The 144,179-nt window shown below is 39.2% G+C and overlaps 2 protein-coding genes and 1 long non-coding RNA gene across 7 annotated transcripts in view; 1 reads left to right on the top strand and 2 right to left on the bottom strand.

Annotated features, from left to right (window-relative positions):
• POLI (DNA polymerase iota) overlaps positions 1-8,064 on the bottom strand; it is a 24,322-nt gene extending 16,258 nt beyond the window's left edge. Inside the window, exons 1-4 of one of the 5 annotated variants that reach the window (XM_036091038.2) lie at positions 7,926-8,064; positions 6,402-6,512; positions 4,057-4,221; positions 1,035-1,187 (exon numbers count right to left, since the gene is read on the bottom strand). In XM_036091038.2, the coding sequence (XP_035946931.1) occupies positions 1,035-1,187; positions 4,057-4,221; positions 6,402-6,512; positions 7,926-8,034 (538 nt within the window). In that variant the 5' untranslated portion in view covers positions 8,035-8,064. The other 4 variants (XM_036091037.2, XM_036091041.2, XM_036091039.2 and 1 more) reach the window with 4 other exon arrangements.
• Positions 8,065-30,256: 22,192 nt separating this feature from the next.
• Positions 30,257-42,611, bottom strand: LOC118534931 (uncharacterized). Its single transcript, XR_004916967.2, has 3 exons — positions 42,548-42,611; positions 31,282-31,381; positions 30,257-30,412 (listed from the first exon to the last, which is right to left on the bottom strand). It is a non-coding gene; the product is annotated as an uncharacterized LOC118534931 (long non-coding RNA).
• A 196-nt stretch (positions 42,612-42,807) lies between these two features.
• MBD2 (methyl-CpG binding domain protein 2) lies at positions 42,808-106,730 on the top strand. Its single transcript, XM_036091045.2, has 7 exons — positions 42,808-43,437; positions 58,508-58,667; positions 74,388-74,525; positions 96,252-96,342; positions 97,827-98,007; positions 102,677-102,815; positions 106,259-106,730. The coding sequence occupies exons 1-6, from the start codon at positions 42,896-42,898 to the stop codon at positions 102,801-102,803; spliced, it is 1,239 nt and encodes a 412-aa protein (XP_035946938.2). The 5' UTR covers positions 42,808-42,895; the 3' UTR covers positions 102,804-102,815; positions 106,259-106,730.
• The last annotated feature ends 37,449 nt before the right edge of the window (positions 106,731-144,179 follow it).

The raw sequence follows: 144,179 nt of genomic DNA on the forward strand, positions 1-144,179 counted from the left end.
TTCTAACAAATACTGAATTTGCTTTAAAAATTATAAAGAAACATACTTAGAACCTTCTTCTATTCAGTCCCTATAAGTGACAAAAGAGCAGGTCCAAAGGACACATGAAAAGCTTCGTGTCCTCTTCTAGAAGAGAACTGTAGCTCTACCCCTTTTCTTCTTTAGTATCAGGATGGCAGAGAACTAGACTGGAGATTGATCACCAGCTCTCAAAAAAGGGGGATAAGAGGACACATATGCTGAGACCTAGGCCAAGAAGGTCAGGGCAAATCTTATATAAAAGCAGACTAGCACATCTTCCATGTGGTATGATATGGAAGTCACCAGCAGAGTTACAAGAGGTTTTAAAGTCTAACAGATATTCACTGGGGCTTATTGAAGCTTATTTTCAAAAGCAAATATCTCTGGAAATTCCATCAGTCATTTATACTTTAATATGTGAAGGAGATGGACCATTCTGTTTTCTTGCTAATAGTTGGCAAAGATTATCAAACTGACTGAATATGAGTTTGCAAAAGATGGCAGGTAGGCCTGGGCAAGCTTCCACAGAGGGTAACTCAGGAACTCAGAGAGCAACATGAGTGTTTGATGCCTGGCGGAACAGAAAGGAACAAGCAAAAGATGCAACAAGAGACAAATTTAGTTTACCTCAAAATTTTGCTTAAAGACAGCTTTAGGAGAAGCAAAAATTATTCTAAAAAGTATATTATTAAGGCAACTCTTATAACTAAAGGATGACCTAAGGAAGTACGGCTCTTAAAAATGGTAACACACAAACTGTGTCAGAGAAATGAAAAGTGCATGGAGCACTGAGCTACACATGTCATCAAAATCTCACTTTCTGCCTACTTAATATGGAATACCAATACCTAATTTTAGTCATTTGAGACAGGTCACTGAAATATGGCTATACCTCCAACAAAAGCCATAAAATTTTCAGAAAGATAAAGTCAACTCGTTGAACTCATTGAATTCAGTGAACATTAAAAAATGTTGGTACTTTGAGTTACTAAATAGAGTAAGAATACACTTACACTGATTATTATATACATGACCCAACACAGTCAGTGCTGAAAGTTCATCACTTTGAAGCTGCTGTAGTCTCTTCTCAACCATTTCTGTTAGATCCACAAAATTTTCATCAAATCCAAGTCTCTCAACAACTGGACTAAATTCTTCCAACAACTCTAAATTGAAATATTGGTGCACAGATGTTAACTAAAGTCATAACTAAAGTGGATTTAACTATTTTATGCTGAAAAATACGTCACATATGTTAAAGGCTTTACATATATTCACAGTTCCACGATATCTTTAATAAAGTCCCCCATTAACCGGATTTTTTTCCTATACCACATTTTGAGTAAAGGCAATATTTTCCAACAAAATAAGTCCAAAATGACATTCCCTGGACAGATGCTTATAGCAATATATTTAGCTCAATCTCCTATACCTATAATTTCTATACCTGTAGTACATTATATATCAATGCTTACAGTTCAGTACAATTTTGAAACAGTGGTTCCAAAGAGTAAATTACAATCAGCCTAGAAAAGCAGAGACAAGTAATAATACACTCTACCTGTATTTTCCACAAGTCTTAAAAAGACAAAACAAATAAAATGTAAAACTTCCGGGGCATCTGGGTGGCTCAGTGGATTAAGCATCTGACTCTGGCTCAGGTCATGATCTCAGGGTCCAGGGATCCAGCATCAGGCTCCACATTCAACAGGGAGTCTAGTCTGCCTCTCCATTCCCCCCACTACTGCGTGCATGTGCTCTCTCTCTCTCAAAAATATAAACAGAACTTCCAATTACTGGGGCACCTGGGTGGCTCAGTCGTTAAGCGGCTGCCTTCGGGTCAGGTCATGATCCCAGGGTCCTGGGATCGAGCCCCGCATCGGGCTCCCTGCTCGGCAGGAAGCCTGCTTCTTCCTCCCCCACTCCCCCTGCTTGTGTTCCTGCTCTCGCTATGTCTCTCCCTGTCAAATAAATAAATAAAATCTTAAAAAAAAAACAAAACAAAAAACCCCGCAAACTTCCAATTATTACTGAGTCAAAAAGAAAAGTCACTTTGATGTAGAAATTAAGCTCTAAGAACTTATGTCATGGATATCTTCATAAAAGTATGCCAAAATTTCTATATGAAAATGTCTACTGAAGCATATATTTGGAAGAGCAAAAAGTAAGTAACAGCCAAATTAATCTGTCACTATCAGGAAACCATGTAATTTATCATCCAACATAAGACATTTTTTGAATGAAAAGAAGTGCTTTAATAATTATGTAGGGATAATAGGAATAAAGTGGGACACTCTGTCTTCATATCACTAAAGGACTGGTTAAATGAGTATGGAACAAAATACAATGTAGTACTATGCAGGCACGAAAAAGAATGAGGCAGAGCTAATATGAAGGATATGAGAGCTCACCAAGAGGCACAACTGTATGTATAACCTCTTCTGTGTAAAGATTAACTTCTTCATATTCAGAAACATACAATTTTGCATGGATGCACAAGTGATATTTTCAGAGTAGAGTCTTATCTTTGCTTGGCTATCCCTTCTTCTCCCTTCTCCCATTTCACCATGCTCTCTCCAGAAGTTAATTAATGTTAAAAACCTAGTATACATCCTTTCATGTTTCCCTTCCTATTTATACACAGGCATATATATGTGTGTAAAGGGAGGGGTTTGGGCCATTGTTTTATACATATGGAACAATATGACATGTTTTTGCATCTTGCCTTTTACTCAACAAGGCGTATCTCTCTGAGTCAAACAGTATAGCACCAATGCATTCTTTTTAATGCCTATATAATATTCCATCATAGAGAAGTCTTATTTAGCCATTCTCATCCTGATGAGCATTTGTTTTTATTCCGTATTTTTATCAATTATGAGCCATGCCACAAGAAATATTTTTGTACATATGTTCTCATTATTTTATTCCTATTGAATAAATTCCCAGCAGTAGTATCACAGGGTTAAAAAATATAGTATGTATCTCTAATTTCAAAAAATGTTTCTATATCACTTTTTGTAAATGTATAATATTTTGTTTCTACTTTCTCTCACATTATTTTTTGCAAGTATGATGGACATAAAATAATATCTCACTAATTCAAATTTCCTTAGCTACTAATGAATTTGAGTATTCTCTTTCCACATAATTGTGGACATTGGGTTTGTTCTTTTTGTCAACTGCCTATTCATTTCTTTCATCCATTTTTCTTAAGTATCTTTTTCTTGTAAACTTGTAAGGGCTTTGGGTATTATATTTAACACTTTCATCTGAAAACTGCTACAATTTTTTATAAAAGAACAAGCAAAAACAAAGCAGAAAAGATAAACAGTTGATTCTTTGATTCTTATACATTTTTAAATTATATATATTTGCAATATACCAGTACAAATGTGTTTTCATTTTTCCTGTAATTTACTAAAACTCTAAGATTCAAACCCAAACCTTAATAGGGAAGAGTTTATCTATACTATGATATTTAGTCTGTGTGTGTGTGTATATATATGTATATATATACACACAATCCAAGAAAAATTTAATATACCCATTATTTCTGCTGATAGTTAACAAATCTAGTTTTTAATTGTTAATCAAACATTACAGAAGCCTTTCCCAACTACTAGTGCATCAGAGTACAGATATTTCCTCATAATTCATTTAAACTTGTTATTTAAATTTAAAATAAAATAAAAAAATATTTTACTTTCTTGCATTTATCTTTTGTATATCTTTCCATTTTCTTGTTTCCAAATTTTGTTTTACATTTTTTCTCACATTTAACATTTTTCCCACATATAAACACCAGTCACAAGAGACTTCAAATTTCTTCCAACTATATGTTTTTTTGTCAACATTACTCATATAAAGCCATTCTCTTATATAAAATGTTTTTAAAAGCAGGCAAGATCCAAAATAAAAGTTATTAGCAAAAAGAAAGTGATTTATGGCATTTTAGTAATTAAAAGTTTCATGTAGTGAATGAGCATCCTATATACAAATTAATGCTGAAAGTATAGTGTCCATGATCTGTACCTGTAACCTTATATGACATCTCTCTGTAACGAGTCAAATCTTCTCCATTAACTAATACCAGCTGTGGACATTTTTCTTTTGCATCTCTGACATTCATAAGTTTCTTAACTCCAAGTTTCCTAGCTTCATAGTTACAGGTAACCACCAAAAATTTCTGCTGAACTCCTATAAAATAGGAAGTATTTTATGAGAAAAGTGAGCAAGATTAAAGAACCATTTTAAAATAAAATTTACTAATTCCATATTATAATTGTAAATTGTAATGCAATCTATTTCGATTAAGAATAAAAAGCTCTATTCACTTGAAAAGCATAGCCTCCAGGGGCGCCTGGGTGGCTCAGTCGTTAAGCATCTGCCTTTGGCTCAGGTCATGATTGAGCCCCGCCCCGCATTGGGTTCCCCGCTCTGCGGGAAGCCTGCTTCTCCCTCTCCCACGCCCCCTGCTTGTGTTCCCTCTCTCACTGTGTCTCTGTCAAATAAATAAATAAAATCTTTAAAAAAAAAAAGCATAGCCTCCATTCATCAAGGTTCTATGAAACTTAACAAAAATTATCATAAATCAGTATATTCTCTGGAGTCTTCAGTGAAAAGATACAAATAAAATCCTTCTAGGATTTTTTTCCAGACAATACAAACCAGGTTAATTTATATTGAATTAACTCTCTCTGTATATAAAGTCTAGGCCATGTTTCACCAGAAAAATAAAGCAGATGAAAATAACTGAGTACAATTAATTACCGGTTTCTGCTAGAAAAACTTTCCAATGAATATAAAGCAATGTTCTGTTACAAGTGCTAACCTATAGTTATTATTAAAGATCTCCCCCCGATAAATGTTGTAATTATTGAACTGTTCTTCACAGCAATTTGTAGAAAATATCAGCCATCATTAGTGAGCCCCCTCCTTATCAAAAATGATTAAATTATGATCATCTACAGACTATAAAAACTCTAGCTTACTAGTGGTGGCTTAAGATCGCTGAAATTAATTTTCTCTTTACACAAGTTGACCACTTACACTGTAAAAGTAATGGTCATCTAAATGTAAAATACAAACATATAGAAGAAAAAAAAGGGTTATGTCCATTCCACCAATATAAGACATAGGTTTCTAAAATGTTGATATTATAAACAGGGCAAAGTAATGTTATTTCACATAAAGATTTGTGATATATCAGATTATGCCCCAAAATAGAATCTCTAGGTCAAAAGTCATAATTTAAGATTAATCAGTGAACTATATAGAAAATAGGATTGGTAACTTCCTCAACTAAAAAAGCAGTCTTTTAATACAGAATTAAATTATATGGACTCACCATTATATGTCACCAGCCCAACTTAAACAGTCACACATTTGTTAAGCATAACTGAAAGACTACTTCTGCTTTCTCCCAGAAACTTTCAACATCACATTTCTCACTTCCAGATAATCATTCATTCCTGTGTCTTAATTATATAATACTTTTTTATTGAGCATTATCTACATAGCATCTTCTGTTATACTGCTACTAATTACAAATGCCTTTAGAAGAAAACTTACATCCTCTAATCCTAACTCCTTGAAACCCATGGGAAATTTAAAGATCCTAGACTGATATTGGCATACCAAAAACTAGTCATCCCTTTGTTCTTCTTCAGTAAATCAACTAGGCTGGGTTGAACTGGGATTTATCAAAACCAAATGAGGCACAAGAGGTTAGCAGCAGGTGAACCAGAGTTGCTCTTTATGCTTATACTAAAAGATAAATTCTTACTACATGCATAAAAGAAATTTTTGGAAATTTAAATGACTTTTCCAATTTAAGATATACATATAATAAAAATGTTAAAATAAGCCAACATATTAATAAGTAAATCTTCAACATAAAATTTCTCTTTGCCTTTTATTTAAAAAGATACTTATTATTTATGGAAAACTTACACTCAATATGCCTTAAGTATTTAGGGGTCTATTCAAAATCGGACCTTTTTGTCATATGTTACACAATCCAAGAGTTAATTTCAAAAGTGGAGAGGACAGATGAAAACGTCCATTAGGACGTAATGACTTTTTTTGAGATAAGAGGATTATAAAATTTCAACCATTGAGAACAAGATTAAAAGTTTATTATGGTCTTTCCGTTCATGTGTTCAGCTGGCTATACTAGTTGTATAAAATTCACCATTTATTAAATAAGGCTTATAAGTTTTACACCTGGTAGTGAAGCAAAGTTTACTGTCTATTAAGTACCTTGAGAACTGCTTCCAAAATCTTAAATATGGTTAATAAATCAGAATATAATCAACATAAAGGAATAGCTAATACTCTTATACAAAATGAAAATTATTATTAATGTCCAAAATTACCTAAAGGTTTGCCCTTCAGTTCCGGATTTGAAATCATTTCTACTTGTGCATAAAAGCAATCCAGGTCCACGTGTACTATGACTCTGGATGAAGAACTTCCTTCTGGAACCACTTGACCATGAACCAATGCAAAATATGCAAAGAAACAGAAAAATACATTCAGGCTGCTTATCATCTCTGAGCAATTGGCAGTTCCTTAAAACATGGTAACTGAGAAAGAAGAATGCAGATTTTTTTTCCTGGATTCATGTGTCAAGGCATCTAAAAATTATAGACATGAGAGAAACTCCATCTACAGTAGGGTCTTCAGTCCTGTTTACTTAGTATTTCTTTGTGCACTCTATTTTTCTCAGGCTAGTAATAACTTTGAGGCAAAAAATCTTGATCAATAATAGAAGATGCAAAAGGTAATCCTATCACTTGGAAGTTTCTAACAACATTTAGATTAAATCATAAGGGGTAGGAAAGTTTAAACACTGATTTCAACCAACTAAAAATTATTCTAAGTGGCACGTTCTTAAATTAAAAAAAAAGTAATAATTGTAAATACAAAATGGCAGAAGCCAGACCTGTGGGTTCCAGTGGACTATATTTAGTGCCCATATGAGAGAAGGATTATCTAGTTCTGTACTGAATCCCAAATACCTAGAAGAGTGCCTGGTATATAACAGACTACCAATAAATACTCACTAAATTAGAAGAATGAGTAAATATTTCTTGAATTTTAAAAAGTAGCTCGTCAGGGGTGGGGAGTGAAGGCGGATAAGAGGAGATTCCAGCTCATAACCAGTCAAAAACAAGGAAGGATAAGTGCAATGTGGTATTCTGGTCTGGATACTGGAACACAAATTTTAATGGAAAATACTGGTAAAATCTGAATAACGTTTTTACTTTAGTTAATAGCATTATGCCAGTGTTCACTTCTCAGTTTCGACAGATGTACTATAGTCATAGAAGACATTAACATTAGGGAAAACGCTTCTGCAACTTCTGTTAAGTCTAAAATTATTCCAAAATTTACAAGTTAAAGGGGGAAGGGGAGGCCGGGAATTGGAGCCTTGGCCCCAGGCCCTGGGTTTGGGCTGTACAAGGTAGAGCCCAGAGGCTGGAACAGGGTCACGGAGAGGCGGCCACTGCAGATGTGCCTCGTCTTCGGTTGTGAGCCCAGCCTGAGTCCCAAACTCTGCCAAGTGGGCGACAAGGTTCTCTACTTCTACCTTACACCGCCCGGGCGCCTCTTCCGCCTTCACCGGACAGTTTGGGGGATCACAAATGCACCCTCGACTATCATAACTGACACGCCCACCCTCGTCCTACTCAAGCGAAGCCAACCCTTTCGGGATCTTGGCCATAAAACACCCGGTAGCGGAGGCCAGCTCTCTCTACCAGGCCGGGAAAACGAAAGAACAGAGCGAGGCGGGGACGGTCGCACCCCGATGGCCGCCGCCGCCCCTGGCCTCCGCCCGCCCCGCCCTTCTCATTTACACCAAGTGAGGCCGCCGGGCTCCTCAGGCCCGGGCGCACCGGGCGAGCCGCCTGTCTCCCCCGCCTCCACCCGCTCCATGGCCTGCGCCGCGTCCTCTTCCTCGTCGCCGCCAGCTTCCTCCGCGGGCTCCACCCCCAGCTGCTCCATTCCGCCGCGGCCAACCGCAGCGCAGCTTCCGGCCGCTTCCGCCCGGTCTCCAGGGAAACCGCGAGCGGACCGCCCCCAGCCGCTTCGGCCTTCACGCCTGCGCAGTCCGGGCCGACCAGGCAGTTGCCCGGAGGGGCGCGCGTGCTAGGAATGCTCTCGTCCCACGTGCTGGGGTTCCTTCTCGCCCTGTCAAGGCCGGAAGTGAGGGACTGGACTCCCTAACAGCTTTTTTTTATTTCCTTTTTTTTTTTAGATCTTTGGAGTTCGTCCCATACCACAAATTTTAACTTTTTATCTTTACAAAGAGGCCAGCCTGTTCTCCCGATAACTGTTAGAAAAATTGGTAACCCTTAGACACTGAACGATTTATGGTGATGGAGGGTGGGAGAAAGAGTGGGAATTATGGTAAGAGCAAGGCGGCCATGTAAACTAATATGATTAGCAAGTATGTTAAAATTTGTTGCATTTCGTTTGTTGTTTGATTCAGACACTGTGACAGATTAGACCCCTGAATTCTTAATCATCTAAGGTCAAGAGGGATGTGATATATGCGTTTTGGAATCAGATGAAATTTCCAGTCCAGACCCTCCAACTTGCTGACTCTATGACTTTGGGCAGGTTGCATAACTGCTCTGAGCTTCAGTTTCGACACGGGGGGGGGGGGGGGGGGGGACTTGTTTTCAGTGTCTTGAGATTGAATGAAAGAATGAGAACTAACATATACTTTAGTATTCCCATTTATGTAAAACACCTGGCACATAGAAGGTGCTCAGTAAATGTTAATTCTCGTTGCCTTCTGTTAAGATGCTTGTGTGCCTGTGTGTGTGTGTGTGTGTGTGTGTGTGTGTTCCAATAGAGGAAATTTGGACATTTCTCTGTGTATCTATGTTTGTACACAGTCACACACATATTTCGCCCTTTTACAGGAATCTGTTCTTACAAGTAGGTTGTGAAAACCTTGACAAACCCTTTGTAGGACATGCTGATGCATCCTTAAAGAAGGAATAACCTGCAGAACTGGGGCACAGTTTGGAGACCAAGTCTTCCTCTTTGGGTATTTTACTCTTAGGCATCTGGACCAGGTCTCTAAAAGTCTCCAGGCTAGGATCTAAAATATTTAGAGCTATGCTGCTTTCTTTGTGAATGCTATTTGATAACTCTGGATAAAGAGCTTTTCAATTAAGTGGCTCTTTGGACACTAAGTGCCTCTTGGGCTATCATCAAGGGTCCAATTTCTTATAGACAACTAAGGTATTTTTTTTTTTTAATTCCTCCATGTTGAGAATGATACAAACCCCTGAAATGCCATGGCAGATTAAAATAGCTCCTTTATAACAGCTCGAGGCTCACTAACATTCAACAGCTTGAGTAAAAGTGAGCAAGCATTGAAAAACAACACACACAGTCAAGCCCTATTTGGTTGGTTACATTTATTTCCCTGTCAATTGTCAAATTGAAGAGGGGCTTTTAATTTAAAAGAATAGACAAACGGAACTTGAAAACCCTAGGGGAGCAAGCAAGGCTGGCTTTATGAGTGTACAGCTGACGCAGTAACAGAGAGAGCCCCTCTCTTAGAAGGGCCCCTCACTTGGTTTAATGTTTTGCTGTGGTCATCTTGAAATTCTTAATTTTTGAGCAAGGGAGCACTCATTTTTTATTTTGCACTGAATCTCACAAATTATTTAGCTGGTGCTAGGAACAAAGGAGGGAAGTAGCACAGAAATGACATTAATAAAACACCTGTATGTCAGGCACAGGGCTAAAAGCTTAAAACAGGGGCGCCTGGGTGGCTCAGTCGTTAAGCATCTGCCTTTGGCTTGGGTCATGGTCCCAGGGTCCTGGGATCGAGCCCCGCATCGGGCTCCCTGCTCTGCGGGAAGCCTGCTTCTCCCTCTCTCACTCCCCCTGCTTGTGTTCCCTCTCTCGCTGTGTCTCTCTGTCAAATAAATAAATAAATACATAAATGCATAAATAAATAAATAAATCTTTAAAAGCTTAAAATAGATGATCTCATTCAACATGCCCTAGAGGGTCGGTATCATCATTCTCATTTTACTAAAAATGAAGCAGGCCAGCAGAGACTAAGGTGCTTACTCACGATTATGAATCTAGTAATGGTAAATCCACTTATCAAGAGTTTTCCATAGAGAAGAATTTATTAATAACGTTTCTTTCATAGAGGAAATCACTCCCTCTGTCCATTTTCCTTGGTGCTTCAAGCATCAGATAACTTGCAGTAGGGAGAATAAACATCCCTTGAATATACTAAGAGGCATAAAAATACAGTTTATATGAGTACTATGTGTTGCTTTGTTATGGAATGAATTAGGAAGTGCTTTTTTTAATTCTATAAATCCCTTCTTCAGTTTTAATTAACCCGTTCTAATCTAGGATAATTTCAGGAAATAAATATATTGAGCCTAGATCATAATTGCATATTTAAGGACCAAATGAGAGAATTAGAAGGCAAAATAAACATACTTAATTAAATAAAATTATGGTTGAAACAATATTCATGGGGGAGCATGGGGTTGCAGTGTGACTAGCAGATTAAAAAAACAAACAAACTGCGGACATTTACACCTTCAGTAGTCAAGACACCATGAACATTAAAAGTGACATGAACACCCATGTCACTTAAAAACACCATGAACATTAAAAGCATGAACAACCATGTCAGTGAAGGGTGGGAAAGTTACCAGTACTTCTCTTCTCCTAGCCAAATTAGTCACATATGGCTCAGAGGAAAAGCTCTAGACAATGTTCAAGGGCTTTGACATGAAAAGTGTGAAGGTGTTTGTGAGTGTCTGTATTTTATGTTGGTAGGTAGCTAGGTAGGTAGAGGTTGACTCTGAGGTCAAAGGAGCACTTTGAATTGGAAAAAGCACAAAGAGTTTGGTTTTGTAGGGTTTTTGGCCCAGTGCAGTGGTTCTCAATTGGGACTGATTTTGTCTGCTGGGAGATATTTGGTAATATCTTGGAGATACTTTTGGGTGACCACGTCTGGGGAGTTGGAGCTCTGCCCTACTGGCATCTATTGTGTAGAGGCCAGGGATATTGTTGAACATCCTACAATGCACAGGGCAGCCTTTTACAATAAAGAATTATCCAGCTCAAAGTGTCAGTTGGGCTGACCAGAGGTTGGGCACTCTGACCTAGTAGTAGCTTTTATACCATCCTGCTCCCAACTGTCTCCTCAGCTTCAGGTCCCCAACTGTAATGAAGAACTGATCTTCAGATATGTGCTTTTAATTATAAATGGACATTTTTAGAGAAAGGAAGATATAAGAGAGGGAGAGAAGTATTATTTAGTCACTTTTCATTGTGGGAATTTACATTCTGAGGCTAAAAACAAATGCATTTGCCAGAAAAGAGATTTAAGAAAAATATCCATATTTTTATGGAGCTTGTGAGTTGCCCCTAGGGTGAAAGGCTGATGAGTCAGAAATAATTCATAAGGCTTAGAAGCTAAAACCAGAAAACACAGAAAGGCTTCAGATGGTTGAAAGCAAACTATAATTATGACACGCTGTTGTACAATGTGCATGTCATGCAGTATTTACTTAACAACTTTCATCCAAGGATCTCAAACCCTTTGCATGAAAACTTTAATCATCATGAAGAAACCCTCTTCTCTCTCTGTCTCTCTTTGCATATCCCATTGCACACCAAAGTTGCAGTTTCAAATTTTCTCCGTGTAACCTAAAAATATTTGCTTCGTACCATGTGACTGTGGCTATGAGAGGTGTAAGAGGCTGGAGTTTTTCTAACAGTCAGCTTCTCTCTGCTTTGACCTTTCTTTGTGGTTCTGTAGAAGTCTGATGAAAAGCCTGCATAGTTGTTTTAGTAATGACATTTAAAACACTGCTTGTCAGGTTGTGCTCAATGGACCTTGCTTTGTCATTTTGGAGAGAGATGGGAACCAATGTGATCACAATACAAGTCATTGGGTCCCAGCTTGTAAATAAAGTCTGCAAACTTCAGCCACTGAGGGAAAGAGAACTACTGGATGTCATATAGAAAGTGCAAGCAGATTGAAATAGATCAGGTTTACTATGCTACATTTATAGACACATAACTTTCATGTAACAATTTTTTTTAAAAAAAGAAACCCTTTTTCTGATTGCAAAGGTAATTCAGGATTATTATAAGGTATTCAGGATTATTATAAAATATAGAAAGGAGGTAAGAAGAAAATGGAAATAATCCATAATAATCCATAATTTGGGTGCTCAGAGATAACCATGCCTTAATGGTCTTTTCATAAAGCACAATTTAGGGTTTTTTTTTAATTTCACAAATATATTTCTGTATCTATTTCTTTACCAAACCACAAAAACCATTGTGAGATGCATTGTCAGAACAAATGACATAGAAAAACCTTTATACATTTGCTTGCTTTTGATGTTAACATGAAGGAAATGAATAAATATGGTCTCAGCATCATCTTGAGATGTTAATAATTTCAGTTTAGGGGCACCTGGTGGCTCAGTCATTAGGTGTCTGCCTTCAGCTCAGGTCGTGATCCTAGGGTCCTGGGATCAAGCCTCTCATCGGGCTCCCTGCTCCGCAGGAGGCCTGCTTCTCCCTTTCCCACTCCCCCTGCTTGTGTTCCCTCTCTCACTGTGTCTCTCTCTGTCAAATAAATAAAATCTTTAAAAATAATAATAATAATTTCAGTTTAATCAGTAATCTCCATGTACCTGATTTGAGTTTAATATAAACTCTCAAAGGAAAATTATATTTATATGTATAGGAGTTATTTCTTAAAGTTGTTTCAAAGACTTCATTAAAGTACCTATTAATCCTAAAAGTACTGCTTGTGCCCCTGATTTTTTTTTAATTATTTTTCTTCTCATCAATTGTTTAAGATTTTCTAGTAAAACAAAAAAATATAGGGTATAACATGAAAATCCTCCATAATCCCCACTGCACCTTGATATAACCACTGTTAGCAGAGTTAATCACTGTTAACAATGTATAGATATACTACATCAGACCTTTTCTTATAATGCTCAGTACAGGGTAGACATAGTGATAATCATTTCTAATTTAGATGAATGGGCTCATACCATACAGACTTTCTACACTATGTTTTTTCAGTTAGTATCTCTTGAACATCATTTATTTTCCATGTACAAGAATGTACTGCATTCTTTTTAGTGGCTGCATGATTTTAAAATTCCATATTGATAGGCACTTATCTCTGATTTTCTGCTGCCATAAACATCCTTGTACATATATCTTTGCCCTTCTTCAGGAGTTTGAACCCACCCTTCCCTAGGACAAATCTAACCTAAAAGTCTAGTAAGGTTATCTCTATCTTTTTAAATTAAGAATACACCATGTGAAAGCACACCGAAAGACATGAGGCCTGTCAGTTCTGTTTCTGGACATGCTCTCAAATCTCTCCACTCCTCTAATTTGCACCGATGCACTCCATGTCCAGGCCACATACAGTCATCTCTGGCTTAGTTTACAGCAGTGGCCTCCTAATGTCTGCCTTTTACCTAAGAATGATCTTTTAATGATCTGTAATTTCATTTTCCTGCTAAGAACCTTTCAAAGGCTTCCCACAACCTTTAGAGTAAAAATCAAACCCCTTTCTTGCCATGGTCTTCACAGCACCACTGGGGCATGCTTGAACTTCCTTACTTCTCATAACAGTTTACCATTTTTTCCTTGCACTTGGGTCACACCAGTCCCCTTTCTATTCTGGGGGTATATAGTAGTCTGCAGTCAGCAAGCTGGAGACCTAGGAGAGCTGGTGAGATAGTTCCAGTCTGAATCCAAAGGTCTGACAACCAGGAGAGCCAATGGTGTAAATTCTAGTTTGAGTCCAACTCTGAAGGCAGAAGACCTATGTCTCAACTCTACGACAGGTAGAGAAAGCAGATTTTTCCTTAGTTAGTTTTTGTCACTATTCAAGCCTTCAACAGACTGGATGAAGCTATCCACATTGGGAAAAGCACTCTACTTCACTCATTCTACCAATGTGAATGTTAATCTCATCCAGAAACATTCTCATAGACATACCCAGAATAGTGTTTAACCAGTATATGGGCACCCTGTGGCCCAAATTGATGCATGAAATTAACCACAGGACAACTTCCAGCCTCCAGACCACTCTATCATTTGAAAGGTTTTTCATATTAACTGGCTTGTTCTCTTTTTCCAGTTCTCAGTTCAAATGTCAACACCTCCAACTAACTTTTCCAAACCACACTCTCTCAGATGGCCTCCCCCAGAATCACGTTCTCTCACGACATACTGAGTATTGTTTATAGCACCCAAATATGTAACTGTTTATTTGCTGTTTACTTGTTTTTAATCTCTGCCTCCTACTAGAATGTCAATTGTATTAGGTCAGGGACCTAGTGTGCCTTGTACTTTACAGATATCTACCAAAAACATATGTGCAATAAATGAATGGCACTATTTCAACATCAGTTGGCTAACTTTAATAATGTTAGATTTTTAAAAGTCCTGTATAGACAAATATTCCTTATAGAAGAATTCTAAATACTATATGTAGATAAGCCCCCTCCAGGAGGTGGAGCTTAATCTCTTCCTCTTACAAGTGGACTAGATGGTGACTTCCTTCCAAAGAATAGAGGATGGAAAGGGAGGAATAGTAAATTTACAGTGGAGAAGCCTGGAGTCACTGACTCAACCAAATGATCATATAGGTATCATACACCACTGCTAAGATGCATTCTGAAGGGCACAACATCACATCTGTGGAATTCTTGCCCAAAATCTCAATGTAATCATAAGAAAACCTCAAGACAATTGAGGGACTTTACAAAACAATTGATTAGTATTCATCAAAAGCAGCAAGGTCATGAAAAGCAAGGTAAAAGAAACTGGTAGAAGTTAAAAGAGACTAAGACCTGACATCTAAATGCAATGTGGATCGAATTCCAGAACAAAAAGAGGACATTTATGGGAAAACTGGTGAAACGCAAATAAAATCTCAAGTTTGTGGAAATACGTCAATGTTGGTTTCTTAGGTGTTTTTTTTTAATATTTTATTTATTTATTTGAGAGAGAGAGAGTGCGCACAAGTTGGGGGGGGTGAGGGAGAGGGAGAAGCAGGCTCCCTGCCGAGCAAGGAGCCTGACGTGGGGCTCAATCCCAGGACCCTGAGATCATGACCTGAGCTGAAGGCAGATGCCCAACCGACTGAGCCACCCTGGCACCCCTGGTTTCTTAGTTTTGACCAAAGTACCATGGTAATGTGAGATGTGAACACCTGATGAAATTGGTGAGGGGTGAGAGAGACTTCTCTTTATTATCTTCGCAACTTTTCTGTAAGTGTAAATTTATTCCAAAATAAAAAGCTTATTTTAAAAAATAGATAATCACAAACTAGAATGTAAATAAACCTTAATATTTTTTTCAAATCTTTACAAATAAAAGAACACAAGAATGAAAAAGAGAGTCCTCTAGCTCAGCCCACACCCACACAAAAAGGGAACTGACTCTGTGAGGTGATGGTTGTGTTAATTAACTTGATTGTGGTAATCATTTCAAAATGTGTACGTATATTAAATCATCATGTTGCATACCCTAATATATATGATTTTTATTTGTAATTATACCTCAATAAAGCTGGGGGAAAAACTTATATAGTTGCTGCTGATATTCAAAAGTGCAATGAACATTTTGCCTTTTTATTAGTTAACATGTATATAAATTGATAACTACTGTCTTCTGAATCATGTTTACAAAATTTTTAAACCTCCTAGGTCTCAACTATTGTTTTCCATTTCTATTACCATACTGTAAAATTCCTTAAAAGATGCTATCTATGCAGTTAATGCCCATTTAATTTTTATAATTGAAGGATATTTTTGAACATACTGGCACCCGACAGATAATTACTGCTGTTAAAATCATCACTCCACAAAAAGAGTTTCCACATGAGATGATTCTTACTTGTCTATAAGTTTTAGCTTATTTTTCTTTTGAATAAAAGCCAGAGAGATTATTAAGAAATCAGTGGTAATGAGAACCTGGAGTCAGAATTGCTGAATATGTAATCCATCTGAGGTGATAGACATGGAGTACTACCAACAGATTCTTCTACCAGTGTCTGAAATGGTTCTTACTACAAGGTAGTAACTATCCAGGAGCAAAAGCACTTTGTTACTTTTGTTGTCACTGGGGGAGTTATATTCATTCAGATAATGGCATCTGCTACATTCACTTGTATAATGACAAATTAATAAATAATCCACTGTAGAAAATATCCTGGTTTTGGATTTATACAGCATTACCTAAGAAATCAATTCTTACTTGAGACACTTATAAAAATGTTGACTTGACTTTGCTTTTCTTTCCCTTCATGGAGGCAACAGATCAAAATCAAGAAAGATGAGGAAAGATCACATATTGGAGGAGACTGAGAAAATGTAACAAATAAATGAGAGCTAGGATCCTGGATCAGATCCTGGGACAGAAAAAGGACATGGGGGAAAAAACAGGCAAATTTGAATCAGTTATGCAGTCAGTTTTGTACCAATGTTTGTCTCCTGCTTTTGATAATTTGATTATGGTTATGTACGTTTTTAACATTAGAGAAACTGAGTAAAGGGGAGACAACAATTTTGTGAATTATTTTTGCAAGTTTTTTTCCAACTTTTGTAAGTCTAAAATTATTTCAAAATAAAAAGGGTTTTTTTTTGTTTTTTTTTTTGTAATAGCATTGGAAAATTCCTCAGGAAGTTGTTACTTCAGAGTAACATACTATTTCTCAATAGTTCCAATAGAGCTGGTTTTCCCTCCAGCTTTGAAACAGAGCATTGTTTCTTTAGCTGAGCAGCAGATAAAGCACAGTTATTGACCTGTGCTTTAGGAATGTTTTGTACAGAAATATACATTTCAAGATGCCAGAATTATACTCTGTACCACGAAATGTCCGTACTTTGAGAGGCACATTGGAGGCAAGACCAACTGAGAGAAAGATTCACATTTCTCATCTTGTGTTTATGCAAGAGAGTATTGGCTCATTGAGTGGGCTATTGGGCTAAATTGCCTAAATAATTTATAATTGGGGAAACTTTTTTCCTCTTTCCATTTTTTTTTCTTTCTTGTCAAGTGCATGTAGTTGATTTTGAATAAGTAAAATGTAGATATCATTTGACTTCCTTGTGGTCCAGTGGAGGAAGTAAATACCCACACACTTTGCTAATTGAGTGCTCGGGGAGTTCACTCTTTGAGATCATCTTGTAAACGATAATCATTAAAAGTAAGTCCTTTCAGCAGTTCAGCAATAATACCATTTTATAATTACTACTCAGTAATCACCTCGCACGTGCTTGCCCATTTGTCTCTCTCTAGTCTAATACATAACTCAAGAAGGAAACATCTCCACTTTACAGAGGAGGGGGAATGGAGCCTCAGAAAAGTAACTGGCCCGCTCTAGGCTTTGACCTCAGATTGGGCTATCTCTAAATGTCTCACTATTTGTATGGGTTGACCTAGCCTGCAACAAATTCTACCCTTAGTGAAGTTGTGTCATAGTGAGATTTCAGTATTACAAGTCCTTTGACATATTCGAAATATTCTGCTAATTTTAAGAGGAAATGTGATACTTGAAAATGGTCTTATATAATTACATTTTCTTCAATATTTAGAAATATATGAGAAAATCCAACGTCTTCTAGTTATTAAGTTATTAGGTTCTACTAGTAACGGAATGTATTAAGCTAATAAATTACGTATTTCATAAGTACATTAACTTAACTATATCAAGATCCTAGAGTACTTCTTAGTAACGTATAGTATTGCAGTACAATAAATGTGTTTTTTAAAAGCCAGAAAAGAGGTCAGTGATCTAAAAGAAGTAACTCAATGTTTACTTTGAAAGTCCACTTCTGGGTCGCCTGGGTGGCTCAGTCGTTATGCGTCTGCCTTCAACTCAGGTCATGATCCCAGAGTCCTGGGATCGAGCCCCGCGTCGGACTCCCTGCTCCTCGAGAAGCCTGCTTCTCCCTCTCCCACTCCCCCTGCTTATGTTGCCTCTCTCGCTATGTCTCTCTCTGTCAAATAAATAAAATCTTAAAAAAAAAAAAAGTCCACTTCTTTGGCCCTTATTTACCATTCAGAACTATAGTGAAAAATTTATGGGTAATCTCCTTGGCACAAAGTTACCATTTCAAAGCAAAGATAAATAAATAACCAATCTTACTCTGATCTCACTGAGAGTTCCAACTAAAAAATTTAATTACGGACTTTGGACATGGGAAATATTATCCAGTTGAGCTTTTATTCTAGAATACAGATGCTCTATAATTGGATTGGTAGACAGAGATCATTTACTTGATAAAGAGGGAAGGAAAACATTGTACCTGTTGCTGCTTTCACCTTACAATTAAAGCGACATAATTAGACACTATACTTGCGCACCCTGTTCTCAGACACAGGTTTAAACCTATTCCTTGCATCACAAAAACCAACAAGTTTCATTCCCTGTGCATCAGCAGCCCTTCTCAGTGAAGTTGAAATGCAGTAAAGGGGTTCTGAGATCCTCATTGCCTGATCAGACAACGTTCTCTCCAAGGGATGTAATAAACAAAGAACACCAGCCCTTCTTACCTGAGTTTTCAGAATACAGTGTGACCTGCATGATCATTGTTTCCTCAACTTTCCTGCGCACAAGAATAATCTAGATGCCAACTTAAAATACCTTTTCCTAGGCATGTCTTCTAGAAATTCTAATTTAATAGATTGCAGTGGGGCCTAAGGTTCTGAATTTTAGACAAATGTCACAGGTGACGAGGCATATTTGAAACACAAATTTTAAAAAATAAAATGAAGCATCTGGTGCTCCTAGGGGGTGTTAGCAGAATACTGGAAACAGAAGAGCTTTGCTATTTGTCAAATTTCAGTTTTCCTCATTTATGAATTTTTTCAACCTCTCCTTCAATGTCCATTTTAAAAGGTAATAATAATATCTATCTCTTAAATTTATACTAAGTATTAAATATGAAGGATCCAGGCTCTTGCTCAGGCTCCAGACTCTTTGGTGTGGGCATCAGCAGCTAGCAGTCACTGAGAACTTGTTACAAATGCAGAATGTCAGGCCCGGCCCCAGCCCCGCTGAACCTGAACATGCTTGTTAAGAGGATGTCTTGGATGATTCATATGCATGTTAACGTTGGTGAAGCGCTGACCTAGTCACTGAGTGAATGTTCAGGAAATGCTAGATTCTCTCCTTCTCATTATAGTCGTTGTACCAATAATTCAGTTCAGCTGGAGCTCAGTGACTGTCACCACCATTTCTTATTGCTGGTTTCAGCCCAGCAGGTACACTTCCCTCTCTTGCACAGTGGGAAGGCGGCCATAAATAAATAAATGTATGGGCTGGGAATAACTCTGAGGATTTCTGCCTTTGCTCCTTCACACTGCCCCAGACATGAAGCTGACAACAGTCATTTTAGTCTCTTCGATGGATTATTTCAGAGCCTCTCTAATTGCCTCACTGAGAGTTTCCTGCACAGCTTTTGCTACCGTTTAGCAACTGCTGGTAGCAGGGGAGGCCTAGAGTTAATGATTAAACTGCTTGCTGCTTGAATACAAATTTGGGGAAGGTTTCATAAAAGGGTTTTGGGGCTTCCTTTTTTTTTTTTACTTCCAGATTTGTCATTGAACCCTGCAGCGTCAGAAGAGGAGAATTAGGTAGAACCTGTCTTACTGCATCGAAGACATTTTCAGTAATTGCCTACATTAAGATGTGCAGCCGCACATGTTAGTACATGACAAACGAAGATGAAGACTATATTTTAAACGTCGGGGGTGCTCTCAGCGAACAATGGAGAAGGCTGGCTGCAACAATGAACAATTTCAGCTGGAATGCTTCTATTAAAACTGCAAATAAACTTAGTTTAGTGTTTAAAAATAAATAGGCTAATTTTTGGATTTATAGATATTCTAGCCACAAAAAGAAAGTCTTCTTCAATGCCTTGTGTTTCTTAATGAGTTTGCTCCCCAACAGAACTTATTCAAGTCTGGTCTTTGTTAGTGTCCTATCACTGCTATGTTCCTTATAAAAACAGTCTTTTTGATTTTCCCTTTGGCACAGGTGAACGGCCATCCTCGGGGGCTTTTGCTTACACTCTACTCTGTAGCTAAGCCAGCAGACTGACTTCAACCTCAACCACACCTCTCATATTTTCTACGCTCTGCGGAGGGTGGTAGATTCATTCTTACCCATTGTTCCTAAGTTCTTGGGGCAAGATCTGTATATTGAAAGGCTGAACACCAAGTTGAGTATGCCTGAATTCCACATGTAGGTCTTTGAACTCACTACCCACCCTTTGCAGTGTTGTGGAGGGCAAGCTTTCTGCTCTTTTCTATTTTGGTTGGATAGATTCAGCAGTGAAAATGAGACATGCCTCGAAGTTGAGAAAGTAAGGGAGAACATCTTTCACTAAGATCAATGGGTCACCAAAGAATTAGGTCTTCAACAAAAAGGATTTTGTACCTAAATTCACCAAATAAAACATCCTTCATGGTATAGGTTGACTTATATTGTCCCCAAATTCATATGTTGAAGTCCTAACCCTCAGTACTTCAGAATGTGACTTAACTTAGAGATGGGGTTTTTACAGAGGTAATCATGTTAAAATGAGGTCGCTAGGGTGAAACCTAATCCAATATGACCAGCGTCCTTAAAAGAAGAGGGAATTTAGACACAGACACTCACAGAGGGAAGACTGTGAAGTGACATGGGGAGGAGATGGCCATCCATCAAGCCAAGGAGAAAGGCCTGGAACACATTATTACCTCAGAAGAAACAAACCCTGCTAACACTTTGATTTGGGGCTTTTAGCCTCAAGAACTGTGAGATAATAAATTTCTTTTGTTTAAGCTACCCAGTTTGTGATACTTTGTTGTGACAGCCATAGCAAATTAATACACCTCATGAGTCACTGGGAAGAGCTAACAGCAAGTGATGCTTGTATCTATCAGGATCAAGGCAGCTAAACTGTCTATAATGTGCTTATAGTGTTAAACAACAAGACTATGATATGATGATTTTTTTTTTCAATTTAACCTTGGCTTGTTTTTAGCTGAATAACAACTATGTCTATTATAACTATAGTAACTATTACAGTCATATTGCCTGCCACAGTTCAGGAATGCTTTCACTTGTATCATTTCATTATCATTAACAAAATACTTTCTTATTTGTTAATTCCTTGATGTTCACAGAAACCTTGAGCCACACAGGAGCTTAGCACATCACCTTCAAGAATGGGGCCAAGTACCAGGAACATTGCTAATACTTTCTGTCTATAAGCCCTGCTGACCTCCCATATCCTTACGGAACTGGGTAGGATTTCCCCCCCGAGTCAGGAATAATTGTGTCAGATAGCAACAGAAAGCAGAATGTATCTATTCTGGTTTGTGCAGAAATTGGTTGTCTGGAAAATCAAGGGAGAGGTGGACTTAAGGCCATCTTTTTATGGAAATGGTGAGATCTGAAGGGCACTACCTAAGGATATCACACCCTCTCACATCTCCACAGTACTACCAAAGTGCCTGAAATTCCCACCCTGGAAAAGGGTTCTGGTAGAGCCCTTTGTACAGTACAAATAGCCCTTGGGGGAGTTATAGAGCTGACAGTAGAATTTCCTTTGGGTGCTTCTATGGGAAAAGGCAAAGATTTGTGGGAAGGGGCAAAGATTAACTGTCCAATTACAACCAACCTAAAAATGACACCTATAATGCAGGGATGAGTAAATGCAGCTTATTGTCACCTCCCGATTGAATTAAAGGGTTTGCCCCAGTTAATCTAGCTTTTCTAAAAGGCCACTTTCCTTTTGAACTGAATACACAGAAGTCACTGAGTTTCCTGAAATTTATAATCTATACTGGTTTTTATATAACACAGGAGTTGGCAAACTTTTCCTATAAGGGCCAGCTAGTAAATATCTAAGTTTTTTAGGTATAAGGTCTCTGGTGTCTATCACGATTCAGCTCTGCCTTTGTAAGTGAAAGCAGCCATAGACAATATATAAACAAATGGGCATAGCTATATTCCAAACTTTATCTATGGACACTGAAATTTGAATTTCATAATTTTTAAAAAGATTTTATTTATTTGAGAGAGAGAGAACACAGAGCAAGGAAGCGAGAGAGAGCACGAGTAGGGGGGAGAAGGAGAGAGAGAAGGACTCCCCACTGAGTAGGGAGCTCAACTTGGGGGATCATGACCTGAGCCGAAGGCAGATGCTTAACCAACTGAGCCACCCAGGTGCCCCAGAATTTCATAATTTTTATGAGTCATAATATATTCTTTTTTTTTTAAGCCATTTTAAAATGTAAAAACCATTCTTAGTTCTGGGTCCTACAAAAGCCATCTGTAGGCTGGATTTGGTGCATAGGTCCTCTTTGTAAACCTCTGATACAATACAGCTTCCCCCAAAGAGTTGAAGTCCATTAATTCATAACTGAAATCATTTTTAAAGATCAGCTGGTTTGGTAGTTTTGGGAGAAACATTTTGTATTGAAGAAGGGGCGGAACCATATATCACCTCCTTTACCCCTTAATATTCCAGTGTCTATTTCCTAAATCCTATAACTCATTTTGGCATATAATTTTGTATTCACAAATCTTTTTTTATTGCAGTCTAACCATTGAGTTTATATCCTTTCCTAATCTTTTTTTTTTTTTTTTAAAGATTTTATTTATTTATTTGACAGAGAGAGAGAGACAGTGAGAGAGGGAACACAAGCAGGGGGAGTGGGAGAGGGAGAAGCAGGCTTCCCGCTGAGCAGGGAGCCTGATGCGGGGCTCGATCCCAGGACCCTGAGATCATGACCTGAGCCGAAGGCGCCCCTTATCCTTTCCTAATCTTAATTCTTTCCAACATGGTACATATTTTATGTTTTTCATATGCTTTTGCTGTTCAAATACCTTTAGTCTACGAGTTTTCCCATTTTACCTAGCTGACTTGAGCATTTCCCAATTCCTTGTCTTTGTTCATGGCTTTTTTCCCCTCCTGCCTCCTATGGCTTATCTCTAAGTTTCTGGTAAGGAGTGGCCATAACTGAATCATAACTTTGCTTCACAATGCTGCCTCCAACTTACCCACCCAGAGCACAGCTGTTATCTCTCAATCTCTTGTAATTACCCCCATATTCATATCATAATAGAGCACTGGTGATTTTATTACTTTTATTTCTGTTATTTACGTTTACTTTTAACTTAGCATGGTCGTAGTAACTAAAGACAGTATCAGTAGAAGTAATTCATGCATATAATTAGGGATTCCAAAGAGTTATGCTTTCTCTTATGTCTTTTTGTGGTCTACACAGAAATTTGTGGGAACTGGAAGACCTGAGCTCCTGTTCTAGTCCTGCTATTTATCACATAGGTAATCTCTGCTGATCACCAAACTTCCCACAACCTTAGTTACCTCATCTAAAATGATACCCATTCCTGGGACACCTGGGTGGCTCAGTGAGTTAAGCATCTGCCTTCAGCTCAGGTCGTGATGCCAGGGTCCTGGGATCCAGCCCTGCATTGGGCTCCTTGTTTAGCAGGGAGCCTGCTTCTCCCTCTGCCCCTCCTCCGTTTGTGCTCTCTCTCTGACAAATAAATAAAACTTAAAAAATAAATAAATAAAATGATACCCACTCTTCTATCTATCCTCTAAAGACCTTCTTTGTCTACTTTAGGGATTCTTTTGAGGACAAATGATAAAGTATATGTGAAAGGGTTTTATAAGAAATGCCAGAATATTTTATTTTTTTATTCTTTTTTATTTTAGATATAAGGAACAACACTTAACTGGTTTTATTTCTAACTTTTTTCCTCCTTTCATCTTTGCTTCTTCTCTTATTTATTTAAAAAAATTTTTTAAACTTCAATTAATTAACATATAATGTATTATTATTTTCAGAGGTAGAGTTCAGTGATTCAACAGTCTTATATAATACCCAGTGCTCATTACATCACGAGCCCTCCTTAATGTCCATCACCCAGTTACCCCATCCCCCTAGCCTCCTTCCCTCCAGCAACCCTCAGTTTGTTTCCTATGATTAAGAGACTCTTATGGTTTGTCTCCCTCTCTGATTTCATCTTGTTTTATTTTTCCCTCCCTTCCCCTATGATCCTCTGTTTTGTTTCTTAAATTCCACATATAAGTGAGATCATATGATAATTGCCTTTCTCTGATGGACTTATTTTGCTTAGCATAATACCTTCTAGTTCCATCCATGTTGTTGCAAATGAATGCCAAAATGTTTTAAAACTGTATTTGCTCAAACACTCAGAGTTGGGAGAGATCGTAGAAATTATCCAGTCCAACTGGGTCATTTTACAGAGAAGGAAAGTAAAAACCAGAAAGATTAAATAACTTGCTTGTGGTCATTGAGCTGTTTAGCAGAGCCAGGTTTCCTGGTTCCTAAACCGGTGCTTTTTTAATCTCAGCAAACTCTTCCTAGACAGAGTGTACCTCTCAGGTTGTTCAGCTCTATGTTTTGGTGGTGTGAAAAGCACAATCCCAAGAGCCAAGTACTTTTACTTTTATTTTTTTTTTAAAGATTTTATTTATTCGATAGAGAGAGAGCAGAAGCAGGGGGAGCAGAAGAGGGAGAAGCAGGGAGCCCGATGCGGGGCTTGGGCTCCATCCCAGGACTCTGGGATCATGACCTGAGCTGAAGGCAGTTGCTTAACCAACTAAGCCACCCAGGCACCCCAGCCAAATACTTTTAAAGCATCAATTCTGCAGAGTATAAGTAAATATACAAGTTTACAAAGAGCAAGACAATTTTTAAAATTTTTTTTAAAGATTTTATTTATTTATTCATAAGAGACAGAGAGAGAGGCAGAGAGAGAAGGAGGGTCCCCACTGAGCAGGGAGCCCGATGCAGGACTTGATCCCAGGACCGTGGGATCATGACCCGAGCTGAAGGCAGACGCTTAACCGTCTGAGTCACTCAGGCGCCCAAAGAGCAAGACAATTTAAAGATAAAAGCACAAGGATTATAGATGACTTAGAATTTTATTTGACATTATTTGAAATATCTGTCTGGAAATGATTCTTGCTCACTGAGGTGTAGGTTTTGTAAAAGCATCAATAATAAGGATTTACGGGGGCACCTGGGTGGCTCAGTCGTTGAGCGTCTGCCTTTGGCTCAGGTCATGATCCCAGGGTCCTGGGATTGAGTCCCACATCGGGTTCCCTGCTCAGCGGGAAGCCTGCTTCTCCCTCTCCCACTCCCCCTGCTTGTGTTCCCTCTCTCACTGTGTGTCTCTCTCTCTCTCTGTCAAATAAATAAATAAAATCTTTTTAAAAAAATAATAAGGATTTAAGTTAAGCTTAAACAGATTAGCCCTTGCTTCAGGGTCAATAAGTGGATAACATAAGCTGTCAATAATCATCATTTTCAAATGATTTCATTACAAAGACGCTAACATGGAATAACAGGTTGATAGTAGAACAGTCCTGCCTAAAGTTTAATTCAAATTGATGTAAAAATTTAGACTTGGAATTATTGAAGAAGATACTGACATAATTTTTAGATGAAATAGGCAACAGATTAATTTGTTTACAAATTTTTTGGAAGAATACTTTCTTGGACATTGGGTTGAATCCACTCTTTGTCCCTTCGAACAGAATTTCACTCATAGAATTTAAGAAAGATATAGCTGGCAAGCCTTGAAGTTCATATATCTCAGATCTTTGGACTGTTCTGATTGCAAAAGTCTTCTCTCTATACCCTATTTAATTCAAACTTTTTACTCAAGTGAATAAGGAAGTCTTACTAGGTGTCAAATTAGAGAAAAGACTGCAGTGGACAACGTTCAGGACAATTGTCCTAGGATATTAGAACTGAGAAGGCCTCCCAAATTTTTGTCAGAGTTGGGCTTCTGTAATACGCACCAGCGTTATTCCACTGTCTTCACTGAAGTTTTAATGGCCAGATCCAGCATTTTATACATATTTTTATAGATAATAAATTCATAATAAAAATGAAAATTTTTGAGTTCTCAGATGGCCTCATTGGAGTCTGTGCCTCTAGCTGGCTCACTAGTCACAGAAGTTTAAACATGAGAAGGATAAAGTCAGTTTTAGGTTGCTATTGATCTGTTTTTCTATATCTGAGGCAAATTTCAAGACATAATAGAATTTGAAAGCCCATGATTTTTGATCAGGCCGTTTAATAAAGTATTGCTACAATCCTGATCACAAAGAACACACAGCATGAGGAGAAAATGCATGCCATAAAAATATTACGTATGTGTTTAACTCAATAAAGTAGAATGCATCTGCTTTAGCAACAAACCAGACTTGCTGGCATTAAATACCTTCTCCAGTAGGGTCACCTTTGCCCTGCCTCACCTTTATCCACTGTTTAGGAAAAATTGCTAAGGTAGATTCTCACATTAACATCATGTTATCAGACTGTAACTTTATTTAATGCTTTCGAATCAGCCCTTTCCACCTTGAAAATCCTTTTACTTATGCTTTCCCTTGTTTTTTTAAGTCTCCACAAATGCTTGTGTAACACACAGCCTTTTTACAAAGTATCTCAATACTCTAGTATTAGCCAGGAGAAGAGTATATACAGAGAGGGTGGGGCAAAAACTGAGCTCACCATGAACTGCATCATGTATGTGTCCTTTGAATTGGGCAATGGTTCCGGGAAGGGAACAGAATCGAGTCACACATTTATATAAGTCAATTCAAGCTTTTTTTTTTTTTTAAATCTCACAGCCCATAACTCAAATCCCCCAAATCTACTAACTCAGAGATAGACCCAAGGAGAAAGAAGATGTTTTCATTTTCAACTTGATTAGTGGCAAAACTAGGTTGTTTTGTTGTTGTTGTTGGTTTAAAGATTGTATTTATTTATCTGAGAGACAGCACAGCTGGGAGGAGAGGGAGAAGCAAGCTCCCCTGCTGGGAAGGGAGCCCGATGCAGGACTCGATCCCAGAACCCCAGGATCATGACCTGAGACGAAGGCAGACGCTTAGCTGACTGAGCCACCCAGGCGCCCCACAAAACTAGGTTGAAGGAAAAATTTTTTTTCCCTCTACCTCCCACCTCACCCTCCCCACCATGAATTGAAGATAAATAGCCCCATGTGAACAGCCAACCTGACTTTCCCACCCAGTAACAGGGTAAGAAGCTAGTTTTGAGACAGCAGAGGCCTGTCCGGGCATGCAGGAGGCCCAACTCACCTGCCAGTTGACTGATTAGAACCTGGAGGCAAAGCAAGCCAGCAATGCCTCCAGGGAGGTGATCCAGGAGGGATTCCGAAGGCTGAGCCACAGCATGTTAACCCCACCTGGCCTTATGATTGTCGGGCCCTCCTCCTCACTAATTAAATAAATACCTGATCCGGCCCGGGGGAAGAGCAAAGAGAGGATGAAGAATGAAAAAGAGATAAAGAGAAAAAGTAAATACATTGCCTCTGGGGGAGTACAGCAGAGGTCCTTTTCATTACTAAAATATTAAGAGCAAATGTTTAACACCCCCCACCCAATCTATAATAGTTGGAAAAATAGATAACCACGATTATTTTGGGTGTGACTCCATTATTTTACCTGCATTTTATCAGGGAATATTGATTTCAAAGTCCAGTTATACATACAACTTTGCTTGGAGACAGCTATTCAAGCTCTTCAGAGTGTGGTATCAGTCACTGCCTATAGAGATCAAAATATCTACGCTGAGGGTGGTAGTGAGCAAAGACAGCTTAACCATTTTTTCAATCAAGCTCTCTTGTTTTAAATAGGTAATGCTAAGTCTAAGGGTAAATATAAGATTTCCCTTAGATTTCTTAATTGCAATATCGCATTTATTTATTGAGATAGTTAGAGAAAAGTTTTCCATTAAGTTGACATCCCTGGAAGGATAATCATAAATCAAGACACAAAAACCCTTCTCCCAATTTACAATGATTGTAAGGAGGCTTTCAATAGCTTCTGTACCAATTCTAGTGCTCATATCTCCAAAAATAATATCTGCCACAGGGTATGAAAGATATAAATTGAGAAAACTCAAGTTCTAAAAACTAACTATCCCAAGTGTAGATGAGGATGTGGAGCAACTGAAACACTCATACATTGTTCATGGGAATGCGAAATGATATGATGACTTTGGAAAGCAGTGTGGCAGTTTCTTAAAAAGTTAAACATAGCATTGCCATATGTCATTCAATTCCTAGCTATTTGCCTTAGAGAAGTGAAAATGGATGCCCACACAAAGACTTGTACGTGGAAGTTCTCACCAGGTTCGTTTAAAATAGTTGAAATTGGAAACAACCCAAAGGTCCATCTGTAATGAATAGATAAACAAAACCAGTACATCCATACAGTGGAACACTACTCAGCAGTAAAAAGGAATGGACAACTGATGTTCATCACAACATGGATGAATCTTAAAATGAATAGCTGAGTAAAAGAAGGCAGGTAAAAAAAGAGCAATTGGATGATAATGTATATATAAAATTCTGGAAAATGTTAATTAATCTATATTGACAGAAAGCAGATCAGTGGTTTTCTGTGGAAGGGCGTGAAGATAGGAAGCGATTACCAAGGGGCAAAGGAAGACTTTTAAGGCTGATGGAAATGTTCATTATCTCGGTTGTGGTATCTGCATATCTTACAATGGATCGAATTGTACTCTCTATAAACATGCGTAGTTTGGTACACTTCAATTACACTTCAGTAAGATTAGGGGGGGAAAAAGAAACCTAGCACTTCAGGACATTTAGATTTAGGTCATTTCCTGGCCCCATTCCAGGAGAGGACATCTTAGTCACTTAGGATGCATATACCAAGGACTCTACGGGGTCTGAAAAATTGTGTCATAGACTTTATGCAGCCTACAGTTAAGTAAAACTATAGGTGATCATTAAAACAACTGGCCTTGTCTGATAAAATGCATATAGTCAGATGTTGGTGGTAGGAGACTTACTTACTCGTTTATAAGGCTTACCCAGGGACACAAGCTAGGCTATTGTAAATCTCTATAGGAGAGTATGAATGGGGTCTTGCTCGGATACAACAAGCCCTTCGCTGGAGCGGGTGACGTCAGTAGTCCTCTTACACTGGGTGGATATAAAAATGTCAAATTGGGGGCGCCTCGGTGGCTCAGTCGTTAAGCATCTGCCTTCGGCTCAGGTCATGATCCCAGGGTTCTGGGATGGAGCCCCGCATAGGGCTCCCTGCTCAGCGGGAAGCCTGCTTCTCCCTCTCCCACTTCCCCTGCTTGTGTTCCCTCTCTCGCTGTGTCTCTCTCTGTCAAATAAATAAATAAAATCTTTTAAAAAAATGTCACATTGGGGCTCCTGAGTGGCTCAGTCGTTAAGCGTCTGCCTTCGGCTTGGGTCATGATTCCGGAATCCTGGGATTGAGCCCAACTCAGTGGGTAGCTTGCTTCTCCTTCTCTCACTCCCCCTGCTTGTGTTCCCTCTCTCGCTGTGTCTCTGTCTCTCAAATAAATAAATAAATAAATCTTTAAAAAAAAAATCAGCTGCTCTGTTAATCATTGTTTAAAAAAAATGGTGAAATTATATAGCAGCTCCATAAGTCCTATTAAAGAAATAACTGAATTACATTATTACTTGATAAAGCTCTGAATTTCCTGGATTCATTCACTAGTTGTAGATCCAGCTTTCCCATTACTATTTTGTTCAAACTTTTTTGTGACTTTCAAACTTTTTTTAAAGCAATAGACTCTTTAATCAAGTAAAATTTCACCCAAAACACCCACCTCAATCATTGTCTCTGCTGTAGATTAAAGTAGAAACTTATGACTCTGTTTATTTTATAAGGTTATGTTTTTTAATTCTTATCAATAAGTGCAATGTAACTAGAGAATAGTAACAATAGATTTGCCATATAGGTTTGTGGGTGATTGTTGATCATATATCAACCTCAACATCTATTTCTTCATCTTGTTTGGATTATAGTTTTCAGAAATTCCAGGATCATATAGATAAGCAATTTCAAATAGGATATAGATATTTTTTTATCAGTGCCCATTGTAAACTGAGTATGCTCTTCAGTTGAACTGATCCAGAAACTGGAGAGGATGTTAATAAATGTTTGCCTCTAAGTGACATCACCAATAATATTTAACAACCAATTTCATTCCTTACCAAAAAAAGTAGGCAAGAAGCACTAAAAATTTACAATAAGTGTTAAAATTAGTTACTATGAAAGTATCACAACTCAATGTACTGTGCATTTACTTATTATTGTACAACTTTTATTCTGTGGTAAGCACACATAAAGCAGACACATTCAAGTCTTGCCCGATATTTCACAATGGTGGACACATGTTGCAACAGTGTTCTTACTTGCACACTTTTATGTGTTCATACATGTGAAACTCTAAATTAAAACTGAAAAAAGAAAAAGCTGAGTCAGAACTGAGTGACAAAGTCAATAGCCAGTGAAGTAACACAAGAAGTTCAAGTATCTAATCCAGAAGGCAAAGGTGAAGGGGTTTTGCAGGTGAAATGAATGTCCCTGATTAGTTTATTCTGAGTTAATCAAAAGGGAGATTATAATTGATAGGCCTGACTTAACCAACTGAACCCTTTAAAAGAGGGTCTAGAGATCAGAAGCAGAAGTCAAAGACTCTTCTGTCGGTCTTGAAAAAATAGGCAGCCCTGAGGTCTATAGCTACAAGGAATGAATGCTGCTGCCAACCAAGTGAGGCTTGGAAAAGAACCTAAGCCTCAAATTGAGACCCTGGCCCCAGTCAAGGCCTTCAATGCTCCCTAGAGCAGAGGACCCAGCTCAACTGTGCCCAGACTCCTGATCCACGGAAACTGTGTGATAATACATATGTGTTGTTTTAAGATGCAAAATTTGTGTTAATTTGTAATCCCACAATAGAAAACAAATGCAGATGCTTTATTCCCAGGCAGTTAAATACTATGAACATTTCAGGGCTATCATTCAGCGTTAAAAATTCTTTAAGCTCAGAGGTATAGTTGAGAGTAATCTCACGTCAGCTCAGAAAACTCATATCAACTAAAGAAAAAAAAATATGAAGAGGCAATCAAAATTATATGGTAGGAACCTGAGGGAGATAGTATGCAACATCCTAAGCTCTATGTAAAAATGAGTTAAGCCACAAACTTGAAATGGCCTCCAATGAACTCAAAGTTGATTTATAACATATTCAAGTGTGTTTTATTATCATTTAAAAATTTTAGTTTACATACTTAAATATGTATAAATTACAAAGGTTAAAAAAATGTACCTTTACAGTGAAAGAGCTTTCCAGATGCCACCTTAGTCAAGTGATCAAAGTGAACATCATCAGTAATGGGACAAAAAGAAGTCCTGTATCAGCTGATAGGCTGTAATGAGAAGAACACAGTGTCACTTCTGTGACGTTCCTACCAAAGATGCACATTACCTAAATTTAATCATGAAGAAACATCAGACAAACCCAAACTGAAGGACATTCTACAAAATAACCTGCCTGAAATCTTCAAAAGCTTCAAGATCATGAAAATCGACAAAAGACTGGAGAATTGTTACACAGGTGAAGGAAACTAAAAAGACATGAAAACCAAATGTGCTGTATGATTCTGGACTAGATCTTTCTGCTGTAGAGGACATTGTTGGAACAACTGGTAGAACTTGAATGACGTGTAAGGATCATGGTTGTCTATCAGTGTTAATTTCTTGATTTGATGGTTTCATTGTGGTTGTTATAAAGGAGAACGTCCTTATTTGTTAGAATTACACATTAAAGTATTTGGGGTTATAGAACATTATGTTAGCAGTTTACTTTCAAATAGTGAGGAAACAAATGTTCTTAAAATTTTTCTGGAAGTTTGAGATTGTTTTAAAATAAAAGGTACACAGAAAACTATATACTTGGACTTTTAAGAAAGTATGCATTTGGGGAATCCCTGAAGTGCTTCTCATGGAGTTCTGGTTTTAAAAATCTGTTTTTTCTCCAAAATGGATGCAATATTAAATAAAACTATCTCTAATCTATATGGCAACCATACAATTTTTTTCTGTTTATTTTAAAAAGTATAAAATTTATCATTTTTCTGTTCTGTGGTTTTGCTAATTGCTTAATTTTGTTTCCTTTTTAATAGATCGTGATTTGCATAATCATAAGCTTTGAAAAATTTGTAGGAGATTTTGCTAGAATAAAAAGAAATTTCTCTTGGGGGACCTAGGTGGCTCAGTTGGTTAAGCACCCGACTCTTGATTTTGGCTCAGGTCATGATATCAGGGTCGTGAGATTGAGCCCCACGTGGAGCTCTGTGCTCAGCATGGAGTCTGCTTAAGATTCTCTCTTTCCCTTTCCCTTTGCCCCTCTCCCCTGCATTCTCTCTCTCTAAAATAAATCAATCTTTAAAAACCCCACAAATTTCTCTTATCATATTTTCATGCATTAGTTCTCCACTTCTCTATAAAATATAATGTAGTTTGGGATTTTTTCCTTATTCATCATCCAGAGCTATTTATTATTCAGGACCAGTTATTTATAGGCTTCTGCAAGTTGTGGCAGCTAATAGCAAATCTATCGTAGATATTCAAATGTTATTTTAGTGTAAACCACAAAAAATATACAGTTGGAAAACCATTTCTTTCTGACATAAGTTTAGATGCTAAAAAAATCAATATATAATTATTTTTATTCTTAACTAGATTCCAAGAAATAACTTCTTCATATATAATTATTAGAGACAAGTTACATGTGTAGAAAAGTTCGTAAACGTTTTCATGTTTACACGTCTTTTAAAGGAAAATATTTCCCAATAAACTTTTTTTAAGATTTCTTTAATACTTTCATACATTTTTACTGTCATGATACCCCTACGTTGGAATAATTATTCCCTGATTAAGAGATAGAGATGAGTAAGGGAAACAAATGAGATCAAGAGAGCAAGCTTTACTCTTTCTCCTGAGGCTGCCACTATAATATTTGATCCTTTTAGACAGGGAGCCTACAGAAACTCTGATTTTCGAGGCACAGCTCAGCTTCAACTAACACTTTTCTTCTCCCTACACCAAGTAGTCATACTGGCGGACCAACACTGAACAGTTCAGGGCTATCATTCTGTGCTAAAAATGTCTTTAAGCTCAGAGTTAGAGCTGAGAGTAATCTCTGAAACTCAGATCAGCTAACAAAGAAACAATATGAAGAGTTATTCAAAATTATATACTAGGAACCTGAGGAAGGTAAGTAAGCTACATGCTGAACATGTCAACTTAAGGAGTGACAGTATCATGAGCAACACTGACCCACACATACATAAAGCCCTCACCAGGAATCATTAATCAACATGTGCAAAACTTAAAATTAAATGTTCACAGAGGTGAAGCTGTAGTTCACCACAATGTGTAACTGAAAGAGCCCAGGTTTTAAAGCTGCTTTATTATTTAACAGTTAGGTAAACTCTAATGGATAATTTATCCTTTCAATGGCTTAGTTTTTTCATCTATAAACTGGAGGGGAAAATGGTAAATTATCCAGGAAAAAATGGTAATTATCCTTAATATCAATGAGATTTTGAGTGAGGTACCAAAAAGTAGCCACATTATAATTTTAAAAAATGGCTATATTCTTACCAAAATCATACAAGCACATCATTAAAAAAATTAAATACTAAGAAGTATAGAAAGAAAATATGCAGTACTACCCTCATCTCTCTCTGTTCCTCAGTCCCACTCCTCAGAGGCAACAATTTTCTGCTTAATTAGCTGCTTCCTCTAATGTAGGTTCACCTCCCCAATTGGTGGTTAAATCAACAAAAAAGTTACTACATATTACATAGTATCACAATATTATGAACATGATTCTACTTCTTTTCTTTTTTTCCCCGGAAATTAATGATGATCTCTTTCAAAACTTCTCTGTGTTCTGTGTAATTTTCACTGATTTTTCCCCCCACAGTTTCCAAGGGGTTTTTAATATAATTTTCTGCATAGGCATCAGCATAGATAACCAATCCTCTTTCTGCACCATGCCCCCCCTCCCCCCCGCCCCGAGGTGTGCCTCCTATAACCTCTGTCCTCTCCCTGGAATATTGCTCTCTGGACACTTGCACAGTTCTTAGGAGCTCCTTTCCCATCACCCTGGACATTCTTTGACCTTTCTCCTGTGTCACTGAAATCTTTCCCTGGATCATTTTTCTGTCTTGTTTTCCTTCCTTGTTCTGGTAGAGCACATCCTTCAGTGGTTTCCTGGGAAAGACCCCTTAGGAAATTCATGTTTTGATACCTATCTTGCAGTTCTGAAAAATGGTTTTTGACTGGGTATAGAATTCTAATTTGAAAATACTTTTTTAAATTTAAATTCAATTAGCCAACATATAGTACACCATTAGTTTCAGATGTAGAGTTCAGTAATTCATCAGTTGCATATAACACCCAGTGCTCATTACATCACATGCCCTCCTTAATGCCCATCAGCCAATTACCCATCCCCCCACCCACCTCCCCTCCAGCAACCCTCAATTTGTTTCTTACAGCTGAGTCTCTCATGGTTTGTCTCCCTCTCTGATGACTTCCCATTCATTCCCTCCCTTCCCCTATGATCCTCCGTGCTGTTTCTTGTATTTCACATATGAGTGAAACCATAGGATAATTGTCTTTCTCTGATTGACTTATTTCATTAGGCAAAATACCCTCCAGTTCTATCCACATCGATGTAAATGGTAAGTATCAATCCTTTCTGATGGCTGAGTCATATTCCATTGTATATATATACCACATCTTTATCCATTCATCTATCGATGAACATCTCGGCCCTTTCCACAATTTGAAAATAATTTAAAAAAAATTAAAGGCATTTTTTTCTCCTTGTAGCTTTCAGTGTTGTTGAGAAGTTCAGTGGTATTCTTATTGTCAATGCTTTGTATGTGGATTTTCTTCTCTCTGGGAATTTTTAAGACCTCTCTTTTACTGATGGTGTTCTGAAATCTCATGATGCTCTATCTAGAGGGGAGTTTGTGTTTTTCTTTATTGTGCTGGGACCTATCAGTCTGGAGACTTATGACCTAGGAAAGTTCTTAAATATATATATTTTGATTATTTACACCTCTTCGGTTTTTCTATCTTTATTTCTGAAATTCTTATTGGTCAGATGTCGGACCTCCCAGTTTTTTTTTTTTTTTTTTTTAAGATTTTTATTTATTTGACAGAGAGAGACACAGCGAGAGAGGGAACACAAGCAGAGGGAGTGGGAGAGGGAGAAGCAGGCTTCCCACTGAGCAGGGAGCCCGACGGGGGGCTCGATCCCAGGACCCTGGGATCATGACCCGAGCCGAAGGTAGATGCTTAACGACTGAACCACCCAGGCACCCCTGGACCTCCTAGTTTGATTTTTTTCAATATTTTTCTGCAAGAGTTTCTTAAATTTTCAGTACTTCTATTGAGTTTTTAAAACATTCTGCAATCATGGTCACATTTCTAAGGGCTCATTCTTGTTCTCTGGTTTTTTCTCTTTAATATCATCTTGTTTATCCTGAAACATCTGAGTATCTTAATCTCTAAAGTATATTAATTCGATTTTTAAAAAAGTTTATTCAATTAATTTCATTGTTCTGTTTCTTTCAAAGTTACTTTTTTCCACTTTTTTTTTCTCTGTTTTTCTACGTTAAGGGCTTTCTTCAAGTGTCTAGAGATTCTAGGCTGCCCGTATTAAAGAGTAAAACATGAGAAAGCTATTTGGAAGCTCTGTGCTCATGGACAGGAAAAATTTTAAGACTGTCCTGATAGAATAAAGAAATAGTGTAATACACAGAAAGCAGGGCATTTACATACTTGGAAGAAGACTTGGGGATAAGTGCTGAAGAGTTAAATAATATCTTTTGAGAAGAAATAGGATAGACAGAAAACAGGTTGGGCTTAGACCAACCTGGTAAAACAGTTGAAATGTAATCAGTTGAAGGATCTTACCTGATTAAGATGCAGCGAGAAAGAACCATAAGAACCTAAGAATGGGGTCGAAATGATAGTGAGAGAAAACATTTGGAAGTGAGTTAAGGATAGGCTGTTATGCTGAAGAATCCAGTGATGGTATTATAACCTTAGTGCAAGAAAGAAAAGTCAGTAGTCTGGGCATTGTACTGCTTCTATGGGGGTGGAAATGACATATGGCATGGTCTTCCTCTGGTTGGGAAGACAAAACTAACACCAAAGTACAAATAGAGTAAAAGGAATATTAACATTTGGTATTCTGATTATCTCTCTATATTCTACAATCCAATTATCTCAGCAAAGGACATGCAAAAAGTTCAACCTGCAACATCCCTTATTCCCCACCCCCATTCATGTGTATCTTTGAATGATTAAACAGCATATACTCTAAAATGATATTTCTCTGGCAAAGAAAATTCACATTCTCATGCTGGTCACAAGAGGCTCACATTTCAAAGTATGGTCAGAGATTATTCCCTTATCTGTTCCATGATAAAGCAAGATTAGGCAAAAACTAGACCTGAATAAAATCACATTTCTTTCCTTGCATTCCCCCTACCCCTGCAATATATACCCCAGGGAAATACCAGAACTTGCTTCCCTTTACAGAAATATTATGGCAGTATCTTGTCCTTCTATCTTTTTTTCTTTTTAAAGATTTTATTTATTTATTTGACAGAGAGAGACACAGCGAGAGAGGGAACACAAGCAGGGGGAGTGGGTGAGGGAGAAGCAGGCTTCCCGCTGAGCAGGGAGCCCAATGCAGGGCTCAATTCCAGGACCCTGGGATCATGACCTGAGCCAAAGGCAGACGCTTAATGACTGAGCCACCCAGGCGTGCCACCCCCCCTTTTTAAAAGATTTTATTTATTTATTTGACAATCTTATCCTTCTATCTTATTAGACCATTCAGATTTTGTAATCTAGTTATTTTTCTAAATTTAGGGCTAACTCATTTGAATATTTTCCAAACTTCTCAGGAAAAAAAAAAAAAACCATATGATTTTGAAACGTTAACATTGAAAGGGACAATTTTCAGCACTTACAAATGATACTATGTTAGAAGGAAATGCCTCTTTAGTTTTTAAACAGAGAGATGTTTTTGTTTTGTTTTGTTTTTCCTAAACACTCTGGTCTCTTGCTTCAATTCTCTGAAGAAATAGAATGAGTGGGGAATTTGGGGGAAGGAATAGAATCTTTAGGGGCGCCTGGGTGGCTCAGTCGTTAAACGTCTGCCTACGGCTCGGGTCATGGTCCCAGGGTCCTGGGATCGAGCCCTGCATCAGGCTTCCTGCTCAGCGGGAGGCCTGCTTCTCCCTCTCCCACTCCGCCTGCTTGTGTTCCCTCTCTCGCTGTGCCTCTCTCTGTCAAATAAATAAATAAAATCTTTAAAAAAAAAAAGAATCTTTGCACCTCAGCCCCTTGTTCTCTCTCTCTTCCTCTTTGGCATTTTGCTGCCTGCCCAGCTCATTTGTTCTTGATTATTCTTGGCCATGTTATAAAGATGAACAGTAAAGACAGTACCCCTGGTGAGTGGAGGGAGAGACTATATACTCTGGTCGTAAGCTCACAGGTTAGTCTATTAAATTTTGGGTTCAGTAAAAAGCCCATTCAGCTCTCACACTATGATGTGTCCTCTGACCTAGACTTTCTCAGTGAGAAAGGAGTTTTGTTTTTGGACTTCACCTTTTTTATTCCTTTTCTTATTTCTTGATTAAATTTATAAATTAATTAAATTAATTAAATTAAATTAAATTAATAGAGAAGTAAAAACTTTTTTCAGAATCACTTCCAGCTCTCCCCTGTTCTCACTTAAACTAGCCTGGGAGGGTGAGTATTTAGATTTCCTAGTCTCTATATAGTGAAGTTGGTAATGGGTGTTGGATTAGACTAAGCAATATGTCTCTCACAGTTTGTGACAGAGAAAGTTGCCTGATCACTACTCTTCCCATTTTCCACCCCAGCAGACAGACTTCCAAGCTATGCAGAAGAATATGTGACATGAATAATAGATGCCTAGAAATAAGCAATATGAGGACTCAAGATTAACTGTATAACTGTGATGAACTTGTTGGGAAGTCTTGAGGTAGACGAAGAGTTGGGATATAAAATCTGAAAGTAATTCAGAATGGGATCATTAGGCCAAATCATGGGCTCTCTATTAGTTTTTTTTTTTAAAGATTTATTTGTTTATTTGAGAGAAAGAGAGTGAGTAAGCGGCTTGGGGGAGGGGCAGAGGGAGAGAATCTTCAAGCAGACTCCCTGCAAGTGCAGAGCCTAATGCAGAGCTGGATCTCATGACCATAAGATCATGACCTGAGCTGAAACCAAGAGTCAGACGCTCAACCGACTGAGCCACCCAGGTGCCCCTATTAGTTTTTTTTTTTTTTTTTAAAGCTATGCTAAAACCACAGACTAGGGGTAAATTAGAAATTAGCAAAACCAAAAAGAAAATACTCTGAGGAAAACTTTGTAAAGGATTCCACAATAAACAAAAGACATTGAAATATATGTGTGTGTACATTATTTTAGAGAATATTAGGAATCAACTTATTTGTAGTCAAAGAGCAGAAACATAAATGTAGATAAATATACAAATTCAGAAATGGTTGTTTAGAAGTACAGTCTCATTTTGTGATTAAGTCTTTTATGGCACATATTCCACAACCTTTTTGAGGAACTGATGAATAAAATTACTTTCAATTCATGCAGAAGAGACTACTGTAAAGAAAATGTTATAACTATCTTACAATCAAACATGTTTGTAAAGTGAATTTAAGCCCACCTTTAATTAAGTCAAATTTATTGTTAAATATCTCTTGGGACATGGAAACCTAATCACATTTTCTGACTAGAACAGCTGTTATTATTCTGCAGGGGGATGCCATGGTAAAGATGAAGAACAGCTTTCTAGGTTGGTAGGGGGAAAGACAATGAAACAACTAATTACGATAAATGGAAGGGGGAAATACCTAATGGTAGCACACAGCCCAGGGGGTGCAGGAGTGAGGTACTGGGGAGTCAAGAAAGGCTCCTTGGATGAAGTGATGTCTAAAAGAAAGGCACTGAGGTGGGGGTGGAGGTGGAAACAAAGGAGCAAATTCCAGGGTGAAGAAGCCAGAGATAATATGGCAGTTTGAAAGCAGCTAAGCACACAAGACTCTGAACTTGGGGTCAAGAGACTTGGGCTTTAGTCCTAGCTCTGCTACTTCCAGAGACATAGGTGAAAGCCACTTACATCATGAAATCTGCTGGCAAGATGCATTTCTCTATTTATTTGGTTGCTGTCCCTCCCCCTCTGGTGAACACCACCCACATTCAGCCCTCATTTCTCATGGATCATGTGTCCCAGCATTCTGGTGTTTTGCAGTCAGAATTAAGGTTAAAAACCACCGTTTAGCGTGTTAAGTGGTACCCTGGGGCTCTGAAACCTAGAGTATTTTCTTTTTACTGGTAGCACAGTGTTTTCTATTTTTAGGAAGTTAAATCAAATAAGCATCTCTCCATCCCTTAATCCTGAACACTTAATACCAGCCACTTACCTATAGCTAATGTAACAAGGAGCAGAACAATTTTAAAGTACCGGACACCATTTTCTGAAATAAATTTCCTTGGTTCAAAATTTACCTCTCCTTGTTTTCTCTTGCCTTTCAAGTAATTAACTCTTCTCTTTTTCAGTTTGAACTCTGCAGTGTAAGATTCCTCTGTAGTCATTCCAAGTGGAAAGCAATTAAAAAAATCTTTATTTATCCTGCATGTACTTGAAAGTGTCAATCGGCTTCCTGACAGGCCAGGCCAGCAGCATTTCATTTTGCTTGGGAATTAGGTGAACAGTAGTTGGGCCAACTCAGTGAATCATAAAACCTGCTAATTGGAGTTGGAAAATGTTTTTTGGCTATGCCCTCGCTTGTATTTAATATCTTGATAAATTCTGACCATGCTTCTTGAGCTCTGTAAAAGAGGAAAGTGATGCTCCTGTCGTCACTTGATCCAAATATGCTCATGGGAAAAAGTATTTTCCGATGTTTAAATCAGTCTTTTACTAAGTATCTCATTACACTCATAAATTCAAATGTAGGTTGTATATTTGTCAATAAAATATATAGATCTCAAAACAGGCATCACGTCCCAACAGGTCATTTTAGTTTCATTCACTGAATTTGTTCTATTTTTCTTAATAAAAACAGAAACTAACAGGTACAGTGTTTTTCTTGGGAACTGCCTTTCCTTTAAGGGCTTAACCTCAGTTTTACCAGGTAAACAATAAAGGAGAAAACACTTTAAAGAATGGATAGTTTTCCAGGGGTGACAGTTGATGTTTCAGCACCTGCTTTTACACCTGGGAAGCAGAGATCAGAGGTGGTTAAATCTCTATTGTTTGTTTAATGGACCAGATCTCATACTTAATTCTCCCTCGTTGTTTTTCATTTTTGCCATAAAGTAAGGCTAGCAAGACCTTTTCCACTGTAAGAGAGATAAAACTGAAAAATTTGGTCACAATTCTACTGCTTGAGAAAAACAACATTGCCATTCATCAAGGAGTGATATAAAATGCATTTTCCCATAAGTGGTGTATTATTTGTCCAATATTTTAAGGGAAACAAAGTGATCTTTTAAGTATTTAGCACCTTTTCTCAATACCTTTAGGGTCTCAATCCAGACCCTGTAAGAATTTAATGTTTAATTAGATTTCTTTCTTCCTTTAGTGGGAGAATAAAAAAATAAAAAAATAAAAATTATGCTTTGCTTCATGGTATCACAGCAGAAAAATTCAACTGTGACCCAGAAAAGCTTTTGAAATACCTAAATGGGATTTTTTCTTAATGGAGGGAACATTAAACTATGATTTAGTAAATGGAATCTGGTAGTAGAAGTCAAAGTAATTACCTTGAATTTGTAGTAATTTATTCCTTTAAACATGCTTTTTATATCCATTATACCACTTGATCTATATAGCCTTTCCATGACAAAGCATGGAAAAATAAAAACTTCCAAAAGTATATCTTTTCCCATGTATTTTCTCAACAATCATTTTTACTGAGATTTTTGCTTTGTTTATCCTTTAGGTTTAATTAGGTGTGAAAATCAAAACCCTTTCTCTTACAGAGTGTTTGTCATCCAAACTTTGATCTCATTTTTCTGACTTTAACTCCTTCACCTAAGCCAAATTGTAGGTGTTCCTTAAGATTTAATTCTTGGTCCACTTTTTATTTTTAGTATTTTTAAATTACTGTTATTATTGGGGCGCCTGGGTGGCTCAGTCGTTAAGCGTCTGTCTTCGGCTCATGTCATGCTCTCAGGGTCCTGGGATCGAGCCCCGCATTGGGCTCCCTGCTCAGCGGAAAGCCTGCTTCTCCCTCTCCCACTCCCCCTGCTTGTGTTCCTGCTCTCGCTGTGTCTCTCTCTGTCAAATAAATAAAATCTTTAAAAATAAATAAATAAATTACTATTATTATTATTAGCCATATATGTTCTTCCTTGGAGATCTTATTTGCTTGCAGAGTTTCCTTCAATTATCACTTTCCCAAAATGACGTCTAAAAACACAACTCCAGAACTGACCACTCTCCTGGGAATTTGACTTGAATTTCCAACTCTTTTGCTGGACACATTTCTACATTGTTTTCTTGGAAAGAACCTATAACTTAATGTATCTCAAATCAAAGACATCAAAAAGAGATCTAAGGTTAAGCTCAGAGTCAAATTTGTGTGTATGAATTAGTATGCAAAGGCAAGTCAAATAAATTTTGATTTTCCATTAGTCATTTTTTTCTATACATTGAACTTGACCCTCAACTTTTAAGCCCTATGTGTACAAAGACTGAAATTTATCGTCATTCTGATAAAATGTGCATTACATTTTTCAGTCTTCCAAACAATTCTTCACCTATCATCTTGAATTTCGATAGTACATTTCTGTAAGTATTAAGCATCACATAGAAAATGTGCTTCTCCGGAATTTAAATCAGTTTTCTTAATCAGCTTGGCACTCTCCTTTAAACTCAATCCTGAATGAGTTGGCAGATCCAAATGAATTCCACACAGATTCCGAAAAGGTTGTCACAGTGGGTTAGGTTAGTCTTTCAAGGGAGTATTTACCAAGCCAAAGGCCACTGATAATTGTCAAAGGCCATTACACAAGGAAGTCTAAATTAAGAAAAAATCTTCAGAAATATGGTAAATTCTAGGTGGATTCAGGGGTTCTGGTCATTTTAAGAATTTAGGGGTAAACCCTGTAGAAATGGAAACCCCAGGTTGCCATTTTTCTTCTTATAGCTTTACAAAGTTTCTGGAGGATAATCAATCCAGGGACCTAAACCCAGAAGCCAGACTTTCGAGCACAGTGATATTCTATTCATCTAATGGGACACTTTGACCCACTTCTTCAATCTGAGCTCCCTGGCAAGTTTTGGTAGAGAGAGGCGGGAAAGGGGGTATTGGGTAGCTATTACCTCCTTAAATGAATTGTTGAGTTAGTGAATATAAAATGAGATATTTTGTTATTCATTAATTGGGAAGCAAACGTGGATAAAATCATATAGAGAGGGAAGTTAACCCTACAGGAAATAAACTAACCGCAGTCCTTCTGACATTCCTCCACAAGTGACTCCGTACCCGACCCGCCTTCCGGGCTCTGCGCAAACCGTGGGGGTGGGGGCCGGAAGGGCGCGGCCGGGGGCGGAGCGGGTGGGGTCGGGGGCGTGTCCTCGAGGAGGTGGAGACAATATGGCCGCCCAGAGCGCTTGGAGGACCTAAGAGGCGGTGGCCGGGGCCACGCCCCGAGCGGGAGGGCCGCTCTGTGCGCGTCCGCTCTATGATGCTTGCGCGCGTCCCCCGCGCGCCGCGCTGCGGGCGGGGCGGGTCTCCGGGATTCCAAGGGCTCGGTTACGGAAGAAGCGCAGCGCCGGCTGGGGAGGGGGCTGGATGCGCGCGCACCCGGGGGGAGGCCGCTGCTGCCCGGAGCAGGAGGAGGGGGAGAGCGCGGCGGGCGGCAGCGGCGCTGGCGGCGACTCCGCCATAGAGCAGGGGGGCCAGGGCAGCGCGCTCGCCCCGTCCCCGGTGAGCGGCGTGCGCAGGGAAGGCGCTCGGGGCGGCGGCCGTGGCCGGGGGCGGTGGAAGCAGGCGGGCCGGGGCGGCGGCGTCTGTGGCCGTGGCCGGGGCCGGGGCCGTGGCCGGGGACGGGGCCGGGGCCGGGGCCGGGGCCGCGGCCGTCCCCCGAGTGGCGGCGGCGGCGGCCTTGGCGGCGACGGCGGCGGCTGCGGCGGCAGCAGCGGTGGCGGCGGCGCCCCCCGGCGGGAGCCGGTCCCTTTCCCGTCGGGGAGCGCGGGGCCGGGGCCCAGGGGACCCCGGGCCACGGAGAGCGGGAAGAGGATGGACTGCCCGGCCCTCCCCCCCGGATGGAAGAAGGAGGAAGTGATCCGAAAATCTGGGCTCAGTGCCGGCAAGAGCGATGTCTACTACTTCAGGTACCGCCCTGGGGGCGGGGTGGGGTCAGCGGGGTCAGGTCGGGGTCAAGGGTCAGCAGCTGACCTGGGCAGGGGATGTCATGATGGGAGCGGGACCCGAGGGAAATGGCAAAGACAGGCTGGCCTCGTAGTGGAAGGTCCCTGAGCCCTTGGGTGAGAGTTGACCCCAGAACAGTGACAGGACAGGCACAGTGTCTGAATGGTGAGAACCCGGAGGAGGGCGTCTTAATGTTGACGGTGCTGGGGAAAATGGTTTGTGGAAAAAGGGGTACTCTGGCAAGGATGGTTAGTCCATAAAAGGGTTAAAAGAAGGTGTAATTCATCGAAACTATAAAACCCAGTCACTGTTGGCTCCTGTCCCAGTCTTTCCCAGATTCATCATCACAGGAGTGTTTAATCATGCACATGTGGAAGAATTCACTATCTGCAGTAATAAGGTTTGGGTTACTTTGTGAGATCCAGGAAAGTTTGGTATAAAGTAGCCACTTGGAATGCCTGAAGTTTCTTGGAACTCTCTTGGTGTTGCAGAACTTATTTCTGAAAACTGAAACACTGTAATATGTTGTTAGACTCCTAGACCAAAATTTGTTCCCCAGGGGATGTTTGGCAATGTCTGAGGACATTTCTGGTTCTCATACCTTGGGAGGGTGTGCTCCTGGCATCTAGTGGGTAGAGGCCAGGGATGCTGTCACATATTCTGTAATACACAGGATGGTCCCCACAACAAAGAATTATCTGGCCCAAATGTCACCAGTTTGAGAAATCTTGGTCTAAATGATTCAGGTTTTCACCCTGATGTGATCTTGCAGTCCTGTGGTCATGCTGTCCATGTCATTGGATGATCCAGTAAGCTCAGGAAAGTGCCTGTGGCTATTGATATCAGTGGAATTTTCTTATCAACAAATTTACTAATTTTTCAAAATAAACCGTCCTATTTATAGAAGAGAATATAAATATGTTATATTCGGTGGTGTGGAGGGCCATTTTTGTGGGCTGTTTGAATCATTTTTCAGGGAATACGTTTGGGTGTTGGAGCCGTTATTGCCAGCCATTTAGCCATTGGAATGATGTTCTGAAGGATTTACTTTCTTCATCAAGTAGGTTAATACATTGCCCCTGAGGGGGGAAAGGGGAATACATACACATACACTCTACAATGTTTATGAATTGAGAGTACTTTTAAATAGACTTGAAAGGTTAAAAAAAATACACAAGCATTTGTGTGTATGTGTTTATACACACAAGAATGTGATCACCACTGGAAAATATGTAAATGTGAACATATTCCTGATGGTTGCTCAAATATATGGAAAAATAGTTTCTGTAAATTTATTTCACCTCTTCAAGAAAAAAAAATGAAAGTGGTGTCACTTGATCTGAGACCACTTGTTTTTGAAATCTTAAATGATAAAATGGCAATCTTATTTTAAACAAAGGTGATAATCTTATATTTCCTCATTATTAAATATTAAATTTACTTCAGTAATACCAAAAAGGTTATTGTGGAACAAATTGTTACTCCTCTCAAGTTCACTTGTTGTCATTTAGTGCTATTCACAATTGTTCACTTTTGCACATTCTTTCATTAACAACTTATGTTTCCTTTCTAAGCAGGTAGTATGCTACCTTCTTTCTGTGAACTATGTATTGCCTTGTAGCCAATTATATTTTACCGGAATATTCTGTGTCTGGGATTGAACTCCTTGAGGAATAGGTGACTAATCTATTCTCAGTAGAGCATCTTAGACTTTGAATTTCACTCTCTGTGGCATTTCTCCTGGGATATAGTTTGTTTGGTTTTGGGATGACGTATTTGTTCAGACTAACTTTGGGTTATTGCAAAGTGTTTTTTGTTGTTTTCCTTGCAGTAGCTGGAAAAGTTATTTCAAAAAGGCATCTTGCTGTAGTGCTCATTTTGATTTGTGGTCACTTAGTATTTTTTGAAATGTGTTGTAAATTTTTCAATGTTAACTTTTTTAATACAAACTCAATAAATATTTTATGGTAGAAAAGCTGATATAATCAATTTAAAAAGAACTTTCCAAACAAATTCATCTTACAATAAATGAGAAACCAGTATAGTGATACTTTCCAGAATTTAAGTCTTTTTATTACGGGCGCCTGGGTGGCTCAGGTCATGATCCCAGGGTCCTGGGATTGAGCCCCGCATCAGGCTCCCTTCTCAGCCGGGAGTCCACTTCTCCCTCTCCCACTCCCCCTGCTGTGTTTCCTCTCTCGCTGTGTCTCTCTCTGTCAAATAAATAAAATCTTGAAAAAAAATAAAGTCTTTTTATTAGTGCAGCATGATTTGCTTTTTACTTGTTTATACAAAATGAAGACACTTGGAACAGATTTGTGCCACATGTGTTTAGTTCAGGGTTGGAAGGAATGTTGTCTAATTGTTTATTGACTACCTACAAAATGTTAGTTTGCAGGATTGTAACATTCACTCTTGATTCCCTTCTGAGAGGTTACATTCAGAGGTTATAGGGCACAGGGTAGCATGTTGTGGTATTTGTAATACAGCAGTTGTTCTTTGACTTCCGTTTGCAGTTAGGAATGATAGAGGACACCTAGTCATAGTGAAGGTGAACACATTCTTTTTCAACCAAACTGTCACAGCTTTGCATGTCAGCATCCCCATATATGCCTCACCCGTTAAAAAACCAGTAGCTCACAAACACCGGCCATCTCTGTTAATAGGCAGGTTAAGAGTTAACTCTCCCATTGGTAATGTGAACACCTGCACCCATTTGTTCACACAGAGTCTAATAATGCTAACTCCTGAATTAGCCTGCCCCTGGGGAGATTAATTTAAACAAATCTGTGCCTGTTAACGTAGGGCGTGGCTTACACGTATTAATTGGGCTGAAATTAAGCTCATCGGAAAAGCCTCAAATTTTGGTAAAATGGTGTTTTGACTGTTTCCTGAGACTGCCAAGTTCTAATAGGAAGGCGTGCCTCGAGTTGCCAGTTAAGCAATATAATTATGCTTTCTGTCAGGATTACTGATAGTGTTGTGGCAGTTCATATATTATCATACAAAGTGTGTTTTTAAAAAAAGTGTGGTTAGATAAAGTGCTGGATCCATTGGTAATAGTTTCTGAAAAGTTTGTTGCCATCATATGAACTCATTATGTGAAAAATAATTTTCTAACTGGTCTCCTTGACTCCTGTCATTTCTAGTTTTTAGTTCCCTGCAGTTGCTGACTGATACTTTTGAAATACTATTTTCCTCTGCATAGGACCCTATAGGAGCCAACTTGTCCTTTTTTTTTTTTTATCAAGTCTAAACTTGTTGGTTTCTAGACTTTTAGTTATAATTAGGGTTAAAGATCTGGGAGTCATGGTAAACTGTTAAGCTGCTGCCATAAAATAGGTGGTTGGATTTTGGAAACATAATAGTAAATACTTTCATTTCTTGTATCAAAATTATGATGCATTTGTACCTGATCACTTCCCTGAAAAAAGGATACAGGGGAACCAGAGAACAATTAAAATAATCATAGGAAGCAGGTGCATGAAGAGAGACTAAAGTTATTTCACTTTGATCTGGAAAGAAGAGGACTCAGAGGCAATATAACTGAGGTCTATAAAATCATGAGTGATATAATAAAAGTAGAAGTCTCTAGGGAAGGCAGCAGCGCACAGGGATGAAGAGGTCTGGCATTGGTCTTCTCACTCTGCACTTAACCATTTGGTGCAACCTTGAGCTTGTCACTTACACTTCCTGGTCCTGTGGTTTGTCGGTTTGTAAAGGGCATATGATTTTACCTGTACCTCAGTGTTACAAGGATTCAATTTCAGATCACTAAAATAACTACATAGATCTCTTGAAGCTTCAGATATGTTTAAGGACTAATTAAGGAAAACAACTCAAGTTGTGTGGGCTAAACATATAAATAGGTTTAAAAAAATGTATAGGTATATCTGACTTGTTACCAAAAGCTGGTATGCTGCATCGAGGGCATGAATTCTGAATCATTGAGCATGTCAGAGTTCACCCAGGCCTTTCCCTCTTTATTTTTTTCTTTTTTTGTCTTTTGTCTTAAAAAAAAATATTCTGCCATGTAGTCTTTGTTGGAAAAAACTAACGGAATGGACCAGGGGAGAGATTCATTGTCACAGTTCTTAAATATTAAAGTCTCTTTGGCTTTCAATAAATTGTCTTTTCCCCTAATATCTGCTTTCTGGCCATCCCTATGTAGTTGAGCCCGGTGTCCCCTGTGTTACTCTCCTGTTCATTTACATAGAACCTATGGCTCTCTCACATAGCTGTCTTTCTCCCTAGGTACAGTGCTGAACACATAGTTGCTAAGTGTTTACCAACTGATGTGACTCTTAAAAAATTTGTGAAACAAGTCTTAAATGACCTCTTAGCCTTTGCTTTATATTATCTAGTGGTGTGCTGGGATGAAATTGGTTGAGATATTAAGTCCAAACATTTTCCGGTTCCTTATTTTCATCATTAATGTTGAAGGTATTATAGAAGGCCAGAAAGCATTTTAGAGATACAGTGAAAATGGTAAGTAAAATGCTTATAGTGCAAAGATATGTGAGAAATCAGTATTTGAATTTCATTGAGTCTGTGGTATAGGGTTTGTTTTTTTTTAGTATAAGGTCTTATGTGTCTTAATTCTGTGTGTGTTTTGTGTCACAGCTCTCATAGTTTTGGCAGCTATTAGTATTATTTTGCTAAATGCTTTCCATGTATTATCTTATTGGGTCCCTGTTAGTTATAGGTACAATTATCTCTATTTTACAGACGGGGACTTGGGACAGGGAAGTTAAGTAATATGCTTGAGGTTCTAGTGTTGGTAAGGGCCGAGTTAGAATCCTGATGCAGGGGATTTAACCCAGAACTTTTAACCACCCAGCTACCTCCCATAGAGATCCCCACTTGTAATTCTCAAATTTTGCAACATTTCATGCCTAATCTACTTTATTGAGCTTGGCGGGCTACTAAAACCATGTAGTTAGTTACTATTATATTTACACCCTTAAGTTGACAAAGCGTAAATTTTAAATCCTCTTTGGTAGTGAAGTTGTTGTACCAAAAGATGATCTTCCAGCTCTGTGTAGTATTGGAGAGAAAAAAAATGGAAAATTGTGGTAAAGTAACATAATTAAAGCAGTTTTATTCTAGGTAATAGAAATGATCATTTTGTTCAATAATGTTTCCCACCTTCTTACTCACTCTCTCCATATATATTTAACTTAGGATTGACCTTATTATTTCTTAGATATTCATATAGGCAACATGTTCCCTAGGGAGCAAGCTATAGGTCACCGTCATTTTATTTTTATTTTTTCAGATTTTTTTTTTTTTTATTCGAGACACAGAGATACAGAGAGAGCGCAGAGAGCATGAGCAGGGGGAGACGGAGAGGGTGAAGCAGGCTCCCCCCTGAGCCAGGAGGCCGACGTGGGGCTTGATCCCAAGATCCTGGGATCATGACCTGAGCCGAAGGAAGTCGCCCAACCGAGCCACCCAGGCGCCCGGTCACCGTCATTTTAAAAGCTTTCACTTAAATTAGAAGAAATAAAATTGTAACTTTTGAGGGCTAAATGTAGCTTATTGAGATAGTTTTATGTGTTTCCTGCAAAAAGCTCATGTGCTTCTTTCAGAGATGAGGTACAATTGAAATGTGCCCTACAGACCAATTAAAAAAATCTCTTTAGTTGGAGGGAGGAACTAAATGTAATGTTTATTACTAAGTGCTTATTGCATAATTGCAAGTTTGACTTGCTTTAGTCTTTTTTCTTACTTTTTTTTTAAAGATTTTATTTATTTGAGAGAGAAAGAGAGAGAGAGAGTGAGTGAGAGAGAGCATGCGCTAAAGCGCACAAACAGGGGGAGGGGCAGAGGGAGGAGCAGACTCCTTGCTGAGCTAGGGAGCCTGACAAGGGGCTCAATCCCAGGACCCTGGGATCACGACCTGAGCTGAAGGCAGACGCTTAACTGACTGAGCCACTCAGGCACCCTTTTAGTCTTTTTTCTTGATATTACCTGATTGAAGCCTGGATCTGGAAATAAAAGATACATAGCTATGGTGGAAATTGTGCTCTGGTAATTCTCTCTCAGCTGTACCATCACAGCTTTTTGTGTTGTGCCAGAGGAAATTTTGTTAGGGTGCAGCATTGCCATCTGTCCTACATCTGATTTTTAAAATCTGACATGCAAAGTCTCACCTGCCAGAACCCCCATAATACCTGTAATAGAGGAAATACATAGCTCAAAAGGAACCGATACACATATATTCTAAAAATAATCTCAAACAGAAATTGATGATTTTTTTAAATTGCTTTTAAAATTTCATTTGTGAGATATAAAGTCATAATTTTTCATAATTTTAATTAATGGAACAGAAGCTGGTGATTTGTAGGAGGTGATACTTTGTGGGTTTTTTTTTTTTTTTGCTCTTTTTTTAGATTTCATAGTGGTACTAATAGAAATCCATAACTTTTGAGCGCCTGGGTGGCTTAGTTGGTTAAGCGACTGCCTTCGGCTCAGGTCATGATCCTGGAGTCCCAGGATCTAGTCCCACGTCCGGCTTCCTGCTCATCAGGGAGCCTGCTTCTCCCTCTGACTCTCCCCCCCCCTTCTCATGCTCTCTCTCTCTCTCTCAAATAAATAAATAAAATCTCTTAAAAAAAAAAGAAATCTGTAACTTTTTAGCCTGTGTTTGAGATCTTTTTAGATCTGCATGATGAGTTAGAAATAAATCACCAGCTCTTATTTTATAGACTTACTGTTTGTCTTGAATTATTAATACCCTTTGCAGCCTTTTTATTGGTCTTTTATTGCTGTTTGCCATTTCCACTAAGAAATGACTAGGCCAATTGTAAAATGAAGTTTTGTTTAACTTTATCAGAACCTTTTTTAAATACTTTATTTATTTATTTGTCAGAGAGAGAGCGTGTGAACGCACAAATAGGGGGAGTGATAGGCAGAGGGAGAAGCAGGCTCCCTGCTGAGCAAGGAGCCCAATGTGCGACTTGCTCTCAGGACCCTGGGATCATGACCTGAGCCGAAGGCAGCCGCTTAACTGACTGAGCCACCCAGACATCCCAGACAATACAAAAGCAATTTTTGATGGTAGATATTTAAAGCAAAGGATAAAAGGATTTTTTTAATATGAAAAGGGAAATCAAAAGCCCTACTATAGATCTACTGTAGCCCTCTTCAAATAGGAATGGAGAACTTCTAAAAACTAAAACTTCACAAAGAAGAGTAAAAGTATGGAATAGAATGAAATTTGAGTAATACCTGTGGATCTTATGATTTTGCTTTATCTTATAATACAAATTCATACTCATTTGTTTGGGAATTTGATTGCATAAGCTGTATGTGAATATAAATAATAGTAAATATACCTTAAAATTAGATTTTAAAATTGATAATTTCTCATTTGTCAGGAACAGTTATGAGTTATTTACAAATGAGAGGAAGAGGAACATATCCTCTTATTAAAGATTTTTGAAATATATTTTGGTGTTCAACTGGAAGAATCCATAGGTTAAAGCAAGGATGAATGTCTTCAAATTATTTTTCACATGTATACAGTGATGTATGCATCTCTTTAAAAAGGACTTTTCTGGAGGCCTTTAGCAGAAATGGGCAAGTGCTATGGCCTTTTGAGCATAATTCTGTTAACCTTTATCATATTTGCTGTAATAGTTGGCAGTCTTGTTGACCACCAGATTCTTAACCTCAAGGTCAGTGGCTGAGCCTGATTCATTTTTAAATCTCTAGTATCCACCACAGTCCCTGCTATGTGGAAAGCTCTTAAGAATTGCTTGCTGAATGAAGCAAGTAGTTAATACATTTTCCTATTGAATGGTCCAAGAAACTTCTGGTTAGTGCTGGCTGTAAATAGGCCTGCACTATAGAGGTGGTCTTGTGTCTCCTGCTGTACCCAGCATCCTGTCTTGTACTATACTAGGTGTGGAGATTTTGAATAGCTGAAGTAAATGTTCATATTTTTCTTTAGACTTGTATGTTTGCTTAATGTTTGTGTATATATTATATGTAGATTTTTAGACCTATAGGAGGGGTACAGTAGATCTATAGTAGGGCTTTTTTTTTTTTTTTTTTTTAAAGATTTTATTTATTTATTTGACAGAGAGAGACACAGCGAGAGAGGGAACACAAGCAGGGGGAGTGGGAGAGGGAGAAGCAGGCTTCCTAAGGAGCAGGGAGCCCAATATGGGGCTCGATCCCAGGACCCTGGGATCATGACCCAAGCCGAAGGCAGACGCTTAACGACTGAGCCACCCAGGTGCCCCTATAGTAGGGCTTTTGATTTCCCTTTTCATATTAAAAAAAATCCTTTTATCCTTTGCTTTAAACATCTACCATCAAAAATTGCTTTTGTATCATCATGAGAGGATAATATATTTCTACCTACTTTTAACTAATTTTTTATTTCTTTGTGCTATAACTGTGAAGTTGCTTTGGTATCTGGTAGGAAGTAGTTTATAATAAAAAATAAAAATAATGTAAAAATGGACATGCAAAATACACATTGCAACTTTTTACTGTTAGATCCTACAGTCATAAACTTACCTGTCAGATTACCATAGCAGTTTCTAAATGCTTTTTCTCCATTCTTATTTGAAGACCAGTAATCTTGTCAGTAGACCACACTTCTGTTGCACTGGTTTAGAGTAAGAATGGAGACTTTTGAGTCAGAAAATTGGAACTTGAGTCTTGAATCTTGCTTTACTGTTTTAACTTGGACAGATTAATAAGCTTCCATAATATAAACCCCCGATTTCTTATATGTAAATCAAAGGTAAGAAGTCTACCTCATGGAATTTTTTGAGATTAAAGTACAATGTAAGGCATTAGGCATGTAGTAGATGGTCAATAGATCAATACAGTGGTAGTTTCTTTCCCTTCACTTAATTAACCAACGTAAACAGAAACATGTGCTTGTTAATTATGTGGAGATTCACAAATATTTTGTTTGATTTTGAAATGTGATGATGGCAGATCTTAGGTGGGTATATATGTTCATCAGAGTTTTTAGAAATATTTTTTCCCTTGATTATAAAAGTAATCCATGCTCAGTTTTTTTTTCTTTTTTTTTAAGATTTTATTTATTTAACAGAGAGCACAAGCAGGGGGACCAGCAGGGGGAGAGGGAGAAGCAGGCTCCCCGCTGAGCAGGGAGCCTGACATGGGGCTCGATCCCAGGACTCTGGGATCATGACCTGAGCTGAAGGGCAGGTACTTAACCGACTGAGCCACCCAGGCGCCCGGTAACCCATGTTCAGTATGGAAAATTGGGAAAATACGGAAGAGTGTAGAGAAGCAGTGACAATCAGCATTATAGTCCTAAAGAGAATCAGTGTTAAGATTTTGACATATTTCCTTCCATTCTGTATGTATATGTGTTTATGTTCTTTTATTGTTCTTTTTATACTGAAAGAATCCATAGGTGAGATCAAGGATGCATATCCTTAAAATTATTTTTTAACATGTATGCAGTGATGTATGCATCTCTTTAAAAAGGTCTTTCCCGTAGCTCTTTTTTCAACATACAGTCTGTTTTTCCTGCCTGTTTTTTATTATGGAAAAATTCAAACACATGCAAGAGCAAAAGTAGTTAGAAAAGTATAATGAATCTCCTATGTGCTCATCAATCAGTTTTAACAATTATCAACTCCTGGCCAAGCTTGTTTCATCGATATTCAGCCCCCTATTCCCCTTTATATTTTGAAATAATTCCCAGATGTATTTAATTTTTGACATTTCCATAAGTGTCCAGTCCCCAATTCAACCAAAATAACCAGTGTTTTTCCTTTTTCCTTTCTCAAAAAGTGAGTGGGATGAGAGTAGGTATAATTCTACATTCATTACTTTTTTATTTTTTAGTGGATCACCCTGGCTTTTATATGATATAGAGATAATAGAATTTGCTATCAGTAATATACTGTTTGCATGTAATTTTTTTTACATAAATGCTGGTTTATGGAATGAGAATGATTGGTACAGAATTTGAATTATATTTAAGGTCTTTTATACCATTTAAAATTGTGTTGGTGATTCCTTAAACATATATGCCAAGGGAAAAGGTGGAATGCTGTCACATTTTACCAGCAGTCAAATTGTAAATAATTTTTTTCCTTAATGACCTTTAAAAATAATTCTCTACTCCTCCCCCAACTGCTAAGGAAATTCTTTAATGCTCAAATTTGCCCAAACTCCATATTTTTAAAAAACTACTTTTCAGTTTTCTGGGGATATATTCAGTTTGTATACTTTAATGTTTATGTTCTAAACATTTCAGTATAGAAATTTTCAAACAGATATATAAAAGTAGAGAAAATCATACAAGAAAGTACAAGTACCCAGTTCAACAATTGTTAATCTTATTTCTTCCATACCCCAATCCACTACCCCTGATTCAACCTTCATTATTTTGAAGCAAATCTGACATTAGATAATTTCATTCATAAATAACTGCATCAGTATGCTGTTTGTGAAGGTAACACTTAAACTTGTAGAAGTTTTATAACCATGCAGAATTCAGTATTTCAAAATTAGAATACAAGAGGATTATTTACCTGATACTGGCAGCAATTGCTATATGGTTCAGAGGAAGGAGACATTCCACTACTTCATTCTGGGAAGGCTTTATGGAAGAAGTATAATGTGAATTGGTATTTCTGGGCTCTTGGGATCAGGGTTGGAGTCATGCATTATAGATCAGGTAAAAGGTATGGTTTGCAAAGGGCCGAAGAGGGAAACCATTCAGCCTTTCAGAATAGAGTGAATAAACCAAAGGTCACTAGGTAAGAGGAGGGGAAAGTAGGGTTTAAAGGTTTGGAGGAGGCTAGATGAAAAAGGATCTTACATGTAGGGCTAAGATGTTTGGCTCCCATTTGCTAATGGGTTAAAGTCATTGAAGGCTTTTAAATTGGAACTGTGGTCAGAGTGGTGTTTTAAGAAGAGTAATTTGAATAGGTGAGAATGCAGAGACAAGCAAATAGAGTCACTTGGCCTCTCCTGGTGATTTAGACCCAAGGTGATAAAGACTTGATTTAGGCAACAACAATGGAAAGGAAGGATGGATTCAAAGGTGAGTATGAAGGAACTGGATTTAGTAACTGATAGAAGATGGGAGAATATAAGTAAGACAAGAGGAGATAAAATCTGCAGAGGAGGGCTGAGGATGGGTCACTTTAGAAAAGGCCTGCATGCAAGGATTGGGAGGAGAGGAATTAGAGAAGGGGGATGATTTGTAGGTAGATGTCTTTGTGTGTATGGCATTCAGCTTTGAAGCAATGGCATATATTATTTGAATTAGTTGATTTGGCAGTTTTCTGATTTCATGTTTTTGTACTGAAGTACAAAAAGTTAATTTTAATTTCAGATCTTAGTCTCAGCCAAAACTTGACTTGTGGAGACAAAGTTAGAGAAATCTTTTTTTTTTTTTCAATATGTACTCTGTAACTAACAAGTAAGCTTTAACATTTATTTATATATTTTTAAAAGATTTTATTTATTTATTTGAGAGAGAGAGAGCACATGAGAGGGGGGAGGGTCAGAGGGAGAAGCAGACACCCTGCCGAGCAGGGAGCCTGATGCGGGACTCAATCCAGGGACTCCAGGATCATGACCTGAGCCGAAGGCAGTCGCTTAACCAACTGAGCCACCCAGGCACCCAAGCTTTAACATTTAAAGGAGTAGAAAACAATAGAAAGTTGATGTTTCTTTATTCTCAAAACTTTTCCAGTGCTGTAGTTTAGAGAATTTTTAGTGTGGAGGTTATTATTATTCCTCACAAAGTACTATTGGCAAGTGATGCACTTCTGAACATGATCTTCAGCCATATAGGTACCATCTGCTGTCCACAGTGCTCCTTGTCACTCATAGGCCAGTTTCACCTTATTGTACTCTGATTATTGCCACCCCCACAGTTCATCCTGTTAGAAACTGGTTTGAAGATATACTTGTGTTTGCTCAGACTCTGGTCTCCTCATAATGTTTGACTAAACGTCATGATGATCCGTGTTACCCAAGTAACATGGACAAAGAGGTTCTGCTCTTTTAGAGGAGTGTTTTCAGAGTGCAGCTGCATAGGCAAGCAACGGGTTTTCAGAAGAATTAATTTTTATGTGGAGACTGGCAGGGCATGTTACAGTTGTCTAGCTCAGGGAATGATGATTACAGGTGAGTTTATAGAGTGATAAAATGTGAATACCACTAAATTAAGACGATCACAATTTAAGTAGTTTCTGGTGTCTCAATGAAGTTTTTTTAGAGTTGAAAGTCAGATGCCAAATAAAATTTCTTTCTTTTTCATAATCTGTGGTTAGAAACCTCTAAGACAGAGTTAGGCTTAAAAGTGCTTTAAACAGTTTAATCAAAATGAAAGCAAAGGCAGTTCAAATGATGAAATGTTCTTATATAAAAAAAATTCATGTCTTTGATTTTAGTTTAATCATTACTTTAGGGTATTTGGAGGGTAGGAAAAGTTAAAGGTGAAATCACAAGTTGGTTCAGGGCTGGCATATCTGGGGGCAGGTGGTAGGGAATTTTTTTTGTGGTTGAAAGTGAAATATTAGTATTTCATTACTGGGATTAGAAGTAATCACTTTGGTTAGAAACTGAAAATGACTAATATCCTTCACTAGTCTACTGGAATTTTTTTAAAAAAAGTAATTTTCCTAAGTTACAGTTTGCTGCTTTTATTTATTTATTTATTTAGTTAGTTAGTTTGCTGCTTTTAGAATAAAAGCTTAGTCACATTAAGTTCTGGTGTGTGTGAGACCGCAACCTACCGCAGCCATCTTAGAGGGCAGACTGATAACGTAGTCTGGGTTAAGACCGGAGCTTAAGTGACATGCAGTCTTTTTGTTCATCTAGCATTATTTCGCCTGCCACTTCCAGGGTCATTTTGGTGCTGTGCAAATATTTTATATCTGATGGACAGAATCCTTACTTAACCATTCCCTTGGGCCTTGCTTTTCTATATGCTTACCTTCATCCTGTGTGGAGGAAGGTCCCTTGTTTAAAATCTCCTGGGGCAGCCAGGTTGACTTTCCTTAAAGCACCAAGCACAAGCTGTAGCAGTTACAGAGAAGAAAATGGCTTGTACCACTGTTCTGAAGGCCACAGTGTGTAGGACGAGTACTTGTAGCTATCCAGTATAGATGCTTCGTAGAATTCCATCTTATGACAGAGGGCAGTGAATTTGGTATGAATAACTGACTGGTAACCCTTTGATATTCCTTTTTTGGGATATGTTAATAGTTAAAACTTGATTTCCACTTTCTTCATCGCTGATTTAGTTTATCAGTAGAGTGTCTCAGGCCTTTCAGTTTCCATTTGTTTTTTAAAATCAATAAATATAGGAACAGTTTAAGCCATATTAAATTGCTAATCTAGATCATAAACTAGGCAGTCACATTTTATGAGTATGGCTATTTAACTGAGTTCTTAAGTATTTAGATTTCCTAAATTTGAGGAGTGTCAAACTGATCCCTAAGGAGTTTGTTCTGAGGAGGAATGCTGTAGTGAGGCCCTGGTCTGCGTTCAGCTGCAGTGGGTAACTGGCATTTCAACTGTTCCGTAAGGAGTGACTCGTTGCAGGGCTCGTTTGAGAAATTAGTCAATTGATTTCTTAAAAAATGACTTTCTAGTTGTCTCTAAGCTATATCCTTAAAAATAATAGTGCTTATCTTTTTGGTAGAAGTTGCTACCTTAGTATTTTCATCTTCTGGAACACTAGTCTGTTGAAACTAAGTCCACTCTTAAGTTCAGCTTTTATTGCACTGATGAGATGTCTCATTAGAGAGATACCTCATTGAGAATGTCGGTTGTTACCTCCATCTGTAGGTTGAATTTTAGAACTTGAATTGTGTTTCAGGAATACTTACATTATGTGATTGTGGGGGAAAAAAATGCTGATATGATCATCTTTTGGTGGCAGAATACGATAGAATTTGTGACAAAGTGCTATGTGTTGGTTTGGATTTGACCCAGAGAGAAGTTTTGCTCTTCCAGGGCAGTATTTTATTGCTTGGTTTCCCAGCCAGAATTCTCTTTTGTCTTCCCCTTCAATTATTTTTCTTTTATTGTGGTCAGTTCATACAAGGTTAAGTTCTAAATAGGATAGGTTGGCTTTTTGGAGAAATATTTTAGAATTCTTACAGTTTTCTTCTGGTACCATATCTATGCTGACTTTAACAGTTGATTTTTAGTATATTTGGCTCAGAAAATTTGTTACATAAGACGGGGGCATTCTTCCTATAAAAATTTTCTTATAGATCAATGCCGTATAGCAAAAAAAGTTTTAGGAAAGACTAGTTTAGCTTTCTGTATAATTCTGGCACTTTTATAATTTTCCTTCAACAATATTTCTTATGAGAAGTAAGTTATTCTTGATAAGGAGTTTGGCTAATAAAACTCATGTCAGCAATATACAAACACATTTGCAAATGTTTGCCTTTATTTCCTCCTTTGAGTAGTTACATTAGGGAGCATTTAAATATTGTCAGAATTCAGCATTTTCTTTTCTGTTGTAAATGTTGTGAGTTCAGATTAGTAGCCCAAAGAATACATGGATTCCAAGTGTTTTTGTGTGTGTGTTTTTAATAAGGATTGTTGGCTTCAGAAGAATTTTTTCTGAAGTGCTGATCACTGCTGACATTGTGTATATGTAATACTTACAAAAAAGAAAAACACTTCAAAAGTCAGTTTGGAAATAAGTTTGTAATGTTGAAGACATTTGCAGTGTGCGTATTGTGCTGTGCGTGCGGTTTGTACGGGGATTCTGTCCGTGGCTGCTGAGTGACCGGTGGGATAATCTGCAGTAACATCTGTTATGTACTCCAGTGGTGTAGCTAGTGGAGTGTAATATTCGGGGATACATTATCTCTTCTTACAGGGAAGTTATGAAATTATTTTAAAACTTTGCCATTTCTTTGGAAAAAAATAAACATGTAAAATTGTGGTGTGGTAACAATTGGGTAGAAAGATGTGAAGAAAGGTTTATGTAGAGATCTAGGGGAAAACATTGTTATCTTTTGTACAATGAATGTCTCTTTCTTCTAGTCCAAGTGGTAAGAAGTTCAGAAGCAAACCTCAGTTGGCAAGGTACCTGGGAAATACTGTTGACCTCAGCAGTTTTGACTTCAGAACTGGAAAGATGATGCCTAGTAAATTACAGAAGAACAAACAGAGACTGCGGAATGATCCTCTCAATCAAAATAAGGTTGGTGAATTTACTTAGAACATATGGATGCTATTTCAGAAGCTCTCCACAAAGTATCTTACATTGTAATTATGTCACTAGAATTTTGGCTGTCTAAACATCCCAGTCTCCCCCCACCCACTCCGCCTCCCCCCCAAAGCATTTGGACTTACAAATCTGATTAATTTTCTGGTAGTTGGTGGTACTTTGCATAAGTAAATTGTGCACAGTTGAAAACAGTATTTCAGTATCTGTCTAGGCCAACACATTTTTGGCCCACTGGGACTGTTTACAAAAGATTTCTGTGTTGATGTTAATTGTCTCATATTTTTTTTTCTTAAAATAGTTCCTATTGCCCACAAAGAGGCAAAATTTTAATGTGGCAAGTATCCTTACCACATAGTTTATGCTTACCTATCAGTTTTCAGAATTAGGATTTGCAAAAGGGCAATTTTTATTTTGACTTTTGAGGATGTTGAGGATAATGACTTTTAGCAGTAATATTCTCATCCTAATACTGCGATAGGAGATTTTTCCATTAGCTCTTACTTTTATTGAGCTGCTGATGGTTTATTGTATAGGAATTTAAACAAGTAGCATTTGAATTATTATGGTAATTTAATTGTATCAGAGCACCCAATATCTTTACCAAGAAAGCCCCCCCATCCCCCGCAAGGGCAGCTAATCTTACATAACCATTTTGTCTCAATTTTTCTTCCTCTAAATTTCAGAGATCTATGTGTATTGCGCCCACTGTCATTTCACACTGACTGTGTGAAAACAGGGGAGGGAAAAGTAAGGGCTTTTCTTTCCAGGGTATATATGACCTTGATACAACCTCGCATGCTGCGTGGGGGTACTGTGTTCCTTTTAGGAACCCTGAGGCAGTGTGTAGGATGGGATGGGCTTTGGAACCAGGCCGGCGTGGTTTGATGTATTGGTTCTGCCACTTACTAGCTCAGGCAGTCATGGATAACTCTTTTTAACATGGCCTCAGATCTCTCATTTGTAAAACTAAGGTAGTGAACTCTTGCGCATTATTGCAAGGAGTAAATAGGAATTTATATGAAAACATCTAATAAAGTATTTGACCCATGTGAGTTCCTTTCCTTTCCCCGCTGCACCTTCTTAAGCACCAGGCTTCCTTGGTGAACAGTGTTGCTTGGTGGCCAGTGTACATGGAAATTTTTTGACCTAAGATCTCTTCCTTTTTATCTTTTTACTTTTCCTGAAGGATTTGGGTCTCTGCTTCATATCTCTCTTTATTCAGAATTCAGCTTAATAGTTTGTTAATAATAGTTTAATTTCCAAAAATTGGTATGCGGGTCAGAGTACATTGTTTCTTCATCGGTTGCATTGGTTCCCATGCATCCATTTACCATAGGGACATCGTCAGGTACCTTGTTTATAGATGGAATGTGGGAACGGAAGACTGAAATTGCTTTCTCTATTGCTTAACAGTGGGATTACTTTGGGTTGATAGCTATGAAGGTGTTAAGGGTAAAAGACAGTGGTGGTAGAGGGAACTCAAAAGAAAGTGAGGACCTGTAGTGTGTATAGCTCTGTGATTCAGCTTAAGAAAACCCTTATTTTAGGTTGATTTTGCTTCTTAAATATACAGAGCAAAATTAAGATTTAGTTTTCTTAAACTGCCTTTTAAAAAAAACTAACCACAATGCTGGGTACCTATCAAAAGGGGTCAAGTATTTATAAAATGAGTGGAATGCTTTCAAGCTGCCCTGTTGTTCTCAGAATCACAGTTAAACTACACTAAATATAATATGAAGATATGTTCCTGATAGTTATGATTCACTAAAAACCAAAAACTAATTCGTCTCTTTAGTTTGTGTGCACCTTTATGCTCTAGCTGCGCTGGACTGCTCATCATCCTGCACCATGGCATGTGCTTTCAAGATTCTGCTTGCTCATGTGCTGTTTCCTCTGCTTGGAATGCGCTTCCCCCCTTCCCCTCCATCTGGTGAACTCCTACTCATCCAAGGCCCAGCTCCATTGTCTCCACCTCTGTGAAGCCTGCCCCTGCATTCTCCAGGCAGAACCAGTCCCTTCTTCCATAATGCCTCCCTGGTGCTTTGCCATTGTATTTGTGATCATCTGCTTCAACTAGACTGTGCGCTCCATGAGGGCAAGGACTATGTCTTTTTTTTTTTTTGTGGTATAGGTAGTCCAAAGCCTAGCACACGGTAGGTACTTAGTAAATGTTTGCTTCATGTTTGAGTTAATATCCACCTCATTCCAGAAGTTCATAGTGGTCATAAATATTGAATAAATTAATATACCATGCATTATTTTGAAAGTGCCTTTCATTGTCATTGTTTTCTGAAGTTCCTCTCTGAATTTGGGGCGGGGGGCATAGTCTTATTTTTGCACCTGATTTTATTTTAATTAAGCAGTCACAAAAATGGAGTTTTGCAGTTTTAAAAATAAGCTCTCTTGGGGCTCCTGGGTGGCTCAGTTGTTAAGCATTTGCCTTCGCTCAAGTCATGATCCCAGAGCCCTGGGATCGAGCCCCTCATTGGGAAGCCTGCTTCTCCCTCTCCCACTCCCCCTGCTTGTGTTCCCTCTCTCACTGTCTCTCTCTCTGTCAAATAAATAAATAAAATCTTTTAAAATAAAAAATAGGCTGTCTTTTGGAGTAATGCCAACATTGAATATCTCTATAGAAGCAGAAAATGTAATGTATTCATGGCTAATTCTGTATTGTATCTTTTTAAAAAATAATACAGTATGGAGAACACTGGGAGATATGAATTGGTAAATAGGAATGTTAGCTAGTTTTGCTATATAGTTATAAATTTGGCTGAAGTGCATTATTGTGTTGTTTTTGAGGTTTTTAAAAACCCTTGAAATAATTTGAAATGTAATTAACAAAATAAACTTTGAAACAGGTTAAATTGTGGTTTATAATGTCTGATTATAAACTGAGATCTTAAATATATTTCATATCAAAAGTGAGTTTACTGGGTGCATAATACTTAAGGTATCGTTGAAAAAATACCTTTTGAAGATCTTTGCGAAGTGGCAGTTATTTTAGGATGAGAGGGTACAGTGGAATGAGCATTGTCTTTTGATTAATATTTGCTGTTTTTGCAGTACCTGTTCCTGCTTGTCTCAGTCTCAGTCTTAACCTTCCTCTGAAAATCTGTTCCGTTCTTGATCATACTGTGCCTTACTCATTTGCCACTACCATAATTATTTCCAGTTGCTACCTCCATCTTTCTAGCTGATAAAGTGTGTCAAGTAGGTTGCTGAAGATACTCCATTAGGTTGATGGAAAAAGACTAGACAAAGATTTGGGAGTCATCAATATAGAGTTTGAAGTGATGAGCAGCTTTCTAAAAGCTTACTCAACGGGAGAAGTAATAGTTATGTGGTGATATTGAGAGCTATGCCTCTCAATATGTAAATAAGACAACAAAACCTTTGCTTTGAAAGCTAAGTATTTAGGCATTCATCCAGGCTTTGATCTTTTAAAGAGGGGAGATGTTTTAAGGTTTCAGAGATATGACTGTCAACATTTTAAAAAGGAAGCTAAGTTCTTAAAAAGGTAAGTTTCTTTAAAAATGTAATTGGAAAAACTAGGATTGGATAAAAAAGAGTACAGTGATTCTGGGTGCAAAATATGTTTTGGGAGCTCCCGTAGTTTGGTTTTGTTGTTAGCAATTCCTTTTGTTTCAGTGTTTCAGATGTGTAAACATTAAACTGAATTTCTTATGTTTCTAGTTCTTAACACTGAAATGTGTATAAATTAAAGCTAAAAACTAATAATATCCAAGTTCTCTAACATTAATGTGACATATGTATTTTATAAAATGCTCACAATATGAATTGGTATGGAACAAGTTATTTTTTTAGATTGGCTTGTCAGTGCTGCTAATACCTTGGAAAGACCCGGTTCTTTCATCATATTTCTCTATTCACACAGATTTGATACATTTGGAAATAAAGAGCATCATGTTGTCTTGAATTGGAATCAGTTGTATAAGTCTCCCATTATTCATTTCTCATGAATTACTTTGGTTTATGGTAGTATGCTATTGTGATTTTATAAACACAGCCTTGGGTTCTATATGGCTATGTCCTAGGTATATAACCAAATAGAATGTGCTTGTTTTAATTATCCTCAACAAAATAATAAAAATTCTTGTAGAGAGCTAATATATCTTGGGGGCAGTATCTGCAGTTTGAGAAACTTAAGTGAACAGGTGGTGATAGTGGGAATCAGATTGGGTATTAGATATAGAGTGGGTGCAGTGTAGAGAATGGATTTGGGAAAAGGTGAAACTGGAAGTAGGGAAGTGGTTGGGCTGTTGGCTAGAAAAGTAATGATGGCAACTAACGCTATAGCAGGAGGTGTGGAAAGGTGTGAGATCCAATCAAGAGAAATCAGTAAGTATAAGTACTGATGTTTGTAGAGAGAGCTGTTCATGCCTGCTGCAGTTTTGGCTTGAGTCACTTGGGGTGAAGGTCGATAAAGAATAGGAGAGGAAGAACAAGTTTGGGGAGGGGGTGAAGAAGACCAAGTTAGAAGTTTTGTTGGAATTCTGAAAGGACCTGGTGCATGCCTAGGAACTCTGAGGTCACGCTTTGAGAACTCCTGTCATTGTAGATTGTCATAACTTTTAGGATCACCTAACAGAGGGCCAAATAGGAGAAAAGTGTCTTGCCACACTGTTGGTAGTGAATAAATGAATAAATTAGTCTTGTGGAGAGTAAGAAGGAACTTTCAAAAAGGTATTAGGAGAATTAAGAAAATGTGGTGTTCTAAAAACCTAGGAAAGAAAATTATTGTTAAATGACGTGACGAGATCAAGGAGTATAAAGACTTTGTAGTATCCATTGGATTTCCAAATTAGAAGGCATCTGATGACCTTTTATAACCAATTTTGAGGGACCAGAAGTCTTTCTTAAAATGCTAGAAAGTTTCTGGGAAATGAGAAATTAGAAGCAAAATGTAGCTGCTCATTTAAAAGTTTTAAAATTTTGATTTATTATTTGATTAGGTAATTTGTACACAGGGTGAAAGGATACTCAATAAAAAAGTCTCCCTCCCTCTCCAGCCTCTCATGTGCCGTCTTCTTCCTGAGAAGAAATTATTATTAATTGGGTTTTTTTGTATGTCCTTCCAGAGCTTCTGTGCATTTACAGACATGTACATATATGTGCATTTTTACCCCTCTCCCCATAAAAATGGTTAGACTACTCTTACAGAGCTTGAATGAGAGGTGGAGGAGAGAGGACAATATTTAGAAAAGAATGCATGACCAAGGAACATTATCATTATTGTTATTTTTTCCTTCAGTGGATGAAAGAGGTCAATAGAGAAGTCAGGCAGGTGTCCAACCTGAGAGTACATTCTTCAGGAGGCCCTCCAGGAATCTTTGAACTGAGTGCAGTATTTTCTGTTATGCATTTTTCTGAGGAGAGAGTCTGTTATCTTTATCAAATTCTCAAAGTAAAATGTAGCTAAGAAAGCTAATAACGACTGTTTTAGAAGCAGGAAAGGAAGCAAGGCCTTGGCAAAAGATTTGAGGGACCAACTCACTTGCTGTAGCTTAAATTAGACCTTTGTTGAACAGATAAGTTATTGAAGTAGTACCTTAGTGGGCTGACTTAATTGTGTCCTTGGGACATGGTCAGTTAACCAGTACTAATGAGCTCTGTGGTAGGATCAATTCTGATTACCAGCTCCTGATAGAGCACACTGTGTGGTAAGAACTGCCCCTTGGATTCTTCCTAGAATCTTTCCATCCACACTGAAAACAGTGACCTCATTCTTTCTACCAACAATCCTGACATATAGAGAAAGTAACTAAAATCTTTTCCAAAGTTGCTGGTGTCCTCTTCATCAGTGTATTAAGCATTTGTTGAATGGAGTGTCTTCTGGTATCTCTCTAGTGAATATAGTTGGGGGTGGAGAGAGGGAGTAAGCAGATCACAGGTGATAAGTTAGCGTTTGTAGGCCTTGAAGTCTTAATAAGCAATTATTGGCATCTCCCTTAAGTGTGGGCCACTGTTCAGTTTCTGTTAATTTGAAATGAAATAGACAAAAGTGGAAGTGAACAGCAAGTAGCTATTATAGTAGTCTGCTGATAAATGATGATGGCCTGGATACGGTGGTGGTGGAGAGTAGTGGGCAGTTTCTAGATCTGTTTTGAATGTAGAATTTATAGGATTTGCTAATGATTGGGTGGGGAAGATGATAGAAAAGACTCAAGTGTGAGACCTTAGTTTTTAGATGAGTGGGTGGATTGGGTTACCATTTACTGAGGTCACCTTAGGAGAGTTTATATGGATGGATAAAATAACTTTTGAACATGCGGAGTTTGTGTTGCTTATTAAACATCTAAATGGAAATGTCCTGTATGCAGTTAGTATGGTAATTGAGAGGTCTCAGCTGGAAAGTCATCAGCACATAGGTAGTATTCTAAGTAATGGGACTAAAGGAGATTACCCAGACATAAGGATCCAGAACCAACATCTGAGAAAATCCAATAATTAGAACTTGGTTAGAGTAGAAGGAATCCGCAAAGTGGGTTGAGAAAGAATGGCTAGTAAGAAGGAGAGACATGGGAGAGAGAATGCTTCAAAAAGAAGAGTGGTCAGTTATATTGATGCCATTGAAGGGTTGAGTGGAGGAAGACTGAGAAACTTCCATTGAATTTGGCAACATGAAGCTAATTAATAACCTTGATTTTCAGTGGCAACAGAAGCCAGATTGGACGGGGTTGAAAATGAGTGAGAGAGGAAATTAGCATGGACAAATCTTTCAGTAAATTTTGTTTGGATAGAGAAGAGAATCACTGGATGGTAGATGAAAGATGCTCATTTGGTTAATCTCCCAATTTAGAAGACTGAAAAGTTTAAGAAGAATGGGGTCTGTAGCACAAGTGGAGAAAGCACAGAGGTCAAGAAAGTTAAGCACATTTGCAGCATGATGATGATGGACCATAGAACCTGTACTGGGTAGGGTAGAATGTGAAAGTGGTTAAGGCTGAGTGAGAAAATAGGACAGTCAATGGATAGGAGATACTGCTGGGGTGAAAGAAATGCAGAGGGCAGTTCTGAGAAAGTGAGCTGCAAGGATAGGAAGTAGGAATTGGAGAGCTGGATGCTTGATTGAGATACTGGAGATGGCGTAGTTACTAGTGTTGACGAGCCTGTGGCTATAATGTTAGGTGAGTGAGGGTGGGCAGAGGAATAGATCAAAGGACCCGGGATGTTGGGTGAGTTATCCACATGGATATTGAGGTCTCCCAGAATGAGGACAAGAGTTGGGATGGAGAGAAAGACTGAAATGGAAACTAAAGTCTAGCGAAGGAAGGAGAAAGGGAGGAGAGGAAGAGGTAGGATAGCCAGCTTCAAAGAACTGGTGTTTTTAAAGGATCAAAAATGGAGAAATTATTTGAGAAAAATGGGAGAAAGGATAAAACCTATACCACCTCTTGGCCCTTGGATATGCAGTTGAGAGTGAGAAGGAAAAAGGGAGAAAGGAGTGGGGGAGGGAGGGAAAGAGAAAAGTTTCATTTGAGAGAACCTGAGGGGAGATAGTATCTTCAAGGGATGGCCAAGTCAGTAAGTGCGGGAGCTGGAGAGAATGTTTAGAGAAAATACTGAGCACGTAGGAAAGCCTAGTCGGTCATTCAGGAGCGCACAGTATAAGGATTGGTGGGACGGGCCAGAAAAGTTTGAAAGCCACTGAACAGTGGGGTAGATGAGTGGATGTGCAGACTGGGGATGAGTGGTGGGTGATAATGTATGATCAGAGGGACTTGACTATTTGGTTACTACTGAGATAGGAATGTGATGTGCAGTGATACTAATTTTGATAAATGTTAGAGCAGAGGGCACAATTGAAAGACGGTCCTGACTGTGGGCTGTCTGTGTGACTCAGAGGAAGACACTGGCCAGATACCTATAGGTATATGTTAAGTAGTAATAGTTGGAGTAAGTCTTGGGACTATTTCTCTTACACTGATAATCTCAAGGCAGATAATACAGATGAGACTCTATTCTTTACATAATAAAATTGAGATGGATATTGTAGACTGCATTGAATTGTATTTTCCACCTATTTAGCACCTATAAGTTTAAAGCAGAAAATGAGAATATTGAAGGGTAAGGTCTGCATAACAGAAGATTTTATATATAATAGACATTTTATGCATCCATTTATCCCACAGAAATTTTTTTAGCACATTCTATACTTAGGCATTATTGCAGACTGGGAATATAGCAAAGGAAGTTCCCTGTCATTGTACACTGTAGGTCAACAAGAGAATTAAGCCCTGCAGAAAATAATTTGTGTGACTATTGCCACAATTCTCCCAAGGATGTGTACACAGCTAGTATCAGCCCAGATGTAAGGGAGACAATGAGTTTCACACAATAGCTGCCTTAGTTTGAGTAGAGCTGCTCCTAAGTATTGGGTTGAAACTCATTCCCATCTTTTGCCGTAAGTCCTTTAATGACCTGCTATTCACTAAAGCTGCAAGAAGTTATTTTTTAAGTAGAACTCTTCAAAACTTGTTTTTAGTGTTGAATTTCAATGTTCCACCTCTTCAATTAACTACAAGTGCTTTTTAATGAGCTCAAAGTGTTGTCCACCTATTTTTTAAAAATATCCCAATGGTCTTAAAAAAAAAAAAATCTTGTTCCTCACTTGGGATTTTACAGTAAGTGGATTTTCAGTACAAAATCACAGGTCCCAGATATTCTTTACTTTTTGCAAAAGCTACGGGGTTTCCACAACTTTATGAATATACTAAAAAAACACTGAATTGTATGCTTAAAAATGGTGAATTTTATGGTATGTGAATTATATCTCAATTTTTAAAAAATCTGAAAGATTGTAAAGTGCTTTGCATTGTTGGTTTTTGATTTTGTGAAAAGGCATTAACTGTAGGCTACTGTACATATTCTGGAACAAATCTGAAATTATTTTTTTTGACGATAATACTGGTTTGGTCTAAAGATACCACTCAGGCTCCCCTCTTTGTGAACCAGGGGATAGCTTTCCTCCTGGAAAAGCTTAATAGGTTTAAGTTCCTAAATTTCAGTAGCATGGTCAAAAACATGTTAATGCTGATAATATTTAGAAATAACTATCTATTCAGAATTTACATGCCAACATGACTATAAAATACATGCCTATTTTGTTAATTGTTGTCTTCCCCCCATCCCCCAGAATGTAAGCTTTGAGGCAGGGACTTTTTTGTTTTGATGATGACCATATACCCAGCATGTGCCTGCACATAGTAGGCAGATTTGTTCAGGTTTTGCTCAGTGACTGAATGAAAGCTGCATCATACATGCATTACCTTGTTTGATCTTCGTAAGAATCGTATGAGTGGTTATTGTTATTCTCATTTACAGATGAGAAAAGTGACCTTAGAAAAATAAAGTCTTTGCTTTTCAAACTGGGGCATGAATATCTCTTGGGGGTGATATGGAAAGCCATAGAATTAAAATGATACTTGAGTGATACTTGGAAGTATCAGTTTTATTTGAGCATTTTGGATAGGTAGAGCAGCATTTTACATCAAAACAAACATGGCTTGGAGTGCCTGGTGGCTCAGTTGGTTAAGCATCTGCCTTCAGCTCAGGTCATGATCCCAGGGTCCTGGGGTCAAGCCCTGCGTCTGGCTCCCTGATCAGTGGGGAGTCTGCTTTTCCCTCTGTCCCTCCCCCTGCTCACGTGCGCTCGCTCTCTTTTTAAATATTTTTAAAAAATTAAACATGGCTAATTTTTAAAATATAAAGTACAAAATTTGCAGGATTAAAGATAAAAATGAGTCCTTTTGGCTCTTGTCATAGAATATGTACAATTCCGAACTGTCATTCAGCTTTAATTCAAAGCCAGGCTGGGAAAAGTGATATTAGAATAAAAAATTAAATTCCTGCTGTTCAAACTACGCTGTGTGAAGGCTTACGTGGTATATACAACAGGGATGGTTTTGAAAGACTCCTCCTGTATCCTTCTGTGTATACTCTTTCCTGCAGTTGATCTGAGCATGCACCTGAGATGGAGGTACACGCTCTTTTTTTCCCGTTCCCCTTTCGTTGCCTACCTTCTCTCATTTTATAGAAGAGCACACTTTTTACTTGTCTGCCATATTACCATGGTGCAAAATGTTTGATCTCTAGTAAAGGAATAATTTGAAATACTGGTGTTGGATGCCAAGAAAATGAATTACTTGGTAACTTGTCTTTCTGCCAGTATAATTCTTTGTCTGAAATTTATAGAGAACTTAATGTAGACATTGATTATCAAAAATTTTTGATGGTTCACTATGCAGTATTTTGACATATAACTCAAAAGAAGTTCAAAGATGGACAATAAAACTCATTCTATTTACTCATTTATGCGAACAAGTTTTCTTGGCGTTCCATCTTTAAAAAATGAAGAATAGGAACAGAATTGGTACTAAATGTTGGCGCATTCTAGCAGCTAGTAATACTCATCCAAGCCCATGAAGTTAATTTTAAATTAAAAAAAAAAAATCTCTTCTTTAATATACTTAATTTTTATTTCACTTATTAATGTGTAATTTACTGTTTTGGGGCAGTTATATACTACTGATGTAGTAAACCAGAAATTTATTTTTTTTTAAAAAATCACTAAGTACTTTATGATCAGAAAAAGTTTTAAAAAATAATCTCATGATGCATAAATGATCAGTGAAAAGTTTTCAAGTTTAAAATAGGAAATAACTTTGGGAATGGAATTATTCAAAGAGAAAAAGGAGTGAAATAAAATGTAACTATTGAAGAGTTTATTCATGTGTAAGTGGTTGGTAGGTATATTTAGATTGTGTTAGATACATCTTAAAATGATACGTTTATTATCAAAGGGTCAATATTTAAAATACTGTAGTAAGTGCATTCTTTGCAATTACTGACATTAAAGTTTGAAATAGTCTTGATGTTAGCTTTGAAATTTAAGTGAGGTATTTTCCGATATTTTTTAGCCAGTAGGAATGTAGAAATGTTTGAAAATCACTGGTTTATGACACATGCTCTTCATCCACCGCTTTAATTATCCTCTTTTCTAGCCTTAGTCAAGTTAGGTCAACTGAAAGGCTACATTAAAATTAGACCACACCGGTGTTTAGTTCCTTTAAGAATCACCGTCTCCAAGTTTCCTTTAAATATTATGTTCTTGGCTTTTAAGGAAGGTCACTGAAAAAGAAAAAGCATTTGAAATTTGCTTAGTATTTGTTTGATGTTAGTGACTTTAATTTTTTTCTAGATTTAATACCAGGACAGCTTTGTTTTCCTTATTAATTGGTATGTTTCCTCCTTTCTGACCTGGTATCTATATGATTTAATGTTTCTCTTTTCACCCAGACTCCTAACAATTTCAGATCCACTTTTGATGCTCAGTGCTAGTATTGATCACTATTAATCTTTTCAAAAGGAATTTTGTTTTCCCCTGTCACTGATTCTCTGTTTTTAAAAATTAATTTTTATTGCATATTCTTTCTGAGTGTACAAAGATCCACCTCAGATATGTATTGGAAAGAGATGAAGTAAACTTTTTAAAAAAATTTAAAGATTTATTTTTGTATTCCTCCCAGCACCTAAGGGGATAGAATAGAGTCTCAAAAATTATTTGAGTTATTTGAGTACTTCCAGCCTAATATACACATTAATATAAAATACATTAAATTTTGATTTGAGGGCTACCCTATATACCGAGATTTATCAAGGTTGGAAACTTTTCTTTCTAATATTAGAATGTGCGTGTTTGCTATTTTAACTTTGTGATACGAGAAACTTCTGTTTTACTTTTTCTTATACTGAAAGGGAAGATTAGAACTATAAGAATAGCTTTGGGCGCCTGGGTGGCTCAGTCGTTAAGCATCTGCCTTCGGCTCAGGTCATCATCCCAGGGTCCTGGGATGGAGCCCTGCATCATCATCATCATCATCATCTTCGGGCTCCCTGCTCAGCAGGAAGCCTGCTTCTCCCTCTCCCATTCCCCCTGCTTGTGTGCCCTCTCGTGCTGTGTCTCTCTCTGTCAAATAAATAAATAAAATCTTAAAAAAAAAAAAAACAACAACTATAAGAATAGCTTTAATTTTGTCCCATTAAAAAAGTGTTTGCTTTATAACTCCTAAGTTTATGGCGGATTGGTAGTTATTTAGAAGGATCCTGACACACAACTGGACATGAACAGTGACTCTTTGGCACTCCTCAGGTGAGAGTGGTAATAAAATTTAGTGTTTCTGTGACAGTTTCTGAGAAAACCAGTTAGTCCAGTTTTTCAGATCACATGCCACTGTTTTGGAATACAAAATTAATTAGTAAAAAATTTGTCTTCAGAGCTTTCAAGCCAGTTAAAAGGAGAAAACATAATAAAAATCAAAATAAGATCAAGAGAAAAGTAACACAGCATCCTCTTGAGTAATCTCTTACTCCATTCCATTGAGGAATGCACTCTTTATCAGACAGTGGAATTGTGTATCAGACAGTGGAAGAAAAAGCCAGCTTTTTCTTCTAATTTTTATTTAGTGCACCAAAAACATAAGTTAATGAAAAAAAATAACAATCTTACCATTGTAGCTCCAACAATTTTCTATGTTTCATACTTCCTTCCAGTCTTTTTGGATTCAGGATTCATTTAGAATAGCCCCTCTAGTCATCCTTTGTAACAACGAGAATCTTAAGAGTCACCACTGTTCGCTCATACCAATAGTTGCAATATACTGTGTCCCCTGATGCCGTCTTGTTCTAATACCAGCAGAGTATATTGTTCTTTTTTTTCTTAAGATTTTATTTATTTATTGGACAGAGAGAGCAGCAGAGGGAGAGGGAGAAGCAGACTCCCCGCTGAGCAGGGAGCCCCATGTGGGGCTTGATCCCAGGACCCCAGGATCATGACCTGAGCCAAAGGCAGACGCTTAATGACTGAGCCACCCAGGTGCCCCAGAGTATATTGTTCTTTAATAAGGAATGAAAACATTAAAAACCAAACAAGGTATTATTTAGTGATATATTCTAACTATAACCAATGACAGGAAAAGTTCTCTGTAAGCTTTAGGATTGAATATTCACTATTTTAGAGTTTGGGTAGCTTCACTTAGGGCTTCAGAATTCTCTAGATATAAATCAGAGGTATGCAAACCTTTGCATCACAGAATTACCAGGAGAGCTTTTTTTTTTTTAATTCATTCATTTGAGAGAGAGAGAGCACACACCTGTGTGTGCGCACATGAGTGGGGAGAGGGGCAAAGGGAGAGAAGCAGAGAAGCAGACTTCCCCATGTGGGGCTCAATCCCAGGACCCTGAGATGATGACCTGAGCCAAAATCAAGAGTTGGATGCTTAACTGACTGAGCCAGCTAGGTGCCCCATCCAGGAGAACTTTTAAAAATACACATTCCCAGGCTTCACACTTTTAAAGATGGCATTATGAGTGGTTATTTTGCAGCCTGCCAGTCAAATTTGCTCACTTCTAAATTTTTTGAAAATCTGTAAAAATAAGGAAGCTAAACACCTAAGAGATATTGTTAGTCTTAATTAAGATGAATATATCTTGGGGCGCCTGGCCAACTCAGTCGGAAGAGCAGGCGATTCATCTCAGGGTTGTGAGTTTGAGCCCCATGTTGGGTGTAGAGATAACTAAAAAAAAAAATAATAATAATAAAAAAAGATGACTGTATCTCCTAAAGGTAAGCACATACATTGGAAGAAACTGAGTGAGATAGAGGAACGACAAGCATGCCCAATACATACAGAGAAGAAGGGATTGGGGGAAGGGGATGTGTGGAGAGGATGGTGATGGAGACATTTAGTAGAGGATCCAAGTAATACCATAATTGTGCTAATTTTCAGTTTAATTTATTCTGATGCTTACCTTTCTAGACATTGGTAACATTCTTTAAGAAGAGGTCACAAACTCAACACCTAGGGCTCAGACAGGTAATGCAAACATGAGTTGTTGAGGAATTTTGCTAAAAGAGAACCCTTGACACCTCTTGTGAGCAGCCATTACTAATTAATTATGGCCTGTTGTGGCCAAATCAAGTCCAGGATTTCTAGATCTTTGAATTTTTAAGAGAAGCTAGAATCTGGATTTTATGTAAAATCTCCAGATTTGTGGATGTTCATTCATTTTATTAGACACTAAAAACTGAACAAATCCAAAATACATCTGTGGATTAAACTTGGTTCTCCTGCCACCAATTTGCAATCTTTGTTTTAGAGTAGTGGTTCTCCAAGTGGTCCCTGGATCAGCAGCATCAGCATCACCTGAGACCTTGATAGAAATGCAAGTTCCCAGGCCCCACCTCAGCTCTACTGAATCAGAATCTCTAGGAGGGAGGCCCAGGAATCTGTGTTTTAATAAACCCTCTGGGTGGTTCTGATGTGTGCTGAAATTTGAGAACCATTGTTTTGGAGTCTGGAAGTTGATAGCACAGTTTTTATCTGAGGATAGTTGACAAAAGTTCATTGAATATCCTGTAGATTTATCAAGTAATCAAAAATATCAGACGTATATTGTTTTCAGATACCGATGACCTTTTATATATATGTATTTTTTTGCCAGAATCAGAATATACAATGATTAAATCACGTTTTGTTCTTTTTCCTTTTTTTTTCCTTCCTTGCCCCCTCTGCCTGTCCACCCCCCATGGCTGTTAGAGCATTCATTGCAAATGAACTTAACAGCAACTCTGCCACATTTTGACTTCATAGAACACATCTTAGATTTTATTTATGGGTTGATTAAAATTAGATAAGTTTGTTGCTAAATTGAGTTCTGTTTGCTAGAATTAGAACTTTCATTTCTAATTGTCTTTTTATGTGGGAGTGAAATTTAACTTACGTGGTAAGTAAGCCTGGCCTCCTAATAGCTGACCAGTTTGTTAACATTTTAATAGCCAAGTGTGCCATTATTTTCCTCCATTCTCCAGTGTTGAGATGATGGCTATCCTGATTGTTGTTCTGAAAACTCTTTTTGTGTTACCCATAAATACATTTGTTCATTTAACAGTCCCGAGTATCATGCTAATCAAATTAATTATGAATTTCATATAGATAATTTTCTTACATTTTAAAGTACACGGAAAGCTTTTAAATGAGAAAACTTCACGTATGTCTCGCATAATGATGTGCTAAAGATGTGCTTTAGAGTATTTATAATGCTGAGATTGAGAAGTTTGGAATAATCTGATTTAAAGTAATGAATAATGGTATTTGTCTCTCTGACTGACTTATTTTGCTTAGCATAATAATCTCTAGCTCCATCCATATGATTTCACTCATATGTGGAATTTAAGAAACAGAGCAGGGGCGCCTGGCTGGCTCAGTCAGAGGAGCATGTGACTCGATCTCAGTCCTGAGTTTGAGCCCCACACTGGTTGTAGAGATTACTTAAATAAGTAAATAAACTTTAAAAAAAAAAAAAAGCAAAGGGAAAAAAAAAAAGAGACAAACCAAGAAACAGACTCTTAATTAGAGAGAACTGATGGTTACCAGAGGGGAGATTGGTGGGGGGATGGGGGAAATAGGTTATGGGGATCAAGGAGGGCACTTGTGATGAGCACTGGGTGATGTATGGAAGTGTTGAATCACTATATTGTACACCTGAAACTATTACACCGTATGTTAACTAACTGGAATTTAAGTAAAACTTAAAAGTAATGGATAATGAATTAATTCATCAAATTATATTTATATGTAATATTTACTAATGAAAACATGCTTATATCCACAGGGTAAACCAGACTTGAATACAACATTGCCAATTAGACAAACCGCATCGATTTTCAAACAACCAGTAACCAAAGTCACAAATCATCCTAGTAATAAAGTGAAATCAGACCCACAAAGAATGAATGAGCAGCCACGTCAGGTAAGGATCTAATTGGTTCTCCAATCTTATTTGTCAGAAAATTCTGGTATTTTTACCAGACATAGTTCAAGTAAACTGGTTAAAATGGAAAATATTTGGAAAGAAAACTGTTTTATGTCCTAGGCTATTGCATGAATGCTGGAGAATAATAATATACTATTTAGTAAAATGTTTTAGGAAAAAAGTTAATTAAAAATGAATCTAAATTAATATTATGGACTACATTTTTATGTTTTTGTGTGGTAATGTACATCAGATTTGCTTCTGCTAATCTTAGTTTTTTTTAAAGATTATCTTTCCAGGGGATAATATTTCCCAAGGGGACGAAGCATGCAGTTTGTGTTGCTTAGTTTAAAAATATTTTCTATTATATAGAAACTACTTTTTGTTCTGATTTCTTATTATATGAAAGCTGTCCCTCCCCTTTTGAAAAACAGAATTAAATAAACTTTGTCAATATGGTATATTGTCCTGTGACTTCCATTTTTGCAGAAATTGAGTTTATATTTCTCTTTCTTTATTGCTTCAAGCTGTATTGCACCAGAATCTGTTCTTAGAAAAAAGTATTATCTGAGAGGCCTCCCTGCTGCTTAATAATGTCACATAGGCCGGGGAGGGAGACTTGACAAAATGCTTACCTTTCCAAATAACCTTGTTTATTCACTCCCTAATTGTGGTCAAAAGTTTAGGTACTTCAGGAATTTTTAGTAGCAATTAGGGTGAGGGAGTGGAGGGAGAAACATCTGTGCATATTTTTTCTCTCCTTTCTCTGCCTCCTCCCACTTACAGATTAGAAATGCTGATTTACCTACGACGATTATCTTTTGCTCTCATATTCCCCCGTTTAGATGCCTCACTCCACCTTTTCATTTGAATTTTGTTTTTCACTAGTCCCTCAAGTGTCTCATCTCCAGACTTCATAAAGGATTGGGCCAAAACTTTCAGACAGTTGCTCTAGAAGAAACTACATAAAGAAATTCAGTTCCCACATCCTCTGTAGTGTTTTTTCCTCTTCAGGTGAGCCAGGAAAACAGAAGATATTTGGAGCCACATTGGATCAGCATCTTGCTATAGATGTCTCAAGATTTGAAGTTCTAAACTTGCTTTACTGTTGGTCCCCAAGAGATTCAACAGGGGCCATGTAAGTGTATCACATCCAATATAAAAGATGCGTACCTGCATGTGCCTTTAGGCTCTTGTCACCACTTAGGTTTTCTTTGGGCCATTCAGCATTCTGTACCAGGCTTTTCCCTTCTGTTTTACTACTGGACCCAGTGATAGTCACCAAACCGCCAGTAGTTTTAATATAGTCATGACAACAGGGAAGGAATTCTGCCATTCTGAACTTTGCCCACCTTGATAAAGCCATTCCCTGATTGTATTCTTTCTTAGATACTGTCTAAAGTCTTGAACATCTTGTCCTTTTGCTTTTTGGTGATTTTTAAATCGTTTCCTTGTAAAGATTTTTTATCAATTGAAATTTTTCAAAGTGTGTAATTGGGTAAGACAGTTTGCTTCAAAAAGCCCAAAAGATAAAGAAAGTGGAATAACTAATAATAATACTTCCATATTGGAAATTTGAGTTGTCTTACTGAGAATCGGTAGTAGGTGGATTTTATCCTCATCTTTTCTTTGTCAAATCATTCTCAATATAGTCTATAAACCCAAATATTTTACAGATCAATTGAGTAGCAAATTATGGTGATTTAAACAGTAGTTTAATTGTTTTCTGTACCTAAGTTCAGTCACAGATTTGAACAACTGTAGTAATTGTATTTACCGGGTCTTTACCTGGCTGTAGAGACACTGGTAATGGAGATTTTTAAAGCTGAACTAGTCAGATCCGTTGCTCCTTATTCACTGATACATTGGGTAGTTTTACATTTTCCTTCTTTTATTAAAGTTTATGACATTGTTTTCAAATGAAAAGAATATGTCAAAAAAGCTAAATCTCATCTACCCCTCCCCGCCCGCCCCCACCAAATCTTATGTCATTTTAACCCAGATCTTTTGAGGGTTTTATCTTCCTTTTAGCTTGCACAGACAGGAAGTGTTAAAATTATTTAGGAGTTTACTTCTCCAAAAGTTTGAACTGTTTTTCCCTTTATCCTCATGTCGCCTGACGGTTTTTGCTATTTTTGATTATACCAAGACATCAGTTGTCTTTCCCCTGTCTTTATCTTCAACATAAGAATTGAGGTAATATTTGACTACTGTCTCACTAATAGGATTTCAGAAGAAAGGACAGGGCATTGGGCAACTCTAGGAAAATAGCAGAGACAACTTTTATATTAATGTTTTGAAAACCATAATGTCATTCTGACTATTGCGCTATAAATCCGGGTTTTTAAGTAAAGGAAAGGTGTTGATTTAAATTATATTTTGACATACGTATGTCATATATGTGCTAATCAGCTCTTTTTGTTGAGGAGATAGTTGGCCAAAAAAAAAATATATATATATATATATATAGGCAAAAATAATTCTTCCAACTGTGCTTTTCCACAGCCTCGTTGAACCAGATTGGCAGTATAAATTGCCAGATAGTCCATTTGGAGAAGTTATTTTGATCATCCAGTAAAAAAAAAATAGACAAAGAGCTTTCTATTTTTGAGGTTCCTGTGGATATAAATGTTTTTATTCCTTAACCATGTCACAGTCTTTTAATAAGGTATTCAAGCTACTGGTATTGTAATTCTTTTTAGAGGGTTGAATTTTGAGACCTAGAACTAGGATTAGATTTTTGGATCTTAACTAGGTTCCACCTTGAATAGGTTGAAGCGATTAATTTAGATATGAAGCAATCATAGAAATTAATAATTCTGTCTTATATAACAAACATCCTATGCCTGCGTCATTATATGGCAGTCTGATTTGAATTCTGTAAAATATGTGAATTATAAATTTCTAATGTATTGATTCCTTGAAACTGCCTTAGCTTTAAAATTGCAAATTAGGGCAGGTAAACAAAAATGCATTAAACAGAATTCAGCAGTGATTTCTGCCTATAATTAAAACTATATGGTAGAGATGGAATTTGTAAAACCTGGTTATGATAGGGTGAATAGCTAGATATTTATATATATACTATCAGCATATTTGATAAGTCCTTGTCTTTTCATTAGATTAAAAAAGAAATCTGGAGTGGGGTGAAGGGTAATCTACCAACTATAAGACTATTATCCCCAACAGTAAGATCAGGGGCGCCTGGGTGGCTCAGTCGTTAAGTGTCTGCCTTCGGCTCAGGTCATGGTCCCAGGGTCCTGGGATGGAGCCCCGCATCGGGCTCCCTGCTCAGCAGGAAGCCTGCTTCTCCCTCTCTCACTCCCCCTGCTTGTGTTCCCTCTCTGGCTGTCTCTCTCTCTCTCTGTCAAATAAATAAATAAAATCTTAAAAAAAAAAATCTTCAAACTGTAAGATCATTAAAATGTCCTTTTTTGGTCAGCTGTGTAAAACATGTCCAAAATCTTTTTAACCTAATTGAATTATGATTTTGCTGTTAAGGGTGTCTTTCCCAGCTTTCTTCCTTCAATATATGAAGAACTCACGTTTCTGTTTCTTATCTCTTTGGTGCTGTCATCTTTGACACTTTCTGGTCTCTTCCTTTTTCTTTTATCCTCAACTCAAAGAAACTTCATCGTTGAACCACTATTTCTTCCTTTTAATTATTATATTATAGGATGCTCATAGGCTATGGGTGTTTTTGATAGTCTTTGAATATTAATTACATATCTTACAGAATATTCACTTTTTTTTAACTAAAAAATAAATATTTAAAAATCAGCGAAATGGATTTAAATGTTCTATTTGATCCTGGATTTTTTCCTTGTATTTGCTAATTCTTCTCTCAAAAGATAAGAAACTTTACTCTCTTCAAAAAGTCAGCCTTTTTTTTTAGAATGATTTTTTCCCAGCTTTACTGAGGTATAATTGACATATAACGTGTAAGTTGGAGGTCTACAATGTGATGATGATTTGATACACATACACGTTGCAAAATGATAACCGCAATAAGGTTGGGTAACACGGCCATCACTTCACACAATTGCCATTTTTTGTTGTGGTGGTGAGAATAGTTAAGATCTCTCTTAGCAACTTTCAAGTATACAATACAGTATTGTTATCTACATTCACTATGCTGTACATTAGGTACGCAGAACTTACTCATCTTACGACTGGAAGTTTATACCCTTTGACCTCACCTCTCCATCCACCCCCACCCCTGGCCACCATGAATCTTCTCTTTGTTTCTATGAGTTCAGCTTTTTTAGATTCCACATGTAAGTAAGATCATATAGTATTTGTACTTTTCCCCTCTGACTTATTTCACTTAGCATAATGCCCTCAGGGTTCATCCGTGTTGTTATAAATGGCAGGATTTCCTTCCTTTTTATGGCTGATAATATTTCTTTAACCATTCATCTGTTGATGGACACTTAGGTTGTTTCCATGTCTTGGCTATTGTGAATAATATTACTGTGACACGATGTTGTAGACACCTCTTCAAGGCAGTAATTTCATCTCCTTTGGATATGTATTCAGAAGTGGGATTGCTGGATCAAATGAGAGTTCTATTTTTAATTTCTTGAGAAACCCCCACACTGTTTTCCGTAGCAGCTGTACCAATTTACATTCCTACCAACAGTGCACGAGGGTTCCCTTTTCTCCACATCCTTGCTAGCACTTAATATCCCTTGTCTTTCTTATGGTAACCAAGAGTGAATATTTTTAAATATGTTAGAAGAAACTTTTAAGATGAAGTTAAATTTTAAAAATATGCACACTCTAAAGACATTGCATGTTAAAAGTTTGTAAAATATTTCAGTATTTAGTTATTATAACCCATAAAATTACTCTTCATTCTAGACATTCTAATAACATTTACTTCTTCCTAACCTCAGAAGGTTACTTCTAGTATAGTCTTATATTAATGTTTTTATGATTGAGAAATAGACAAGCTAAAGCACAGAGTTCCATGGAAGATACTATATTCCTTTTCTCTAGATAGAAAAATTGGCTACCTGGGCAGAGGATATAGATGACATGTTGTCCTGTACTACTTAAAAGCATTATTCTGGGTGATGTAGGAAAGATGTACAAAGGGTCAAATGAATAGTACAGACACGTGCTATAGGTGTTCAGAAGGGTGATTTTCCTGTGGCTAGGAGGGTTGGGGAAATCTTTGGAAAAGATACAGGACATATGCTGGACTTTGCAGATTGAGTGGGATTTAGAAAAGCAGATGGGAGGGCGAGGACATTCCAATTAGGGAGAATAGTGTTAACAAAGCTCTTATAATGGGAATGGGCAAGGAATGAGAAGATAAGTTGTTTGGATATCAGGGTTTTCATGGGAAGTAGTGGGAGTTGAGAATGTTGTAACGGGTTTCCTTAAATGTCAATCTTTACAATTTTAAACATGTTATTATTTGCTATATTTATAAAAGAAAGAAATTTGGGATAGACAAAAGAAAAAATTTCTCATCATTCCTTTTTTATAATGCAAATTACAATAGTATTTTAGCATTTTTAAATATTCTTTCAATATTTTTAAAAAATATTTTATTTATTAGAGAGAGAGAGAGCATGAGTGGGAGGAGGGAGAGGGAGAGGCAGATTCCCCACTGAGCAGGGAGCTTGATGCAGGGCTCAATCCCAGGACCCTGGGATCATGACCAGAGCTGAGGGCAGATGCTCAGCTGACTGAGCCACCCAGGCGCCCCTATTCTTTCAGTGTTTTAATGCATCTTTTGATAGTATCTTTGATCATCTTTTGATGATCATAATATATATACATATATATACATACTTTAAGATGTATACATACCATATTATATACATGTTATCCATGTTTTATATAATTTATGTGCTATGATTTTATAATTAATTTATATTGCTCCAACAACTGTGTATTATGCTAGCATATGATTTACTTGACCATTTCCATAGTGTTATTCCCAATTTTTCACTATTATAGGGAGTACTCCAGTGAGTATCTTTATATGTATAAGTTCTTTCCTATATTTTACATTGTTTCATGACTAGATTCCCAGAAATACCATTAGTGTGAGTATATATGATTTCTGATACATACTGGCAAATTGATTGCCAAAGGGTTGCACCAATTTAAAAGTCTGTGTATAAGTTATGTGCATTCCAGTTTTAGCTTACCTTCATTGCCATTGAGTATTATCAGTACTTTTTCTTGTTGGTAACTCAATATATAAAAATGGTATTTCATTGTAAATTTGCATTTATTTGAATACTCATGTAGTTGAACAAACTAATGCATTTGTGTTTAACTTTGCAAATGAGAAATGTTTAGAGGATTTTGAATAAGGGAGTAGCTTTTTTATTACCCCTCTGAACTGAATGTAAACATATCTTCTTATGGCCTAAAGCTAATTCCAACATCTGTGCTCCCCAAATGCATTCCCTCCTACCTTCTCAGAGATCTCACTCAATGGGTTATGTTAACTACATTTCACTGTCGACTTCTCTCTAAATGGCTTCTTCCCCAAAGCTTTTAAATATACACAAATCTCCCCTATCTTAAAAAAAGTATTCATTTTACTCTGTGTCCTTTTTAAGATTTGTTTTCTTTCTCTTCCTTTTACAGTCAAACTTCTTGGAATTGTGTGTATTTAATATCTACCTTATCTCTTAGTTTTTATATCTCTGAAATACCACTTTTGTTCCTGCTCAGCCATTTATGGCTCTCATCGAGATTGCTGATGATCCCTATTAAATTGGATGGACAAATTTCAGTCCTTAAATTGCACTACTTGATCTGCTTTAGCATTAGGCACTGTGACTACCCCTAGCTTTTGAAATACTCTTTTATCTCTGACACTGTACTCTTGGTTTTCTTCCTTTCTTGTTTTTTTCTCATTCCCCTTCTTAGGTTTCTTTTTCTCTATCCATCTTTTAAAATCATGGGTTTCCCAGGGAATACTGTGCATTCTCTTCTATGTAAAGCCTGCATGGATGATTTCATTCATTCTCATGGCTTCAGTTATCATCTATATGTTAATGATTTTCAAATTTACGTCTTTATCCTGAGCTATCAATCCACCTACTAACATTGTTTGCTTGGAAGTCTTACCAGCACTTCTAATTCATCTTATAATCTCAATCATCCTATCAAACCGGCCCTTCCTTCTATGTGCTTTATCTCTGTGAAAGTACCACTGTGTACCTGGCTTCTAAGCCAGAACCCTGAGCATCATCCTAGACTCTTCCCATTGTTTACCTCACACATCTAATTAGCCAGCAAGTCCCATTGACTTTTGTCTCCATAAATACTCACTTGCTTCATCTCTAAATCAGGTAAATGTCATTTCATCTCATCTCTCTGCTTCTTGTCTTATTCTCTTCAATTCATTCTTCATATTGCATTCAGAAGCTCCATCTGACATGAAGATCTGATAGTGCCATTCTTCTGAAAACCTTTCAATGATTCCTGTTAAATTTTAGGGAAAAAAATCGCTAAATATGACGTACAAAGTCAAAACACCTGACGTGACTTCCAAAGTACTTTATAATTTGGCTTTTGCTTATCTCCTTGGCCTCACTTTCTTTTCTTGTTCTACCCTCGAATCATATGAAACTTTTTGCAGAGTTTTGAATGGCTATTCATCCCCTCCCCCAATTCCTTGCCCACATCCCGCCCTTGCATTCCCTGGTCATATTTCATGCTGTTTTCTTTCCTATATTTAATTACCTATTTTCTATTCCTCCCTCAAGTCTGAACTTAGATATCACTTTACCTGTTCAGAAAACCTCTGATTTATCAAGTCCGGATTTAGAGATCCTCCTTAGCATCTCTCCCTTCTCCTTTTCTGCTCTAACTGTATTAGTTATTCATTGCTTTATCCACAGTATCTCCATTATGTCAGTGCTTAATATGTGTTTGTTGAATTATGAATTAATGAACTTTTTAAATTAAAAAATCTTTAACTGAGCCTTCAACCTGTGCACTTACCTAAGTAGTGGGGATACTGCAGTGAACAAAACAACAGCTCCTGATCTCATGGATCTTATCTCCTGCTGTAATAGGGAGAGAGACAGACAAATACATAATTATCATGGTATGATAAGTGCAATAAAAAAAAAGCAAAGGAGAGAATATACGGTCTTCAACAGCAGAGAAGTATGGGGAGAACATTCTAGACAAAGGTCTTAATCTGGTTATTGTATGTAGTATGAGGAATGACTTAAGGCTAGGAGAACACTGAAGAAACTATAGGAAATTAGGGCATAAATGATAAGATCTGTTTCATGCTAGTCATAAAGTAGTTGACAAAATTTGTTGACTTGTCAGGCATGCCTGTGAGAAGGAGTCTCAGAATTTAGGTAACTGGGAGAATGATGCCATTGACAAGAATATGGAAATATTGAGGGGTAGCTCAGTTTTTTTTAATAATAAAATATGAATATGAGTATTAGAAAATTTGTACCCTTAAAGCAATCATGGGATCTCTAGGTAGTAAAAGATGATGGGTTAGAGCCTGGGCGAGAAAACTGGTTTGAAGATTTGTCAGTCTTTATGGAGGTAAGAGTTATAGCTGAGAGGTTAGATGTAAATTTTTTTTTTAATTAAAGAATCCATGGGTTATTCATTCATAGTAACCTCTAATCATCATGTGTTTTTGTAGTCCATCTAAAAATATTTCAGCTATCATGTGGGGAGATCATGAAATTTTTCAAAATTTTAATATTTAGGTAACATAGGAATATAGAGAAAAAAATACTAAAAATTTTGTTTCAGAAGAGTAGTTTCCTACTTTTTATGTCTTCTAGTCTCATTTCCAGAAGGATTTATTCTTAATTCTGGCTGTTTTCCTTTATAATTACCTCTATGTTTCTGAATAATATACTTATTCTGCTATTTTTTGTTAGTTTTCGACTTCGACATTATTTCTTGACTTCTCACAATGGTAGATGAGTACATAGTTCTCTCTCTCTGCTCTCATGTTCCCAACATAATTGTATCATGTTTTTGGTTAAATAGTCAGGGTTTACATTATTATGACTGAAAATATTCATGGGTAGGGATCATCATCATCAGAATGGCTTTCATAATTTGTTGTTGTTGTTGTTGTTGTGAACCTTAACAATTGTATGCTAGGTTTCTTTATAATTATAGTTAATCTTTCCTAATGCTTTAATATTTCTGCCTCAGGCCCATCGATAATATTTTTCTTATGCTGAAATCCATGGGATTGCATCTTGTGTTTTCCTGGAGTCCCCTCTACTCCCCTTGGGCTGGATTCGTTCTCTAGTCCTACTGGGTAGTTGTGGCTCTAGGGACTTCCTGTGCTGTATTTCTGCCCTGGACTTCCCTGGATTTCTGTCTTCCTCTGGCTCAGTATACACCCTGAATTGTAGCTAATCCTCCAGTACCTTTCTCATAAAATAGAGTGGGAAGTACAGTTTTTGAGAACCTGCACATTAGAAATAACTTCATTCCTCCTGCACACAATCAGGTTTGGCCCAGCATCGTTCGCTGAAAAGAGCGTTCTTTGTCATTGCTCTGCAGTCATGTATGTCATGAATGAAATACGAAAGGGTGGAAGTCTTGGGAAGGTCAGTTTTTGGGCTCCCAGTTCTATTTTTGGTCTATTTGTACATGTGAATCAGTTTCTACACTCAGGTCTATTTCATTGGTCTGTTTGTCTTTTCTTTCCTAATACCTCACTGTCTTCATTACTGTAGTTTTATAAAAAGTCTTGATATCTGGTAGTATACGTTTCCAGCTTTGTTATTCTTGGTTCAAGATTATCTTGGTTAGTTTTGGCTGTTTGCAGTTCCACATAAATTTTGGACTCACCTTGTCCACTCTTCTCCAAAACCTGCTAGGATTGTAATCTATAGGACAATTTGGGGGAGAATTATCATTTTTACAATGTTAAGTCTTACAATTCACAAATCTTATATATCTCTCCATTAAAACATAAAATTATATTAAAATTATAGTTTTCAGCCTAATGATATTATATATCTTTAATTGATTTCTAGATATTTGATGTATTTTGATGCTACTGTAAGTGATTACATTAAATTTTTTCTTGTTTTCTAGTTGTCTGTTGCTAATATGTAGAAATAAGTTGATTTTGTAGATTGTACTCAATAATCTTCCTAAATTCACTTATTAAAAGTAGTCAGTGAGCCTCTTCAACTTTATACATGAACAAACAAACCTGTCACCCGCAGATGAGAGTTTTATTTCTTCCCTTCTGACCCTTCAACCTTTTTTTTTCTTGTCTTGTTTTGCTAGCTAGGACTTCCAATACAGTCTTGAATAGGAGTGATAACAGGTATCCCTCTCTCATTCATATTACCAGGGAATAATTTTAATGTTTCTCCATTAAATATGATACTTGCTATAGGTTTTTTTGGGGAAATACCTTTTTTAGATTAAGGTAATGAAATTCACTTCTATTCCTCATTTACTAAGAATATTTTTCATGACTGGGTATTGAATTTTATCAAATCTTTTTCTCTACCTAGTTAAGTGCTGAAGTGGTTTTTATTCTTTATTCTGTTAATATAGTGAATTACAGTGATTAGTTTATGTGGTGGATTGCACTGCTTGACTTTTTTGAATGTTACTCAAGCCTTGAATTCTTGGATTAAGCCCAATGTGGTCGTGATATATTATCATTGTTATTGCTGTTTAGATTTGCTGTTAGGTGGTTTAGGATTTTTTACATTTATATTCACTAAGAGATTGACTTGCATTTTTCTTTCCTTGTAATTTTCTTCTCAATCTTTAGTATGGAGGTTTTGCTGGCTTTGTACAATAAGCTGGGAGGTGATCCTTCTTTTATGCTCCCTGGAAGAGTTTGTGTAAAATTGGTACTTTTCTCTATGTGTTTGGAAGAGTTAATTGTGAGGCATCTTCTCCCCCACTTTTTTTAAATGGGAAAGCTTGAAATTAGGTTCAATTTATTTGATAGGTATGTGGATGAGTATTCATATTTTCTATTTCTTCTTATATCAAATTTGAGAATGTTTTTCTAGGAATTTGTAGATTTCATAATTTTCAAATTTAATGGTTTAAGATTGTTCCTAACATTTTGACAAGTATTGCCCGCCCACTCTGTGTAGGTTAGATAGTGCTCATGACAAACTTTAGACAAGCAGCTCTAGCAGATGGTACTGTACCTCCATCCCCCTCAATTCTGAGTTTTGCTGTTTGCGTCATTCTTCCAGCCTCTTTAGCCCAAATTGTTATCTTTTGCCTTAACAAGAGATCTCACTGTAGTTTGCACAGCCACATGAGTCAGGCTTTTCCTTGATTTACATAGTAATTTTCTTGTCATGATCTTGCCCTTTCTTCCTGGGCCATTCTCACAAAATAATGGTTTGACTCTGATGTTTGCAGGCCATGGTATTTAAGTTAAGTTGTTTTTGCTGACCAGAACTAGACAACTCAGATATCACATGGGGTTGATTTGAAATAGAGCACTTTATGAACGGGACAGTGAATTCCTTCTGGGCAGGAAACATCATTCCTCTGCATAGCCCTAACCCAGTGTCTTGCATATTTAGCTTTTCATGAGTCAGTGAATATAAAGTGCACATTTTCTCCGTTTTGCTTTAGCCTACAAATACGTGACAAGGCCCTTTGTTCTTTGATTAGATTTAGCAAAAGCCTTAGAAAAGTGAATCAAATATTCATTGAATGTATGAAATTCTAACATTAGAAAATGAGAAATTCAATAAAAATTGTATATTTTCAAAGAATTTTCTCATTTTTTTATCAGTGTTTTGATGACATTCTGAGATGGATAAGACAGTGATTAGTATTTCTATTTTCCTGGTGAAAACACATCCAAAGAGATTAAGTGACTTGTGTAAGTAAGGCAGCAAGTCTATTTAATAGTTGAGTCAGGACGGAAACATTCAGCTCCCAAACCAGCGTCTTTCTGTTACCCCGTAGTCCTTCTACTTAGCCACAAACTCATCTCTAAAACATTTGAGTGCCAACACCGTGTGTAACGTCATGCTCTTGACAGAGATGAAGACTGTGCAGAGTAAAACTCTTGAAATGGTGAGATTTTAAAGGTGACTTTTGGTTCTTCTATTTTACAAATTATTAACAGACACTTTAAAGGGTATATCACGGGGCACCGGGTGTCTCTGTTGTTAAGCGTCTGCCTTCGGCTCAGGTCATGATCCCAGAGTGCTGGGATCGAGCCCCGCATTGGGCTCCCTGCTCTGCAGGAAGCCTGCTTCTCCCTCTGCCTCTCCGCCTGCTTGTGTTCCCTCTCTCGCTATGTCTCTCTGTCAAATAAATAAATAAAATCTTTTAAAAAATAAATAAAAAATAAAAGGTATATCACATTTATGCATTTTAAATATTTGTTTTTGTTAGAAGAAAATGCTCATAGTCTTATCTCTTTGACTTTTACCATTGGTTTTAATTTGTTGCTTAATAGTAATAGAAAATATAGAAGCATACAGAGAACCATCATAAAAGGCAGACTTTCATAGGTCTTCTGACAGCATGCGATTTCAACAGTGAGGTAGGGCTTGAATCAGGAACTGGATTTGGTAATTACAAGATTACTGTGACCTTGGGCAGGTCAGTGTTAACATAATAATAGGAGTAGAGTAGAGTTTAGAAGGAAGAGAATAAATGGGAAGTGAGGACATAAGAGGGAAAGTTTCTCTTTTAGTAGAAAGAGGAAGATAGAACTGTTTGAGGGAGAAGTAGTGTGCATAGGGTCATTTTTTAGGTTATCAATGTTGGAGTGTATCAGGGAAAGAAGCCCAAGGAGAGGAAGAGGGAAGATGGAAAATGTAGGAGGAGAAGTTGGGCAAATTGTTGGGGCAAGATCAGGAGGAGGCAGAAGATATTACCAAGAGCCAAGGGTAGAGATAATCTTAGAAAAGCAGCAGGATACTTACTCCTCTGAGACAAGAGATAAGTAAAGAAAGGGTAAAAGGTCCTGAGTGGGTCTATTGTGGAAGGGATATTTGAAGAGGTGCAGGGCCCTTAGGCTTGAGTTCCTGGCTTTCTGGTCAGCGCAGTCTGTTGTTAACAGCTTCTTGGCATAGGAGCTAACGTTCAGCTTGTGGTATGTATTTAAAATAAACAATGAGAAATAGTTCAGATATATAGGAGTTTTAGATAAACTTAGTTTCATTATTGAAATTTCAGTGTGTTTCTATATAATCCGTTTATTTTTTTTAGTGGAGATTATAGTTTCAAAAGGTAAGGGAGGATGTATTTTCAAATAATATATGAGGGCTAAAAGCAGTTTTAAGTTTTGTGTGGCTCAGTTTGGTGAGATGCTTTTTCTCTGGGCTTTTAGTTTAGAATTGCTCGGGCCCTACGTGTAGCTACACATTAAGATCTTATGGAAATTAACATGTTCAAGATCAACCTTTCGTTCTATTTTGTTGCTCTACCTATACTTGAATACTGAAAATCATTCTGAATGGAGATGTGCCTTTCTCAGTAGTCAGTGGCCGATGTGCACATGCATGTGGTCTCTGATGCTTTGGGAATAACAGAGCGCCTCCTAAAATCTGTACACAGATTCTTTCCAACTTTCGGGTTGGGATATAAAAGGTCATGTTTCAGTTGTTTGAAATCTACGGCTTCCAGTAGAAGTGATATTATAAATGGTTCTAGCATCCCAGACCAGCCTATAAAAGACCATTTAATCTTAGGCGTGTCTGAATTATTTAAAAAATAATTAATTTATAACCATGTTTCTATCTGGAAGTGCCTTAAATTTCAGCTCTTAAGGTAAGAAATATTTCTCCCACTTTTGCTTTGTCTTACACCCTTGCCTGGCAGTGACAGAAGACGCACCCAGCTCCAAGCTACTTGGTTCTTACAAGGCCCAGGAGTGAGGACCTGGGATAGAGACTCTTGAAACTTGAGAAGGGACCTGGCTGCAGTCCTGGCATCTACCAGCGGCTGGCTCTTCTTTCTGTTTCAGCAATGAGATTTGGGCCCCTAGCATTGTAAACCTCCTGCCTGTCCCCTTTGTCTTTCTCTGAACCAGCGGTTCTCAACCAGACCTGATTTTGTACCGTCTTCCCCCATATACCCAGGGAAATTTGGCAATGTGTAGAGCCATTTTTGGTTGTCACAACTGGAGTAGTGCTAATGGTAAATAGTAGGTATAGGCCAGGGATGCTGTTAAATATCCACAACAAAGAATTATCCAACCCAAAATGTTAATGATGCCAAGATTGGGAAACTTCTTGAAGCCATTGTTCCTGGTTCGAGTTTGTTTTTTTGTTTATTTGTTTTGTTTTTGTTTTTCTCTTCCTGCTTCACTGCAGAACAGAAATGTAGTTTGTTTGTGTTCCCTGATTCTCTCCTACCTTCTGTTCTTGAAATAAGCTCAGAGCCCTTTTGAGGTTTTTCTAAGGGCTTTACTATCATCACAACATGGAAATAGATGGAGTAAAAATAACAAGAAAATTACAGTTTCAGGAAATCTTAATTAAAAGCTGCCCATGTTATCCGCTGGACTTTAAATAGAACAAAATTCTGATCCTTCTCTGGGCTTCCCACCGTTAGTCCCATTGTGGTTTCCTCATTCCCTGGGTTCCCTCCTTCCTCACTCATACTACTCAACTGTGGAGAGCCTTGGCAGTGATCCTTTCACAGTCCTCCAAATGAGCAGTGTGCAGGAGGGATGAGAAATCCTTGCCTTATTTTAACAGGGAGTTATGGGAAGGTCCAGCCAGAACTATTTTCTGTCATCCTCTTTTATGAAATTCACAGAATGAGATTATATCACGGCATTTTCCTACGTCCTATTGTGTGGCACAGGGGTCTCTTTTCCCTCCCAGTTTCTCCTCTCCCCCTACACTGTTTCCCACCTTCGCGGATGTCATGGGCATGCAGGTGCACAGGCCCCGTGCTTAGAATGGCCCATGCCTAGTTGAATGCTTACTGTTGCTATCGTGAAATTCTTAATACTTTTTGAACAAGAGACCTCACGTTTTCATTTTCATTTCCCTGGGTCTTGCAAATTATGTGGCCGGTCCTGCTCACCAGAGTTCTCCCAACCAACTTTGGTCTAGGTGAGAGGCTGTCTGGCTTTGGATGAGAAGAGGAAAAGGAGGAGTTTTAAGATATTTGTAGAAAGAAAATCCCAGGGGTGCCTGGGTGGCTCAGTCGTTGAGCGTCTGCCTTCGGCTCAGGTCATGGTCCCAGGGTCCTGGGATCGAGCCCCCCGTCGGGCTCCCTGCTCTGCAGGAAGCCTGCTCTCCCTCTCCCACTCCCCCTGCTTGTGTTCTCTCTCTTGCTGTGTCTCTCTCTGTCAAATACATAAATAAAATCTTTAAAAAGAAAGAAAGAAAGAAAGAAAACCCCAGCTGAAAATCTGGGAGGGAAGGACAGATTCAAATGCATGTGCTCAGTCTTCATGTATGAATACTCACCTTTCAGAGTTGATTATTTGTTGATTTGTTTATATTTGTTAATTTTAATAAGATGATCAATTAATTATTGAATGCTATTGTATGATCAGTGTGCTGAAAAATGTAGTAAAATGATACTTGTTCTGTACTGGGCATGTTCAAGTGTATGTAAAACCTCCTCATTTAGTTTCTATAACTCTTTGAGGTTGCTTTTATTGTCCCTTTCCATAGAGTTGGAAACTGACATCGAGACCGGTTAAGTTGTTTAACTTATAAAATTATTAAGTGACAAAGCAAGGATTTGAACTCAAGCCCACTGCCAGTCACTCTGCTACTCAGAAGTTAAACCTTCCAACCCTTCCTACCCTTGACAGTTGACTGTCAGGTTGATGTTATGAGTAAAAATAGGTCAATTTCTCTTCATCAGTGAATTTTTTTTGAACACTACACAGACACATCAGTGCTTTTCAAATTAAATATAAGGGTGGATGAAAATAATACTGGTATATTTGATGTACATGCTTTTTAATGTTTCATGAGAAATAGATACTAATATAATTAACCTAAAACAGTATTTTTATAGAAAAAATTCAAAAGTCTTCAGTTTTATATGCTCAGTAAATCACTCCCCCTCTCCTGTTTCATGAAATGTCTACTGTTAGTGGGACTCATCTGAAAGCATTTTCTTGGATTAGGGGGTCTCAGACTTCAATTTCCATCCACCAAATAAAAATTTGATGTTCAATGGGGTCGATATTTGCAATTAATTCTAAGAAAGCTAATTTGCAGAGAATATATATTACATCAGTTCTTTGGTTTTTATCATGTAAGCTACCCCAAATTATGGTTTGATATCTTAAAACTCCATGCTAGCTTTAGTCTAAACATTACAAGCCTGGGCCTCTTATTTCTGGCCAAGGAGGAGGAAGGCATCAGCACAAACTGCCTACAATTGACGACTTACACAGTATTAACTTAGTAGGCAAATGGATTAAGAGTAACTTGACAATTTTCTTGGCATTTATTGAACTTTCGTCAGCCTTTGATTTCATGAATGGAAAGGTCTGAGGCCTGTTACCTTCTGATCTAACATAGAGCCAAACATGTCAATGCTCTTGCAGAACTGTTATTGTTAAGATCAGGACCATTTAATCACACTGACCTGAGTTTTAATTCTAGCTGCACCACTGACTAGTTACACAACCTTTGGTAAGTGACTGTACGTGGGACTAATAATGTCTTTTTCAAAATGCTGTAGGAAAGATTAACTGGATTTCTGTACATAAAGCACTGAGCACAGTGCCAGGCCTCTGGAAAGGGCTTGGTGGGTAAGTGGTAGGTTGTCCTCTTCCTCCTCCTCTTTCCCACCAAGAGAATGTGACTGGGCATCAGCAGAACTTTGGGTCAGCCCTTTCTCTATTTATGCCTAAACAATTTGGTATGCTCTTAAATATACTTTGACACATGCCTTCCTGCAGTGAAAAAGAGAAAGGCAAATATCTTCCTTCAGTCCTCTGCAAGGACAGAATAGAATAATATATTTTTTTACTCTTCTGGTGTAATCAGGAATAAAACTCAGAGATCTTGGTGATCAGTATACACCAGCCCTATGTGTGCACTACCATTCTTTCAACACAAACCAAACCAGTCTTTCTCAAACTGAGATCCCTGAGCCTGCATCAGAATCACCTAAGACACATGTAAAATAAATAAATAAATCTGGCCCCATAACCCAGACCTACTGAACAGAATCCCTAGGGCTGAGACCTTGGGATATACATTTAAAATAAGCCACTGTGGTTATTCCTCTGCATGGGAACACTTAGAAATTCTAACCAGTACTCTCTGTCTCCCCTCCTTGCCTGCTTAAGCGATTTCCTTGGCTTGCAGTAGTCTTTGCTGCTTTGTAGAATTCTTACACATTTTTTTCAAGAGCTGCGTCTTCCTGAAAGCCTTCCCAGATTCTCCCAAATTGAAGTTAATTTTGTATCTTCACTGTTGTGGTTGTCATAGTCTACCTTGTAGCGTTTTCCTAGTTCCCACCAAACAGTAAGCTCCAAGAGGGCAGCGATTGCGTTATCCTAGTAACTATCCCCAGTGCCTAGCAAAACACTTCACATATAATGGGCACTAAAAGAATATTTATTGAATTTGGATCGATCCTCTAATTACTTTTTTCCAGTAAACCGTCTTGTTCTGACTTCCCCAGAAGAGCACAAATTCCTTCATAGTACATATTATCAAGCTTGGGGTGTTGGAGGACAGTACTAATCAACATAACTATCCCAAGTTCCCAGTGCATCAAAACAGGGATGTGTGGTTGTGAGCAGTTGCTTTGCAATCCCTGTTTCTTCCTCATCCTCTTCTTTGGATATCCTCTGGAAGACAAGTTGAACAAACCCCCCAAAGTCCCAGTTAAATCCATAGCAATTAAGAGAAGAAAATGCTACTATAGTTGTATCTGGGTTGGTTTTATTTTCAGAAAACAGATTGATCATCTCACTAAAGAAGCAGTTTTCATAACACACTATCCTGTTTGTCCCCGGGGACTCTGAGATAGATGAAGTACACACATCCTTGCTTCTGCTGATGGCATACAGGTACTTCCTACATCCATGTGAGGAGCAAAGGTGTGGAGATGAACTCCAGTGTCCAGTAAGGTGGTGCCTCCAAGGCCGTGCCACCCCGTCACTGATATTTTAGACACTGTTGTGGTTTTGGATGACCTTTAATCCCAGCTTCTGCTTCTCCATCAGCTAGTCAACTGGATAAGGCGTTGCTCAGATTTTTCGCAATATAATGTGATGCTCCAAAATTGGAGCTATCCAATTTTCTTGTGTGCTGGAGGGTGACAAAAAAAGTCAACAAAAAGGTATTAGAGGCACCTGGAGGGTCTAATTAGTGGGGATTAGAAAGAGATAGAATAACTGAGGGTGATAGCACATTTTGGGATTTTTCTCCAAATATTAAATTGCTGCTCCTTGAAAGTGTTACATTGATTATTTGGCCTCACACCAGGCAGCAGGGTTACGCTGAGAATATCATTGGATTTCGCAGGTGAAATCAGATTTTCAGTGGGTAGGTTAGGATTTATGAAAGCCGTAGTGCTTCTGAAGTTGTGATGGAAGAGACTGGATAGCTATGGTAGAGGGAGACTCCTTACAAATTTAGGGAAAACTCATCTTATCTTTCTTTCTTTCTTTTTTTTTTTTTTTTTTGTCTTTAGACTTTTAATGGCTGGAGAAGTAATGTAAAAGAACTCCAGATGGCCACGATTTGTCACCTAGTAAAAACATGGAATTCATAAATGAGCAGATCAGGAAAGTTTAAATTTAGGCAGAGGAAGACTTCTCCCCTCCCTGTACCTCTCCACAGCATGCAGGGTTATAAAATGATCAGAGGTAAAGAGAAAAGGTCATTGAATTTGGTGAGAGGAGCTGACTGCCTCCTAGGGTAAATTTGGTGAAAATTTATGAGGAAAGGGATGCGGTAATCAAGTCGATATGGGCCTGGGGGATGGAGTCAGTGCATATTGGTCATTCCTTGAGGAACTGGCTTGGAAAATAAAGAAAATGGTAATTGTAGCAGCTGGATAAAGTTCGTATTTATTAAAAAACAGAGAACAATTGTAGTACCCCAAAGAATTCCCTTGTGCTGACCCTTTGTAGTCAGACTCTCCCTCCACCCCTAATCCCTGGCAACTATCCTTATAGTTTTTTTCTTCCTCAGAATATCATATAAATGGAATCATATAGTATGTAAAAGACTAGCATAAATGGAATCATACAGTATGTAAAAGACCAGCTTCTTTCACTTGGCATAATGCCTATGTCAATTTAAAAAATATTTTAAAATGCAAAGAAGCCCCTGGCCCCCAAACAAACAAACAAAACAGGTGGGGCCTGAGAAGATGAATGTAGGGAAGGTGAGGTAGGAACATATGGATTTGTAAACAGACATTTATCTCATGAAGACTTTCAGTTCTCATGAAAATTGGGTGAGCTGATCAGTGTTGAATGAGTAGTGGGAAGGATGGAGAGCGCTGGTGACCTGACCATGCGTCATCTTTGATCAGACTAGCCTTTTCTTCCTTCTCTGGCCTTTCCCACATCCCCCACCTCCTCTGGGGAGCGTGAGTGGGGGTAGAAATACACATTCAACATACACACACGTAAATCCATGTATCTCCATTTTCATGGCAGAAGCATTTCATTTATAGAGAAGTCATGGGCGCATACCTGATTCAACGTCAGACTTAGTTGAGGGTTGTCAGATGGCGTGTGATGACACCAGGACTTGTAATCTAGAGCCGTACACTCGTTTCTCAGTCCAAGGTTTATTTTGCAAAATTTTCCTTTCTAAATTTTGTATCATTTTCCTTTGAATTAATAGGAATTTAAAAATTGAGAGTGAAAAATTATAGAATGTAAAAAATTGAACTTCTGATATCTAGAATTGGAATTTTATGTAAAATATTAGTAACTAGTAATATCTGTACATAACTTCTATACTTTGTCTTTTGGTAGTGTTGATTTATTTTGCAAATTAAGTTATAATTTTATTATAAAGGCACTTACTAATCTCATACTCACTGATTCTTCTGGATACTTTTTCCTTTTTCATTAGGAATTAACTGGCATTTGTTTTCCTTGTTTTTTTCCTTGGTGTGATAATCAATGCATAGGTGATACCATTTCCCACAAAAAGGAAATAGCAGGTGGGGTTTCTTGGGACATTTATCACATTTATCAACTATTACCTTCACCTAACTATTTTTCACCCATGATGATTAATGTATTCATGTCCTCATATATGTTGACCACATATTCTGCTGATGACATAATTTATAGGGAGGTGTAAGGGGTTGTTACCATATACCAAAGGTCTTCAAAAGAGAGTGAAGCATTCTATTGCAGGTTACTCTTGGTGCTAGCATGGGAGTTATTAGAGATCCAACATATTACTCTTCTGCCATAAAGAGATTTTATTGTATCTTGCATTTGTCTGGAGGGCAATTACCTGGTACTTTTCATATATCTAGAAGTCAGAATATAAGCCCTCAGAGTGGTCAAAATTTGCTAAAAGTAAATATGTAAACCTTGTGCCTACTCCATGACAGGTGCTTTACATATATTGCTTTATTAGACTCCACATTAATCTTATGTGGTCCTCATTGCTGTCACATTTTACAGAAGAGGCAATTGAAGGTTTAGACATCTAGAGCTGGGGTTTCAGCTTGGGTTTGTGTGTCCCTCAAGATCTTCATTCTGAGTCCTGTTACTCCCATATTCAGGCATTCAATATTTTTTTCAGTACCTACTTGTGACAGGCCCCAGGTATCCAGGATTAGAGACAGATATACAGAGTCCTAAGGAATTCCTCTATCTGTTTTTTTTGGGCTGCAGTACATAAGAGAGAGCCTAAAAAAGAGATACGGCTTGAAGACAAAGACACAGTATATCTCATCTAGTGCTGCGTCCACAGGGCAGCTCCTAGTTGGAGCTCAGTAAATACATGTGGAACAGATGAATGACATTACTGAGACGTTAATAGCTAACTAGGAGAGAAAATGAAGTACAGAAAGGATATAAGAGCAAACAGCAGAACTGTGTTGGACCATTTAGTGTTTGACTAAGCACTTGCATTCCTCCAGTGGCCCCATGGAGTATGAGGAGCCTTCAGTATGCCTGCTCATGCCCAGAATGGGGATGTAGGGCCGCTGAGTGACTAAGGTGACCTGGGCTCTGCACCATAGGGGAAAGTCGCCCATGAACGGGACACCCTTTTTAAAGAACAAGGAAGTATGCAAAACATTTTAGAAACATTTCCATTAAAACTGGCTCTTTACCCCTTAAAAGTATGCCAAAGGGCTAACCTTCAGTAGTGTGGAAAAATCACACAGGTGGAGAAGCTCTTTCCCTAATGATATTGGATAAAGGGATATTACATAATATAATTTGTTTTCTTTTCCCTGATAAATTTTAACATTAAATTTTCATACCAAATGAATCTTTGAAAATTCAAGTTATATTCTTTGGGAGATACCTTAAGTATTCTGTGTAGTAGTATATGGCATATAAAAATCTGTAGTACTGGAACAATTGAGTAGATTGCATAAAATAAGAAAACATTTTTTGATTAATATCATTTGAAAGAATTACGATGTGTTGAAATAATTCATATTTGGAGTGTCATTTAGTATCTGTAAGGAAAAAAATGGAGAAATTAGGAGACTATTGAAATGATTTCAATTTCATCATTCAGCAGCATCGATGCGCTACTTTCTTGTTCCAAGTATGTATATTAACAGTGATGTTTTGCCTTACAGCTTTTCTGGGAGAAGAGGCTACAAGGACTTAGTGCATCAGATGTAACAGAACAAATTATAAAAACCATGGAACTACCTAAAGGTCTTCAAGGTATTATCCAAATCCAGTTGAGCAGTACCCTGTGTGCCAGGCTCTGTGTTAGATGCTGTGGAGTCAGAAATGATGAAGACAGGGTCTTTACTTTGGGGGATCGTATGCCTTGCTGGATGATGTCCCTTTTGTGTTTTAATAAACCCAGGGAAAACGTATCTGAAAAGCTTGTGTGTTGTAGGGATGTTTCAGATTTTTTTCTGTTTAAAAATTTTGGCTTTAGGTTGGGTTCATCATATAAATTAACCCGTGTGCTGCTTTTAGAACCACATGCAGCTGAGTGGTGCAGCTGAGTGGCAGAGTTTCTCAAGCTCCCCACTCAGAGCAGCGTCTGGCTTGAGCACTTGCTCTTTCACTCTTCGTCTTAGCGAAAGGACAGCCAGCAACTCTTTTGCCTCTCCCTGCACAAACTGCTGTGGCCTGTAGCTGTGGGAACAGGTGCACCTTGGTCCAGTAACAGTAGCAAGTGGGGTCTGGGGTGTAGAACTCAGTTACCTAGGGTGCCTGTCCTGTCACATGTTAATTCCAATTCCAGAGCAGCGTTGTTTCTCAAGCATTAGAACTTCGGCTTCTAAATGTTGATAGTGTGGATTGCTCAAAAATTCTCCTCCTTCATGGTTAGAACATTGTGTCATCCCTCTGCGTTCTTGAGAAGTATTGCTTTAACTGGTTTAGTAAGTTTAGGACTTTAAGCAATGCATTTAAATGTGGTCATGTTGCCAGTCTCCTACAAGTAGTCAAGGTGTGCCATTATTAATTCTATTAACTTGGATTTTTGTTTGGTATTTGAAAAAGATGTGAAAGCTGCAGGTAGAGCATGCCTGCATCGGCTTTTCCTTTGAAGTCCCAAAACAAAGAAAAGTATTGAGATATTGCTAGAAATTAATGTTAAAACCTACAAGAGAAACTATTCTGGGACTCCGGTGATCCATTAATAGGGAAACTTGGGTATAATGTGACTTTAGAACGCATTTAGATCATTAAAATAATTGACCTTGCTTGAGGAGATGTAGCCAACTTTAAAAAAGTTTCGTACCTTGGAAAATGTATTTTGAAGTTGTGTTAAAGTTTTATTAAAATGCTCAGCCATTTTGTTACTATTTTTTTCTTTGGGGGGGAGGGGCAGAGGGAAAGAGAGTGAAGCGGTCTCTGCGCTGGGCTCTCGGAGCCCATATGGGGCTCCATCCCAGGACCCTGAGATCGTCACCTGAGCCGAAACTAAGAGCCAGTTGCTTAAATGACTGCGCCAGCCAGGCGCGCCTTGTTACTATTTCTTTTAATGTTAATTCTTTATATAGAGTAACTATGTATAGAATAACTATGAAGTAGATCCGATATTATCCTTTACTTCTTTGGCTTGTGTCAGTTTTAAATATATGATCCCAAACAAACATAAAAATACCAGTTGTTTTAGGTTACATAAGATTTGCTTAGCCCATCCTGCAATTTCCTAAAGTTTAGCTGGTGTGTGTTTCTACTTGCAGGAGTTGGTCCAGGTAGTAATGACGAGACCCTCCTGTCCGCTGTTGCCAGCGCTCTGCACACGAGCTCTGCACCAATCACAGGGCAGGTTTCCTCGGCCGCGGTGGAAAAGAACCCGGCTGTTTGGCTGAACACCTCTCAACCCCTCTGCAAGGCTTTCATTGTCACAGACGAAGACATTAGGTAAGGCGGTTAACGGAACTTCAAAAACCTGTTCATTCCATCGGGTACGTTGTATAATGCCTCTTCCTTTCTGTGCCACATCTAGTAAGTGACGCATCAGTCAGTAAGTTACACTTTTTTTTTTTTAACAGATCTTTTGTGAAATTAACGGAAGGTGATATAGAACATTTAAAACAGATACATGCGGGGCGCCTGGGTGGCTCAGTCGTTGAGCGTCTGCCTTTGGCTCAGGTCATGATCCCAGGGTGCTGGGATCGAGCCCCACATCGGGATCCCTGCTTCGTCAGGAAGCCTGCTTCTCCCTCTCCCACTCCCCCTGCTTGTGTTCCCTCTCTCGCTGTGTCTCTCTCTGTCAAAGACATAAATAAAATCTTAAAAAAAAAATAAAACAGATACATGCTTGGAAAAAGCTGGAGGTATCACGGTCGTATCCGAGGGACCCATCAGTTGTACTCTGTCCACATTGTTACTGAGTGTCTTTAGGCTTTGGAGTTCTGCCTTTCTGCTCTAAAGAATCCCTTTCATTCAGTGATGCCTTTTGTGACTGCTTCCTGCATTGGTTTGTCTGCAAACCAGTCTCTCTTTAAAGCAGATCACAACCATGCTGTTTTAAGCTGAGTTGTGTTTTTAGAGTTCAGTTTGCTTATCTCGATTATGTTTACTCTCTTAAGCTCAGTTTAGAGATTTATTTATCTCTGCTTCATCTTGTTTTAAGTAAAGATTTAAGGTGGCTTCAAAGACACACACACACACACACACACACACACACACACACACACACACACACACACACACACACACACACACTAGAGCCAGATGAGAAGCAAATAGCAAAGATCAAGCAAAGGGTAAAGCATAAAGCAATAAAGCAGAGTCAGGAGTAAGGAGAGGACACAAGCTACATCTCTTAACATCTTTTGCTTTCTAAGACTGGGCCACAAATTTGGTTTTTAGCAGCAAATAGTGAAAAGACAACATACAACTCAGATTGATAATGCTTAGAAAAATATAAGCAAACCATTGCTTGAAAGAAGCAAACTATTTCAGATATTAAGACCAGAAAGAAATTCTTATGTGGGATTAATAAACTTGAGTATCATTATCTTATGAGACTGTAGTGTATTGTATTTTCTTTAAAAATAGGACAGTGTGTATACTTCACTGTTTCTACCCTTGAATGTTAAATCAGGTTTTAGTGGAGTATTATTCCTAGACAAAACCAGCAGGTGGCACTTTTGAATCATATAATTTTAAAATATGTTTTATATTTGTATTTTTTTTCTAAATCCATAAAAAGTTGGCATGAAAATGTTTTTAAATGAATGAGTCTAGCTAGGTTTGTAATTGGAAAGCCCTTCCTGGGTTTTAAAGTAGTTCCTTTCGCAAAGATGTAACATGGCTCAAAGTTGTATTCATGTGTATTGATTGTATGGAATTTATGATCAGCTTTATTTTTAAGGAAAAAATGTAAAATCAAGGGGAGGAATCAGCTTGCTCTTCAGCTTATTCTTACCCTTGAGGAAGGATATTCCTCCGGAGACAAGTTCTTACCTGTCTTGGAATGAATACCCAGTTAATCAGCAGGGGGTCTGCCAGGTCATCGTGGGTGTTGACTGAGGGCCTCTGAGTGATGTCATGGGAATGCTGATGGCTTCAACAGCAGATCTTTTGATAGTAGAGGAAAATATCTCAAAGCCAGATCTGCATGATTTCCTTTTAGGGTAAACTTGTTTAACAAATTGTCCGTTTGATTTAATTGTCATAACAGAAATTATTAAGCAAACATTTCTTGTTGAATTAGTGCAGGTTCAAAATAAAAATCACTGCAAATGGAATTGTTACCCTTTCTGTAATTGTGCAGCCAATATTCTGTTTATATTAAACCTTTAACTAAAGATCTCAATATTAAGTATATATATTTTTCAGCATATTTGATAATATTTTCATCCATGGATGTATTTGGGGTTTTTTAAAGTAGTCTCCATGCCCAGCATGGAGCCCAAGGCAGGGCTTGGACTCATGACCCTGAGATCAAGATCTGAGCTGAGATGGAGTCAGGCTCTTAACAGACTAAGCCACATAGGCACCCCCTGTATTTGTTTTTGTTTTTTAGATTTATTTATTTTGGAGAGAGAGAGAAAGCGTGCACACACACTTGTGCGTGCACAAGCAAATGGGAGGGGTAGAGGGTGAGGGAGAGAATCCCGAGCAGACTCCCTGCTGAGCTGGGAGCCAGAGGTGGGGCTTGATCTCACAACCCAAGATCAAGACCTGAGCTGAAATTAAGAGTCCGTCTGAGCCACCCAGGTGCCCCTATATTCGTTTTTTAATACAAGTAACAAGTTCTCACAAACTTAACAGCCTAAAGCAACACCCAACCACTCACAGTTCCATAGGCCAGAAGCCTGGGCCAGACACCACCGGATTCTTTTCCCAGGGTCTTACAAGGCTGAAACCAAAGTGTCGGTTGGACTGCATTCCCTTCTGGAGCATAGGGTCCTCTTTAAAGCTCTTTTGATTGTTGCAGAATTCGTTTCCTTTTAGTTGTAGGACTGGGGCCTCTGGGTATCTTGCTGGATGTGGGATAGGGCGGTTCCCGGCCTTTAGAGGCGGATAGCAGTTCTTTGCCCTGAGGTCCCCTCTACATTCCCTCTCCAACATCTTTCAGGAAGGACATAGCCCCTTTTAAGAGTTTTTCTTATTAGGTCAGGGTCTCTGGAGTAATGTCTTTTGATTAACTCAAGGTCCATTGATCAGTAACCTTGTCATGGAGGGACCTCCCAGCCCATTCACAAGTTCTGCCTGCTCTTGAGGGGAGGGAATTATACAGGAGTCTATCCAGGGCCAGGGACTATGTTAGAATTCTGCCTGCCCTGATGGGCAAATGCTTTAATTTCAGGTTCCATAAGTATGGGAAGTAATGCTCAAGACAAAAGAGAATCGAGGCAGTTTTAGGACATACCTCTCCAGCCAAAAGCACCATTTGCTCTACTTTTTTCCTAACGGGATTACTCTAGGGCACTTGTGCAGATTCTCATACTCTCTTATCAGGAGTGAGATTGCTCATGAGACTGATATGCCATTTGTCATAAACCTTGAGTCATGAGGCCAGAGGCAAGACTAACTATGTAAGAAATAAACAATGTGTGCTTGACCCTGGTCCAGCTACATGAAAATATGTTCATCTCTAGGTTCTTTTAATATGACAGAGGCTAGACTACTCCATGACAGCCCCCCTCTTTGTGAAAATTCAGTTAAAGAGTGGAAGCCTATACCTTTTAACTCCTTGTGCTGTTTTCGGACTTTGGTAAAGACATAGAAAGTTTTTGTGGCTATACAACTTATGTTAGCTTCTCACCTTGGATATAGTCTCATGAGATAGATCAGCTGGAATCTAGTAAATGTAACTTTACAAGTGGTTGAGGACACAAGTGGTACATACTCAGTGAATCAGCATCGACTTCCAGAATGTTGCCCTCCTACCATTCCGCGTTCCCAGGTTCGAGGCAGTGCTGCGCTGTTTTCCTCAATATCGATAGAGAAAGTGACTTTTTTTCCCCACTGTGGAGCCCTCAGTATTCCCTCTTGTGTCTCTTATTTGTCACTGGGCTGTTCCGTTTCCCACCCTACATCCATCCTACCCGCCTTTCCTCTGGTCTCAAGAGGTGATTTGTCCCACTTTCTAGTCAGGGCTAACCCTTCCACCTGTACCTTTGCTTCTTTCCCTTTCTTGTTTTTATCTAAGACTCTTACTTTCCAGTGTTCTCCCTTCTCTTGTGTTTCTTCTTGGCCTCCCCCCTTGGCTCTGGATATGAATTGCTATTTACCGTCTTGGCTCATTAGAACTATTTTAGAAATCCCTCTCTTGTACTGTCCGGGAGCGACTCTGAATTTTTTTCTGATTTTAAGCTTAAAGTACATACCAGTAGACTTTTTTTCCTGTGCTTTGTTTCCCATCAAATGGTTCAGAACCCTTTTTTTTTTTTTTTTTAATGACTTGGCAGTATTAACTTTCACTTTTGAGGTTCCACTGCAGTCCCCAAGACAGAGAGAAACTTGTGGCATGTTCTTAACTACTCCGCTCATCTCAAAGAGATGCTGTTCAGTTTCTCTCCTCGGTACATAGGATCATGTGGTCTTGGCTTCTTCAGGATGGCTGGCTGCCAGCACGACTGGGAACCTGGGAGAGAGCTCCGTCTGTCTTTCCCCAACATAGCCATAGAATGCCAAACTCAATCATGCCCCCACTTCCTCCATCTCTCTGCTTCGTTGAAAAAAATCTCTTCTTCTTTATTTTCCATATAACTTCTTTCTTTTATCCCTGCTTTCAAGTTATTTCTAATATCCTTTATAGCAATAACCCCAAATCTTCACGTACTTGAAATTTTTGAAGTTGAAGAAAAAGTCACTGAAATAAATCTACTCCTACCAGAATTCTCTGAGAGGTGTGGGATACCTGCCTGTCTGAACATTCCTGTTTGTGGCAAGGCTCACCTCCGGTGCAGTTTGGTTTTGTGGGCATAGGAGAAAGTCTTGCAAAGTCTAAGGAGAAGGAAATGTATTCTTCTCAGGAATTTTCATGATTTTGAACTAAAGATAGACCGTAGTACCAGCTGCATGCTTCCATTACTTGCCAGATTATCAGTGTGTGTTTACTCTTTTGTAAAAGGAAACAGGAGGAGCGAGTACAGCAAGTACGCAAAAAATTGGAAGAAGCACTGATGGCAGACATCTTGTCGCGAGCTGCTGATACGGAAGAGATGGATCTGGAAATGGACAGTGGAGATGAAGCCTAAGAATATGATCAGGTAAACTGAGAGCAGAGAGAGAGAGACTTGCAACTGAAGGTGCTTTATTTTCTTGCTTTTGCCCTTGGTAGCCTGCCTCAGCAGAATATAAAATAGCTTCTCCGCTGAAGAGCTGGGTGGGTACTGTTGTTTGGTTTCCTCTCTATTTGAGAATCCTGTCCTTTTGTCCTCCTGATGTGAAGACATTCACAGCCCTGCAGCCACTTGCAAGGGATCTAACCTCCTTCTTCAGTGCCAGGTGGAAAACCTGCAAGGTGTCCTTAGAAGCAATCAGGGGAAGAGAAAAAGGACTCTGCCAGGTAGGGGGCAGTGGCTGCAGGAGATGAAGGTGCCTGTCATCCCCACCATGCTGTCTTTCTGGCGTCTGTTGTCCCCTCTTTAAAGTTACTACTGTAAAGTAGGCAAAGTCCCTTTCTTTTTCTAGGTTCTCTCTAGCACAGGCTTGATGCAGAAAGAATGGGAAGGGCATTTTATAAGACAATAAATACTTTGCCTTACCACATACAAACTTGGACCCTATTGTGAACTCACATGAGTGTCATAGGCTCTGTCCTGATGGCTATATTTTCTCTTTAGGTGGTTGTGGTCAAGTCCCCAAGGGCTTGTGCAGCACCTTGCTTTCCAACTGCCATCCTGCTTTGTTTTGGCAGGTCTTGTCTTACTCGGTGCCCCCCATAAGCCGATTATTTATTTGCGTCCTTTGAAGCCAAAACTGAGGGGCGTCAGGGAGAGAAAGAGAAATAGAGAACGAACAGAGTGAGTTAGAGTCCTAACTCCTAGTTGTTTTGGAATCTGTCCTCTCTGTCCCTTTCAGTCTGGGGACCTGCCCCTCATCCCACTAGTCATTCTTGCATTCAGTGCTCGTCCTGGGGACACAGTGGTGGCCACGGTCACACAGCCCCTGTGCTCACAGAACTTACCGTATAGTTGTATTGACCAGATGCTCACATAGCTCCATAATTGCCAGCTGTGATAAGTGCTACAAAGGAAAAGCAGAAGTGCCCGGAGAGGGGAGCTGATACGATGTGAAGGGTGACCAGAGCCTCTCTGAGGAGGTGACATTTAGGTTGAGCCTCGGGGGCAAGCAGCAGTAGGCCAAAGTTTGGGTAAAAAGTGTTCCCATCAAAAGAAACAGCAAGGAGAAGTTGCTGCCTTTAGGGAACAAAGAAGAGATCTTCACAGTTGGAATGTAATCTGGGGAGGGTTGGGAGAAAATGTGGAGAGGAAATCTAATCATGCTGAGCCTTGTGGGTTACGGGTTAACATCAAAGCCAGAGGGAATCCACTGAAGGCTGAGGAAGGTGATCAGATGTGCTTATTTATAAGATCTGGCGGCCGCCCCCTGAGACAGAGGATGGGGGCAGGGAGAGCCTGGAAGCGGGGTGACCAGTGAGGAGGTGGTTGTAGTTTGGCAGCGAGAGGGACAGTGGCCTCACGGGGGTGTTGGCAGTGAGTGCAGAGAAAAGGAGGTAAAGCAAAGGTCCATTGGAGATGTATTTGGAGATAGAATCAAGTTGATCAGGTGACTGATTAGAAGTGACGGAGAGAGTGGCCGGGATGACTCCAGTTTTTCACTGGAGCCGCGGAGGGGACGGCCAGGGGCCCGTTTGGTATAGGCACAGAGAGGGTACTGTGTGCGGGGAGGCTGAGTTCATGGTTCACACAACCATCCCTGCCCGTCAGGGCCTTTGTGGGGTTCAGGGAGCGGCTCGTGCCGCAGGGATAAGAAACCAGGGAATAATTTGAATGCCTCACATTATATATTCAGTGGCAGCATCACCATTTGGTGACCATTTCCTGAACACACAGAACTGTTGGAATCCAGTTCAGTGCTATTTTAAGTTTTTTTTCCCCCTTATTGAGCACAGGAAGGCGCCATGTTGATCTCGAATCTTGGTTTCTACTCTGGCAAGGGTGTGTTTTATGGGCTCTGACGAGTGTGCTTGCTCTGTGCCAGTCCTTCGGGGGGAAGCCTGAAGCATGTTTCTTCAGTCCGAGGGCCTCAGCCACGCTGTCCCTGGGGTGCGGGGTGGCCATCGGGGTGGCTGTGTCTGCTGCCGCGGAGGTGACTCTAGGAAGGCCCTCCTCTTTTCAGAGCTTTTTAGCTTTTTGTTGTTTCTCAGACTTTTCTCCTGAAAACAGTTTAAGATAATCAAGGATCATCTAACTGAGGTTTCACTAGACCCTTGCTTACTTCACAGATTGCTTTGCAGATGGGTATCAAGGCAGCACCTTAATTTATGTGAGCAAGCCTGGGTTTCAGGGACTAGGCACTTGGCTCATGTAGAAGCCAACATTGCTCACTGCCTGGCACAAATGTGGTTACTGGAGGGAACAAACTAACTAACACGGAGCGATTAGAGTTATATATACTTAAAATAGCCATTATTTTGGCATGTTGGGTAGAGAGAGATTCATAGTGTGTGTATCACATTCTAAACTTGAGAATGGTATTATTAGACCAGGCTAGTAGACTTGAAGGTTGTGGAAGAATTAGAAGCACTTCTTAGTTATCAAAATTGAATTTGCCTAATTGACTCATTTAGCCCCCTTTACACCTAAAGTCTAAACCAGAGCACTGCCGTTTGACTTAATTAAGTGTTCATAATAACCTGTAGAGTAGACAGGACTTGGCTTGACCAAAGGGTAGGCCATGGCCGACTTCACATGGCTAGTGAGAGATGGAACTGGTGCCACGTAGTTCCGTTTGGGTCTGTCAGCCTCATCATGCCATGGCTCTCTCTCACGTCCCTTATTAGCAACGTAGGCCTTGATTTATTTGTTTTATGTATGTCCTCAATAACAGGTTGAGATTTACTGTGTTAGTTAAAATTTTACAATCATAGAGGGGTACCCAGGTTATCAAAATTTTAAGAGTGCTTGCAAGAAGAAAACTGTAAAAACAAAGGTGTCAAAATATTTAGCTGCAAATGAGATACAGGATCAGAGATATAAATAGTTCTGTCTGCATTTGCACCGTATCGCTTCAGCCAGGTTCAATAATGAGAAAGCTTCAGTGCCTGTCTGTCACTCATAAATGCTCCGAAGTAAAATAAATCGTGGTTAGTAGATGTTTTTCTAAATTTTCTCAAAAATGTTTGGATTTGTCTGTGTCTATTATCGTTTTCTTTTTTTATTTGTATGCCCTATGATTTCTCTTTTTGTACAGGTTTAGTTATAGATAGAAGATGTTTGTGTTAGCATACAAAGCTGTATGTACGACTTCTCTGAAAATGAAATGAGTATAAATTTATTATTAAAGCACTTGAAATCATGAGGGGATATGTTGAACATTTTTTTTATGTACAAAGTGCTGTAACTAAATGTTAAGGCTTTAAAAATGTGGTTCTAAGTAAAATTAAGCTTCTAACTACTTTTTAAAGTTCTGCTGACCTCACCTGAGAAATCATCACATTACTTAAGTTTGTTTGTTTTCCTTACAGGTAACTTTCGACCAACTTTCCCCAAGAGCAAATTTCTAGAATTGAACAAAAGCGTTTCCACTGGGTTTTGCCTGTAAGAAAAAAATGTACCCGAGCACATAGAGCTTTTTAATAGCGCTAACCAATGCCTTTTTAGATGTATTTTTGATGTATATATCTATTATTCAAAAAATGATGTTTATTTTGAGTCCTAGGACTTAAAATTAGACTTTTGTAATATCAAGCAGGACCCTTAAGATGAAGCTGAGCTTTTGATGCCAGGTGCAATCTACTGGAAATGTAGCACTTAACGTGAAATATTTGTTTTCCCCCCTGTTTTAATATGAACCGATCAGGAGTACCAAATAAATCTCCCAATTAAAGATTATTGTGACTTCACTGTATATAAACAGATTTTTATACTTTATTGAAAGAGGACACCTGTACATTCTTCCATCATCACTGTAAAGACAAATAAATGATTATATTCACAGACTGATTGGAACTCTTTCTGTTAAAGAGCACACATAATAAATAGCCACCCCCCGACTCCCGCCCCTTCCCCCCGCCCTCCCCCCAGGGTTCCTGATTTACAGTCAGCTGTGATCCCTGGGCCTTAGGTTTCAAATGGAGGTGGTGGAGAATAGCTCATCCATTTGCAATTCGCCTCCGGAAAGCGAATTCTAAGTTGCCATCTAGCATGTGTGATGTTTTTTTTCCTTGCCCGTGACTAATACTTTTGTTAGTTTTATAAAAATAAAGCGTTTTCTTCCCTTGGGCATGAGTGAGGTACATAAGTACCCTTCAGATGGTACTGGAAGGTCCATGTCTGTCATTTTTTTCTAGGACACTTTGCATTTTCTAATGTCCACTGGCCCTATTGAGTTAACAGGTGCAGCTTAGACCCTTTGCCACAGAAAGAGGCAGCTTTCTAGACAGAGTTGCTTCATGAGCCAGATTGTAATACTTTACTAATCAGTACCCGGCCCCCACAGTATTAACGTTTTGTTGTCATTGTTGAAACTCTTAAGTGTAACTTCATTTCCACTTAAATTCCTTGATACCTAATGACTAAAACTGGCACAACATTATTAAATGAGTTTTAAAATCAAAACATACTTAAGTTAATCTGATGCCAAGGAAAGGAGGGGGAGTGTTCATAAGCAAATTTAAACACATTTTGAGAAATAATATCTTTCTATGGGAAGGGTTTATGTACTTCTTCACTCTGAGTTCTTTTAAAATTAGACCCAGAAATGATGTGGTCACCAATGTGACCAATTCCATGTAAATGTCACCTGTACATTTTATTACGGCTACCTCCAGCACCCTTCCCGTTCCTGAGGAAGGGAAAGAAAATAGTCAAAGCAATACAACTGGCTAGGTTGGGGCTGTTGTCTCTCTGGACCTTATGCCAAACTACGTAAATAACACCTTTTTGGAATTCCTGATTTACGTCCAACTTGGATCTTTGGGCCTTAGGCCACTAGTATCCTCAGAGTGGTCTCGCTGGCAAATGAGGTGGGGTGCTTGCAGACGATTGGCCAAGGAGGCCTGCTCTGGGCCCATCAAACTGCCCCAGCGGGGCTGGCAGTGGGAAGTTAATATTGATTTCTTTTTAAAAACTGGTGTGACTACTTAGAATGGATGTCCAAAGGCTTTTCTTAGGCTCCCCCAAGTCCATGAGTTCTCTTTTGTAATCAGGCTTGGGGTAACTTCACCTTGGTGATCAAATGTTCTTTTTACAAAGCTATCCAACCAACATAGACATGCTTTTATAAATAGTTTTTGTAAAAGCAAAAACACAATGTACACACATATACAACTTTGATTTTTGTTCCTATATCCTTTGCTCAGGTAGAGAACAAGGTATGAAAGCCATTACATGGTGTCCAACTGGGACCATCCCATAAATCCAGGTTTTCCCAAGATACCCACAGGACGACATGTCCAGAATTAAATTCATTATCTTAGCCCCCAAATCTATCATCATCTTGCATTCCCTAACTAGGGTAAAAGCAAGTCATCTGATGCAGTTGCTCAAGGCAGACACCCATGAGTGATCCCAGATGCCACTCTTTCCCTTGCCTCCACTGTCCCATCAGTCCTGTTAGAACTACTAAATGCACTTCTCACATCCATACCTCTTCTCCACTCCCGCAACCCACTGCCTTCCTACAACCTCCTTTCTCTCCTCTGGACTTTCAGTGGCTAACTTCCTCCCTCCCTTCCTTCCTTCCTTCCTTCCTTCCTTCCTTCCTTCCTTCCTTCCTTATGGTCCTCAAAGCAAATGTGACCATATCATTTCCATACTCAAAATTTCTCACTTCTCTCTGTAATTTTTAAGAATTATTTTAAGAATAATATTTTAAGAGTGAGCACTTTCCAATGAAGAAAACCTGTGTTTGAACCCTGATTTTGCCATTTGTGTGACTTGTCAGGTTACTTAATCTCTTTGAGCCTGTTCCTCCTCAGTGAAATAGGAATAATAATACCTACCTCATAGAGTCGTCGTGAGGACTAAGTGAGATACTGTTTATAAAGTGTTTAGCACAGTGCCTAGTGCATAGTGAGCGCTCCCGTTGGGGCTTGCTATTGTTATAACCCCTGCAGGTGTCTGTTTTATGTCACTTCCAAGAGGCGTTTTCTAATAACTGTAACTACTCTCCACCCCCCATAATACTCATTTCCTGCCTCAGCACTCTGTTTATTTCCTTTGTAGAAATCTTCTAAATCTGTATTTATTTGTTAACTTTTTGTCTATCTCTCGACTAGAATGTAAGCTCCACGAGAGCGAGGATGTGTCTGTCTTGTTCCCTGTTACAACCCCAGCACTTAGCCTAGTGCCTGGCAATAGTAAGCACTTAATAAATGTTCGTTGAATAAATGGATGAATGATCAAAAGGCTCTTCATGATCTGATACCCGCCTATTTGTCTGGCTCATCCTGCCACTCTCCCCATTGTAGCTTCAGCTCAAGAAAAACCGCATTACTTGGTCCTTCGAAGTGCTCCTTGGGCCTCTGTGTCTTTGCACCTGTCATTCCCTTTGCCTGCCTGTCTACATGGCAAATTCCCGGTTACTGGTCAAGTCTCAGCTCAGTGGCTACCTCCTCTGTGAAGCTGTCCCTGATTTCTCCAGGCAGATGTTCTTCCCTCTTCCAAGTTCCCACTGCACTTTGTAAATACCTCCATGGAAGCACTTTACTGTATTGTATTGTAAATTTGTTTGCATGTCTGTTTCTACTTTTAGACTGTAAGCACCGTGAAAGCAGAGATTGCATCTTTTCATCTTAATGTCCCCAGAGCCTAGCACAGTGCCCAGAACATAAGAGTTTTGTCAATAAATATTTGTTGAATGAATTTGTCAATGAACAAAGAGTCTTGCAGTTGGACAGGTGTTGCGAGACGTATGTGTTATAAAGGAAAGGAATGCCCCTGGTGGCTTCCAGTGTATTTCTTTGTTCTAGAAAAGAGATCTAGAAAGCATTATGTAATCTCTCTGAATATAAGATTACTTGTTTGAATTTTAAAGATAAGTTGAATAATATAGATCTTCGTAAATGATTGCAAACGATATCAGAAAGCTTTGTGATCTCTCAAATGCTACAAAGTCCAAAACAAATATTTGCACTATTAGTATTTCCATAGTAAATGCTATGCGAAAATGTACAGCAATAAATTTTGAAGCTTTAAAAATGTTTGTGTAAGTCATCTTCAATGACTTAATCCATGAAGGACTTCTCTGGCCCATGCTTCCTGGACACAAGGGGCTTTAGACTGGGGTTTAGGTCTCCAGAGCTTTCAGAGCTTATTCAGTGACCTTACTTTCATTTGCTGAGACAGTTGCTCCATCATAGGGTGGTATGTCTGCTGAGCAGAAAGGACTGGAAGCTTCTCCACAGAAGCAGAGGGAGGCCACACTGGACCTTGTGAGGCCGTAGCCTCGATGCCCCTCGACAGCCAGAGCTGTCACAGCTTCCCCACCCCGCCTGCCTTCACTTCAGGGACACGGATGTGACCTCCATACAAAATACACCCCATGGGCCCCTACTGAAGTTGCAGGTCCACAACGGCGGTTCCATCAGGTACTCCCAATAGGATTTGCTGGGAACGGCTGTGGGATTGGGAACTGGAACAGTGAGCTATCATCCGCATGTCTCAAAGGGTCTGGGGTGGACTGCAAAAATTTAAGTTACATACTGATTTCTCTAGAAGGGCACATCGTATGTAAGTTACTTTGTCAATTACTCAGCTTTTGTTTTTATAGCAGAAAGAAGTTTTGTTTTTAAGATTTTATTTATTTGGGGCGCCTGGGTGGCTTAGTCGTTAAGCGTCTGCCTTCGGCTCAGGTCATGATCCCGGGGCCCTGGGATCGAGTCCCGCGTTGGGCTCCCTGCTCAGCCCTGTCTGCCATTTCCCCCTGCTTGTGCTTGCTCTCTAGCTCTGTGTCAAATAAATAAATAAAATCTTTTAAGATTTTATTTATTTGACAGAGAGAGACAGCAAGAGAGGGAAGACAAGCAGGGGGAGTGGGAAAGGGAGAAGCAGGCTTCCCGCAGAGCGGGGAGCCCAATGGGGGGCTCGATCCCAGGACCCTGGGATCATGACCTGAGCCGAAGGCAGACGCTTAATGACTGAGCCACCCAGGCACCCCGAGACAGAAGTTTTTATTTCATTTCTATAGCATCTCATAATTTATAGAACACTTTCACCCCCATTAATGTCATGTTTGAATTTTAACTTACACTTAAGCTATGTTATATGCACATGTTATCCCCATTTAAGAGTTGAGGAGTCTAAGAAGCAGACAAGTTAAATGACTTACTCAGGCCAGAAAGGTGCAGAGAAGGGAACTAGTATGCAGAGGTCTTCTGTTTCTAGAATGCCCTGCAACCTTCCAATGCTCTTCCTCACTTGGGTTTCAAGCTGCATTTCTTTCTGTAACAGAGAACAACACAGTTTGATTTATTAAGTACAGTGTGACTCTGGCCTGAAAGCTTATATAGGGCAGAGTGCTTTTTTATAGGAAACCTGCTTCTTTTATGTGGGAATAGTCAAAGCTTTTCCATTGATCTCTTCTGCTGAGCAATCTTTACTAGGATTACTTTTCTTTTATAGGAGGTGGGAACAGGTGCAGTTTCTTACTTAGTCACAGAATGTTGGGAGTTATTTTTCTCGGGGGGGTTAGCATTTTCCTTCTGCTCTAGTACGTTCAGCTTTTTGCTTCATAAGCTTGATGCTGTGAGAAGTCCAGCAACAAGATGCAACTGGACCGTAGTAGGCCCTGGGGAAAGGGGCTTGGAAGTGGGGTGTGTCTACCACATGCACCTTGGGCATGAATAAAAGCATTCACTGGGGGTGGGAAAAATATCCGACCTTTCATTATTTGTTTGCATCTCATCCTTTTGAGATCTAAGGTTTTGAGTGTTTTATTATATGCATAATATATTAGTAGAGTAGTGCATGTATGTAATTTATAAGTAAATACCCGAAAATAATTGGGATATATGCTTTTGTTTTTGAAAGGGATTATTTTTTTTTTAAAGATTTATTTATTTTGGAGAGAGAGAGTGTGCGAGGTGGGGAGGGGCAGAGGGAGAGAATTTCAAGCAGACTCCCCACTGAGTGGGGGGCCCTATGCAGGCCTCGATCCCATAACCCATGAGATCATGACCCATGAGATTATGACTTGAGCTGAAACCAACTGTCAGATGCTTAATGGACTGAGCCACCCAGGTGCCCCAGAAAGGCGTTTATTATTTAATTTTTTAAAAATTTTAATTTATTTGTCAGAGAGAGAGAGAGAGAGAGCACAGGCAGGGGGTGCGGCAGGCAGAGGGAAAAGCAGATTCCCTGCTGAGCAAGGAGCCCGATGCGGGGCTCGATCCCAGGACCCTGAGATCAGTACCTGAGCCGAAGGCAGACGCTTAACCCACTGGGCCACCCAGGTATCCCAGAAAGGGTTTATTATTAAAGGAGTTTTGAGACCACTACCTCAGTGTGGGACTCTATCTGGGCTTCATGTACCCCTGGAGTCAAGGAGCGTCCTCTTGCCATTGGTTGCAAAGGTTTGTGATAACATGCCCATAGCTCCCATAAAATTCTCCATAGAGAATATATATCACAGTGCCTGGTATATGGTAAGCATTTCACAAATGGTAGCAGCCCCTTCCCTCAAAACAAGCCTAGTGACTTTGGGGGGACTAGAATCTGCTTTTTGAGGAGCTACTGTGAATTTTGATGACTGGACAAATACTCCCTGGACCAAGAGAGAACCAAAGCGGGGAGTTTTGTGTGTCGGGCGATGGGGGGTGGGGCGAAGATAGATGATGAGCTGTCCCAGTGCCTTGTTAATCGCAGCATGATTTATACTGAAAGGCCTGGGACCCAATAATAGCTACTTGTGTGAAAATAGAAACATTTGGAAACTTTAAGGAGAAAGATACAAATGGCAACATGTTAGAAAATGCTGTTTATGGCCGGCATGAATGCCTTCTTTGAAAATCTTTCTTTCCCTCCCCTGCGTCCCCCAGAACAGAGTCACTCAGTATAATGTTATAAGTGAGAAAACCACAGCTGCATAGCTATAACAGTTATTTTTATAAACCGTGGTGCTGCCTTAGAGCAAAGCAGATTTGAGTTTTCCCGAAGCTGCTATGAGAAGGGATGGATTAGTCACCTAACACTCGGCCCCGGGGACACACAGTGACTCAGTGCTCAAAACACATTCCGCTTTCCTGGAACTTTCAATTCATTTAGGGAATAGTCACAATCTTTGTTCTTCTAATTTTTTAAAAAAATAAAATCCAATAGGCTCCACCACCATATCCTTAAAGACTAGTTGAGAGGCAAGAGGAAACAATGGGAGATCCCTACCTGATACGGAGGAATCTGGGGAAGAGATAAATGTGACAAGGAAGAAATCTATACTCTCACAAACATGTCCACTTAGTGGGCTCTCTTGTTAATTCAGATGTCTGCACCTAAATTTAGATCATATCCTCAAATAGAAAAGGAAACCTGTTATCTTTTCCATTTCCTTATTTAACCATCTGTAACAGGCACAGCAGGTTGGTTAACCCGCTAGCCATTCACAGATGTACTGGCGCCACCCTTATGCTCCTAATTAAGATCTGATGCTTAGATCTTCAGCAACTATCATGTGACCTTGAGGAGACAAATATGAAGATGAAAAACCAACACTGTAAGGAAGGTGGACTGCAAAACCATCAAGAGCCCAGATTCTCAGTGATAATGTTAAATTCTTGGACCAGCTCTGATAATACCTCTCCTGGGCTTTTTGTTAAATCAATAATACCAACATGCAGTGAATGAATCAATCTCTTTCTCTCTCTCTTTAAGCTATTGCTAACTGGTACATGCCCAAATTTAGACTTTGCTTTGCGTGCTAATATTCAATTAGTCACCGGGAGTTCTGTCAAGTCTTCTTTCTCATTATCATTTTTCTTAGGTTACTCATGTCAGGCTTTTGTTAACCTTGTCTGGGTTACTACAGTGACTTCTATTTGCTCTCCCTGCCTCTAACTTTTCCAGCCCCATGCCATTTTATTATTTATTTATTTATTTATTTAAAAGATTTTATTTATTTATTTGAGAGAGAGAATGAGATAGAGAGAGAGAACATGAGAGGAGGGAGGGTCAGAGGGAGAAGCAGACTCCTTGCTGAGCAGGGAGCCCGATGCGGGACTCAATCCCGGCACTCCAGGATCATGACCTGAGCCGAAGGCAGTCACTTAACCAACTGAGCCACCCGGGCGCCCCGGCCCCATGCCATTTTAAATATTGCTGCCGGGTCTTTCTCAAATGCCTTTCGATTATCTGATGTTCTGAGTCACATTTATAGTGGGTTTCTATCCTTTTGGACCAGGTCTGAATTCCTCAGATGACACTCTTGTCCTTGGTCTACACAGTTTACCTGTGGACACTCCCAGCTAAAACCCTTAGTTAAAGATAGAGACACTCCTATCAAGTATGGCATACATCACCTCCCACAAGCTGAAGGCCATGGTTAGTCCTTTTTTTTTTTTTAATAGGAACTCTTTTAAAGATTTTATTATGTATTTATTTGAGAAAGAATAAGAGAGAAAGAGAGAGAGAGAGAGAGAGTTGGGTGAGGGGCAGAGGGGAAAGGAGAGGGGGAGAATCCCAAGCAGACTCTGCACTGAGCACAGGGCCCGACGGGGGGGGGGGGGGGCTTGATCTCACGACCCTGAGATCATGAGCTCAGCCAAAACCAAGAGTTGGACACTTAACTGACTGAGCCACCCAGGTGCCCGTAGTCCTTTTTGATCAAGGCCAAATTCTTTACCATAGGCTTTGTGGTAAGTATTTTGGTAGCAGATACTAACTTGGTTATTACCAGGATCTTGAGCAAAGTTCTGTTGATAATCAAATTAATATTTAGGTATTCTAGAATGATCATACTTAAAGAGCAATTAGCATTTAGTGCCATTCCACTAAAGCCTTATTTTTCAACTTTTATTACTACACAGGAATACTTCCTTGCACTCATCACATAAAATAAGCAAGCGAATCTCTCTGCTGCTCTTTCTTCACAAATTATATAAGATAATTAAGACATAATTGCTTTCTTTTTCCTTAATCTGGAGCAAATAAATGGTGTAAGAATAAACAACAAGGCCTCAGACTGAGTAATCTTGCAAACACTTTGCCTCCTGGAAAGAAAAAGTAATAATCTCCATTAAACTTTAGCAATAATAATTATTGCAGCAATTACAACATCATAGGTCTTTCCTTTAATTTAATACTTTTTAAACCTTTTAAAAAATCCATCCTTTTAAATAATCCATCTCTATCATATTAGAGTTTTTTTGATTCTAAACTTAGGACTCTAGTAAAAGTGGTAAACCAACTCAGAATGGAGTTATCATATCTGGGGAGTCCTGAGGTTCCAAGGTCATCAAAGAAAGTGAAAATATATATAGTCAAAATTACCGTCAAAAACTCTAAATCGCCTATATAGTATACCATACATAGTTTGACATATACAACTCGATAAAGTAATTCTAAACATTAGTCTAAAGCAGTGATTCTCAGTCTGGAGTAATTTTGCCCGCCTCCCCCGCTCTCTCCACCAGGACATACGGCAATGTTGAAACATTTGTGGTTCTCACAAAGAAGGGAGAGGGTGCAGTTGCTACTGACATCAAATGAGCAGAGGACAGGGATGCTGCTAAAAATCCTACAAGGCACAGAACAGCACCCACAAATGTCCGTGGTGCCAAAACCTTGGTGTGAAGAAAGAGACTTAAAAAGAAAAAAAAAAAAAGGTTTTATGTAGATATCTGAGCATTTTATTTTGCCTTTCAGGTAAATGTTACTCACCAGAAGTGAATGGGGGTGGGTGGGTAGAGAATTCTAAAGTACTCCTGCATGCCTGAAGGATTACATACCATTCTGTTTTTTTTTTTAATATTCATTTTTAAAATCATATGCACTAAAATTCAGCTTTTTTGATGTACAGGCCTATGAGTGTTGATTGATGAGTAATCATATGTCCGCCACCATAATCGATAGGGGAAAGTTATATCACCACCATCTTCCCAAATTACCTTGTGCTATCCCTTAGCTGTCAACCCCTTCCCTACCATAAACCCTTGTCAGCCACTGATCTGTTCTCTATTCCCCGTAGTCTTTGTCTTTTCTAGAATGTCATATGAACGGAATCATACGTTATATAGCTTTATGGGACTAGCTTCCTTCACTTAGCATAACGCATTTGAGAATAAGTCATGGTTCATTCTTTTATTGCTATGGATGTTTATCTATTGTTATCCATTCATCTGTTGAAAGGCATTACTCCACTGTTTCAATAATGAAACTTGATAATCTTAATATCTTTTTAAAATTTAATTTAATTAATTTATTTGACACACAGAGAGAGAGAGAGCACAAGCAGGGGGAGCAGCAGAGGGAGAGAGAGAAGCAGACTCTCTGCTGGGCAGGGAGCCCAATGCAGGGCTGGATCCCAGGACGCCAGGATCATGACTCAAGCTGAAAGCAGATGCTTAACCAACTGAGCCACCCAGGTGCCCCAACATAGCTTAATACATCTTAACACATCTTAAAGGATTTGTTTATTGTTGAGAGGCTCAAACAAAAGAGTAGCCTCATATTCTGTGCATAAGGAAGTTCTAAATTCAATGTAAGTCAGATACACATGTGAATCAATCACTGTTTTTAATCATTCTGTATTTTTCTTCAGAGAGTTGCATCCATTCACCTTAATGTATATGCTCAGAATTGTACTGGATACAATAATGAAAATACAGACTACTCTCCAAATGCAACACATGAGTTAGATATCATCTTTGTCCTCTGGCCTAATCCAGTGTAATGTGGAAATGCTGTTTGCATGGTAATCACAGTCTTTGTGGAAGAGGAAAACGCTATCATATAAACTTTTTTTTTTTAAGATTTTATTTATTTATTTGACAGAGAGAGAGCGATAGCGAGAGCAGGAACACAAGCAGGGGGAGTGGCAGAGGAAGAAGCAGGCTTCCCGCGGAGCAGGGAACCCGATGCGGGGCTCGATCCCAGGACCCTGGGACCATGACCTGAGCTGAAGGCAGATGCGTAACGACTGAGCCACCCAGGTGCCCCTATAATCTTAATGATATTCTTATGGATTCATAACTCAATCCTGATATTCATTTTAACATCTTTTTTTTAAAGTATTTTGAATAATCTCTTTCTTGTCTTTTGAGAAAGACACTAAGCTCTTTCACCCTTAGTGATGAGAATTTCTTTGGCTAGCCTAGCATTAAACAAATATGGATAGGAGGGCTTTCTGGCTGCAACATCTACCATTCGGCTGACGCACAGAATAGATCCAGCTGATCTGTCTGGAAAAGGGCATGTTGCCTTTCTCATTTATCAGCGTGTGAGCCTCCTGAAGCTTTGCGAAGAGGCAGACTTTCCGGGGAAATCTTGGTCAGTGTTGGTCAAATGAGGAACTTATGTTACTGTAGCATCTTCCTTATTGTAAATTTCAGTTTTCAATTTCTTTCCTTCCTTGGTGGCCGACTCATTTCTTTGTTTTGTTGGATGGCATTGGTGACAGATTTTGGTTAATTCCTAAAGAAAAAAATGCTATCATCTGACTTGGTCTTCTATGGTGATGTTAAAGAATAGAAAATTGGCTAGCTGGATTAGCAAACTTAGTAAATAGCTAACCATTTGACCCAGTGATGTGCTTCCAAACAATCCAACTACTTTTAGAACTGTGTGTAAAGATACAAATGACAAGGGGAAAGGATCCATGGGGCATAAACCCAGGGTCAGTCTTGGGGTCACATTAATTAAGGTGCCGCACGAGAAAAGTGGTTTGATCTCTGCAATGACTAGACCCCCCTGCCTTAAACTTTGTACTAGTGCAGAGAGAAGAGACATGGATCAAACACTTCCAGGATAGAGCCTTTGTTTCCTATTACAGTCTATTTTTATTTCCATGGAAAAAGCATAGCAGTTCTTACTGCTATATTCATAGCAGAACTTCCAGAGGATAACTCATGATATAATAAACCACAATGCCAGACATACATCTCATCACAGTCCAGACTCAGCATACCCCCGCAAGAGAAGGGTTACTATCCCCATTTTGCAGATGAGAAGACGGAGTCCTAGAGGACCTTCAGCAAGACCCCTCAGCTGGTGGACTCCAGATCCAGGGCAGAGCCCAGGTGCCCGAGTGCATGCAGGACAGCATCTGCACCTGTCCATTCCGGCTGTGGGGACAAAAAGAACATTCACAGAAAGAACAGCACGAAGGACCACCACGATTCTAGAAAGGAATGATTTTGTGAAAATGAGAGAACAACCTTTCTGGCAACATCCTTGTGAAAATCCCAGAACTGAGAGAAATAACATGACTTCTAATAAGTGGCAAGTGGGGAGTCTGAGGGGAGCAGAGGATCTGGGAATGAGAGAAGGATGAGAAAGTGAGAAAATAGGTCTTGTAATAGAAATATATATGTTTTAAAACAGGGAATGATAAAGAAAACTGTAAAGAAAGGGCTTATGTCAAAGTCCAACGGGAAATAGGCTCACTAGTCCCATGTTGAAAGAAGCCACATTTAGATATTTTAGAAAATATTGCTTCTTCAGCATTTCGCATCTTCGCTGAAATGGCATGCTTTATTTCTTTAACGCTTCACTTTCCCTAGCTTTTGGTTGGAGAGGCAGCCTCATTACCTTCATTTTTTACTGGCTGTCAAGATAGCTCAGGTTCAGATGGGCCACACTGAGGTAATGACCCAGGCTGGGTAAATGGGGAACTTTCTGTACTCTTGGGAAAAAGTCATCAATTTCATATATTTCCTGAATGCTACATTTTTTCTAAAAATAGCAAAAAAATGTATGCAAGCTAGCTTCTGAATTGTTTTTATTCAAGAAAATTTAAGATGAGCATTGCCAGCTCATTCCTCAATGTCCGTGAAATACTTAAAATGAAACGTGCTCCACAAAGCAGGTGTTGAAAGTCAGTGCTGAGTTTCTAAAATAACCCTTCGGAGGTTCTATTTACCACGCTCTCGCTCTCTCATAACCTTGTTCTGATTCTTTCCCAGAGCTAGTATGTAATCCTAGCCGGGGCTAGATCAAAGGGAAGTGTTTCCATGATGAGGCTGCTCTTCCTTAGCCTTCCCTCTTCTTCCTCATTGGTCATTACCACAGCATGCAGAGCTGCACCTCAGGATCTGCTCTAAGAGAGGGAAAAACAGGCAGGGCTGGCTCACAGAATGGGGCTATTATTTTCCTAGAACCAACATTTGGTGTTAACATTCATGTCCTATCTGCCTGCAAACTCAGCCTTGCCATTACCCTCAATTATGAACGGCGACAGCAGAAGTATTGTACAGGGAGATGCAATCTCTGCTCTCCGGCCAAGGCTGACTGGTGTGTTGGACACAGGGCAGCCACAGGGCCCCCCCTCCCCCTCCCCCCACCAACACCCGCCCCACCCCAACACCAACATCCACATCAGCCGTGCTTGCATGCACTTGCCTCTCAAGTCTTTCTCTCTCACCACATAATTAAATCCATCTGGATCTGAAAGCTTTGTATTTATTGCCGGCTCGTTTGGACACTCTCCTAAGGTCTCACCATTGTGACAGTGGAAGAATTTCAAAAGAGGTGGTATTTCGAAACAAGGTCTCCGTAGAATTCATAATAGTAACTGTTTTTCTTCACTTCTTTCCAATATCCCCACATCAAAGTAAGGAAGGAAATAAGTGTCCTTCCTCTTTTTTGCGGCCCTTTCAGCTCTTTGGTGTGGCCTGGGCCGTTGTTCTCACCGCTTCTATGACCCTGTGCGTTGGTTTGCCAGGGCTGCTGAAAGAAAGTGCCGCAGACCCCGGGCGGCTTACGCAACAGTTTATTTTCCTGTAGTTCTGGAGGCTGGGATCCAGATCAAGAGGTTGATAGGTTCGATTTCTTCTGAGGCCCCTCTCCTTGACCTGTACATGGTCGTCTTCCCCTCTGCATGTCTGAGTCCAAATTTCTTCTTCTTACAAGGGCACCAGTCAGATTGGACTAGGGTCTACCCCAAAGACCTCATTTTAACTCAATTACCTCTTTAAAGACCCTCTTTTTAAATAAGTCACATTCTGAGGTACTGGGATTTAGAACTCAACATGGGAATTTTGGGGGGGATGTAATTTGGTTCTTTACACCCTAAATACCTGATACCACATCTTAGATGTTGACACTTGTTGGAATTTATATTAATGTTCATTGTGCCACCATATTTTCACCATAAACCTGATTTCAGTTTAATGCAAGACTCCTTATCTAGAGCCCACGACTACTTTGGGTCCAGAAACATGCTGAAATTTTATGCCAAAGCTTACTGTCATGCATTATGAGCATTCTCCTATCAGACTCTTAAAAGGTTCACAGTGCACAAAAAAATGTTAGGATCTAATAGCTGATGGAAAATCCCTTGTTGTTCATCTCAGAATATTTTTCCAATAAATAACAAGCACCTTTCACCATTGTGTTTGTATTTCACACACACATACAGAGCATTGCACAGCCCTTACAATGTACCAAACACTCTCATAAGTGCTCCACAAACATGAACTCAGTTAATCCTCACGGGGACACTACGAGGAAGGTAATATTTATAGATGAGGGGGGCGCCTGGGTGGCTCAGTCGTTAAGCATCTGCCTTCGGCTCAGGTCATAATCCCAGGGTCCTGGGATCGAGCCCCGCATCGGGCTCCCTGCTCTGCGGGAAGCCTGCTTCTCCCTCTCCCACTCCCCCCTGCTTGTGTTCCCTCCCTCACTGTCTCTCTCTGTCAAATAAATAAATAAAATCTTAAAAAATATATATTTATAGATGAGGAAATGGAGGCACACAGAGGTTAAGTAACTTAGATCATAAAATTAGCTACCAGCAGAGCCAGGGTTCAATCCAAGTAGCCTCGTTTAAGAATGCTAACTACTACTTTCCACTAACTCTCTTTTCCCAAATCTTGTGATGCCAAGCCATGGTATTTGCATCCAGAGAATCAATTATCTTCACAACCCTTGACATAACTTACATTTTTACCCCAAATCTATTTTGGAAGGATTTCAAAGTGATCAACAGCCTTTGCGGTGCATGCATGTTGCTTTTGGCAACTTGCCGTTTTAACACCCTCTGCTTCCATTTAGCTGATAGTTACGTGTTTCTACAATCACACATTCAAGCAACTACTATCCCTCATTTAAGTTAAATTGTTTGACTCAGATGTATGGGCAGTGGTAATTGCTCCTAAATTAAGTAACAATCAACACTTGCATAATACAAACAATAATCTTTAAAACTCTACCAGGCTTTCTACCACATCGTAATCATTCTATAAGGACCCAACATTTGGAGGGAAAAGGAAGACATTCTCGATAGAGTTTTTAGTTTTCCGTAGACTTCGCAAGAACAATACTGTTGTCATTGAGCTTCTTTAAATGAAACTGTTGGAGAAGGTCATTGAGAGGACGTAACCCCCGGTCGACCCTCTAGCTGCACCCGGAGCAATGGGAGGTGCCTCGCCCTCTCCCCTATCGTTGGGATGCACATTCCAAGAGCAGTAATTTCCAGCATGCAGCCTTGAGAGAGTAAGGTGTTGCTGAGACCATCTGAACGCTCTACGTGGTGGCAGAACCCTGGCGAGGCGTCTGTCAACTCTGAAGATTTTAAGAGGCGGTGCAGAGATCTCCTGGTCTTGGGCAGCCCAAGACGCGCCTCCTCTAGTAAGTTCCCTCGCTCGTCGAAACTGCCGCCTCCCGATCTGCGGTGACGTGTCTGTGGTCTCCCCTTGCCCTCTGCATATGGGGCTGATTTCGAATTTCACCCAGGAAACTCCTGAGGTTGAGAACCAGCAGCAACATTCTATCATTCCCAGGCCAAAAGATCCAAGGAAAGGAGCAGTCAGCTTTCTGGGCTGAGTTGGGAACAGGAGTTAGCCCGCAGCACCTGCTTTCACGCCCATACTTGATTGCTTTACTTCTGCTGTCTTCACCTTCCAACCCCATGGGGCAAGAAGAAATGCCTCCTTCGCTTGGGTGAAAAGTGCTTAATGAACAAAACGGCAAAGGAAAGTAAGTATAAATCGCATCTTTTTGTCATTTGGAAAGATTTGTAGTCTCCCAGTTTTTCAGAGATTATAATTGTCACTGGGAAGCCTTATAACTTGGTAGCAGTGTTTGCTCTGGTACTTTGAAACTCAAGTGTGTGTGGGGAAAAAGAGGTATTTGAAGGTACAAGCAGTCCTATGTGTGTTAGGACTGTGTCAGATTCCCTGTGAAGGAAAATGGGAGCCTCAGACTCATGGCTGCCAACAGTAAGGTGGATACATGCGGTTAATGGTTGCATATTTATGTATTTCTTTTGCTTGGCTTCTTGGCACACTTTCTGAGGGACAACTACAGTGGGAAGCTGGAAAATTTTGTGAATAATTATGATGCTCTTGAATCTTTTGAAGGAAATGCATGAGATCCTAATGGGCGAAAGATGGTGCGTAACCTCCTCATCAATTGGAAATTGTCAATCCAATTATTTCAGCTAAGTCACCCGTCAAATCAGATCACTGCCCAATCAATTACTGAATTATCAGCAGTAAAGGCAGCCTGAAACGCCAGATGAATCATGTCAGGGACAGTGTCGAAGGCACAACTGTAATTTTCATGAAACTGGCAACTGGTTTAGCCACAGGATATGGGTTGTTTAATGATTCCATGTTTTTATTTTTGGTATCAAATCTTAAGTGTTTAGGCTATAAATCACGCCTCCCCCACCTCATTTTCCCTAACCCCCATAGGTATTCATTTTTAAAAAGAAAAAAAAAATTCACCCATATACACCCATATATATACCCATAAGATGGCTTAAAATCCTTCTTCCAGAATTCATAGGGATAGAGATTTATCCCTTCAGTAGTTTTAGAACTGTTGTTTCCAAAGACCCTTACGTTTCTCCTTTGTCCCTATTTGTGACACTTAATAGATTTCCTGACCAAAACTGTGGATCATTTGAATTTTAGAGGCCATATCCCAGCCGCTTTTGGACGGATCGACTTGGGCTGTCTGCCCTGAGTGGGGTTGACCTCTTACTGCAACCCGGGAGTGCACCCTCAGAATCCACCGGCGCCCAAAGTCAGACTTGCAGACCTAGCATCTCAGCTCCCCCGTTGTTCCATGTGCTTGATTTCCTGTCTTCTTGCTCCGTGTGGGGACAGATTCCCCCGATGGCCTGCGTGTTAAAAATCAAAATTTCAGCTGCCGGAAGTATGTCGTTAAGATTCTTGGGAGAGTGTGACACGCCACAGTTTTTCGCTGCCGCACGCGTCCCCATGACAGCGCGGGTGATTACTTAGCGCGACTCTACCTCCTCTTTCAGAGGGAAAGGAGGCAAAGGGAGAAGCAAGGCTGGTGGTGCAGACAGACATCCGGGCCGCTGGGCCCTCGGAGCAGGAACACAACTTCCCGCCGCCTCCCTGTATCGGGAGGGGACCGGGCGCCGGATTGGCTGGCGGCTGGCCTGCGGTCTCAGCTGCCACATGGGGCAGGAAACCCGAGAGGCACGTTTAAAATGCAATCGCTTGCTTCCAATCTGTCTGACTAATATTGCAGCAAGCTTAACTGCCGGCGCTTGGGGCATGAGAAATGCACTGACAAAGTTTGCTTCTATTAAGGCGCTTTTAATTGATGGCACTTGGCAGTGAGGTCCCGTTTTCCTCTTTTTCCCCTGCTCTCCACACCCCTTTTGATTTTAAGAAAGTAGAGCCGCATTTCCCCCTTATTTATTTATTTATTTTCCCCTGGGCCAGATGCCTAGCACATTCTGAATGAAAGGGAGAACCTCTAGGGGTCAGTGCAGCGTAAAAAAATGGCCCAAGCTCCGCCGGGGCGCGGAATCCTTGAGGTTTCAATCACAGCTCTGTCCCTTTTTCATTCTAATGAGGGAACAGTCCCATTACTTCAGGCGGAGCCTGGCTCCAGAAGCAATCCCCTTGATGGCCATTTCCCTTTAATATAAGTTTAAACATTTGCAATCAAAGGCAGCTCTAATTTGAAATTTAGGGCTGTCTTCACATTTGTTGCATTTCACCTGGTCTGCTGGAACCCAGAAGGCTGCCCCCTCCCACCGTCCTTTCCAAGCTCCGCCCCAGGGTGGGCAGAGGCCTGGGGCCTTTTCACCTTCCGTTCCTTCCCTTTTATTTCTTTATTTTCTTAGTGGAAGAGCGCGCATGCTCGCATGACTGCATCCTTTTGTATACAGATGTCCTTTTGGCCTTCGTCTTTCAAAATTTGAAAAGTCCTAATTTAGTTCATAATGTTATCAAAGGATAGTTAAGCTTTCGGGCATGGTGCGGGGGTGTGTGGGAAAGAGTGAGAAAAGGCGGCACTGATTAAAATGGTGGGTGGGGATGGAGCACTGCGTGCGATCCCTGGGCAGACATTGCAGGAATGGGAAGAAAGACTCGGGATTTCCTGAGGTACGGTTTCCTCAGCTTCCTCTTGTTGAGGTAATTTCAGCTCCTCCCGTTTACTCCTCAACTCTCTCCATCACTGAGACAGTCCAGCTCCCACCTACCTTCCCCAGCCCTTGATTCTGGGTCATCTGAGGCACTTGGCCCTGTTGAACATTTCTCGCTGTTGTGCTTTTTGCTGTTCGTTTGCACTGTTGTGTCTCACAACCTCCTAAATCTAAGATGGTATTGGTGACACTATGTCTAGACCTTCTCTCACTCTACTAACAGCCTTGTGAGTCCGAATGTGGCCCTAGAATCTTTCTTGGTGGCTCCAAGGAGACTGCCAACAAATCAAAGTTGACACGATGGATGTCCCCCTGCCCAGCTTACTTTAATTATATCTCTCCTACAATGAAAAGAATTTCATTTTGATATCCATCCTTTCCCTGGATGACATCCTCCTTCCCACAGTTCCGATGAGCGCTGTATGCTGAAAACACCCTAGGCTCTAGCTCCAGAACAAGTCCTTCCCTGATCTCTAACACTGATAATTCTATAACCTATTAGATTCCTCCATCTGGAACTCCTACCAACACTTCTAATGTCACATGTCTAAAACCAAGCTCATCATTACACTTCCCCCAAATCTGGGTCTCCTGTATTCTCCAACTTTGTTAGTGTCATCACTCTCCATCCAGTTGCTTTTTCCTTTCTTGCAATCTCCTCCTTCCCCTACCTCCTGTATCACCACTGCTTTCCCCTCAAAATCCAACCAGTAACAGAGAGTGGGTATGAGGAGCACCAGATGAGTGGAATGAATATTTGGTGGAGAAGACTTTAGCATCTTCATAATCTCCATTGAACTACCACTCATATCCAGCCATCCCATGTAAACATACACTAAGTGTAAATGGCATATTTACTCGGCAAACACAGCTTCCCCATCCAACCTCTCCTTACAGGAAAGTAGCCTGTAACCTTCTGCATGTGAATTTTGGTGTTCTCTGCAAGGGCAAGCTTTCTAAAGCATAAATCTAGTTGCACTATTTTCCAACAAACCTTTGCTGGTTTCTCTTTGCCTATGAGATAAAGCCCCAAACCCCAAGCATGTTATCTGATGCTCTGTCTGGCTCCAGTCTATGTTTCCAGCCATATTTACTGTCCTTTCCCCTTTCACATTCCAGCTCCCTTGCCAGGCATGTTTTTTGCATACTTAATTAGTTCCTGTTTCCAGGACATGTTTCTTGCAATTTATCTTCCAGGTGTACCTTTTCTTCCTAATTCTTTATTTGGTCACTCAGCTCAAATGTCATTTCTGTGAAAGCTTCCCCAACTCATGCAAGTAGACTAATTAGAATTAGATACTCTCTGCTGTGTGCTCCCCTAGCACATGATGCATTTCTTAATAGCATGTGTTATGCAGTGTCCTGATTGAGTGCCTTTCTTTGCCACCAAGTTCTATGTTCTTACAGGGAAGGACTCTCTGCTTGTTTTTTGTGTCTCTAGCACCTTGCATGGTAGCTAGGACATAACAAATGCTGATTAATTGTTTTGTGAATGAAGGAGGTAGTGGATGTGCTTAAAGAAGACATGAGCATCATTAATGACAAACTGTTTGTTACAATTTTGCTGCAGAACAGTCCCCAGTAAGAGCATTTAAAATCTAGAAGTGCAGTTCTGGGCTCTACAGGGCACAAGAGAGCCCTGCTCCTGGCCCCACCCACTTGGAATGAGGAGCCCAATAAAGATGGTGCTTGTGGAAGAGTATGGATGAGGACTCGGGCCAGACTCTCTCTCTGTTTGTGTGTGTGTGTGGGGGGAGGGTGGTGGGGAGTAGGATAGGTAATTCCCAATAGAATTATCTGTTGGGTAGACTGTTTATAAGCAAGATAAGCATATCCTGTGCTTACCCATTGTCAAAGATAACAAGACCAATTGATTTTCAAATGCTATTTGAGCTGCTACTATGGGCAAATGCCAGCAAGTGCAGATGGGTTACAGAGGAATGTGATAAAGTTCCCATCACTGAGTCATTTACTGTCAGCTAAGAAGGTGAGATTTTTGCAAAGGTGGATTTAATAAGTAGAGTGATCTCATTTTATCATCCAGACTGGGGTGTTTTTGAGTGGGAAAGGGGATGCTATTAAGTATTTCACTGGGAATATAGGTGCAAACCAGGACAGTCCCACCGAAACCCGGACAGATAGTCACACTAATGGAGACTGTCCTGTGCATTACAAGTGTCATGGTTTCAGGGTAGAAAGTCATCACTATAAAGTTGGGGGTTCACAGAGAGAGAGAGTCCGTCCCTGATGAAGGGCGCCTTGATGTAGGCCTGAAAGGAGGAGGAGGATTGGTGTGGTGAGAGGAGGTAGGAGAAAGTGTTCAGTGGGGAAAAGGGAGTGAGCACATCCAACAATTTGTATAGAGGACTGGGAGCAGACCCCTTTGTTTGGTGATAGGTCAAAAGCCAAATAACATCTGGAGATGGTTTGCATTTGAGAGGCAAGAAATGGGGATAGGGAGAATCCAGGAAATTTTGAGGCTTTGACACTGGGTGGCTGGGAGGGTGGTGGCCCTAAACAAGTAGATGGAAATGGTTTGGGGAAAGATAATTAAGTGGGGAAAATTTGAAATATTTTTGCCTTTTGATTTTGATGTCAAAAGTGGCACATGCTTATTTTAGAAAACTTGGATAATGCAGGAATTATGCGTGAGAATTTAGGAATGATATCCCATTCCTAGAATATTACCAATGTCATATTCATTCTGAAGGAAGAAATGGAAACAGCAGGAGGAGTGAAGGTGAAGTCTGGTTTCTGTGTGAGTTTTTCAAATGGTTTGCCTTCTGTTCTTTAGACAATTTTTCACTCATAAAAATATGTTTGTTTAAGACTTATTGGTCCCTTACTCAGTGCCAGGCACTGTGGAGGAAATGGCATTTTTTGGGGGGCGGAGAGAGAGAGATTGCGCATGAAGGGAGGGGGCTGGCAGAGGAGGAGGGAGGAGAGAGAGAGAGAGAACCTCAAGCTGATTCCTCCCTGAGTGTGGAGCCCGATGCGGGTCTCCATCTCACAACCCTGAGATCATGACCTGACTGAAACCAAGAGTCTGACGCTCAACCAGCTGAGCCCCCCAGGTACCCCAGAAATGGCATTTAAAAGTGACATGGAAAGATTCGCAGGTAAAAACTTACGAACAAGTGTCACGTGAATGGTGATGAAGAGTTTGGAAAAGGGAGAGATCAGACACCTGAAAGAAAAGCCCTATTGAAATATAATCCCCAAACATGAATTCCGGTGGTGGGAGTAATAAAATACAAGAGATGCCGACAGGCTCCTTGTGTGTTTGAGGTTTAGACAATTGAAGATCTTCTAGGGTTTAATCTCTGTGGAGTTTGGGTTGTTCCATTCTTAACCAAACTAGTTTCTTCTGTTTCCTTAGTTCTTGATCTGTCTTCATTCATCAGAGCTGTTGCTGTTTTAGCAGCAACAATAATTATGTGGCATATTGGTGAGTTGTGACAAGGCTTATCCATGACATTGTCTAAAGGTTCCCAACTGTGCACAAGACTGATGTAACTTTCTCGGGTCACATCAGCTTGATCTGAAAAAGACGCTTATAGTAACAAATCCTCCTTCTTCTGGCTCTTTCCTGTCCTCCAATTTCAGGATCTCCAGCAGCCAGTTATTTCTAGGGTCTTCCGAGAGAGTATCTCAGGTTGCTCATGAAAATAACCCTCTCAGCCCCTGCACGGAAGGCGTTCTCCTATCCCTTTCCTCTGACAACATCTGACGTTTTCTGCCAAGGCTCTCGGGGGTGTTCTGGGTTCCAGTGTGGGTCTTCATAGCAACATTGCCACCGTGGGGAAGCCCTGCTCTGCCCGCCTGGAAGGGCCCTGCGGCCTTGTGTTAGCGCACTGCGATGGCCGGCTGGCTCCCTTCCCGTGACGGCGCCATGCTGTGCTGACATGGAAAGTGAGGCGACATCTTTTCCCCAGCTTTGTGTCACACCCTCTGGGTTCCAAGCCACTGCTACCTTCTGCCTCTAAAATAACAATGAAGATAGATGTTTCCGTTTTTATAAGTGGCCTTGGCTTCCTAAAACCCTAACATGAGATCGGGGCTCCTTGGGCCAGAGGCCGGTCTGAGGGAAGGATCCCTGTGGTACTGAAAATGCTTCCTCCCCTTGGATTCCGGGGACATTGTCGTGGGACCAGGAGTAGGGGCCTGTCAACTTCCTGTAGGATGACCTCTCACGCAGGGCTTCTCCAAGTCTCCTGTAACTCTGTCTCTGCGGAAGTGACTCAACTACTCTGAAGACATCCCAGATGTGTCTTTTTGACATCGTCAGGATGGAATCATACTCTTCTTTTTTTTTTTTATTTAATTTAATTTTATTATGTTATGTTAGTTACCATACAATACATCATTAGTTTTTGATGTAGTGATCCATGATTCACTGTTTCCATATAACCCCCAGGGCTCCATGCAGTACATGCCCTCCTTACTCTCTTCTGCCCCTCCGATAAAGAAACCGCTCTAGGTGTGGGCCAATTTCTGTTGTGGGAAGCAGAACAGTAAGGCCTGAAGAGCTCGTCCCATCTTTCCACCAGAGGGCAGATAAGTCCTATGTCTTGAAACACTCTCAGGTTATGTTTTACACTAAAGACCGCGTTAATAAAAAAGGTGACATAAAAATTATGTTCCCGTGTCCTTCTCTGTGTATCTTTAATATTTACAAGCATCTACAGGGTGTATTAGCATATAGAATATTAATATCTATCCTACGTGAGTATGTATATTGTTATAGTGGTTTAACTTATACTTTCACTGATAGTGGTTTCATGGACATGGAAAGGGTAGTTAGCAATAGAAATTGTTTCATGTTATGCCAGATTTCCTTTGAAGCAGAAGACATACATCAAGAAGGAGATTTTAAGAAGAAATGAATGTAGAATTAATTGGCACGGCATGCCATTTTGCAAGAATCTTTGCTGTCATATCCTACTTTTGTCTAATGTATCTTTGAAACAACAGTTCTGATATACTGATTTATTTCTATGTCAAGATTTTTTTTTTCCATCTTGGAGAAGAGCTGTCTGCAATTTCTAGGTGGCACTATTTTGATTTTGAGTATCCTTTTAGCTAATTTACTCCGGGGTAAGTTAATGGGAAGTTAAGTCCTGGTGAATGTTATGGCTGCCTTGTGGTTTTAGGGAGTTCTCTAAACCACATAGAAATGGAGCCTTATAATGGCAATGTGAGGTACATCCTATTATGGAGTTCTCTTTGTTGAGAAAACCAACATGTAGACATTATCCCGAGACCCTCCCTGATAAAGAGAAGTTCTTTATATACCTTTATTTGGGCTATGGCTTTTAAAAAATTGGTGCAATGGCATATCTAGAATTTTTTTAGTAAATGTGTGTTTCTAAAAATATCAAACTGTTGTCTCACAGTTCCAAAGTTGATACGGCGCTCAGAGCCCGAAGATGTTCTGGGGCTTATGTACTCCCTTTGCCTTAGTTCAAAGGAAACACTGTACATATCCAGCACTATTCCGGGGACATCTCAAGAGAGGAAGAGAGCCAGAGTAAAGGCATTGCATTAATTTTGTTGAAAGAGTGAGCATAGGGTGGCTCAGTGGAACAATATTGCCTGAGAGCAAAGCTAAAACCTTTGACCACCTCCACTTTGTCCTGCCTTTTCATTGCTGTAGGCAACAAAGACCGCGGAAAATGTTATGGTAGCTGATTCCCTGGGCCAAACAGCCCCCCACCCCCTCCCCCACCCCCTTGCAAAAGTGGGGGTGGATGGGAATGTTGCAATGGAAGGAAACATGAGGAACAGGAAATACTGTCTCAAGGAGTTTCCCTTTTCTCTGTCTCTTCCCCTCACTGATACAGTTTGGAGACCTCAAAGATGTTGTGCCTGGATGTTCAAGTTGCTGACAAACTGCATAGTACAAGATATGCTTCTGAGCATCTATTTCAGGAACTTAGCTTAGATTCTTGCCACGGAAATATGGTCCGTGGACCAGCAGCATTGGTATCACCCAGCAACTTGTTAGAAATGCAGAACTTCTGTGCCTCACCCCAGACCTCCTGAATCAGAATCTGCATTTAAAAAAAATCCAGGTGACTCACATGTGCATTAAACTTGGAGAAGTGTTGGCTTAGATCTCTTTCTCTCTCTCTCTCTGTCTAAACCAGGGTGTCCTAGAGTTTCCCCTTTCTTACTCTGCCTATTTGCTGGGATACTGATCTATTCAGTGCAAGTTAGCCAAAAGTAGAACACTGGATGTCATGGACCTGATGACTAGAATGCATATGGACATAGTTTGCCAGTTTACGGCCATTTCCTTTATACTTCTTTTTTTTTCTTTGAGCATCAAGTATAACATGCAGTTTGCCTCGCATTAAATAAACTTTGACAAAACTCCAACTTATAAGACATAAAATAAGGGAGTGATTATTCACATTGTAAAATAGTCTCTGCTTTACAAGGAAATTTACTAAATTATTTCTTTAAATTGCCCCGGGATACATTTGAAATAGAATTTGACTCAAATGTTGATTCACAGTCCCATTTTTGAGACGGCATATAATACATAAATGGAGACATGATTGCGCAGATAGCGTTTTGGGCATATTAATAAAATTCTGAAAGAGCTCTTGACCACCCTCCTCATTTCTTTTTCCCATTTCATTCTAATTTCTCTAAGTCTACAACGTGGAATTACTTCTTTTTATTCATCTACCAACTCATATATAACTCAGTTGCTTTACATCCCTATGAAACCAAAGACTCCACTGAGCTTGCATTAGCAGAGAAGAAACCTAGAGATGAATCCAAGAAAAATGACCCTTTAGCCTGAGGAACAGTAATGGTGATCTTATGCTTGATCTGAGCCTGTAAAATCCTCTCTGGTAGTAAAACCCTGACAAGGGAAAGTAGATCCATTCCTGCAGAACACTGAGCAACAGCATAGGAACATTCTTTAGGTCCCAAAGTATTATTGACAACTGGTAAACCACATTGGAACCACCACCCAAATCAAGTCCTTCATGTTCTCATGGACTTTGTTCATATCGCTACAGTGGTACTTAGGTTTCTATAGTGCAATCTGTGTTTTTGATTTTTCCTCTAGGAGTTTTTTGGAACCAAGAACTTTGCTTTTTTCATCTTTAGGCATCCAGTGCTTCGCACATAATAGTATTTCACGAAAGCATGTTGGATGAAAGATTTAGTAGTCTACTGTATAATTACTGATACCTTCAGAAAGAGCAAGAATTTGACATCTGAACAAAGCATCTACAAAAAGTGGGGGAAACACTGATCAGTTGCCTCTTTTCAGAAAGGCAGCAGTAATGTGGTTCATCTGAAATAGAAGATAATAAACACTAGTATTTGGCTTAGAAATTGTGGCTATATTTGAATAATAATAACTGAAGCATTAGAAACACTAAAAGACAAGAAGCAGAAGCAGCAGGAGGAGGAGGAAGAAGAGGAGAAGGAGAAGTAAAGGGAGAGGGGGGAGGGAGGGGAAAAATGATACCTATTTCATTGAAAAGTTTTGCCTATCCTGTTACACCTCGGGCTAATCCTGCTTGTGAACTGAGGCATTTCTTAGGTCAGTACAGAGAAGTCAACTCTGCTGGAAACCTTGCTTGTTAATATAAGCAGATAAAGTTTTAAAAAATAGGACTCCTTTTCTCTTGCTTAGAAAGAAGAATCAGAATTACATCTTTGTCATCTAAGTACCAAAGTAAATGTAGAGAGTACTCCCAAATACATTAGAAAGCTGATAAAGTAACGTTTTAGAAGGTAGGTGACATTCCAGGGTACCATTCTTTATGTAGTCTGTGCCTTTCCAGTCAGGTGCTTGAATCCTGCCTGCTGTGGTCACTTGGGTCCACCATATTCAGAGATCTCCTTCCCATGCTATCTGGAGGTGGACTTCACTTCAGAAATTTGTGAAGATATATTAGTTCATAATGATGGAACTCATGCTTTGGGATGAAAGTTACACAAGTTTTCTGTACACTTAAAAATAATTATGTACAGGGGCACCTGGGTGGCTCAGTCGTTAAGTGTCTGCCTTTGGCTCACGTCATGATCCCAGGGTCCTGGGATCGAGCCCCACATCGGGCTCCCTGCTCTGCGGGAAGCCTGCTTCTCCCTCTCCCACTCCCCCTGCTTGTGTTCTCTCTCTCGCTGTGTCTCTCTCTGTCAAATAAATGAATAAAATCTTAAAAAAAAAATAATTATGTACAACAAATTAAAAGTGACATAATCAGTTTCTGGTATAATTCTTCCTCTTAAGAAAATGATGAGTGAATATAAACAGAAGGGGCCCTGTTCCTGTCCAGTTGGACATCTCTCCTTCCATTACGTAAATTGTGGTTATCCTCTGAGGTATTTTTCATGGTGCTAGTTTTCCATATTGTTGTATTCCGGGATTTCACTTGCTTCTCTCATGGCCCCAGTTGGCTGAAAATACGGTTTTTGTTTTTAAGAAGAGGCAAAAAATTATTTTACTTATAGTATTTATCTACTATATTCATCAGGAAGCCTATTACATCCAGCAAAACTGTCATATTATTATTATTATTATTATTATTATTATCCCAAGGATGGGATAAAAGTTGTTCATTCCCGTAGCTTTCTCATCCTCCACTCCAATTGTTCTCAAGACTTTGGCCATCTGCCCTTGTGTTTTCCATGATCTACCCTTTAGTGCTTGGAGGAAGATGATTTCCCACTGTTAACAGGAAAAATAGCTCTCCGATCTGAGTGAGAGCTGACAATGGATCAGAAATGTAGGCGCCCAGGTGCTTCCCATGTGACATTAAATACGTCCCTCTCCTAATTGCAAGAGCTAAGTAGTGATTCTCTTTAAAAATACCATACCCAGTGTCCCACAGGTTTTCAAAAATGAAGTTGGTGGCAAGAATGTGGAAGGACAGAATACAGAAAAAGATAAAATATAATGGGGATAAATCTTTAAGATGATTGAGCTGGCATTAGCATTAGTCTAGAAGCCCCAGAATTCTCATGAATGGGACAGAGTAGAAAGTTAAGGTTTCTTCATTAGTGGTTCTTGGAATTACTTGACAAGTAGTCCTCTTCTTCCTCCTTGGGAAATACTAACACTTGGAGATGTGACACTTGCTGGAATCATTCACTTTACTCAGGCGTACTTTGTTGTTGTTGTTTTTAATTTTAAGGACTTACAGCCACATTTAACTGAGCATTTCAGAAGTGAAACCAGGAATATACACTTGATTGATTTCCTGGAATGTCCATCTCCTCTTCGCATGGGTGATGCATGGATAGTTTATGAGAGTGTGTGCTGTAGCTGAGACCTGGGAGGGAAGGGGAGTTTTTTTTTTTAAAAGATTTTATTTATTTGACAGAGAGAGAGATAGCAAGAGCAGGAACACAAGCAAGGGGAGTGGGAGAGGGAGAAGCAGGCTTCCCGCAGAGCGGGGAGCCCGATGCGGGGCTCAATCCCAGGACCCAGGGGTCATGACCTGAGCCGAAGGCAGATGCTTAACAACTGAGCCACCCAGGCGCCCCTGGGAAGGGGAGTTTTTGAGGCATGCCTGGGTCCTCAGCATTTTCTCACTCTGGGGCTTTATAAGCTATTTGATCCCATGGACTTATGTATAATGTAATGTGTCTAGGGAAATTTTTTTGGCACAAACGCAATTGTTATGAAAAGTGGCTCAAGCAGTTGACAAGTGATAAAACAGTTGATCTCTCATCTTTCATGGGCTGTTTTAATGCTGTAAGCACTCTCTTGAAGAAGATGGGAAGCTAAGCTATTGACTTTTGCTCCATTTTGGGTGGGTTACGTTTATTTATTTATTTATTTATTTAAAGATTTTATTTATTCATGAGAGACAGAGAGAGAGAGAGAGAGAAGCAGAGGGAGAAGCGTCTCCCAAGGAGCAGGGAGCCCGATGCAGGACTCGATCCCAGGACCCTGGGATCATGACCTGAGCCAAAGGCAGACGCTTAACCATCTGAGCCACCCAGGTGCCCTGGTGGGTTATGTTTAAGTTGTGTTAACAGATGCTTGTTCCCAGAGAACTTGTCGGGAGGAATAAATACATCTGTGGGTCAGACAGGTCCTTTTTCCAGAGTGTTCTAAGAGTGAATATGGAAGGATTCCTCAGACTCATGTTTTATACTACAAAGGATTACCACTAATTAGTTAGGAATGCTGGCTGTTATTGTTTCTTTTGCATAGAGGATTTAGAATTTTTGGGATTATACAGTAACTCAGGGTTATCAATCCCAATTATCCAAAGATCAGAACCCCTTGCCATTGGCTAGAATAATTGGAAGAAGCTGCCTAATGATGCTTGCAGCCTTCTCAACATCTGTCAGCCCATTTAGAATTGTTACATTAGCCTGTAATTGTCATTTCCAACATCCAAATTATTGTTTCTGGCCAGGAAGCTGTTTGGAGTGCATGATGTACTTTTTGGAAATATTTATAAGAGAAAAAAAATCAAACTTTAGCATATGGAAAGAAGTATACAGCCAGGTCTGACCTATGAAAAATCAGAGAGGAACACAAAATTTAACTTTAGCACTTTGGGTATTCCCTTTGAGTGTTAATTTCCCTTTCCTGTATTCCCCATCTGGCCTGGGGATGCCTACTTTTTTTTTTGCCTTAATAATAAATTATCCCTGGGCGCCTGGGTGGCTCAGTTGGTTAAGCGACTTCCTTCTGCTCGGGTCATGATCCCGGGGTCCTGGGATCGAGTCCCACATCAGGCTCCCCCTGCTCTGCGGGGAGCCTGCTTCTCCCTCTGCCTCTGCCTACCACTCCCCCTGCTTGTGCTCTCTCTCTCTCTGTCAAATAAATAAATAAAATCTTAAAAAAAAAAAAAATAAATTATCCCTGTCTTTCCTTATCAATAAAATATATGTATCCATCAACAATTTTAATGGCTGCTTATTATTTCATTGTGTATGTTTTTACCAAACCCTAACTGATGGACATTTATACATTTATATACATTTACATATTTATTTATACTTCCAATTATCTGCTCTTCTTTGCAATGCTTTCTAAGCATTTTCACACATACAACTGTGTATCCTTATCAAATTTCTTAAAAGGATAATTTCCGGGGCGCCTGGGTGGCTCAGTCGTTAAGCGTCTGTCTTCGGCTCAGGTCATGATCCCAGGGTGCTGGGATCGAGCCCCGCATCGGGCTCTCTGCTCGGCGGGGAGCCTGCTTCTCCCTCTCCCACTCCCCCTGCTTGTGTTCCCTCTCTCGCTGTGTATCTGTCAAATAAATAAATAAGCTCTTTAAAAAAAAAAAAGGATAATTTCCTTTGAGTGGAATTACTGCTAATTTACATAATCATCAAAATACATCAGGGCACCTTTTCCTCCAAACCTAGCCTGTACTGATCTTCAGAATATCTTTCACCAATTAGGGAGATGAAAAATAGTTTCTAATTCTTTTAATTTTTATTTTTTGATTATTGGTGATTTTAAATATCTTTCCATGATTTCTGTGAGTTCTATAGTTTTAGTTCTTACATTTAAGACCAATCTAATTTGAGTTAATTTTCATATGTGGTGTGAGGGAGGGCTATGACTTCTTTCCTTGGGGTGTGAATATCCAGTTGTCACAGCACCATTTCTTGGGAGGACTATTCTTTCTTCAGTGAGTTTTCTTAGCATCCTTGTTGAAAGTCAGTTGATTTTAAGTGTATGGGCTTATTTCAGGACACTCAATCCCATTCCGTCTTATGTCAGTACCATACTGTCTTTTTTTTTTTTTTTTTAAGTAATCTCTACACCCCATGTGGGGCTTAAACTCATGACCCGAGATCAAGAGTCACATGCTCGGTGTGCCTGGGTGGCTCAGTTGTTAAGCGTCTGCCTTCAGCTCAGGTCATGATCCCAGGGATCGAGCCCCCGCGTCGGCTCCCTGCTCAGCGGGAAGCCTGCTTCTCCCTCTCCCACTCCCCCTGCTTGTATTCCCTCTCTCGCTGTCTCTGTCAAATAAATAAATAAAATCTTAAAAAAAAAAATAAAAGAGTCACATGCTCTACCAACTGAGCCAGCCAGGCGCCCCTACTGTGTTTTGATTATTGTAGCTTTGTAGTCAGTTTTGAAGTTGGAAAATATGAGTCCTTCAACTTTATTCTTTTTCAGGATTGTTTTAGCTATTCTTTTCATGATTTCATGGACTATTTCTATTTCTTTTTTGAAATGCCTATTAATATCTGCAACTAATTACTTATTTGATTTGTGAAAGGAGAAGTTTCTTCATCTCTTCTGGCTTTGGGGAATGGCATGAAATGAGATTGTGATGTGAGACCCAGCATAGGATGTTGGGTATCATCTGTCTTTTATTGACTGTCGCGTGAAAAAAATCTAGATCAGGCAAAATTGTGAACAGGAAAAAAAAATTAAACTTCATTTACTATCACGAGCAAGGCTCCCTTAAGACAAAGATGACTTGAATCAAACAGAGGAAGGCACATAGGGAGGCCTGGGTGGCTCAGTCAGTTAAGTGTCCGACTCTTGATTTCGCTCAGGTCATGATCTCACTATTCTGGAATTGAGCCCTGTGCCAAGCTCCACACTCGTCAGAGTATCTGCTTGAGGATTGTCTCTCTTCCTCTGCCTCTGCCCCTCCCCCTGCTCATGTGTGCTCTCGCTCTAAAATAAATAAATAAATAAATCTAAAAAAGAAGAAGAAGAAGACAGAATAACTAGAAACATAGGCTGCCTCAATCAGTTTACCAAACAGGAGCATGAATGTAGTCCAGGATGTGAGATGATCCACTGGTGGGTGGAACAGGAATATTAACATTTATTTTTAAATTAATTTTATTTCATTAAAAAGTCTATTTTTTGGGCATATGGTTTATAATGTTTATGATCTATGAATACAGTGATACCTGTGTGTATGCTGTAAGAAAAGTACCTCTAGGGGCGCCTGAGTGGCTCAGTTGGTTAAGCGACTGCCTTCGGCTCAGGTCATGATCCCGAAGTTCTGGGATCGAATCCCACATAGGGCTCCCTGCTCAGCGAGGAGCCTGCTTCTCCCTCTGACCCTCCCCCCTCTCATGTACTCTCTCTCTCTCTCTCATTCTCGCTCTCTCAAATAAATAAATAAAATCTTTAAAAAAAAAAAAAAGAAAATTACCTCTATTAGAAGTAGATGTTTAAAAACAATTGCTTTCCTGGTAATGGTGAAAAATAAAGAAAAATAGAGGCCACTGATCTAAATTCTGTCTCAGGCCATCTGGTGTTGAGCATTCTTACGCATTTCCTTTACTTCAGTGCATATCTCTGTACAGATTTAACTTCCCTGTAACTTGAACCTAGTTATTTGGCCATCCAATTTTAGTTCCTCTTGGTTAGGCAGGTCATGGAAGGTTGAACATTTTGGGTGGGTGCTAATCTCTGCCTTTGAAAGTTGCCCTTAGCTTCTTACTCATTGGCTGTGCATGCTCAGGACTCTGCTTAGGGCAGTCAGCACTTAGAAACAGAGCAACATACTTCTCCCATTCCTTCCTGCTCTCCTCATCACTCTAGCCTTTCCCAGGTCTTTGTTGTGTTTTTGGTCACTCTGTAATCTCAAAGCAATAGACCTTATTTTTGACTTCAATACCCATCAGAATGTATCTGGGCCTCATTCTCAAGAGGCCTAACCTGTTTACTGGTGAATCCTATACTAAAATAAAGCAACATAGTGGGAAGAATATTGGGTCTGGAGTCAGAAGGATGTCCTCTGGTGTCAGCTGATATTTCTGATCTTCCCAGTCCTTTTAGGCAAGAGACTGGAAAAGCATTTTCCCATTATTTAAATTTGTTAATGAAGTATTCCCATTATAAATAATCTTAAAAAAATGGCTTCTACACATGGATGGTTGTTGGGAGAGTTAGTTTTGACTACAGGGGAGGATACCTTTATTTGTATAAGACAGAACACATTACAACATTGTAACATTATGTTGTTATAGAATTATAATATCTTGTTATAATATTGTATCTAATGTGCGTTTAGCAAATTATTGGCAACTATACATCTTTTCCATCATCACTGGGCAGGGTTATTCCTGCCTTTTTTATGTGGGTAGAATGCTCTGTCCTATCAATTCCAAGCTCAGATTGCACATTTTTGAGATCATATCCTTTAATCTAGTAATTACATTCATAGAAATTTAACAGAGATTTTAAAACACTCCAAAATGTTAACAGTGATTATCTGTCAATTAGTGGGATGCAATTTTTTATTTTCTGTTATATCTTCAGAACTTAAAAGATTTTCTATGAGTAGAACTTTCAAATTAGAAAAACCCAAATATTATTAAAAATGATGTTCTGAAAAACACAGCATGTAGAAATAACTGGCAGCAAGTCACCACTAAATAACACTATGAACCATTACATATGTATTGTAGACTCATTTGACAGCATCTAGGCTTTGCTACTTCCTACCTGTTTGACCTTGGACAAGAAACATTTCTATGTCTCACTTTTCTCAACTGTTTAATGGGGGTTTCCAACCGTAATAATTGAGCATCTACTATATGCCAGAAACTATTTAAAATGGTGGAGATAAAGCAGCCTTGCCCAAATAGACAAAAATTCTTGCCTTCTTAGAACTTACATTCTTCTACTTTATCATCTACTTTATTGTGTCTACAATGACACAAAGAAAATAATAAATATTAATTAGAATTACCATGATTATTATGAGCACTGTACTTTTTTTTTTTTAAATGGGAAAATGAGATCCTAGTAGCAAGTAACTGAATTAAAAAGAAAACATGTGAAAGACAAATGTTGGTAAGTCAGGACCTGCCTTTCATGGAGCTGTGTCAGAGACTAATGAATGATTTATACAAAGTCATTCTGTCATATTAAGTAACCCAATTGCCCACAAACTGGTACAGGATAGACACTTAGGTGGACAGTTCTTTTTCCTCTGGACATAACATGAACTCAGAGCACTATGGCGTTTCAATGGAAAGTCTCCCCATTGCTCAAGCCAGTGCCATGGGATCCTATAAAATCTATTCTGTCCACATTTCCTCTTACATACATTTTGAATTGCATATGTTTTATTTTATTATTATAGTATATATGTGGAACACCTCGGGGAGAGAAGCCTTTCAAGAGAAATGATGGCTCACAAAGTTGCCCTGCGGGAAAAAACAAAACAAATAAAAGTTGTCTTTGAAACACCTGTCAGCATGTATTTTCCTATGTGCCAGTTAGTGTTTTAGAGAATTCTCTTCAGAAACATGAGCATAAATATTTTTTTTTTGCAGGCTCAGAGGTCAATTTAAGTAGCTTGAAGTTCCTTGCATAATTATTTGTAAAAGATCGAAAGAAGAAGATACAAAAACAAAGATAACTCATGTCCCTTTTCTTCCTCTTTACCAACTTTTCCAGTATGTAGCTTAATTGAAAATGCTGTTTTCAGGTTTTTTTTTCCTGACCCAAATCCTTTGAGAGTATGTTGTGCAATTTAAAGGCTATTATAAACCTTGGGGATCACGTTGTTATTTATAACAAGCTCTCATTGGTTGGGGGGTAAGGTCACTACTGCAGCTGAAGTAATCTTTTTCTTCTTCAGGAAAAAAATACCTAAGCTCTGCTGACAAGAAAATTAGATCATAAAGGAGAAAATGGGACAGTATGGTTTATTTTGTAAGCCGTACCTATTTAAGAGATACGTTGTTTAATAGGAATTTTACAGTGCTTCTGGCTATATCCCCTTCTGTCATATTTAGTGAGGAAGTTTACAAGGTAAAAAATTAAACACCTTCGGGTTTTGCCTCAGGCTCCATTTCTGTCTGGCATAGATCTCAGCAAAGGGCAACATTACTATTTTGTTTAGGGTTTTGTTTAAGACAAGGAACAAAGAGTTATTGAAAATACATCTTTGAACAAGGCTTAGCATCAGGAATGTGCATTTTATTTATTTATTATTATTATTTTTTAAAGATTTTATTTATTTATTTGAGAGAGAGAGAGAGCACAAGTAGGCAGAGAGGCAGGCAGAGGGAGAGGGAGAAGCAGACTCTCCACTGAGCAGGGAGCCCGACGCGGGGCTCGATCCCAGGACCCTGGGATCATGACCTGAGCCGAAGGCAGCCGCTTAACCGACTGAGCCACCCAGGCGCCCCTGGAATGTGCATTTTAAAAGGTGGAAATGAGATGTAATTTTGTTTGTGAACAAAATTAGTTGGCTTAGTGCCGAGGGCACTGACCAAGGATTCAGAGTTGCTCGAGTCTGAGTATAGCTTTGGCACTCACTAGCTGTGTGTCTTTGGGCAATTGGTTTACTTCTCTGGGCTTCAATATACTCATGTACATACAATGGAGGCATTAGGCAGCATCACTAGCTTTTAAATATTTCCAGTTACATTTGACATTATTAACCCACATACATATATACATATATGAATAGATATATAAACATAAAAATTTAGTAAAAGAATTATTCTTGCTCTTTATCTGATGCCCTGATATTTTCTAATCTAGTCCATTCCAGTCTCTTTCATTTAGAGGAAAATGTTGGTTCAGACTTACTGAGTTGATTTCACTCATAGATGGCTACAATCAGAGTTCCATAAACATTGGGCTAGATAGTGTTTAAGGTCTTTGTTAGGTAAAAAGACTCTTAAGTAGAATAATGAGGGATTATGGAATTGCTCTTAAGAAAATACCTCTTCCCAGTGAATGAATAGCTCTTTCCTTTTATGGGACTCCTCAGCATATTTGAAATAATCAACTAGATTTTTCCAGATGAGAAGATTATTTTCTGCATCTTAGGTGTGGTGGGAGGTTTGTTAGCTTCTGGAATCCTGTGTATTAGTGGCTGCCTCCCTGGCCACCATCATAAAGTAGGTGGCATTTATTTGCAGACCCTCCCTCCTCCTTGGCAAGCCTCCTCCTTCAGATTCCTGCTTCACTGTAGGTCCAAGAGATGGACATGGTCACTCTATAATGCAGGTGAGCTTGGGTCAAGCATATCCTTGAGGAGTCAGCTAAGTTCCAAGCTTGTTGGTATTGGAGTATTTAGCAAACAAGAGACCAAACCTCATCTCTCTCTCTCACCTTTTTTAAAAAAGATTTTATTTATTTATTTGAGAGAAAGAGAGAGAGAGAGATTATGAGCAAGGGGAGAGGCAGAGGGAGAGGGAGAAGCAGGCTCCCCACTGAGCAGGGAGCCCAATGTGGGTCTCGATCCCAGGACCCCAGGATCATGACCTGAGCCAAAGGCAGACGCTTAACAGACTGAGCCACCCAGATACCCCCTCTTTTTTTTTGAGTAGGCTCCCTGCCCAGCATGGAGCCCAATGTGGGGCTTGAACTCACGACCCTGAGATCAAGACCTGAGCTGAGATCAAGAGTCAAATTCTTAACCGACTGAGCCACCCAGGTGCCCCCGAAACTCATCTTTAATGCTTGAGGGCAAACTTGTCTGAAAACAAGAACCAGTTTCTCCAGGCACGTCTCATTTCCTCCTAAGCCTTTCTGACTATTACTGTCTTTATTGTTCTCTCATTTTCCTGAATTCTTGGCGCATTTTAACCTATATCACTGCTTCTCAGGGTTCTAGAAGAATTAATGATAAAAGTATCCAATGAGATTGAGACATGATGTTAAAAGAAAGTGAATGGGTTTATTTATTCCTGTTGAACATTGTGAAACTCTGATGAGGGGATTTAGTATGCAGTTTACCATTCTTCTTTTTTTAATTTAATTTTATTATGTTATGTTAATCACCATTCATTACATCATTAGTTTTTGATGTAGTGTTCCATGATTCATTGTTTGCGTATAACACCCAGTGCTCCATTCAGTATGTGCCCTCTTTAATACCCATCACCAGGCTAACCCATCCCCCCACCCCCCTCCCCTTTAGAACCCTCAGTTTGTTTCTCAGAGTCCATAGTCTCTCATGGTTCGTCTCCCCCTCCGACTTCCCCCCCTTCATTTTTCCCTTCCCACTATCTTTTTTTTTTTTTTTTTTTTAACATATAATGTATTATTTGTTTGAGAGGTACAGGTCTGTGATTCATCAGTCTTACACAATTCACAGTGCTCACCATAGTACATACCCTCCCCAATGTCTATCACCCAGCCACCCCATCCCTCCTGCCCCCACCACTCCAGTAACCCTCAGTTTGTTTCCTGAGATTAAGAATTCCTCATATCAGTGAGATCATATGATACATGTCTTTCTCTGATTGACTTATTTCGCTTCGCATAATACCCTCTAGTTCATCCATGTCGTTGTTGTTGCAAATGGCAAGATTTCGTTTTTTTTGATGGCTGCATAATATTCCAGTGTGTGTGTGTGTGTGTGTGTGTGTGTGTGTGTGTGTGTGTGTGTATACCACATCTTCTTTATCCATTCATCTGTTGATGGGCATCTTGGCTCTTTCCATAGTTTGGCTATTGTGGACATTGCTGCTATAAACATCAGGGTGCACGTACCCCTTCGGACACTACATTTGTATCTTTGGAGTAAATACCCAGTAGTGCAATTGCTGGGTTGTATGGTAGCTCTTCTCACCCGACCATGAAACCCTTCAGTCTACTCTAGACAGGAAGCCCAGTGAGGGTAGGGAGCTTACTGGTTTTCTCTTGGGTGTTGAGTTGATAAGTTCTTTATAGATCTTGGATACTAGACCTTTATCTGTTATGTCACTTGCAAATACCTTCTCCCATTTCGTAGGTTGCCTTTTAGTTTTGTTGACTGTTTCCTTTGCCATGCGGAGGATTTTTATCTTGATGAAGTCCCAATAGTTCATTTTTGCTTTTGTTTCCTTTGCCTTTAGAAACATGTCTTGCAAGAAGTTGCTGTGGCTGAGGTTGAAGAGGTTACTGCCTGTGTTCTTCTCTAGGATTTTGATGGATTCCTTTCTCACATTGAGGTCTTTCATCCATTTTTGAGTTTATCTTTGTGTATGGTGTAAGAGAACGGTCCAGTTTCATTCTTCTGCATGTGGGTGTCCAATTTTCCCAGCACCATTTATTGAAGAGACTGTCTTTTTTGCATTGGACATTCTTTACTGCTTTTTTGAAGATTAGTTGACCACAGAGTTGAGGGTCCATTTCTGGGCTCTCTATTCTGTTCCACTGATCTATGTGTCTGTTTTTGTGCCAGTACCATACTGTCTTGATGATGACAGCTTTGTAATAAGAGCTTGAAGTCTGGAACTGTGATGCCACCAGCTTTGCTTTTCTTTTTCAACATTCCTCTGGCTATTCAGGGTCTTTTCTGGTTCCATACAAATTTTAGGATTGTTTGTTCCATCTCTGTGAAAAATGCCAATGATAGTTTGATAAGGATGGCATTGAAAGTGTAGATACATGCTCTGGGCAGCATAGTCATTTTAACAATGTTTATTCTTCCAATCCATGAGCATGGAATGTTTTTTCATCTCTTTGTGTCTTCCTCAATTTCTTTCATAAGTGTTTTTTTTTTTTAAAGATTTATTTATTTATTTATTTGAGAGAGCGAGAATGAGAGAGAGAGAGAGTACATGAGAGGGGGGAGGGTTAGAGGGAGAAGCAGGCTCCTCGCTGAGCAGGGAGCCTGATGCGGGACTCGATCCTGGGACTCCAGGATCATGACCTGAGCCGAAGGCAGTCGCTTAACCAATTGAGACATCCAGGCGCCCTCTTTTATAAGTGTTCTGCTCTAGAGTACAGGTCCTTTACCTCTTTGGTTAGGTTTATTCCTAGGTATCTTATGGCTTTTGGTGCAATTGTAAATGGGATCGATTCCTTAATTTCTCTTTCTTCAGTCACATTGTTAGTGTATAGAAATGCAACTGATTTCTGTGCATTGAATGATTTTGTATCCTGCCTCATTGCTGAATTGCTGTATGAATTCTAGCCATTTTGGGGTGGAGTCTTTGGGGTTTTCCAC

The sequence above is a fragment of the Halichoerus grypus genome, chromosome 13, assembly GCF_964656455.1.
Source record: "Halichoerus grypus chromosome 13, mHalGry1.hap1.1, whole genome shotgun sequence".
Taxonomy (NCBI): domain Eukaryota; kingdom Metazoa; phylum Chordata; class Mammalia; order Carnivora; family Phocidae; genus Halichoerus; species Halichoerus grypus.

Coding starts and splice junctions, on each gene's coding strand:
- MBD2 (XM_036091045.2), top strand. CDS start 42,896: ATGCGCGCGCACCCGGGGGGAGGCCGCTGCTGCCCGGAGCAGGAGGAG. Junction 58,668..74,387: donor ATCCTCTCAATCAAAATAAG/GTTGGTGAATTT, acceptor TTATATCCACAG/GGTAAACCAGACTTGAATAC. Junction 74,526..96,251: donor TGAATGAGCAGCCACGTCAG/GTAAGGATCTAA, acceptor TTTGCCTTACAG/CTTTTCTGGGAGAAGAGGCT.